This window comes from Bufo gargarizans, unplaced genomic scaffold (genome assembly GCF_014858855.1).
Source record: "Bufo gargarizans isolate SCDJY-AF-19 unplaced genomic scaffold, ASM1485885v1 original_scaffold_903_pilon, whole genome shotgun sequence".
NCBI classification, from domain to species: domain Eukaryota; kingdom Metazoa; phylum Chordata; class Amphibia; order Anura; family Bufonidae; genus Bufo; species Bufo gargarizans.
In genome coordinates this window covers 1-105,290 of record NW_025334750.1, presented here as the reverse complement: position 1 = coordinate 105,290, position 105,290 = coordinate 1, and the positions used below count along the sequence as shown (strand labels likewise).

At 52.9% G+C, this 105,290-nt stretch overlaps 2 protein-coding genes across 2 annotated transcripts; one reads left to right on the top strand and one right to left on the bottom strand.

The window, feature by feature from the left end:
• Window positions 1-5,596: 5,596 nt before the first annotated feature.
• LOC122924216 (myosin-IIIb-like) lies at window positions 5,597-70,551 on the top strand. The gene is made up of 27 exons (XM_044275136.1): window positions 5,597-5,883; window positions 6,794-6,896; window positions 8,091-8,193; window positions 18,593-18,749; window positions 25,414-25,513; window positions 25,759-25,884; window positions 29,272-29,380; window positions 29,781-29,897; window positions 29,984-30,084; window positions 40,991-41,077; window positions 41,474-41,539; window positions 41,859-41,972; window positions 42,170-42,281; window positions 42,403-42,449; window positions 42,603-42,662; window positions 43,793-43,912; window positions 43,999-44,084; window positions 56,642-56,689; window positions 56,794-56,841; window positions 56,915-57,006; window positions 57,135-57,272; window positions 59,179-59,288; window positions 59,776-59,954; window positions 68,589-68,678; window positions 69,509-69,674; window positions 69,816-69,983; window positions 70,194-70,551. The coding sequence occupies exons 1-27, from the start codon at window positions 5,597-5,599 to the stop codon at window positions 70,254-70,256; spliced, it is 2,997 nt and encodes a 998-aa protein (XP_044131071.1). The 3' UTR covers window positions 70,257-70,551.
• Window positions 70,552-93,538: 22,987 nt separating this feature from the next.
• Window positions 93,539-104,600, bottom strand: LOC122924217 (protein AMBP-like; the record flags this gene model as incomplete). The annotated part of the gene is made up of 5 exons (XM_044275138.1): window positions 93,539-93,674; window positions 96,591-96,669; window positions 96,771-96,833; window positions 98,905-99,084; window positions 104,409-104,600. Coding segments are annotated over 5 exons (569 nt in total), but the record flags the coding sequence as incomplete, so codon positions are not given.
• Window positions 104,601-105,290: the final 690 nt, after the last annotated feature.

Sequence of the window (105,290 nt, the reverse complement as noted above, 5' to 3'; positions counted from 1 at the left end):
CTGTGCGGGGGGAAAGGAGCGAGCGTCCCCAACATAACCCTGCTGTGCACCGGGCAGTCACATACCTGTGCGGGGGGAAAGGAGCGAGCGTCCCCCAACATTAACCCCTGCGTTGCACCGGGCAGTCACATACCTGTGCGGGGGGAAAGGAGCGAGCGTCCCCCAACATTAACCCTGCGTGCACCGGGCAGTCACATACCTGTGCGGGGGGAAAGGAGCGAGCGTCCTCCAACATTATCCCTGCGTGCACCGGGCAGTCACATACCTGTGCGGGGGGAAAGGAGCGAGCGTCCTCCAACATTAACCCTGCGTGCACCGGGCAGTCACATACCTGTGCGGGGGGAAAGGAGCGAGCGTCCCCCAACATTATCCCTGCGTGCATCGGGCAGTCACATACCTGTGCGGGGGGAAAGGAGCGAGCGTCCCCCAACATTAACCCTGCGTGCACCGGGCAGTCACATACCTGTGCGGGGGGAAAGGAGCGAGCGTCCCCCAACATTATCCCTGCGTGGCACCGGGCAGTCACATACCTGTGCGGGGGGAAAGGAGCGAGCGTCCTCCAACATTAACCCTGCGTGCATCGGGCCGTCACATACCTGTGCGGGGGGAAAGGAGCGAGCGTCCCCCAACATTAACCCTGCGTGCATCGGGCAGTCACATACCTGTTGCGTTGGGAAAGGAGCGAGCGTCCCCCAACATTAACCCTGCGTGGACCGGGCCGTCACATACCTGTGCGGGGGGAAAGGAGCGAGCGTCCCCCAACATTAACCCTGCGTGCACCGGGCCGTCACATACCTGTGCGGGGGTAAAGGAGCGAGCGTCCCCTAACATTAACCCTGCGTGGACCGTGCCGTCACATACCTGTGCGGGGGGGAAAGGAGCGAGCGTCCCCCAACATTAACCCTGCGTGGACCGGGCCGTCACATACCTGTGCGGGGGGAAAGGAGAATGTGTCCCCCAACATTAACCCTGCGTGCACCGGGCAGTCACATACCTGTGCGGGGGGAAAGGAACGAGCGTCCCCCAAACATTAAACCCTGCGTGCACCGGGCAGTCACATACCTGTGCGGGGGGAAAGGTGCGAGCGTCCCCCAAACATTAACCCTGCGTGCACTGGGCAGTCACATACCTGTGCGGGGGGAAAGGAGCGAGTGTCCCCCAACATTAACCCTGCGTGCACCGGGCAGTCACATACCTGTGCGGGGGGAAAGGAGCGAGCGTCCCCCAACATTAACCCTGCGTTCAATGGGCCGTCACATACCTGTGCGGGGGGAAAGGAGCGAGCGTCCCCCAACATTAACCCTGCGTGCACCGGGCCGTCACATACCTGTGCGGGGGGAAAGGAGCGAGTGTCCCCTAACATTAACCCTGCGTGGACCGTGCCGTCACATACCTGTGCGGGGGGGAAAGGAGCGAGCGTCCCCCAACATTAACCCTGCGTGCACCGGGCAGTCACATACCTGTGCGGGGGGAAAGGAGCGAGCATCTCCCAACATTAACCCTGCGTGCACCGGGCAGTCACATACCTGTGCGGGGGGAAAGGAGCGAGCGTCCCCCAACATTAACCCTGCGTGCACCGGGCAGTCACATACCTGTGCGGGGGGAAAGGAGCGAGCGTCCCCCAACATTAACCCTGCGTGCACCGGGCAGTCACATACCTGTGCGGGGGGAAAGGAGCGAGCGTCCTCCAACATTAACCCTGCGTGCACCGGGCAGTCACATACCTGTGCGGGGGGGAAAGGAGCGAGCGTCCTCCAACATTAACCCTGCGTGCACCGGGCCGTCACATACCTGTGCGGGGGGGAAAGGAGCGAGCGTCCCCCAACATTAACCCTGCGTGCACCGGGCAGTCACATACCTGTTGCGGGGGGAAAGGAGCGAGCATCTCCCAACATTAACCCTGCGTGCACCGGGCAGTCACATACCTGTGCGGGGGGAAAGGAGCGAGCGTCCCCCAACATTAACCCTGCGTGCACCGGGCAGTCACATACCTGTGCGGGGGGAAAGGAGCGAGCGTCCCCCAACATTAACCCTGCGTGCACCGGGCAGTCACATACCTGTGCGGGGGGAAAGGAGCGAGCGTCCCTCCAACATTAACCCTGCGTGCACCGGGCAGTCACATACCTGTGCGGGGGGAAAGGAGCGAGCGTCCTCCAACATTAACCCTGCGTGCGCTGGGCCGTCACATACCTGTGCGGGGGGAAAGGAGCGAGCGTCCCCTAACATTAACCCTGCGTGGACCGTGCCGTCACATACCTGTGCGGGGGGGAAAGGAGCGAGCGTCCCCCAACATTAACCCTGCGTGGACCGGGCCGTCACATACCTGTGTGGGGGGAAAGGAGCGAGCGTCCCCCAACATTAACCCTGCGTGCAATGGGCCGTCACATACCTGTGCGGGGGGAAAGGAGCGAGCGTCCTCCAACATTAACCCTGCGTGCACCGGGCCGTCACATACCTGTGCGGGGGTAAAGGAGCGAGCATCCCCCAACATTAACCCTGCGTGCACCGGGCAGTCACATACCTGTGCTGGGGGAAAGGAGCGAGCGTCCTCCAACATTAACCCTGCGTGCATCGGGCAGTCACATACCTGTGCGGGGGGAAAGGAGCGAGCATCTCCCAACATTAACCCTGCGTGCATCGGGCAGTCACATACCTGTGCGGGGGGAAAGGAGCGAGCGTCCCCCAACATTAACCCTGCGTGCACCGGGCAGTCACATACCTGTGCGGGGGGAAAGGAGCGAGCGTCCCCCAACATTAACCCTGCGTGCATCGGGCAGTCACATACCTGTGCGGGGGGAAAGGAGCGAGCGTCCTCCAACATTAACCCTGCGTGCATCGGGCAGTCACATACCTGTGCGGGGGGAAAGGAGCGAGCGTCCCCCAACATTATCCCTGCGTGCACCAGGCAGTCACATACCTGTGCGGGGGGAAAGGAGCGAGTGTCCCCCAACATTAACCCTGCGTGCATCGGGCAGTCACATACCTGTGCGGGGGGGAAAGGAGCGAGCGTCCCCCAACATTAACCCTGCGTGCACCGGGCAGTCACATACCTGTGCGGGGGGAAAGGAGCGAGCGTCCCCCAACATTATCCCTGCGTGCACCGGGCAGTCACATACCTGTGCGGGGGGAAAGGAGCGAGCGTCCTCCAACATTAACCCTGCGTGCACCGGGCAGTCACATACCTGTGCGGGGGGAAAGGAGCGAGCGTCCCCCAACATTATCCCTGCGTGCATCGGGCAGTCACATACCTGTGCGGGGGGAAAGGAGCGAGCGTCCCCCAACATTAACCCTGCGTGCACCGGGCAGTCACATACCTGTGCGGGGGGAAAGGAGCGAGCGTCCCCCAACATTATCCCTGCGTGCACCGGGCAGTCACATACCTGTGCGGGGGGAAAGGAGCGAGCGTCCTCCAACATTAACCCTGCGTGCATCGGGCCGTCACATACCTGTGCGGGGGGAAAGGAGCGAGCGTCCCCCAACATTAACCCTGCGTGCATCGGGCAGTCACATACCTGTGCGTTGGGAAAGGAGCGAGCGTCCCCCAACATTAACCCTGCGTGGACCGGGCCGTCACATACCTGTGCGGGGGGAAAGGAGCGAGCGTCCCCCAACATTAACCCTGCGTGCACCGGGCCGTCACATACCTGTGCGGGGGTAAAGGAGCGAGCGTCCCCTAACATTAACCCTGCGTGGACCGTGCCGTCACATACCTGTGCGGGGGGGAAAGGAGCGAGCGTCCCCCAACATTAACCCTGCGTGGACCGGGCCGTCACATACCTGTGTGGGGGGAAAGGAGAATGTGTCCCCCAACATTAACCCTGCGTGCACCGGGCAGTCACATACCTGTGCGGGGGGAAAGGAACGAGCGTCCCCCAAACATTAACCCTGCGTGCACCGGGCAGTCACATACCTGTGCGGGGGGAAAGGTGCGAGCGTCCCCCAAACATTAACCCTGCGTGCACTGGGCAGTCACATACCTGTGCGGGGGGAAAGGAGCGAGTGTCCCCCAACATTAACCCTGCGTGCATCGGGCAGTCACATACCTGTGCGGGGGGAAAGGAGCGAGCGTCCTCCAACATTAACCCTGCGTGCAGCGGGCCGTCACATACCTGTGCGGGGGGAAAGGAGCGAGCGTCCCCTAACATTAACCCTGCGTGGACCGTGCCGTCACATACCTGTGCGGGGGGGAAAGGAGCAAGCGTCCTCCAACATTAACCCTGCGTGGACCGGGCCGTCACATACCTGTGCGGGGGGGAAAGGAGCGAGCGTCCCCCAACATTAACCCTGCGTGGACCGGGCCGTCACATACCTGTGCGGGGGGAAAGGAGCGAGCGTCCCCCAACATTAACCCTGCGTGCACCGGGCCGTCACATACCTGTGCGGGGGTAAAGGAGCGAGCATCCCCCAACATTAACCCTGCGTGCACCGGGCAGTCACATACCTGTGCGGGGGGAAAGGAGCGAGCGTCCCCCAACATTAACCCTGCGTGCACCGGGCAGTCACATACCTGTGCGGGGGGAAAGGAGCGAGCGTCCCCCAACATTAACCCTGCGTGCACCGGGCCGTCACATACCTGTGCGGGGGGAAAGGAGCGAGCGTCCTCCAACATTAACCCTGCGTGCATCGGGCCGTCACATACCTGTGCGGGGGTAAAGGAGCGAGCATCCCCCAACATTAACCCTGCGTGCACCGGGCAGTCACATACCTGTGCGGGGGGAAAGGAGCGAGCGTCCCCCAACATTAACCCTGCGTGCACTGGGCAGTCACATACCTGTGCGGGGGGAAAGGAGCGAGCGTCCTCCAACATTAACCCTGCGTGCATCGGGCAGTCACATACCTGTGCGGGGGGAAAGGAGCGAGCGTCCTCCAACATTAACCCTGCGTGCAACGGGCCGTCACATACCTGTGCGGGGGGAAAGGAGCGAGCGTCCCCCAACATTAACCCTGCGTGGACCGTGCCGTCACATACCTGTGCGGGGGGGAAAGGAGCGAGCGTCCCCCAACATTAACCCTGCGTGGACCGGGCCGTCACATACCTGTGCGGGGGGAAAGGAGCGAGCGTCCCCCAACATTAACCCTGCGTGGACCGGGCAGTCACATACCTGTGCGGGGGGAAAGGAGCGAGCGTCCCCCAACATTAACCCTGCGTGCATCGGGCAGTCACATACCTGTGCGGGGGGAAAGGAGCGAGCGTCCCCCAACATTATCCCTGCGTGCACCGGGCAGTCACATACCTGTGCGGGGGGAAAGGAGCGAGCGTCCCCCAACATTAACCCTGCGTGCATCGGGCAGTCACATACCTGTGCGGGGGAAAAGGAGCGAGCGTCCCCCAACATTAACCCTGCGTGCATCGGGCCGTCACATACCTGTGCGGGGGGAAAGGAGTGAGTGGATGTGACTGGTGTATGAGAGTGTATGACAGCAGCTCTGGATGTGACTGGAGTATGAGAGTGTATGACAGCAGCTCTGGATGTGACTGGAGTATGAGAGTGTATGACAGCAGCTCTGGATGTGACTGGAGTATGAGAATGTATGACAGCAGCTGTGGATGTGACTGGAGTATGAGAGTGACAGCAGCTCTGGATGTGACTGGAGTATGAGAGTGTATGACAGCAGCTCTGGATGTGACTGGAGAACACAAGGTGACTTGGCTCTGTGTCCTGTAGACAGAGCTTTATCCTTAGAGGATCCCTCTGGCAGTCAGAGGGTTGCAGCTTTGGTGGTGAGTGGAGATGTAATTCCTGTTGTCGGTCCTCAGGTGTCGGACGTGTACAGCTCCCGCTCTCTGCGCCTTCTGCCTCCTCATATATTTGCTGTCGCGGATCGGGCCTACAATGCGCTGCAGACGGCCTCTTCCTCCAGGAGTCAGTGCGTCGTCATCAGGTGAGCACCCGTGGTCTCCCTGGGGCAGGGGGCTTGGGTAGGGGGCAGTATACCGGAGGGCAGGTGTAGGGGGCAGTATACCGGGGGGCGGGTGAAGGGGGCATTATACCGGAGGACAGGTGTAGGGGGCAGTATACCGGAGGGCAGGTGTAGGGGGCAGTATACCGGGGGGCGGGTGAAGGGGGCATTATACCGGAGGGCAGGTGTAGGGGGCAGTATACCGGAGGGCAGGTGTAGGGGGCAGTATACCGGAGGGCGGGTGAAGGGGGCAGTATACCGGGGGGCTTGTGAAGGGGCAGTATACCGGAGGGCTGGTGAAGGTGGCAGTATACTGGAGGGCAGGTGTAGGGGGCAGTATACCGGAGGGCGGGTGAAGGGGGCAGTATACCGGGGGGCTTGGGTAAGGGGCAGTATACCGGAGGGCAGGTGTAGGGGGCAGTATACCGGGGGGCGGGTGAAGGGGGCATTATACCGGAGGGCAGGTGTAGGGGGCAGTATACCGGAGGGCGGGTGAAGGGGGCAGTATACCGGGGGGCTTGTGAAGGGGGCAGTATACCGGAGGGCTGGTGAAGGGGGCAGTATACTGGAGGGCTGGTGAAGGTGGCAGTATACTGGAGGGCGGGTAGGGTGCTGTATACTGGACAGACGGGTGATGGAGGCAGTATACCGGGGTGCTGTATACTGGACAGACGGGTGATGGAGGCAGTATACCGGGGTGCTGTATGCTGGACAGATGGGTGTAGGGGCCCTCGGCCGGGGCCGGTGCAGATGCTGTAGGCAGGTGCTGCTAGTACGAGGTAGGCGCAGTGGGGGTGTCGCTGCAGCAGTTGTCACCGCCCCCTTGGCCGCCATGTATTGCGGTATGATGAGGCGCTCTGTGACGGGGATTATTTCGCTCTTCTCTCTGCAGCGGTGACAGTGGAGCCGGAAAAACCGAGAGCACAAAACTCCTGCTGAGACATCTGGTGCGACGGAGCGGAGGAAACAAGCAGCTGAGCCAGCAGATCCTGCAGGTGCGGGGCCAGCGAGGTCACACCGTGGGGGGGGGGGGGGGGCAGTGAGGTCACACCCTGGGGGGGAGGAGCAGTGAGGTCACACCCTGGGGGGGAGGAGCAGTGAGGTCACACCCTGGGGGGGAGGAGCAGTGAGGTCACACCCTGGGGGGGAGGAGCAGTGAGGTCACACCCTGGGGGGGAGGAGCAGCGAGGTCACACCCTGGGGGAGCAGCGAGGTCACACCCTGGGGGAGCAGCGAGGTCACACCCTGGGGGAGCAGCGAGGTCACACCCTGGGGGAGCAGCGAGGTCACACCCTGGGGGAGCAGCGAGGTCACACCCTGGGGTTCCAGCGAGGTCACACCCTGGGGATCCAGCGAGGTCACACCCTGGGTGAGCAGCGAGGTCACACCCTGGGGGAGCAGCGAGGTCACACCCTGGGGGAGCAGCGAGGTCACACCCTGGGGGAGCAGCGAGGTCACACCCTGGGGTTCCAGCGAGGTCACACCCTGGGGATCCAGCGAGGTCACACCCTGGGTGAGCAGCGAGGTCACACCCTGGGGGAGCAGCGAGGTCACACCCTGGGGGAGCAGCGAGGTCACACCCTGGGGTTCCAGCGAGGTCACACCCTGGGGTTCCAGCGAGGTCACACCCTGGGGATCCAGCGAGGTCACACCCTGGGGGAGCAGCGAGGTCACACCCTGGGGGAGCAGCGAGGTCACACCCTGGGGGAGCAGCGAGGTCACACCCTGGGGGAGCAGCGAGGTCACACCTCTTTCGATGTCCGGTTCAGTTCGGAGATGGGCTGTTTCGCAGCCTCATAGACGCAGCGCGCGCCGCCCTCTCATCAGCAGCCGCATCTGGTGAAGGGAGAACGTCTCCTGCTGTGCCTGCGCTGGTACATTGTAACAAAGAATCAGGACGGCGGAGGCTTGCACCCATCCATGTCACCTGCACTGATACGTCCTGATGCTTTGTTACAATGTGTCAGGCAACGGTCCAGAAGACGTCATATGACCCAAGCTGACTATTACAGGGTTCGGGTTATCGCGGGATACTTCCATAACCTGAACTCGAACTTTAAGAGGCTGAAATTAAAACGCAAGTTCGCTCAACACTGGACGGGAGCAGACCTTCCGCCCCCCGGGGTCACCTCCATCTTTAGAGGCCGCCCCCCCCTCCCCCACCACTGAGCCGCCCTTTACCTCCACAGGTAAATCCATTACTGGAGGCGTTTGGAAACGCTGAGACCGTGATGAACCAGAACAGCAGTCGCTTTGGAAAGTACATCCAGCTGCGCTTCACAGACGGATCCAGTGAGTGTCCACTGAGCGACAGAGGGGGCGCTGTCTGCCACCCTGCATACAGCTATCCCACCTACATGGCCCCCAGAGCTGCACTCACTATTCTGCTGGTGCAGTCACTGTGTACATACATTACTTATCCTGTACTGATCCTGAGTTACATCCTGTATTATACTCCAGAGCTGCACTCACTATTCTGCTGTTGCAGTCACTGTGTACATTACATTACTTATCCTGTACTGATCCTCAGTTACATCCTGTATTATACTCCAGAGCTGCACTCACTATTCTGCTGGTGCAGTCACTGTGTACATACATTACTTATCCTGTACTGATCCTGAGTTACATCCTGTATTATACCCCAGAGCTGCACTCACTATTCTGCTGGTGCAGTCACTGTGTACATACATTACTTATCCTGTACTGATCCTGAGTTACATCCTGTATTATACTCCAGAGCTGCACTCACTATTCTGCTGGTGCAGTCACTGTGTACATACATTACTTATCCTGTACTGATCCTGAGTTACATCCTGTATTATACTCCAGAGCTGCACTCACTATTCTGCTGGAGCAGTCACTGTGTACATACATTACTTATCCTGTACTGATCCTGAGTTACATCCTGTATTATACTCCAGAGCTGCACTCACTATTCTGCTGGTGCAGTCACTGTGTACATACATTACTTATCCTGTACTGATCCTGAGTTACATCCTGTATTATACTCCAGAGCTGCACTCACTATTCTGCTGGTGCAGTCACTGTGTACATACATTACTTATCCTGTACTGACCCTGAGTTACATCCTGTATTATACTCCAGAGCTGCACTCACTATTCTGCTGGTGCAGTCACTGTGTACATACATTACTTATCTTGTACTGATCCTGAGTTACATCCTGTATTATACTCCAGAGCTGCACTCACTATTCTGCTGGTGCAGTCACTGTGTACATACATTACTTATCCTGTACTGATCCTGAGTTACATCCTGTATTTCTTTTATTAATATTTTAAAACAAACAGATAAATAAATATATAAAACAAAGACCAAACCAACCATACAGGACATGATGCTCCTCAGCGCGGCGCAGACAGCACCGGTCCAGCCCACTCGCCACAGAACACCAGCTATGTACAATATTTACAATATCTATGTACATGTACTAACCTTCCTGATCCGGTTGCACCTACCTACACTTAACAAATACAGAAGTTAAACTTACAAAAAGCCCACCCACCACCACCCCAATGCAACACACAATTTTTTTATTTTATTTTTATATTATATATATATTTTTTTTTTTTTTTTTTTTTTTTTTTTGGGTCCCTGAGCTGGTCCCGCATCCCATGCCCCCAGTACATGATAATAGACGTCCATGAACCAGCCCAGGATTTTCTTATATGTCCCAAAGTCCCCAATGTTCCATGGAACCCTCCCCCCATTTACCCACCACCCAACCTAACACTACACCCGACAACTCAACCTATACAAATATACAAATATATATAGACATAAAGACATATAAACTACATTACATAGTACATTACATAGTAGACCTTAACCTCACCACCCACCGTGAGGCTTTTCAGCCACACACAACCCATTAAAGCCCAAGTTTGGCGCCTGCAAGCCCTATGTCCTCATACAGCCACCAAAACAAAACAAAAATCTACAGTGTCAGCTTCAGCCCACCACCGGGAGGGGAGACAACAGGCTAGGGTACCCTAAAGGCAAAACCCCTCCAGAGGAGAGAGGCTCTACCCGCCCCCAACCTCTCGTACTCCAGAGAGCGCACCTTCACCAGGTCTCCGAGAATGTTCCTAACCACCTCATCCTCGGGGAGGATTTTGCGTTGCGTCGAAACTAAACACCGTGCATGCCACGTGTAGTACCTGACCACTGAGCTGACTAGGAATAAAGTGCAAAGGTCCCTACCACCCAGGTGTCTGAATGCTCCATAGGCCCATTCCGCATAGGAGAGAGTGACCAGCCTAGGCCAGCCAATGGAGGTCCCCACCCTGGTGTAAACCTCTGTGTTAAAGGGACAATGAAGCAGGAAGTGGTCCATGCTTTCCAGCACACCACCGCACTCCTCACGGGGACACCCCCTGTCCTCAGAGCTCCTACACTTCAGATTGTCCCTCACACACAGTTTCCCATGGAAGCAGCGCCAAGTCAAGTCAAAGAACTTCAAGGGGATCCTATTGGAATTTAAAAGCCGTAACCCAACCCTCAGATCCCGACCTGGGCAGTCCCTGAGGGCCAGAGGTTTCTGGAAATGGGTCAACAGAACCCTCTGGTCAAGGAGTCTCCTTGACTGAGTCCTGATTTCCCACATCCCCAGACCCCACCGACGTAATACCTTCAGAACCAGGGCAGCATAAGCCGGGAGATGCCCATGTGGTGTGCGGAGATCCTTCACTTGCCCCCCTGTCTCCCATTCCTGGAAGAAAGGCCGAAACCATCCCCGACAGGAGGCTACCCACAGAGGAGCCCTCTCTTGCCAGAGGTTCGAGAGATTAATCTTAATAAAGGTGTTCACCAGGAACACCACAGGGTTGACCATACCCAACCCTCCTAGTCTCCTCGTACGGTAAGTAACCTCCCTCTTGACAAGGTTCAGTCTGTTTCCCCATAACATCTGGAAGAACAGACTGTAGACCCGAGTCCAGAAAGGTTCCGGCAAGACGCACACACTGCCCAGATATAACAGCAAAGGGATCAGGTAGGTTTTGATAATGTTCACCCTTTCCCTGAGGGTTAAAGACCAACCCTTCCACTGGTCCACCTTCTGAGCGGCAATCTTAAGCCTGCTATCCCAGTTTTGATGGGGGTAATCCCCCTGGCCAAATTCAATGCCGAGGACTTTTGTAGATTCCTGGGGCTCTGGAAGGGTGTCCGGGAGATCAAAACCAGGATCTCCACCTCCCAGCCAGAGACTCTCACACTTATCTCGGTTGATCTTGGACCCAGATGACTCTGAGTAGCGCTCTACCTCAGACAGTACCCACTCTGCCTCCCCTCTCGAAGACACAAAGATAGTTACGTCATCAGCATACGCCACCACCCTCAGTGTAGTCTCCGGAGCCGCCCGGTCCATCCCGATGCCCGCCAACGGCCCACGATCAACCCCTCTAAGGAAGGGATCGATCGCGAACACGTACAAAAGCGGGCTCAGAGGACAACCCTGGCGAACCCCAGATCCCACCCCAAAAGGACGCCCAATCCAACCATTCACAAGCGGGAAACTCTCTGCCCCTGCATACAAGGTCTTAAGCCAATCAACAAACCCCCCAGGCAGGCCATATCTCAGAAGGACAGACCAGAGGTACTCGTGGTTAACACGATCAAATGCTTTTGCCTGATCCAAGGACAGCATGTACCCCTTCCAGTGACCTGCCCTGCCCTGCTCCACGGCCTCCCGGACACTGAGCACAGCACTAAAAGTACTGTGGCCGGGAACAGAGCAATGCTGAGCCCCAGAAAGGAGCTGGGGTGCAAACTTCACCAGCCGATTAAATAGCACCTTTGCCAAAATCTTTCTGTCCACACCGAGGAGCGCTATGGGACGCCAATTCTCAATGTGGAAAGGATCTTTACCCTTTGACAGGATGATCAGGGCCGACCTCCTCATTGACTTTGGTAGAGTACCCGAGGAGAGACACTCATTTAATACCTCAGTCAAGAGGGGAACTAAGGTGTCCTTAAAGGTCTTGTAAAACTCAGATGTTAAGCCATCCGGACCAGGTGATTTTTTGGGAGCAAGCCCCTCAATCACCAGACTGACTTCCTCTTCACTGATCATTTCCGTCAAACCGTCAAGAGAGGGGTCTACCCCTGGTTCAGGGACAGTTTCAGTCAGGAAAGCCGATATCTTATCACGATCAAGATCCCTCCTTGCCATGAGATGTGAGTAAAAGGATCTGACAACCTCCAGGATCCCTGATCTGGACCTTCTCAGAGAACCCGTACTATCAATCAGTCCTGACACAATCTTACTACTCACTGACATCCTGCAGTTTTTGTAAGGGTCGGGCGAGCGGTATTTCCCGTAATCCCTCTCAAAAACCAAAGATGCGTGCCTATCGTACTGACACCTCATAAGCAAAGACTTCACTCTGGAGATCCCCTCACGGCTACCCCCAGTCGAGACAAGACGTTCGAGTTTCCTCCTCAGGCCCTGATACAGGCGATACTTACTCAGACTCCTGAGGCTCGAGAGCTGGCGGAAGAATCTCCCCACCCTTTCCTTGAAGATCTCCCACCACTCAGACTTACTGCCGCAGAGATCCAGCAATGGTACCTGGCTCTGAACGAAATCCTCAAAGGACTGTCTTATCTCCGCTTCTTCCAAGAGAGACGAATTGAGCCTCCAGTAGCCCCTTCCCATTCGGGGGGTCTCTGCAACATTCAGAGAAAACAAAATCATACAGTGGTCGGAGAACTCCACCTCCACAGCGGACACGGCTGAAGAGACGGCTTCCTCCTTTAAATAAAACCTGTCTATTCTAGACCTACAACTAGCCCTATGATAGGTGAACCCCGGGTGGCCTGGGGTGTGCCGGATGTGGACATCCACCAGACGAGCCTCACTAGCTATTTTATTAAGCGCAATGCTGTCGTAAGTCAGCTTGTCCCTGGAACCTCCCCTATCCTGGGGCCTCGTGACAGTATTGAAGTCCCCTCCAAAGACCACCTGCCGACTTGTAAAAAGATAGGGCTTGATCCTCATGAAGAGACACTTACGGTCCCACTTGGACTGGGGACCATAGATGTTAATTAGACGAAGTTCTTGTCCCCTCATGAGGACATCCAGGATCAGGCACCTCCCCATTTCTAATTCAATAACCCGTCGGCATTCTACCGGTGCAGTAAAAAGGACTGCCACCCCGCTATACGGCTCGGCCGCAAGAGACCAGTAGGAGGATCCACGTCGCCACTCCCTTTTAGCTTTAAATACAGATGCCAAATCTGGCAGCCTGGTCTCCTGCAAAAACAAAATGTCAGCTTCAACCCGGCTGAAAAAATCAAAGGCCGCAAATCTAGCCGTATCTGACTTAATGCTGGCGACATTAATGGACGCCAGCGTCAACGGAGTGAGTGCCGCCATCATGGGTGATTGAATTAGATGGCTTTCTTTTCCCACTGCCCCCACCAACTTTTTCATCAGATGATGGCTTACCCCTCTTCAAACAAACAGATGTGTCCATTTCACCTCTGCCCTTGTGCTCTGACTCCAAGCCAGCCCCCACCCCTGAGGACATGTTTTCCCCAGTAGAAGGAGGCTCGGCGTCCCCCGCAGGCCCAGGTGTCACCGCGACTCCCGAAACCTCCCCACCGGCTCCCTCCCCTGAGGAGGGGGAGGTGTCACCAATGGCTTGGAACCGGTTTGAGAGACTAATCAGAGGGGGGTTGGTTGTACCTTCCTTTGGCATCTGGCGGGTGGGAGAAGATCTTAAATCTCCCTTTTTCCCTGTACGTTTATTACCCTGCTTTTGCCATCCCCCACTTCCCCCGTCATGGGGGGATAATGAGGAGATGGCACCTTCCTCTTCCTGGATCCTCCTAATTTCCTCATCCAGCTCACTGTCCCTTTGGGCCTCAGCAGTAGCAGCAGTCTCAGGGGTGAGATCAGGGGTCATCCCAGCTTCCCCAGTTGCCTGAGGTTCCCGGGATTCACCCATCTCCCTCTCCCTTCGGCGATTTTCCTGACGCCTCAGTTGGGCAGGCGTCTTTTGCTTACTTTTCTTCCCTGGCCCCTCTGTTCCTTCACTTCTTCCAGCCCCTGCCCCAGTAGAATTGGCCTCACGGCTTCCTCCCGCCGGGGCATTGACCGCATTGGCAAAGGAATGAGGGCAGCGACTGAATGGGTGACCTAAGTCACCACACAGGTGACACCTAATCTCTGCACATGATGCAGCGAGGTGGCCAATCTCCCCACACAGCGCGCACTTCTGTACAGTGCAGTTAGCACTGAAGTGTGTGGGGCTGCCGCATCTGTGACAGAGCTTCGGCTGACCCTGGTAGAAAATCTGGATGCGATCCCTTCCAAGGAAGGTGGCAGATGGTATGTGAGTAACTGTGTTTCCTAAAAGCCTAAGTTTTACCATGAACGTCCAGGCCCCAGACCAGATGCCATGTTCATCCCTGTTCTTCTTGGGAACCTCCACCACCTCCCCATATCGGCCGAGCCACGTCATGATGTCAATACACGAGAGTGACTCGTTACGGGTTAGAACGGTCACCCTCTTCACATTGTTCTGACGAGACACTGCCTGGACGGCAAAATCTCGCCAGCTGGGCTCGTCCTTTGCCATCTCATAGTTCGACCAGAAGAGCTCAAGTCCCTCCGGCCGAACAAAGCTGACATCGAACTCAGGGGTCCCATAGGGATGTATCAAGGCGTAGATGTCTGTCGCCTTGAAGCCCATCTTTAGAAGGAGCTCAACAACTTCTGATCTTGAAGGACATGTATCACTGCCCCTCCACCTCAGACGGACCACATTCCTACGGAGAGCACCCTGCCCAGCTGTCGGGAGGGACCACGTGGTCTCCCCGCTCCTTTGCTCTCGGAAGGCTGAGAGGCCATGCCTATCTATCCAAAAGGATAGATCAACCTCCCTCCCCTCTACATTGATTGTGCTCTCCCCTCTCTTTAGAGCCTCCAGAAGACGCCGCTGCAAAACGCCGTCCCCAGAGCCAGAGGACAAGGAGGGTCCCCTACTCACCCCGGCCGTGACAGTAGCAAAACTGCGCACAGGGGCTGCCACAGCCGGGGGGGCAACCGGACCAGGTTCCACACCCTCCCCGCTTACCAAAGACCCTCCACCACCCACTTCCATATCTTCCATCCCCAAACCAGCCTTACTTACAACAGATTCTGCGACCTCCCTTCCTTCCCTCCTAACACCATTCACTCCACCATCCAAACCCCCAGACATATTTTTATTAAAAATAATTTTCTGCCCCCCACCTGCTCCCTCACTCATACTGGCTGAACCGGTGTGTTTTGGTGTAATTATTGGTACCTCAGCATCACTGGGCCCTGGGGTCGGAGCTGCCCCCAAAAGACAGACCACAGCCCCAACCCCACTTTTATCATTGCCCTCCGCTTCCTCAGTACTACCATTTACAACTTTTGGACGCCGCTGATCCATTACCGGGCGCCGCTGATCCAAACGCTGCTGATCTGTTCTTTCATGGCGCCGCTCATCTGAACCAGCAGCGCCAATGCAAAACAAAGGCTTTGGCCTCAGTTCTTGACCTTCATTGGGAGGCGTAACCGTCATAGCTCCGACAGCTCCTTCATGCCTCTGCTGGCCCGAGGGAACAGCGTCATCAGCGGTTGGAGCCATCAGAGCTCCTGCAGCCATCTGTGGCGTGGAGCCACCCCCTCCTCCCATCAGGGAGCAAACTCCAGCGCCAGAGATTTTTCTCTCATCCTCCGCAGTAACCTTCCTGTCCGGCTTTTCAGCCGGTGTCGCACCAGCTCCATCCCCGTTACTGCAAACAGAGACGGAGCTCACCACCATATCGGATACCTCGCTCTCCCCTCTCTCCTGCACCGAGTCCACTGCAGGACATGGGCTGGGCTGAGAAGAGGGGCTAATACAGTGAGCCGGCCCTGCGGTCGACCCGGGGGTCCCAGGGAGGGGGGTGTATACATATCTTACCTGCTCCTGGAGCTTGGTCTTCTTAGCCTTTTTCTTTCCTTCCCCAGGCGTCTCCGGTGGCAACTCATCACCAAAGCATAAGTCCTGGAAACGCACTGGGGACTCCAGGAGCTGGATCTCCTCCACTAGGGCCCCTCCCGGGCCGCAGGTCTCATACTCATCCCCCGAGCCGCAGCTGGGTGACCTTGCTATTTGGCGTGCAGGGGGCCCACTGTACGGAATCTGCTCCTGCAGGCTGCCAGGTGGATCTTGCTGGTCATCATCATCATCCTCCTCCTGCACGACTGGTTCCTTCTCCACCTGGCTGTCAGGCTGCTGCCCCATCTGCCCCTTCTCCTCCGCCATCTTCCGAAAACGTTCCTCGTTTAGGAGTTTTTCCTTAAACGGGCCGCTTTTATCTCGGAGTACAGTCCGCCTTTGCTCAATCTCGCCAATGTCAGCTTGTAGCTGCTTTATTTGGCTCTCCAGCCCCTGCTTCTTCCTCTTTGGGGCCACTCCAACACAAGACCTCAAGCCGCGCAGCTCCTCCCGGAGCCTCCTCAGGGTCTTAGTCGCGTCTTCGTACTCACGGAGGTGGCTCATGACCCGGGATCCGTAGGTGGAAATGGACTCCCGGGCCCTCAGTACGCCCCAGCCTTCCTCCTCAAGATCTGCTTCACCTCCGTGAACACTCGGCTTTTGCTGGGCCCCGGAAGGGCCACTCTCACCCATGCTGGCATTCGGGTCCTCCTTAGCGGATCCAGCCTTGCGGCTCTTCCTACTACCCTCAGACTCAGGGGAGACAGAAGCCACATTACTGCGACTCCTGCCAGATCTTCTTACCCCTGAGTCCTCCATGCAGGCCAAACGCTGGCTTCTCCTGTCCCCTGAAGGCCTGCCGCTGGGAACAGGAGCCTGGGGCTTGCTTCCCTCGCTCATGCCTGAGAACCCACTCTCCCCCTGGGGAGGAGAGAGCCGGCCTCAGGTGGATAGATTTTCCTCCAAACGCTCAGGAGCAGCAGCAGCAGCAGCAGCAGCTACACACAGCCACAGGCGACCACACCCACAGGTAATCGCAGCTCAGGAACAGCTGATCCAGAGCTGCACTCACTATTCTGCTGGTGCAGTCACTGTGTACATACATTACTGTTCCTGAGTTACATCCTGTATTATACTCCAGAGCTGCACTCACTATTCTGCTGGTGCAGTCACTGTGTACATACATTACTTATCCTGTACTGATCCTGAGTTACATCCTGTATTATACTCCAGAGCTGCACTCACTATTCTGCTGGTGCAGTCACTGTGTACATACATTACTTATCTTGTACTGATCCTGAGTTACATCCTGTATTATACTCCAGAGCTGCACTCACTATTCTGCTGGTGCAGTCACTGTGTACATACATTACTTATCCTGTACTGATCCTGAGTTACATCCTGTATTATACTCCAGAGCTGCACTCACTATTCTGCTGGTGCAGTCACTGTGTACATACATTACTTATCCTGTACTGATCCTGATTTACTTCCTGTATTTTACTCCAGAGCTGCACTCACTATTCTGCTGGTGCAGTCACTGTGCACATACATTACTTATCCTGTACTGATCCTGAGTTACATCCTGTATTATAATCCAGAGCTGCACTCACTATTCTGCTGGTGCAGTCACTGTGTACATACATTACTTATCCTGTACTGATCCTGAGTTACATCCTGTATTATACTCCAGAGCTGCACTCACTATTCTGCTGGTGCAGTCACTGTGTACATACATGACTTATCCTGTACTGATCCTGAGTTACATCCTGTATTATACTCCAGAGCTGCACTCACTATTCTGCTGGTGCAGTCACTGTGTACATACATTACTTATCCTGTACTGGTTCTGAGTTACATCCTGTATTATACTCCAGAGCTGCACTCACTATTCTGCTGGTGCAGTCACTGTGTACATACATTACTTATCCTGTACTGATCCTGAGTTACATCCTGTATTGTACTCCAGAGCTGCACTCACTATTCTGCTGGTGCAGTCACTGTGTACATACATTACTTATCCTGTACTGATCCTGAGTTACATCCTGTATTATACTCCAGAGCTGCACTCACTATTCTGCTGGTGCAGTCACTGTGTACATACATTACTGTTCCTGAGTTACATCCTGTATTATACTCCAGAGCTGCACTCACTATTCTGCTGGTGCAGTCACTGTGTACACACATTACTTATCCTGTACTGATCCTGAGATACATCCTGTATTATACTCCAGAGCTGCACTCACTATTCTGCTGGTGCAGTCACTGTGTACATACATTACTTATCCTGTACTGATCCTGAGTTACATCCTGTATTATACTCCAGAGCTGCACTCACTATTCTGCTGGTGCAGTCACTGTGTACATACATTACTGATCCGGAGTTACATCCTGTATTATACTCCAGAGCTGCACTCACTATTCTGCTGGTGCAGTCACTGGGTACATACATTACTTATCCTGTACTATACTCCAGAGCTGCACTCACTATTCTGCTGGTACAGTCACTGTGTACATACATTACTTATCCTGTACTGTACTCCAGAGCTGCAGTATTCTGAGTGCAGCTCTTGGGGTAACTTCTGATGAATGTGCTGCAGCTTTCGGTCTCCTTGGTTTCACCACCGTACATGCAGTATCTTCCATCAGTATCGGCGGGGGGCGGGGTTTGATTTGCGCTCTATATCTTGACTCCACCTCTTTCTCTGTTGTAGTGAGAGGAGCGAAGATTAACGAGTATCTTCTGGAGAAGTCGCGGGTGTCTCACCAGGACCCGGGCGAGAGGAACTTCCATGTCTTCTACTACTTGCTGTTTGGGTGTCCTGAGGAGGAGAAGGAAGTGTATGGTCTCCTGCAGCCCTCCATGTACAGGTAGGAGCCACACGTCAGCGGTATGTGGGGATGAGGGCCACACCCTGTCTGCTGAAGAAGACCTGTGACCCATAGAGCAAGTCAAGATCTGGAATGCTTGTCCTTCTCTTCTCTTCATCTGGGACCCTCAGCAGATGGCGCGTGTATGGGTTAAGAGCGAGGCATTGTGGGGTGCTGGATTCTGGGTGATTTAGAGTTATTGATCCTATCATTACTGCCTCTAGTGGTCGGGTATTTCACAATGTACCTGCTGTTACTGGAGAGAAGCCCTCCCTGTACTGGTGATGAGGACCCCTCTCCTCCATACACAGCTGAGGCCTCTTCTGCTGTTATTGATCCTGTCATTACTGCCTCTAGTGGTCGGGTATTTCACAATGTACCTGCTGTTACTGGAGAGAAGCCCCCCCTGTACTGGTGATGAGGACCCCTCTCCTCCACACACAGCTGAAGCATCTTCTGCTGTTACTAATCCTGTCATTACTGCCTCTAGTGGCCGGGTATTTCACAATGTACCTGCTGTTACTGGAGAGAAGCCCTCCCAATACTGGTGATGAGGACCCCTCTCCTCCACACACAGCTGAGGCCTCTTCTGCTGTTACTAATCCTGTCATTACTGCCTCTAGTGGTCGGGTATTTCACAATGTACCTGCTGTTACTGGAGAGAAGCCCCCCTGTACTGGTGATGAGGACCCCTCTCCTCCACACACAGCTGAAGCATCTTCTGCTGTTACTAATCCTGTCATTACTGCCTCTAGTGGCCGGGTATTTCACAATGTACCTGCTGTTACTGGAGAGAAGCCCTCCCTGTACTGGTGATGAGGACCTCTCTCCTCTACACACAGCTGAGGCCTCTTCTGCTGTTATTGATCCTGTCATTACTGCCTCTAGTGGTCGGGTATTTCACAATGTACCTGCTGTTACTGGAGAGAAGCCCTCCCAATACTGGTGATGAGGACCCCTCTCCTCCACACACAGCTGAGGCCTCTTCTGCTGTTACTAATCCTGTCATTACTGCCTCTAGTGGTCGGGTATTTCACAATGTACCTGCTGTTACTGGAGAGAAGCCCTCCCAATACTGGTGATGGGGACCTCTCTCCTCCACACACAGCTGAGGCCTCTTCTGCTGTTATTGATCCTGTCATTACTGCCTCTAGTGGTCGGGTATTTCACAATGTACCTGCTGTTACTGGAGAGAAGCCCTCCCTGTACTGGTGATGGGGACCTCTCTCCTCCACACACAGCTGAGGCCTCTTCTGCTGTTACTAATCCTGTCATTACTGCCTCTAGTGGTCGGGTATTTCACAATTTACCTGCTGTTACTGGAGAGAAGCCCTCCCAATGCAGGTGATGAGGACCTCTCTCCTCCACACACAGCTGAGCCTCTTCTGCTGTTATTGATCCTGTCATTACTGCCTCTAGTGGTCGGTATTTCACAATGTACTGCTGTTACTGGAGAGAAGCCCTCCCTGTACTGGTGATGGGGACCTCTCTCCTCCACACACAGCTGAGGCCTCTTCTGCTGTTATTGATCCTGTCATTACTGCCTCTAGTGGTCGGGTATTTCACAATGTACCTGCTGTTACTGGAGAGAAGCCCTCCCAATAAAGGTGATGGGGACCCCTCTACTCCACACACAGCTGAGGCCTCTTCTGCTGTTATTGATCCTGTCATTACTGCCTCTAGTAGTCGGGTATTTCACAATGTACCTGCTGTTACTGGAGAGAAGCCCTCCCAATAAAGTTGATGGGGACCCCTCTCCTCCACACACAGCTGAGGCCTCTTCTGCTGTTATTGATCCTGTCATTACTGCCTCTAGTGGCCGGGTATTTCACAATGTACCTGCTGTTACTGGAGAGAAGCCCTCCCTGTACTGGTGATGAGGACCTCTCTCCTCTACACACAGCTGAGGCCTTCTCTGCTGTTACTAATCCTGTCATTACTGCCTCTAGTGGTCGGGTATTTCACAATGTACCTGCTGTTACTGGAGAGAAGCCCTCCCTGTACTGGTGATGAGGACCCCTCTCCTCCACACACAGCTGAGGCCTCCTCTGCTGTTATTGATCCTGTCATTACTGCCTCTAGTGGTCGGGTATTTCACAATGTACCTGCTGTTACTGGAGAGAAGCCCTCCCTGTACTGGTGATGGGGACCCCTCTCCTCCACACACAGCTGAGGCCTCTTCTGCTGTTACTAATCCTGTCATTACTGCCTCTAGTGGTCGGGTATTTCACAATGTACCTGCTGTTACTGGAGAGAAACCCTCCCTGTACTGGTGATGAGGACCTCTCTCCTCCACACACAGCTGAGGCCTCTTCTGCTGTTATTGATCCTGTCATTACTGCCTCTAGTGGTCGGGTATTTCACAATGTACCTGCTGTTACTGGAGAGAAGACCTCCCTGTACTGGTGATAAGGACCTCTCTCCTCCACACACAGCTGAGGCCTCTTCTGCTGTTATTGATCCTGTCATTACTGCCTCTAGTGGTCGGGTATTTCACAATGTACCTGATGTTACTGGAGAGAAGCCCTCCCTGTACTGGTGATTAGGACCTCTCTCCTCCACACACAGCTGAGGCCTCTGCTGTTACTAATCCTGTCATTACTGCCTCTAGTAGTCGGGTATTTCACAATGTACCTGCTGTTACTGGAGAGAAGCCCTCCCAATAAAGGTGATGGGGACCCCTCTCCTCCACACACAGCTGAGGCCTCTTCTGCTGTTATTGATCCTGTCATTACTGCCTCTAGTGGTCGGGTATTTCACAATGTACCTGATGTTACTGGAGAGAAGCCCTCCCTGTACTGGTGATGGGGACCCCTCTCCTCCACACACAGCTGAGGCCTCCTCTGCTGTTATTGATCCTGTCATTACTGCCTCTAGTGGCCGGGTATTTCACAATGAACCTGCTGTTACTGGAGAGAAGCCCTTCCAATGCAGGTGATCAGGACCCCTCTCCTCCACACACGGCTGAGGCCTCTTCTGCTGTTATTGATCCTGTCATTACTGCCTCTAGTGGTCGGGTATTTCACAATGTTCCTGCTGTTACTGGAGAGAAGCCCTCCCTGTACTGGTGATGAGGACCTCTCTCCTCCACACACAGCTGAGGCCTCTTCTGCTGTTATTGATCCTGTCATTACTGCTTATAGTGGCCGGGTATTTCACAATGTACCTGCTGTTACTGGAGAGAAGCCCTCCCTGTACTGGTGATGAGGACCCCTCTCCTCCACACACAGCTGAGGCCTCTTCTGCTGTTATTGATCCTGTCATTACTGCCTCTAGTGGCCGGGTATTTCACAATGTACCTGCTGTTACTGGAGAGAAGCCCTCCCTGTACTGGTGATGGGGACCCCTCTCCTCCACACACAGCTGAGTCCTCTTCTGCTGTTATTGATCCTGTCATTACTGCCTCTAGTGGCCGGGTATTTCACAATGTACCTGCTGTTACTGGAGAGAAGCCCTCCCTGTACTGGTGATGAGGACCTCTCTCCTCCACACACAACTGAGGCCTCTTCTGCTGTTATTGATCCTGTCATTACTGCCTCTAGTGGTCGGGTAATTCACAATGTACCTGCTGTTACTGGAGAGAAGCCCTCCCAATACTGGTGATCAGGACCTCTCTCCTCCACACACAACTGAGGCCTCTTCTGCTGTTATTGATCCTGTCATTACTGCCTCTAGTGGTCGGGTAATTCACAATGTACCTGCTGTTACTGGAGAGAAGCCCTCCCTGTACTGGTGATGAGGACCCCTCTCCTCCACACAGCTGAGGCCTCTTCTGCTGTTATTGATCCTGTCATTACTGCCTCTAGTGGTCGGGTATTTCACAATGTACCTGCTGTTACTGGAGAGAAGCCCTCCCTGTACTGGTGATGAAGACCTCTCTTCTCCACACTCAACACGTCTAGAGATGGTCATACACTGTCAGTGACCTCCAGCTGTTCCTTCTGATTGAGCATGCTTGTGTTGCGTTTCAGTATCCTTCCCTCCCCCTGTGAGGACAGAGTCTGTGCACATCATCTGGTCGGCTGGTCCCTCTGCCGTCAGTCTATTGCCAGCTCTGCTACATCTGATTGCCCGCCATCACAGTGTGACCTTCCAGCTCTGCTACATCTGATTGCCCACCATCACAGTGTGACCTTCCAGCTCTGCTACATCTGATTGCCCGCCATCACAGTGTGACCTTCCAGCTCTGCTACATCTGATTGCCCTCTATCAGTGTGACCTTAGCTATACTTACATTGTTTCTACTTCTCGTCACATCCAGAGCGCAGTTACATTGTGTCTACTGCTCCAGTCACATCCAGAGCTGCAGTTACATTGTGTCTACTGCTCCAGTCACATCCAGAGCTGCAGTTACATTGTGTCTACTGCTCCAGTCACATCCAGAGCTGCAGTTACATTGTGTCTACTGCTCGTCACATCCAGAGCTGCAGGTACATTGTGTCTACTGCTCGTCACATCCAGAGCTGCAGTTACATTCTGTCTACTGCTTGTCACATCCAGAGCTGCAGTTACATTGTGTCTACTGCTCGTCACATCCAGAGCTGCAGGTACATTGTGTCTACTGCTCGTCTCATCCAGAGCTGCAGTTACATTGTGTCTACTGCTCGTCACATCCAGAGCTGCAGTTACATTGTGTCTACTGCTCGTCACATCCAGAGCTGCAGGTACATTGTGTCTACTGCTCCAGTCACATATAGGTCTGCAGTTACATTGTGTCTACTGCTCCAGTCACATCCAGAGCTGCAGTTACATTGTGTCTACTGCTCCAGTCACATATAGGTCTGCAGTTACATTGTGTCTGCTGCTCCAGTCACATCCAGAGCTGCAGTTACATTGTGTCTACTGCTCGTCACATCCAGAGCTGCAGTTACATTGTGTCTACTGCTCGTCACATCCAGAGCTGCAGGTACATTGTGTCTACTGCTCCAGTCACATATAGGTCTGCAGTTACATTGTGTCTACTGCTCCAGTCACATCCAGAGCTGCAGTTACATTGTTTCTACTGCTCGTCACATCCAGAGCTGCAGTTACATTGTGTCTACTGCTCGTCTCATCCAGAGCTGCACTTACATTGTGTCTACTGCTCGTCACATCCAGAGCTGCAGGTACATTGTGTCTACTGCTCCAGTCACATATAGGTCTGCAGTTACATTGTGTCTGCTGCTCCAGTCACATCCAGAGCTGCAGTTACATTGTGTCTACTGCTCCAGTCACATCCAGAGCTGCAGGTACATTGTGTCTACTGCTCCAGTGAAATCCAGAGCTGCACTTACATTCTGTCTACGGCTCCAGTCACATATAGGTCTGCAGTTACATTGTGTCTACTGCTCCAGTCACATCCAGAGCTGCAGTTACATTGTTTCTACTGCTCGTCACATCCAGAGCTGCAGTTACATTGTGTCTACTGCTCGTCTCATCCAGAGCTGCACTTACATTGTGTCTACTGCTCGTCACATCCAGAGCTGCAGGTACATTGTGTCTACTGCTCCAGTCACATATAGGTCTGCAGTTACATTGTGTCTGCTGCTCCAGTCACATCCAGAGCTGCAGTTACATTGTGTCTACTGCTCCAGTCACATCCAGAGCTGCAGGTACATTGTGTCTACTGCTCCAGTGAAATCCAGAGCTGCACTTACATTCTGTCTACGGCTCCAGTCACATATAGGGCTGCAGTTACATTGTGTCTACTGCTCCATGTAACGGATCTCCTAGCACCCCGACCGGGTACCTCCGTCGATAAATGCTCCTAGTGCTTTCCGAGGACTCCAAGCACTCCACTTGACACCGTACGCCCTGCAGACCCCACGAACCGCCGCAGCTTGGTTGGGGTCTCACCGTCCTCCACCCACGCTGGACCTACGACAAGGCTCCAGGCTCCAGTGGGTGAACCTCTCCTACAGCCAGAGAGCAGGAACAGCTCTTACAAGAGCTAGTAGTTATGCCAGGGGAGTATAGCAAATCTTCAGCGTATAGCAATCCCCCAGTTTGATCAGTTATCCAAACACCAGTCTCAGCATGATGAAGGATAAAACAGGAACACTTTATTGAGGGCTACCCGCCCGTATTTATGCAGGTCCCCATCTGGTGGACACGCCCCCAGGGGACCAGAATGGAGACTGCGACACACCGAACAGATACAACACATCCCCACAATGCATCATGGTTTCCTCCTCTCTGTCCCAGAGACAACCGAGGGATAATCCAATTATCTCTCAGGACAAAGGGAGATCGCCAATACACATGTGGGGACAACAGGACAGACATCACCAGTTAAACACACAATGGCACACCCCCACAGCAAACACAGACATTTACCATATCCCCAGATAGCTCAAGTCTGAGTGCATATCATTAGGCGAGTGGCACTCAGACCACACGAATACAATTAAACTAGCCATCTGGGTACCCTCACATAACAAAATACAATTCCAAAGACAGATTTAAGCTGTGCGGCCGGCCTGTCTTCTTTACAGTTAGTATGGGCCATAATCCTGAGGCAAGAGGCTGGCAACCAGCCCCCTCCAAAACACCGTGGCGAGGTTGGTTTCGTCACACTCCAGTTACATCCAGAGCTTCCCCTGCCTCTGATTATTGTAGTCACTGGTGGTGTTTCGTGTCATGTGACTGTGGGGCGTCCCTGTGTCCCGTCCTCTGTATCCCGCAGGTACATCGGCCGTAGTTGGGAGGACACGGAGCGCCTGCGCTGGAGTGAAGGCTACCAGACGCTGTGTAACGCCCTGCGCATGGTTGGATTCCAGAATCAGGTCAGTGCCTGGAGCAGTCGGGTCCAGAGGTCACCCCTCACCCACTAGTGTAACGCCCTCTACAGACTGGTGTGAATAGTGACCTCACAGGTGCTTCTCAGCCAATCAGGATCCAGCTTTCCATGTTCTAAGTACAGCCAGGAATATCTACCACTGCCAGGAAGTGTTATCTTAGGGTCAGAGACAGTGAGGAGACCCCTCGCTGGATGATGTCCCTGGTCATGTGACTTCCAATTCTCTGGCAGGAGGAGCTGGATCTGAAGATCGTCCTCTCCGGGGTCCTTTCTCTGGGGAACATCGTCTTTGAGCCGGAGGAGGCAGGAGGTGTGACGGTGGATGGCGCCTCCATGGGCTGGCTGAAGGCTGCAGCGGTGAGAAGTGGGTGGTGGGCTGTGCATCGCATGCGTCCCCCACTACACCTTGACTCCCCCCATCAGTGGAGGCACACAGCTCCGGGGGCTGAACTGGACATGAGTGCCGGCCTCCACTTCTTCCCCACTGTCTGATGCCCCCTGCATCACCTCCTTACCTCCACAGGACCCCCGGTGCATCCCCTGTTTACCCCTGGATGTGCCCTGCATCCTCTCATTCCTCCCCCTGCTGGATGCCCTCTGTTTTCCGCCAGACGCCCTTTGTATTCCCTCACTCCCCCTGCCGGACCCCCTGTGTATTCCCTTGTTTTTCCCGCCGGACACCCTCTGTATTCCCTCACTCCCCCGTGCTGGACGCCCTCTGTATTCCCTCACTCCCCCGTGCCGGACGCCCTCCTGTTGGACGCCCTCTGTAGTCCCTCGTTCTCTCCCGTTTGACGCCCTCTGTAGTCCCTCGTTCCCTCCTGTTTCATGCCCTCTGTATTCCCTCGTTCCCTCCTGTTGGACGCCCTCTGTATTCCCTCCTGTTGGACGCCCTCTGTATTCCCTCGTTCCCTCCTGTTGGACGCCCTCTGTATTCCCTCGTTCCCTCCTGTTGGACGCCCTCTGTATTCCCTCGTTCCCTCCTGTTGGACGCCCTCTGTATTCCCTCGTTCCCCCCTGTTGGACGCCCTCTGTATTCCCTCGTTCCCTCCCGTTGGTCGCCCTCTGTATTCCCTCGTTCCCTCCCGTTGGTCGCCCTCTGTATTCCCTCGTTCCCTCCTGTTGGACGCCCTCTGTATTCCCTCGTTCCCCCCTGTTGGACGCCCTCTGTATTCCCTCGTTCCCTCCGTTGGTCGCCCTCTGTATTCCCTCGTTCCCTCCTGTTGGACGCCCTCTGTATTCCCTCGTTCCCTCCCGTTGGACGCCCTCTGTATTCCCTCGTTCCCTCCCGTTGGACGCCCTCTGTATTCCCTCGTTCCCTCCCGTTGGACGCCCTCTGTATTCCCTCGTTCCCTCCCGTTGGACGCCCTCTGTATTCCCTCGTTCCCTCCCGTTGGACGCCCTCTGTATTCCCTCCCGTTGGACGCCCTCTGTATTCCCTCGTTCCCTCCCGTTGGTCGCCCTCTGTATTCCCTCGTTCCCTCCCGTTGGTCGCCCTCTGTATTCCCTCGTTCTCTCCTGTTGGACGCCCTCTGTATTCCCTCGTTCCCTCCTGTTGGACGCCCTCTGTATTCCCTCGTTCCCTCCTGTTGGACGCCCTCTGTATTCCCTCGTTCCCTCCTGTTGGACGCCCTCTGTATTCCCTCGTTCCCTCCCGTTGGACGCCCTCTGTATTCCCTCCCGTTGGACGCCCTCTGTATTCCCTCGTTCCCTCCCGTTGGTCGCCCTCTGTATTCCCTCGTTCCCTCCCGTTGGTCGCCCTCTGTATTCCCTCGTTCTCTCCTGTTGGACGCCCTCTGTATTCCCTCCTGTTGGACGCCCTCTGTATTCCCTCGTTCCCTCCTGTTGGACGCCCTCTGTATTCCCTCGTTCCCTCCAGTTGGACGCCCTCTGTATTCCCTCGTTCCCTCCCGTTGGACGCCCTCTGTATTCCCTCCCGTTGGACGCCCTCTGTATTCCCTCGTTCCCTCCCGTTGGTCGCCCTCTGTATTCCCTCGTTCCCTCCCGTTGGTCGCCCTCTGTATTCCCTCGTTCTCTCCTGTTGGACGCCCTCTGTATTCCCTCCTGTTGGACGCCCTCTGTATTCCCTCGTTCCCTCCTGTTGGACGCCCTCTGTATTCCCTCGTTCCCTCCTGTTGGACGCCCTCTGTATTCCCTCGCTCCCTCCTGTTGGACGCCCTCTGTATTCCCTCGTTCCCTCCTGTTGGACGCCCTCTGTATTCCCTCGTTCCCTCCTGTTGGACGCCCTCTGTATTCCCTCGTTCCCTCCTGTTGGACGCCCTCTGTATTCCCTCGTTCCCTCCTGTTGGACGCCCTCTGTATTCCCTCGTTCCCTCCTGTTGGACGCCCTCTGTATTCCCTCGTTCCCTCCTGTTGGACGCCCTCTGTATTCCCTCGTTCCCTCCTGTTGGACTCCCTCTGTATTCCCTCGTTCCCTCCTGTTGGACGCCCTCTGTATTCCCTCCTGTTGGACGCCCTCTGTATTCCCTCCTTCCCTCCTGTTGGACGCCCTCTGTATTCCCTCCTTCCCTCCTGTTGGACGCCCTCTGTATTCCCTCCTTCCCTCCTGTTGGACGCCCTCTGTATTCCCTCGTTCCCTCCTGTTGGACGCCCTCTGTATTCCCTCGTTCCCTCCTGTTGGACGCCCTCTGTATTCCCTCGTTCCCTCCTGTTGGACGCCCTCTGTATTCCCTCGTTCCCTCCTGTTGGACTCCCTCTGTATTCCCTCGTTCCCTCCTGTTGGACGCCCTCTGTATTCCCTCGTTCCCTCCTGTTGGACGCCCTCTGTATTCCCTCGTTCCCTCCTGTTGGACGCCCTCTGTATTCCCTCGTTCCCTCCTGTTGGACGCCCTCTGTATTCCCTCGTTCCCTCCTGTTGGACGCCCTCTGTATTCCCTCGTTCCCTCCTGTTGGACGCCCTCTGTATTCCCTCGTTCCCTCCTGTTGGACGCCCTCTGTATTCCCTCGTTCCCTCCTGTTGGACGCCCTCTGTATTCCCTCGTTCCCTCCTGTTGGACTCCCTCTGTATTCCCTCGTTCCCTCCTGTTGGACGCCCTCTGTATTCCCTCCTGTTGGACGCCCACTGTATTCCCTCCTTCCCTCCTGTTGGACGCCCTCTGTATTCCCTCGTTCCTTCCTGTTGGATGCCCTCTGTATTCCCTCGTTCCCTCCTGTTGGACGCCCTCTGTATTCCCTCGTTCCCTCCTGTTGGACGCCCTCTGTATTCCCTCGTTCCCTCCTGTTGGACGCCCTCTGTATTCCCTCGTTCCCTCCTGTTGGACGCCCTCTGTATTCCCTCGTTCCCTCCCGTTGGACGCCCTCTGTATTCCCTCGTTACCTCCTGTTGAACGCCCTCTGTATTCCCTCGTTCCCTCCCGTTGGACGCCCTCTGTATTCCCTCGTTCCCTCCTGTTGGACGCCCTCTGTATTCCCTCGTTCCCTCCTGTTGGACGCCCTCTGTATTCCCTCGTTCCCTCCCGTTGGACGCCCTCTGTATTCCCTCGATCCCTCCCGTTGGACGCCCTCTGTATTCCCTCCTGTTGGACGCCCTCTGTATTCCCTCGTTCCCTCCTGTTGGACTCCCTCTGTATTCCCTCGTTCCCTCCTGTTGGACTCCCTCTGTATTCCCTCGTTCCCTCCTGTTGGACGCCCTCTGTATTCCCTCGTTCCCTCCTGTTGGACGCCCTCTAGGTTTCGTTCTTTTCTAAAGCTCTTCTCATGCTGAGTTTTGGGGGGGTTTTGCAGGGTCAGTTTGGGGTGCAGCCGGACGACCTGTTGAGCTGCCTGATTTGCACGACATCCCTGACCCGCGGTGAAGCTATCCGGAGACTGCATAGCAAGCAGCAGGCAGAAGGTGAGGTGGGCGGCCGACTGCTCACATGACTGGTGCGGCTGCCTTATCTGGGGGTCTGAGGTGATACAGGGGTGTCCCTCAGTCGAAGTAGAGAGCGGCACATTTATGACTATATGACCATACAGGGAGTGAGTGTGTCCTGACCCTCATCATGGTGGTCGCGTGTAGGAGAATGACTCCTGGGGATCTGTGTGCTGTCAGGTGCTGGAGTTGGGGGAGGAGGTTGTGGCTCCCATGTGTTCCGTGTGTAGCCTGTGACATTCGTGGTCACTGACTGACAGGCTAACATGTTCTCTTAGACGTGTAGTATGTTGGGTGTGTACAGTGAAGATGGTTTAATGTTACATATGTGTACAGTATGACCGCTGCTGATGGCCATCCATGTCTTCTCTGTGTGTAGATGCCAGAGACTCCATCGCTCGGGTGGTTTACTCTCGTCTTTTTGGTTGGATCGTTAAGAAGGTGAACGATCTTCTTGCTGAAGACGCGGTCGCAGGGTCACAGATGCTGGAGATCGGTGAGTCTGTGCCCACTGCTGATGATGATGATGATGATGGGCGTTGTCCTCCGTACTTATGGTCATCGTCTTCTTCCATCACTCAGGGATTCTCGATATCTTTGGCTTTGAGAACTTTGCTATAAATCGTTTTGAGCAGTTATGTATAAACCTGGCAAATGAGCAGCTGCAGAACTTCTTCAACCACGTAAGTGACACTTCACACAATATGTCCTCTACAGTCACATGTCCACTCATAGTGGTATGTTACATGAACTGTCCAACCAACATGTGATCATGTGTTACAAGTTCCCCACATATAACTTCTGATCATCTATTATGTTAACGAAGAAGACAGAGGACAGGTCTAGGAGGAGGAAGACAGAGTAATGAAGAAGGCAGAGGACAAGTCTAGGAGGAGGAGCACAGAGTAATGTAGAAGGCAGAGGACAAGTCTAGGAGGAGGAGCACAGAGTAATGTAGAAGGCAGAGGACAAGTCTAGGAGGAGGAGAACAGAGTAATGTAGAAGGCAGAGGACAAGTCTAGGAGGAGGAGCACAGAGTAATGTAGAAGGCAGAGGACAAGTCTAGGAGGAGGAGCACAGAGTAATGTAGAAGGCAGAGGACAAGTCTAGGAGGAGGAGCACAGCGTAATGTAGAAGGCAGAGGACAAGTCTAGGAGGAGGAGCACAGAGTAATGTAGAAGGCAGAGGACAAGTCTAGTGGAAGGGGCACTGGGTAATGTAGAATGCAGAGGACAGGTCTAGTAGGAGAAGCCCAGAGTAATATAGAAGGGAGAGGACAAGTCTAGAAGGAGGAGGACAGGGTAATGTAGAAGGCAGATGACAGGTCTAGAAGGAGGAGGAAAGGTCTAGTAGAAGGAGCACAGGGTAATGTAGAAGGGATAGGACAAGTCTAGAAGGCAGAGGACATGTTTCGGAGGAGGAAGACAGGTCTAGAAGTAGGAGGAGTACAGAGTAGGGTAGAAGACTGAGGAAAGGTCTAGGAGGAGGAGAACAGAGTAATGTAGAAGTCAGATGACAGGTCTAGGAGGAGCACATAGTAATGTATAAGGCAGTGGATGTGTCTAGAAGGTGGAGGACAGTAATGTAGAAGACAGGTCTACAAGGTGGAGGAAGACAGAATAATGTAGAAGGCAGAGGACAGGTCTAGGAGGAGGAACACAGAAGTAATGTAGAAGGCAGAGGACAGCTCTAGAAGGATGAGCATTGGGTAATGTAGAAGACAATCTTGTGTAAGAGTGGTTCTCAGGACAATAAGGAACTAGCTATGTGCTTCAAATTGAAGAAGTTGAACTCTGCTTGCTAAATTCGAAATTTCAGCAAAACTACATTTTTCTCTAACGGAGATCTGCCTTAATTTTTCAGGATTGCTATCAGATCTGTATTTCTGCCACAATACGTTCATCAACTGCCTCATGTATTATACAGTTTATAGTGGTATTCTGGTTATTTCAATCACCTATATACAGGAGAAGGGGCAACTAGAAGATGGGTGGGTGTCTCTCTGCGGGGTCCCCTTCTGACCCTGAGAATTGGCGCCCTGTACCCTGCAAGGCCCCGTATAATGCATCCACTCTTCTCTGTGGGACCTTCCAGACATGGTTAAGGACCATACTCCACTATGTCTGGCTGTCCCATTATAGATGGATGATTGCTGTTTTTTCTCTTCACCTCTGATGTTGGCACCTTAGACCACGAGATAATCCTCCTTTCATCAGGCAGGGACAGGAAGCTTAAAAGTGCCCGCTTCCATCTTCTCAGTATCTTCATGTGGAGAGAAGCAACAACATGGACGCGGGTTCGGACAGGGGGGCCTACCTTTGACAAAATCAGCTTGTTCCCATACTAATGCCTGCTGCAATGCTCCAGACCCTTTTATATTTGGTGCTCCAGTATGGGGGGGTCGGCTGGTAAAACCGCAGAAACTCGGAGTCCCTCCAGTGTTTACTGGCGACGTCATGAGGGGAGTCCTTAGTAAGCGGCACGGCAGTTCCCTGATGCACGGGTGGAACCTGGTGACATACTGATTGACCAGAATATGGTGCATGGGTTAAGGTGTAAGGAGGAGAGAGCAGAGCCTGGCATCGGTGCTGCCTGGAGGGTATGGAGCGGTATGGAGCACTGTGACTCGTGTCTATTCCCTCTGTGTCTCTCTGATGGTGAGCGTGATAAGAAATGTACAGATGAAATTTTCAGAAAGCAGAAGTCTTGCTCAATACGTCAAGCAGTGGCAGGACTGGCATCCTTCACAGCCTGCCTACCAGCAGTCAGGTGGGCACAATTTCATTCTCTCGCCCTACAGAGGCGGCAGTGGACCAAGAGAATGGATCCGCTAGAGAGAACATTTGGCGATTCTACAAAAGGTAAATGACTCTACGATGGTGGGAGTCGATGAGGAATTTAGAATGAGGGATTCTTTGGGTAAATCACAACTGCTGGATCAGAACCACAGACGCCAATCTTTGCAGGTGGGGGGCTCACCTACAGCAGATGACATCTGAAGGGTCCTGGGACCAGGCAGACAGGAGAATGTCTTCAGATCACAAGGAGTTGAAAGCAGTCTGGAAGGAGGTCATTCTCGCCAAAATCAAGAATTCTAAGGTACAACATGATGGTAGTGGCACATAGAAATCAGGAGGATGCCCGGCGCAGAGTACTACTGGGCAGAACAAAACATAATTTCCTTATCCACAGTTATGTATCTAAATGGGATGGAAAATGTGGAATTGTAGAAAGCTGCAAGAGGTTAAATCCAGGGGAATGGCGCCTCAAGTAAGGAGATACTTGAATAGTCCAGAGGTGGGGCTTCCACAAATGGATTTGTTTGCTTGTCGCAGAAACGCAAAACTGGTTAACTACTTTTCTATTGATCCAAATAGTGTCTATAACCTCAGCCAGAAGAGTTGGTGAGATTCCAGCGTTTTCAGTAAAACCTCTCTTCCTGATGGGGAGGATAGGATTATCTTAGAGACCTTTCATTCCTCCCTAAGGTAGTGTTGGATTATCACAGATTTTAGAAAGTTGTGCTTCCTTCTGTGAAAGACCAAAGGCTGAAGCTGGAAAGGTTTTCTAGAAGTTGGATGTTAGAAGATATATTCTACAATATTTAAAAGCCACAGAATCCTGGAGAAAGTCAAATTCCCTTTTTGTTCAGTTCCAGAGGAATAGGAGAAGCATGAAAGCTTCAAAATCATCCATTGCTAGATGGGCAAAATTAGCAATATGTGAGGCCTATGAGACATTGGTGAAGGAGGTGCCTAAGATTCTTAAGGCACATTCAACTTGGTCGATATCAACCTCCTGGGTGGAGAGAGCCTCCGCCTCCATTGAACAGATTTCTGAGGCTGTAACATGGGTCAGCCCTCATATATTCGTGAAGGATTAGAGTAGAAATTGACCGACAATATGATCTATCCTTTGGGTAAAGGTTTTACAGGTGGTAGTCCCACCCTAGACTATTGATCCGGCAGATCTCATGCTCTAAGGTGCTTTCATGGAGTCTGAAGGGCAAAAAACTAATTAGTCTTACAGATAATTCCTTTTTCACAAAACCTCCACGATGGCACCGCATATGTCCCTGCCGTAACTTAAAAAATCTGTATCTCCTGACAATGAGGAGAAGGTGAAGGAGGGTCCTTTTCAGATTCTTGTCTTTCTGCCTGGTGGGCCAAGGATCATCTTATGGTTTAATGCAGTGAAGCCCAACTTGCGGCCCTCCAGCTATTACAACTTCTAGCATGCCTGGACAGCCTACAGCTATTAGGGCATGCTGATAGTTGTAGTTTTGCAACAGCTGGAGGGCCGCAGGTTCAGCATCCCTGGTCTAAGGTGCCGTCATGGAGGTTTTGTGAAAAAAGTAATTACTGATAAGACCGATAAGAGTCTACAAGTGGGTACGACCCAGGGTGATGTAATGTCAGTCTACACCAGCGTCTCTTTGTTTATGGGTAGAGCAGTTTAACCACAGGGTGTGCTTTCCTAAGGCTGGCCCCTGCATGTTATGAAGTGCTCCAAAATCAAAGCAATATGGAGAAATATGTTAAAACAGGATTGAAGGCTGCAACTAAAGAAGTGATTGAACCCAGTCAATGCTCCAAGGAGCCAGTATCCATGTCCTCCTCGAGACGCCTTTTTGGCAAACTTGCTCAGTGAAATTATTCAGAAGTCAGGTGTCAGTTATAGGAGTCTCCTGGTTGGATACTACAGCTGTCACTCAGAGCAGAGGGGAGGAGCTATGAGCAGCTGAATGCAGAGAGCATTCCAGAGTGAAACTCCGCCTCCAGGGTATGAGAACAGATTTTGTCAGAATAAATCTTCATATTCTCACTGCTCCTGATGAGAAACATTCTAGAAAACCCAAGTTTGTTCTCTTCTCATTTCCTATCTAGTGCTGTCAGCAGACTAGCATGGTGAGAGCTGCTGACAGACCTCTCTGCAAGGGGGCGAGATGAGCCAGAAATAATTTGGGAAGGAGTGAAAAATCACATATGCTAAGATATTCATCTTTCCAGTGTCTGTGATGCCCCTGAGTTTTTGGGTGCCCTAAACTGGGCAACATTTCAAGATATTGTGGAGCTTCCTTTCTTACCATTTCTCGCACCCTAAGTCACAATGAACTAAGAAGATAGCAGGAAAATGGACTCCTGAGAAAACTCTGAAGGACCCGATTGATTGGTGGGATTCTGTGTGAATAGCCGGACTCTCGTGGCCCCTCGTAGGCTTTGAAGACCTCCTCTTCTGACATGTAAGAAGGGAGACCCGCTCTTTTATTATGTGCAGTGGTATTACTGTGTACTGATGTCTACAGGACCACCCAACGCTTGGATGATTTATGGAACTGGTGTGGTATACAGGGCCTCTCGCGACACTTGTCCTCACATCCCCGAGCCCATTAATGGGAGATGTTTTTACTTACCTCCGTCTTCCGTGCTTCTGAGGGCTGTTTCCTCCACTTCCCCGCACCCCCCTCAACAATGCGAGCTGACAGGTCTGACCACATGTTTAGAATGTTAGAATACATCTCTGCACATACAAGAATGAAGATCGAGCAGATATGAGAGCCAAATACTTGGGGACACTCCATGAGATTGTCACTGTGGGCAGTTTGTGACTTTTATAGTCTTCTCCATCATATTCCCTGATGACTACTTTTTATAGAGGGTTGGACGCCCCTACCACACGGGGTCGGACACAGGTTTCTTCTGAGATCAGATCACATCTCCCTTAGAACACCTTCAGAGACCTCTGACCGCCCCCGCTCCTGGGAGCATGTAATGGCCGCAAAAACCACTTCCTGACCAAAGGTTATGTGCTCATATCTGCATCATCGTCAGGAGGGAAATGTCCTTCTTGTGACACCTAAAGCCCCATCGCTTTATTATATAATACCTCAGAGTTTTTTAACAATTTTAGAGGTTTCTGCCTAAAAATCGGCTCCAAAAAATGCCTTAAAACATAAATGTCAGTGGGAAGCAGCACATCCGTGTCCTGGGGCAGAATCGGCACTGGATCTCCTATTCAAATGAATGAGAAGCAGAAAAAACAGCTCCATGTAAGTCCAGGTGGTTTTTGGTGCAGATCTGTTTCAAAAACCTCCAGCTGAAAATTCAGCTTTGTATTGAACCCATCGGTTAAAGAAGGAGGCGTCAAAAACGGCATGAAACCTTTTTTTCGTGCTGAAAAGACTTGTGTTTTTCTAAATCGATCATGTGAACTGGCCCTGAGAATATATTCCTTTAATAATACTGCTGCCCTCCACACTGATTGTAGCTGCACCCACATGTCGGGGAGAGAGGAGGCAGAGCTCTACGCCTCTTCATACACCTTGACGAGATCTGCTGCGTTGGTCCTTCTCTGCACAGATGCTCTGAAGCCATTTGGTGGAGCAGACTGGAGCTTCAGGAAATAATGGGACCCCCTCCTGCTCTCCTCTCCTGACCGCCCTACCGATGGACGCATGATATCTAGGATTTACACTTGGGGACACAGCATAAAACCGCTGCACGTTCATAAGACCTGCTAATCTGATGCCTTCTCCGACATTTCTAATCTGATGGGAACGTTTGGGAAAATCTTGAGCTTTAAAATAAACTAAGTAATTTCCGTTAGTGCTGTCGCCCCTTTACATCTGGACCACAAACCCCACATTGGGTATAAACTTGAGCGCAGATACTCCTGTGACCTGTAAAGGGATTGTTCAGTATTTCGCTGACAGGACTGAACATTTCTGGAATGTCTCCTTCTCGTTACGGTTGGAGGGAGCGTACTGAGAAAACCGTCACTCTCCCTAATCGTCTTTATGCTGTACAAACACTTCCACATTTTATTCTTACCTATAATTTTTCCCAACTGTGAGAAAAATTGTTTGGACCTTCATATGGCGTAAGGTTAAGCCTGGGGTATCCTCTAGAACAGTGAGACCGAGCGCCCAAACTGCAGCCAAACAGCCACTTATTTATCGTGAAGTGCCAACACGGCAATGTAACCTGAATACAATATAATATATCTTCCATGTACGTTATCATTTAGCTGTAATAGCCTACATTCAGTGCGCTGCCTGCGCCGTTCATAGTGCGCCTGCGCTGATGAATGGCAGGAAATGTCTAAGGCACTTTGCTCCACCATAGACTTTTTCCGGGGTGCGGTGCCCACACAGAGGGCTTTGACTGCCTGTGCCATAGGTTCGCCATCACTTCTCTAGAATCTGAACATGAAGCAAATGCTCTGCAGGTATCAGGTGTAGTGCAGGGCACAGTTGGTACTCCAGGAGCCATCCCGCTTCTCTGCGCCAATGGCCCTTAACCTCCGCTCATTCTGTGGGAAGTTGTAGTCGATTAGGGGACATTGAAGACCTAGGAAGAAATGAAGGAGGTGATGGGCCTTTCACAACCCTATCAGTCTCCTCCTAAATTTACAAGCCCATGAATTGGTGAAAGCCATCGGCACATGCAGATCTGCCTCTACCGTCCTCACCAGCCACAAATTGTACTCTCATTGACAAACATTACCGCCACCCAGATAGATATGATGGTGTGCTACTGCACTCCTGCAGTTATGTAAATGATTGCAGGCAAGGTCTGATTAGATACTGCGTATTGCCACAAGAGGGTGTAAACGTGCCTCCTCTGCTGCTCTATGCAACAACTCTCAGAGGCTATTTCGGGGCAGTGTACCTCTTGGTGAGAGATCATTGACTGCTAGACATGCCTCTATGATGCACATGAAGACATTTTTTCCAGTTGTCAGATGTTAAGAGGAGGTGTATCACTGGACAGAGAAGCAAAATGGTAATCTTTCCATCTAGGCCGAGTAGTTAGAAGATGTTGGGAGCAGTGGTTACATGAGGACACGTACAGGGGAACAGGCTCCGGATCTCCCAGACAGACACTAGTAGAGAGAATTGTTTAATTTGCCAGCAAGCAAGAGCAGCTGCCAACGTTTTGTTGTCCACCATTCAAATACAGGCACCCCTGTTTCTGCCTGAACCATTTCCAGGTGCATAACATTTGGTGTCTCAGCACCCTTTACTTGCTACTAACACCCGGCCACTATCACCTTCATCTTCAGTGGTGTCATGAACAAGAAACCTGGACTGGAACCATATTGTCGTAAGTGATGAACCCAGGTTTGGACTATGGAGGCCTCGTGGTGAGCACTTCAATCCTGCCTTTACTGTGTGACACACTGCCCTGATACGAGGACACTAACAGCTCAGTGATATGTGCAGGACATCCTGCCACCACAATGTGGTCCTCTAATGGCAGGGCTTCCACTCATCAGCAGGATAATGCTCACCCACATACAGCAAGGCTTTCCCAGGAATGTCTCCTCCAAATTACAACATTTCCTTGGCTACCTGGTCACCAGATTTATCACCAATCCAACTTTTATGGAACCAGCTGAGACGCTGACAATTTGAGTGTGCAGGATCTACAGGCCTAGACTTGACATCTGTGGGAAAATGTGCCACAGGATACCATGCAGAACCTCTATGTCTCCATTCCCAACTATATCCCTAACTTGTATCCAGGCTGGAGGCCATATATCATCTCTTATGGAGGCTAGAGGTCATATCTTATCTCATATGGAGGCTAGATGTCATATCTCATCTTGTATCCAGGCTAGAGATAACACAGCAGGGCCCTAAAGCCTCCTTTCAGTTGTACAGTTCATCCTCTAATATTAGAATCTCTTCCATCTGTCATCATTACAGTCACATAGAGCCTCATTTTATGTCAGAAAACCTCAAAATCCATGAAACAACTGACTTTAATGTTGCTGCCAGAACAGTGTAATGTAGAAGGCAGATGACAGGTCTAGGAGGAAGAGCACAGCGTAATGTAGAAGGCAGAGGACAGGTCTAGGAGGAGGAGCACAGAGTAATGTAGAAGGTGGAGGACAGGTCTAGAAGGAGGAGCACAGAGTAATGTAGAAGGCAGAGGACAGGTCTAGGAGGAGGAGCACAGAGTAATGTAGAAGGTAGAGGACAGGTCTAGAAGGAGGAGCACAGAGTAATGTAGAAGGCAGATGACAGGTCTAGGAGGAGGAGCACAGTGTAATGTAGAAGGTGGAGGACAGGTCTAGGAGGAGGAGCACAGCGTAATGTAGAAGGTGGAGGACAGGTCTAGGAGGAGGAGCACAGAGTAATGTAGAAGGCAGAGGACAGGTCTAGGAGGAGGAGCACAGAGTAATGTAGAAGGTAGATGTCAGGTCTAGAAGGAGGAGCACAGAGTAATGTAGAAGGTAGAGGACAGGTCTAGGAGGAGGAGCACAGTGTAATGTAGAAGGCAGAGGACAGGTCTAGGAGGAGGCGCACAGAGTAATGTAGAAGGTAGATGTCAGGTCTAGAAGGAGGAGCACAGAGTAATGTAGAAGGTAGAGGACAGGTCTAGGAGGAGGAGCACAGAGTAATGTAGAAGGTGGAGGACAGGTCTAGAAGGAGGAGCACAGAGTAATGTAGAAGGCAGAGGACAGGTCTAGGAGGAGGAGCACAGAGTAATGTAGAAGGTAGAGGACAGGTCTAGAAGGAGGAGCACAGTGTAATGTAGAAGGTGGAGGACAGGTCTAGGAGGAGGAGCACAGAGTAATGTAGAAGGCAGAGGACAGGTCTAGGAGGAGGAGCACAGAGTAATGTAGAAGGTAGATGTCAGGTCTAGAAGGAGGAGCACAGAGTAATGTAGAAGGTAGATGTCAGGTCTAGAAGGAGGAGCACAGAGTAATGTAGAAGGCAGAGGACAGGTCTAGGAGGAGGAGCACAGAGTAATGTAGAAGGTAGATGTCAGGTCTAGAAGGAGGAGCACAGAGTAATGTAGAAGGCAGAGGACAGGTCTAGGAGGAGGAGCACAGTGTAATGTAGAAGGCAGAGGACAGGTCTAGGAGGAGGAGCACAGAGTAATGTAGAAGGTAGATGTCAGGTCTAGAAGGAGGAGCACAGAGTAATGTAGAAGGTAGAGGACAGGTCTAGGAGGAGGAGCACAGAGTAATGTAGAAGGTGGAGGACAGGTCTAGCAGGAGGAGCACAGAGTAATGTAGAAGGCAGAGGACAGGTCTAGGAGGAGGAGCACAGAGTAATGTAGAAGGTAGAGGACAGGTCTAGAAGGAGGAGCACAGTGTAATGTAGAAGGTGGAGGACAGGTCTAGGAGGAGGAGCACAGAGTAATGTAGAAGGCAGAGGACAGGTCTAGGAGGAGGAGCACAGAGTAATGTAGAAGGTAGATGTCAGGTCTAGAAGGAGGAGCACAGAGTAATGTAGAAGGTAGATGTCAGGTCTAGAAGGAGGAGCACAGAGTAATGTAGAAGGTGGAGGACAGGTCTAGGAGGAGGAGCACAGAGTAATGTGGAAGGTAGAGGACAGGTCTAGGAGGAGGAGCACAGCGTAATGTAGAAGGCAGAGGACAGGTCTAGGAGGAGGAGCACAGTGTAATGTAGAAGGTAGAGGACAGGTCTAGGAGGAGGAGCACAGTGTAATGTAGAAGGCAGAGGACAGGTCTAGGAGGAGGAGCACAGAGTAATGTAGAAGGCAGAGGACAGGTCTAGGAGGAGGAGCACAGAGTAATGTAGAAGGTGGAGGACAGGTCTAGGAGGAGGAGCACAGAGTAATGTAGAAGGTGGATGACAGGTCTAGGAGGAGGAGCACAGAGTAATGTAGAAGGTGGAGGACAGGTCTAGGAGGAGGAGCACATAGTAATGTAGAAGGTGGAGGACAGGTCTAGGAGGAGGAGCACAGAGTAATGTAGAAGGTAGAGGACAGGTCTAGGAGGAGGAGCACAGTGTAATGTAGAAGGTGGAGGACAGGTCTAGAAGGAGGAGCACAGAGTAATGTAGAAGGAGGAGGATAGAGTAATGTAGAAGGCTGAGGACAGGTCTAGAAGGAGGAACACGGAGTAATGTAGAAGGCAGAGGACCGGTATAGAAGGAGGGGGACAGAGTAATGTAGAAGGCTGAGGACAGGTCTAGAAGGAGGAGCACAGAGTAATGTAGAAGGCAGAGGACCGTTATTGAAGGAGGAGCACAGTGTAATGTAGAAGGTGGAGGACAGGTCTAGAAGGAGGAGCACAGAGTAATGTAGAAGGTGGAGGACAGGTCTAGGAGGAGGAGCACAGTGTAATGTAGAAGGTGGAGGACAGGTCTAGAAGGAGGAGCACAGAGTAATGTAGAAGGAGGAGGATAGAGTAATGTAGAAGGCTGAGGACAGGTCTAGAAGGAGGAACACGGAGTAATGTAGAAGGCAGAGGACCGGTATAGAAGGAGGGGGACAGAGTAATGTAGAAGGCTGAGGACAGGTCTAGAAGGAGGAGCACAGAGTAATGTAGAAGGCAGAGGACAGGTCTAGGAGGAGGAGCACAGAGTAATGTAGAAGGCAGAGGACCGTTATTGAAGGAGGAGCACAGTGTAATGTAGAAGGTGGAGGACAGGTCTAGAAGGAGGAGCACAGAGAAATGTAGAAGGCGGAGGACAGGTATAGGACGAGGAGGACAGAGTAATGTAGGTGGCCAGCTGTTAGTGTTATATGTTTTCTACATATAACATGTTATGTGTTGCTTGCTGTCTACATATAACATATTGTCACGTCATGTCTTGTGTCATTGGCAGCACATATTCCTGATGGAGCAGCAGCATTACCAGGAGGAGGGGATCACGGAGGACGCGGTCATCTTCACCAATAACCAGGCCATACTGGTACGCACCTGATACTGTCCATATACCGTCAGCTCAGCATATTGGATGGTGCTGTGATTCTGGAGTGTGCAGAAGGTCTTTAGTACTAATGTAGTGGTCCAAGCCCCCCCCCCCCACCCCTGGGTTCCTGCAGGCATGATGGCAGGTGGTGCCTCTCACATAACATGTGGTGACAGCAGTAACACATGGGAGAGGCCATAATCCCACCGTGACGGTGCAGGATGAGACGCCTTCACTTCTGATGGAGATTCTGATGTTGGCTGCAGCTCCCATGGTCTGGAATACTGTAGTCATACCCCTCTCTCCAGAAGTTGGAGTTCCCCTTTAAGCTGAATATTGCATATAACTTTGTGCAGCTCCCACGAGGTTCACGCTGCTCTCCCTCCCCATCTCTAGGATCTGTTCCTGGCGCGACCCTGGGGCATCCTCTCTATTTTGGATGAGCAGACCTCATTTCCACAGGTGAGTGACATGTGATCTATGGGGAACCCTCCATCTTGTGTGCCATCCCGTGCTTCTGTTTGGTTTTACCTGCCCCTGGTCATTATATAATAGTCCACTCTGTGTGTGACCGTGGCGGTCAGATGGGAATCCTAACATACCCGTGTAGAAACCCCTCGGTGCATCTACCTCCCATGATGCATCTTCTCAAGCCGCATTCTGTCACTTTATACTACTGGGAGGGGCTTAGTGGTCACATGACATCTGACATCACATACCCTGTGGTCCGGTTCAGCTGATGTCATTGTGGGATGTCTTTCCCTAATATAAATTGTTTTAGGCATCTGACTCGTCTTTTGTGGAGAAACTCAACGCTGGTTGTGGAACAAATCCTTACTATGAGCGAATCCGAGGAAAGGATCCGGGATTCACCGTTCATCACTACGCCGGAAAGGTAACCGCCCTTCACCCAATCTCCATATCATGGTAGCTTTACTCCTAATGACCTTAATAGCAGTGGCTCCACCCTCTGATGACATTGGCTTTAGTAGCCCCACCCCCTTTGGGCATTGGCTGTGGTAGCTCCACCCCCTGATGACCTTTGCCCTGCCGCTGGCGGTATATTCTGATGCTCCTCATCCCCCCTCTCAGGTGCAGTACACGGCAGTCGGGTTCTTGGAGAGGAACAGGGACACGATTCCAGTGAACATTCAGAACCTGTTTATAAACAGCGAGACCTTATTACTGAGCCTGCTGTTCTCAGGTAGGTTGTCACTGATGAGCTCATTCCGGACGTGTGGTTCTAGGGGGTAGGTGCTCTCTTGTAACCCCTGCCCCAGTGTAATGAAAGGTAGTAAATCTTGTATTCTTGATGATTCCCTCAGCCAGCATCTCTAGAACGGGAACCCTGATGCCCATACACAGAGAGAAGGTAAGTGATTGTAGGCCATGCTCCTCCACGTTGTCACACTGTTCATGTCGTCATCTACGCCGTGAACAATTTCATGCTTTTTCACTTTAAATGATTGAAAATGTAAATCCCTTTCACAACCATTTCAGTGAGTGTTTTGTGTCTACGTTACAGGCTCTGATGTCACAGGATAAAGCTTCTACTCGTAAGATGTCTGTTGGGGCGCAGTTTCGGGTATGGATGTTCTCCTTGATATGCTTTTAAAGTGTGGTGGTGAGAAGATGTGACTATGGAGGTTCTCCTTGAAATATGGTATCGGTGTGTTGGTGAGGACCTGGGACTACGGAGGTTCTCCTTGAAATATGGTATTGGTGTGTTGGTGAGGACCTGGGACTACGGAGGTTCTCCTTGATATGCAGTAATAGAGTGGTGGTGAAAAGCTGTGCCTATGGAGGTTCTTCTTGATGAGCAGCGATATTGTGGTGGTAGAAGCTGTGACTATGGAGGTTCTTCTTGATATATTGATGATGGTTTAGTGCTGAGGAGCTGTAACTATGTAGCAATGGTATAGTGATGAGAAGCTGTAACTTTGGACCGTCTCCTATATATTTAGGGATGGATGGTGTGGTTGGGAGAGGTTTGACTCATGGTGTACTGGTGAGGAAGTGTGACTATGGATCATCTACTTGATATGTGCTAATGGTGTGGCAGTGAGGAGTTGTGCCTATGCATTTTTGCTTTATGTGATGATGGGGTGGTGCTGAGGAGCTGTGACTATGGAGGTACTACTTTATATGAGTGATAGTGTGCAGCTGTTTTTGTGGTGGTTTTTCTTCATATGTGGATGGTGACTATGGAAGTTCTCCATGTTATATGATGGTTAATGATGAGGAGCTCTTATTGTGGTGGGTGTCCTTCATGTGTTGATGGTGAGGAGCTGTGACTGGAGGTTTTCTTCGATATTTGATAATGGTCTGTTGCTGAGGAGCTGTGACTATGGAGGTTCACATTGTTATGTGATGATGGAGTGGTGGTCAGAATCTGTGACTGGAGGTTTTTCCGCGTTATCTGATGTGTGGAGATGTTATTGTGGTGGTTCTCCTTCATATGTGGATGGTGAGGAGCTGTTGAGGTTTTCTTTGATATGTGAGCTGAGCTTTGAGCTTGACTGTTGAGCTTCTCTGTGTTGTGTGATGGTGTGGTGGCAAGGCGCCGTGTTTATGGAGGTTCTACTTGATATGTGTGATGCTGAGGAGCTGTGACTGGATGTTCTCCTTGGTATGTCAATGTTGAGGAGCCTCAACGTCAGATCAGCTGGTTTTGTGTTAAGCTCTTTGTTATGACTCTGCCTCATCTGACCACAGCGGTCGCTTGGTGTTCTCATGGAGAAGATGTATGCTGCCAGCCCCCATTTCATCCGCTGCATTAAACCCAACCGTGAGAAGCAGCCTGGAGTTTTCCAGCCTGATGAAGTGCTGAACCAGGTGAGGAGCACTGTGGATAATCTCAGTATGTGGACGTGATGCTGCATGGATACCGCACTTACGTGCATCATTCATCTTTTTTCCAGCTGCGGTACAATGGCCTGATGGAGACGCTGCGGATACGCAGGGATGGCTTCTCATGGAGACCTTCCTTCCAGGACTTTGTCGGGCAGTGAGTAGCTTCTTCCTCTGTGCCTGAGAGGCACCATAGGAATGCAGAGAAACACTCTCACGATGAGCGTCTCTGGCCGTGGTCACATGTACTGTCCTGTGAGTTTAGTGCCCCCTGTTGGTGGGAGGGGGAAGTCTGAGATAGGGATTATAAGTTGCCCACGTTCTGCCAAGTCAAGGTACAGCCGTGTATGCTGCGGTCATGTGATCTACGCTGAGGTCCCTGTACAGCCGTGTATGACGCGGTCATGTGATCTACGCTGAGGGCACTGTACAGCCGTGTATGCTGCGGTCATGTGATCTACGCTGAGGTCACTGTACAGCCGTGTATGCTGCGGTCGTGATCTACGCTGCGGTCACTGTACAGCCGTGTATGCTGCGGTCATGTGATCTACGCTGAGGTCACTGTACAGCCGTGTATGACGCGGTCATGTGATCTACGCTGAGGTCACTGTACAGCCGTGTATGCTGCGGTCATGTGATCTACGCTGAGGTCACTGTACAGCCGTGTATGCTGCGGTCATGTGATCTACGCTGAGGTCACTGTACAGCCGTGTATGACGCGGTCATGTGATCTATGCTGAGGTCCCTGTACAGCCGTGTATGACGCAGTCATGTGATCTACGCTGAGGTCACTGTACAGCCGTGTATGACGCCGTCATGTGATCTACGCTGAGGTCACTGTACAGCCGTGTATGACGCGGTCATGTGATCTATGCTGAGGTCCCTGTACAGCCGTGTATGCTGCGGTCATGTGATCTATGCTGAGGTCACTGTACAGCCGTGTATGCTGCGGTCATGTGATCTACGCTGAGGTCACTGTACAGCCGTGTATGACGCGGTCATGTGATCTACGCTGAGGTCACTGTACAGCCGTGTATGCTGCGGTCATGTGACCTACGCTGAGGTCACTGTACAGCCGTGTATGATGCGGTCATGTGATCTACGCTGAGGTCACTGTACAGCCGTGTATGACGCAGTCATGTGATCTACGCTGAGGGCACTGTACAGCCGTGTATGCTGCGATCATGTGATCTACGCTGAGGTCACTGTACAGCCGTGTATGCTGCGGTCATGTGATCTACGCTGAGGTCACTGTACTGCCGTGTATGACGCGGTCATGTGATCTACACTGAGGTCACTGTACAGCCGTGTATGCTGCGGTCATGTGATCTACGCTGAGGTCCCTGTACAGCCGTGTATGCTGCGGTCATGTGATCTACGCTGAGGTCACTGTACAGCCGTGTATGACGCCGTCATGTGATCTACGCTGAGGTCCCTGTACAGTCGTGTATGACGCGGTCATGTGATCTACGCTGAGGTCACTGTACAGCCGTGTATGCTGCGGTCATGTGATCTACGCTGAGGTCACTGTACAGCCGTGTATGCTGCGGTCATGTGATCTACGCTGAGGTCACTGTACAGCCGTGTATGCTGCGGTCATGTGATCTACGCTGAGGTCACTGTACAGCCGTGTATGCTGCGGTCATGTGATCTACGCTGAGGTCCCTGTACAGCCGTGTATGCTGCGGTCATGTGATCTACGCTGAGGTCACTGTACAGCCGTGTATGCTGCGGTCATGTGATCTACGCTGAGGTCACTGTACAGCCGTGTATGACACGGTCATGTGATCTACGCTGAGGTCCCTGTACAGCCGTGTATGCTGCGGTCATGTGATCTACGCTGAGGTCACTGTACAGCCGTGTATGCTGCGGTCATGTGATCTACGCTGAGGTCACTGTACAGCCATGTATGACGCGGTCATGTGATCTACGCTGAGGTCACTGTACAGCCGTGTATGCTGCGGTCATGTGATCTACGCTGAGGTCCCTGTACAGCCGTGTATGACGCAGTCATGTGATCTACGCTGAGGTCACTGTACAGCCGTGTATGCTGCGATCATGTGATCTACGCTGAGGTCACTGTACAGCCGTGTATGCTGCGGTCATGTGATCTACGCTGAGGTCCCTGTACAGCCGTGTATGCTGCGGTCATGTGATCTACGCTGAGGTCACTGTACAGCAGTGTATGACGCCGTCATGTGATCTACGCTGAGGTCACTGTACAGCCGTGTATGACGCGGTCATGTGATCTACGCTGAGGTCACTGTACAGCCGTGTATGATGCGGTCATGTGATCTACGCTGAGGTCACTGTACAGCCGTGTATGACGCGGTCATGTGATCTACGCTGAGGTCACTGTACAGCCGTGTATGCTGCGGTCATGTGATCTACGCTGAGGTCACTGTACAGCCGTGTATGCTGCGGTCATGTGATCTACGCTGAGGTCACTGTACAGCCGTGTATGACGCCGTCATGTGATCTACGCTGAGGTCCCTGTACAGTCGTGTATGACGCGGTCATGTGATCTACACTGAGGGCACTGTACAGCCGTGTATGCTGCGGTCATGTGATCTACGCTGAGGTCACTGTACAGCCGTGTATGCTGCGGTCATGTGATCTACGCTGAGGTCACTGTACAGCCGTGTATGACGCCGTCATGTGATCTACGCTGAGGTCACTGTACAGCCGTGTATGCTGCGGTCATGTGATCTACACTGAGGTCACTGTACAGCCGTGTATGACGCGGTCATGTGATCTACGCTGAGGTCCCTGTACAGCCGTGTATGACGCGGTCATGTGATCTTTGCTGAGGTCACTGTACAGCCGTGTATGCTGCGGTCATGTGATCTACGCTGAGGTCACTGTACAGCCGTGTATGATGCGGTCATGTGATCTAAGCTGAGGTCACTGTACAGCCGTGTATGACGCCGTCATGTGATCTACGCTGAGGTCACTGTACAGCCGTGTATGCTGCGGTCATGTGATCTACGCTGAGGTCACTGTACAGCCGTGTATGACGCCGTCATGTGATCTACGCTGAGGTCACTGTACAGCCGTGTATGACGCAGTCATGTGATCTATGCTGAGGTCACTGTACAGCCGTGTATGCTGCGGTCATGTGATCTACGCTGAGGTCACTGTACAGCCGTGTATGACACGGTCATGTGATCTACGCTGAGGTCCCTGTACAGCCGTGTATGCTGCGGTCATGTGATCTACGCTGAGGTCACTGTACAGCCATGTATGATGCGGTCATGTGATCTACGCTGAGGTCACTGTACAGCCGTGTATGCTGCGGTCATGTGATCTACGCTGAGGTCACTGTACAGCCGTGTATGACGCGGTCATGTGATCTTTGCTGAGGTCACTGTACAGCCGTGTATGCTGCGGTCATGTGATCTACGCTGAGGTCACTGTACAGCCGTGTATGACGCGGTCATGTGATCTACGCTGAGGTCACTGTACAGCCATGTATGACGCGGTCATGTGATCTACGCTGAGGTCACTGTACAGCCGTGTATGCTGCGGTCATGTGATCTACGCTGAGGTCACTGTACAGCCGTGTATGACGCGGTCATGTGATCTACGCTGAGGTTACTGTACAGCCGTGTATGCTGCGGTCATGTGATCTACGCTGAGGTCCCTGTACAGCCGTGTATGCTGCGGTCATGTGATCTACGCTGAGGTCACTGTACAGCTGTGTATGCTGCGGTCATGTGATCTACGCTGAGGTCCCTGTACAGCCGTGTATGACGCCGTCATGTGATCTACGCTGAGGTCCCTGTACAGCCGTGTATGACGCAGTCATGTGATCTACGCTGAGGTCCCTGTACAGCCGTGTATGCTGCGGTCATGTGATCTACGCTGAGGTCACTGTACAGCCGTGTATGCTGCGGTCATGTGATCTACGCTGAGGTCCCTGTACAGCCGTGTATGACGCCGTCATGTGATCTACGCTGAGGTCCCTGTACAGCCGTGTATGACGCAGTCATGTGATCTACGCTGAGGTCCCTGTACAGCCGTGTATGCTGCGGTCATGTGATCTACGCTGAGGTCACTGTACAGCCGTGTATGCTGCGGTCATGTGATCTAAGCTGAGGTCACTGTACAGCCGTGTATGACGCGGTCATGTGATCTACGCTGAGGTCACTGTACAGCCGTGTATGACGCGGTCATGTGATCTACGCTGAGGTCCCTGTACAGCCGTGTATGACGCGGTCATGTGATCTATGCTGAGGTCACTGTACAGCCGTGTATGACGCGGTCATGTGATCTATGCTGAGGTCACTGTACAGCCGTGTATGACGCGGTCATGTGATCTCTACTGAGGTCACTGTACAGCCGTGTATGCTGCGGTCATGTGATCTACGCTGAGGTCACTGTATAGCCGTGTATGCTGCGGTCATGTGATCTACGCTAAGGTCACTGTACAGCCGTGTATGCTGCGGTCATGTGATCTAAGCTGAGGTCACTGTACAGCCGTGTATGACGCGGTCATGTGATCTACGCTGAGGTCACTGTACAGCCGTGTATGACGCGGTCATGTGATCTAAGCTGAGGTCACTGTACAGCCGTGTATGCTGCGGTCATGTGATCTACGGTGAGGTCACTGTACAGCCGTGTATGCTGCGGTCATGTGATCTACGCTGAGGTCCCTGTACAGCCGTGTATGACGCAGTCATGTGATCTATACTGAGGTCACTGTACAGCCGTGTATGCTGCGGTCATGTGATCTACGCTGAGGTCACTGTACAGCCGTGTATGACGCGGTCATGTGATCTACGCTGAGGTCCCTGTACAGCCGTGTATGCTGCGGTCATGTGATCTACACTGAGGTCACTGTACAGCCGTGTATGACGCGATCATGTGATCTACACTGAGGTCCCTGTACAGCCGTGTATGACGCGGTCATGTGATCTACGCTGAGGGCACTGTACAGCCGTGTATGCTGCGGTCATGTGATCTACGCTGAGGTCACTGTACAGCCGTGTATGCTGCGGTCATGTGATCTACGCTGAGGTCACTGTACAGCCGTGTATGACGCGGTCATGTGATCTACACTGAGGTCACTGTACAGCCGTGTGTGACGCAGTCATGTGATCTACGCTGAGGTCCCTGTACAGCCGTGTATGACGCGGTCATGTGATCTACACTGAGGTCCCTGTACAGCCGTGTATGCTGCGGTCATGTGATCTACGCTGAGGTCACTGTACAGCCGTGTATGACGCGGTCATGTGATCTATGCTGAGGTCACTGTACAGCCGTGTATGCTGCGGTCATGTGATCTATGCTGAGGTCACTGTACAGCCGTGTATGCCGCGGTCATGTGATCTACGCTGAGGTCACTGTACAGCAGTGTATGACGCGGTCATGTGATCTACGCTGAGGTCCCTGTACAGCCGTGTATGACGCGGTCATGTGATCTTTGCCGAGGTCACTGTACAGCCGTGTATGCTGCGGTCATGTGATCTACGCTGAGGTCACTGTACAGCCGTGTATGATGCGGTCATGTGATCTAAGCTGAGGTCACTGTACAGCCGTGTATGACGCCGTCATGTGATCTACGCTGAGGTCACTGTACAGCCGTGTATGCTGCGGTCATGTGATCTACGCTGAGGTCACTGTACAGCCGTGTATGACGCAGTCATGTGATCTACGCTGAGGTCACTGTACAGCCGTGTATGACGCAGTCATGTGATCTATGCTGAGGTCACTGTACAGCCGTGTATGCTGCGGTCATGTGATCTACGCTGAGGTCACTGTACAGCCGTGTATGACACGGTCATGTGATCTACGCTGAGGTCACTGTACAGCCGTGTATGCTGCGGTCATGTGATCTACGCTGAGGTCACTGTACAGCCATGTATGATGCGGTCATGTGATCTACGCTGAGGTCACTGTACAGCCGTGTATGCTGCGGTCATGTGATCTACGCTGAGGTCACTGTACAGCCGTGTATGACGCGGTCATGTGATCTTTGCTGAGGTCACTGTACAGCCGTGTATGCTGCGGTCATGTGATCTACGCTGAGGTCACTGTACAGCCGTGTATGACACGGTCATGTGATCTACGCTGAGGTCACTGTACAGCCATGTATGACGCGGTCATGTGATCTACGCTGAGGTCACTGTACAGCCGTGTATGCTGCGGTCATGTGATCTACGCTGAGGTCACTGTACAGCCGTGTATGACGCGGTCATGTGATCTACGCTGAGGTTACTGTACAGCCGTGTATGCTGCGGTCATGTGATCTACGCTGAGGTCCCTGTACAGCCGTGTATGCTGCGGTCATGTGATCTACGCTGAGGTCACTGTACAGCGGTGTATGCTGCGGTCATGTGATCTACGCTGAGGTCCCTGTACAGCCGTGTATGACGCGGTCATGTGATCTACGCTGAGGTCCCTGTACAGCCGTGTATGACGCAGTCATGTGATCTACGCTGAGGTCCCTGTACAGCCGTGTATGCTGCGGTCATGTGATCTACGCTGAGGTCACTGTACAGCCGTGTATGACGCGGTCATGTGATCTACGCTGAGGTCACTGTACAGCCGTGTATGACGCGGTCATGTGATCTACGCTGAGGTCCCTGTACAGCCGTGTATGACGCGGTCATGTGATCTATGCTGAGGTCACTGTACAGCCGTGTATGACGCGGTCATGTGATCTATGCTGAGGTCACTGTACAGCCGTGTATGACGCGGTCATGTGATCTCTACTGAGGTCACTGTACAGCCGTGTATGCTGCGGTCATGTGATCTACGCTGAGGTCACTGTATAGCCGTGTATGCTGCGGTCATGTGATCTAAGCTGAGGTCACTGTACAGCCGTGTATGACGCGGTCATGTGATCTACGCTGAGGTCACTGTACAGCCGTGTATGCTGCGGTCATGTGATCTACGCTGAGGTCCCTGTACAGCCGTGTATGACGCAGTCATGTGATCTATACTGAGGTCACTGTACAGCCGTGTATGCTGCGGTCATGTGATCTACGCTGAGGTCACTGTACAGCCGTGTATGACGCGGTCATGTGATCTACGCTGAGGTCCCTGTACAGCCGTGTATGCTGCGGTCATGTGATCTACACTGAGGTCACTGTACAGCCGTGTATGACGCGATCATGTGATCTACACTGAGGTCCCTGTACAGCCGTGTATGACGCGGTCATGTGATCTACGCTGAGGGCACTGTACAGCCGTGTATGCTGCGGTCATGTGATCTACGCTGAGGTCACTGTACAGCCGTGTATGCTGCGGTCATGTGATCTACGCTGAGGTCACTGTACAGCCGTGTATGACGCGGTCATGTGATCTACACTGAGGTCACTGTACAGCCGTGTGTGACGCAGTCATGTGATCTACGCTGAGGTCCCTGTACAGCCGTGTATGACGCGGTCATGTGATCTACACTGAGGTCCCTGTACAGCCGTGTATGCTGCGGTCATGTGATCTACGCTGAGGTCACTGTACAGCCGTGTATGACGCGGTCATGTGATCTATGCTGAGGTCACTGTACAGCCGTGTATGCTGCGGTCATGTGATCTATGCTGAGGTCACTGTACAGCCGTGTATGCCGCGGTCATGTGATCTACGCTGAGGTCACTGTACAGCAGTGTATGACGCGGTCATGTGATCTACGCTGAGGTCACTGTACAGCCGTGTATGACACGGTCATGTGATCTACGCTGAGGTCACTGTACAGCCGTGTATGACGCGGTCATGTGATCTACGCTGAGGTCACTGTACAGCTGTGTATGACGCGGTCATGTGATCTACGCTGAGGTCACTGTACAGCCGTGTATGCTGCGGTCATGTGATCTACGCTGAGGTCCCTGTACAGCCGTGTATGACGCAGTCATGTGATCTATACTGAGGTCACTGTACAGCCGTGTATGCTGCGGTCATGTGATCTACGCTGAGGTCACTGTACAGCCGTGTATGACGCGGTCATGTGATCTACGCTGAGGTCCCTGTACAGCCGTGTATGCTGCGGTCATGTGATCTACACTGAGGTCACTGTGCAGCCGTGTATGACGCGATCATGTGATCTACACTGAGGTCCCTGTACAGCCGTGTATGACGCGGTCATGTGATCTACGCTGAGGGCACTGTACAGCCGTGTATGCTGCGGTCATGTGATCTACGCTGAGGTCACTGTACAGCCGTGTATGCTGCGGTCATGTGATCTACGCTGAGGTCACTGTACAGCCGTGTATGCTGCGGTCATGTGATCTACACTGAGGTCACTGTACAGCCGTGTATGCTGCGGTCATGTGATCTACGCTGAGGTCACTGTACAGCCGTGTATGACGCGGTCATGTGATCTACACTGAGGTCACTGTACAGCCGTGTGTGACGCAGTCATGTGATCTACGCTGAGGTCCCTGTACAGCCGTGTATGACGCGGTCATGTGATCTACACTGAGGTCCCTGTACAGCCGTGTATGCTGCGGTCATGTGATCTATGCTGAGGTCACTGTACAGCCGTGTATGCGGCGGTCATGTGATCTATGCTGAGGTCACTGTACAGCCGTGTATGCCGCGGTCATGTGATCTACGCTGAGGTCACTGTACAGCAGTGTATGACGCGGTCATGTGATCTACGCTGAGGTCACTGTACAGCCGTGTATGACACGGTCATGTGATCTACGCTGAGGTCACTGTACAGCCGTGTATGACGCGGTCATGTGATCTACGCTGAGGTCACTGTACAGCTGTGTATGCTGCGGTCATGTGATCTATGCTGAGGTCACTGTACAGCCGTGTATGCTGCGGTCATGTGATTTACGCTGAGGTCACTGTACAGCTGTGTATGACGCGGTCATGTGATCTACGCTGAGGTCACTGTACAGCCGTGTATGCTGCGGTCATGTGATCTACGCTGAGGTCACTGTACAGCTGTGTATGACGCGGTCATGTGATCTACACTGAGGTCACTGTACAGCCGTGTATGACGCGGTCATGTGATCTACGCTGAGGTCACTGTACAGCCGTGTATGACGCGGTCATGTGATCTACGCTGAGGGCACTGTACAGCCGTGTATGCTGCGGTCATGTGATCTACGCTGAGGTCACTGTACAGCCGTGTATGACGCGGTCATGTGATCTACGCTGAGGTCACTGTACAGCCGTGTATGCTGCGGTCATGTGATCTATACTGAGGGCACTGTACAGCCGTGTATGCTGCGGTCATGTGATCTACGCTGAGGTCACTGTACAGCTGTGTATGACGCGGTCATGTGATCTACGCTGAGGGCACTGTACAGCCGTGTATGCTGCGGTCATGTGATCTACGCTGAGGTCACTGTACAGCCGTGTATGACGCGGTCATGTGATCTACGCTGAGGTCACTGTACAGCCGTGTATGCTGCGGTCATGTGATCTACGCTGAGGTCACTGTTCAGCCGTGTATGACGCCGTCATGTGATCTATACTGAGGTCACTGTACAGCTGTGTATGCTGCGGTCATGTGATCTACGCTGAGGTCACTGTACAGCCGTGTATGCTGCGGTCATGTGATCTACGCTGAGGTCACTGTACAGCCGTGTATGACGCCGTCATGTGATCTATACTGAGGTCACTGTACAGCCGTGTATGACGCGGTCATGTGATCTACGCTGATGTCACTGTACAGCTGTGTATGACGCGGTCATGTGATCTACGCTGAGGTCACTGTACAGCCGTGTATGCTGCGGTCATGTGATCTACGCTGAGGTCACTGTACAGCCGTGTATGCTGCGGTCATGTGATCTACGCTGAGGTCACTGTACAGCCGTGTATGCTGCGGTCATGTGATATACGCTGAGGTCACTGTACAGCCGTGTATGACGCGGTCATGTGATCTACGCTGAGGTCACTGTACAGCCGTGTATGCTGCGGTCATGTGATCTATGCTGAGGTCCCTGTACAGCCATGTATGACGCCGTCATGTGATCTACGCTGAGGTCACTGTACAGCCGTGTATGACGCGGTCATGTGATCTACGCTGAGGGCACTGTACAGCCGTGTATGCTGCGGTCATGTGATCTACGCTGAGGTCACTGTACAGCCGTGTATGACGCGGTCATGTGATCTACGCTGAGGTCACTGTACAGCCGTGTATGCTGCGGTCATGTGATCTATACTGAGGGCACTGTACAGCCGTGTATGCTGCGGTCATGTGATCTACGCTGAGGTCACTGTACAGCTGTGTATGACGCGGTCATGTGATCTACGCTGAGGGCACTGTACAGCCGTGTATGCTGCGGTCATGTGATCTACGCTGAGGTCACTGTACAGCCGTGTATGACGCGGTCATGTGATCTACGCTGAGGTCACTGTACAGCCGTGTATGCTGCGGTCATGTGATCTACGCTGAGGTCACTGTACAGCCGTGTATGCTGCGGTCATGTGATCTACGCTGAGGTCACTGTACAGCCGTGTATGACGCCGTCATGTGATCTATACTGAGGTCACTGTACAGCTGTGTATGCTGCGGTCATGTGATCTACGCTGAGGTCACTGTACAGCCGTGTATGCTGCGGTCATGTGATCTACGCTGAGGTCACTGTACAGCCGTGTATGACGCCGTCATGTGATCTATACTGAGGTCACTGTACAGCCGTGTATGACGCGGTCATGTGATCTACACTGAGGTCACTGTACAGCCGTGTATGACGCGGTCATGTGATCTACGCTGAGGTCACTGTACAGCCGTGTATGCTGCGGTCATGTGATCTACGCTGAGGTCACTGTACAGCTGTGTATGACGCGGTCATGTGATCTACGCTGAGGTCACTGTACAGCCGTGTATGCTGCGGTCATGTGATCTACGCTGAGGTCACTGTACAGCCGTGTATGACGCGGTCATGTGATCTACGCTGAGGTCACTGTACAGCCGTGTATGACGCGGTCATGTGATCTACGCTGAGGTCACTGTACAGCCGTGTATGACGCGGTCATGTGATCTACGCTGAGGTCACTGTACAGCCGTGTATGCCGCGGTCATGTGATCTACGCTGAGGTCCCTGTACAGCCGTGTATGACGCGGTCATGTGATCTACGCTGAGGTCACTGTACAGCCGTGTATGACGCGGTCATGTGATCTACACTGAGGTCACTGTACAGCCGTGTATGACGCGGTCATGTGATCTAGACTGAGGTCACTGTACAGCCGTGTATGACGCGGTCATGTGATCTACACTGAGGTCACTGTACAGCCGTGTATGCTGCGGTCATGTGATCTACGCTGAGGTCACTGTATAGCCGTGTATGATGCGGTCATGTGATCTACGCTGAGGTCACTGTACGGCCGTGTATGACGCGGTCATGTGATCTACGCTGAGGTCACTGTACAGCCGTGTATGACGCGGTCATGTGATCTACGCTGAGGTCACTGTACAGCCGTGTATGACGCGGTCATGTGATCTACGCTGAGGTCCCTGTACAGCCGTGTATGACGCGGTCATGTGATCTACGCTGAGGTCACTGTACAGCCGTGTATGACGCGGTCATGTGATCTACACTGAGGTCACTGTACAGCCGTGTATGACGCGGTCATGTGATCTATACTGAGGTCACTGTACAGCCGTGTATGACGCGGTCATGTGATCTACACTGAGGTCACTGTACAGCCGTGTATGCTGCGGTCATGTGATCTACGCTGAGGTCACTGTATAGCCGTGTATGATGCGGTCATGTGATCTACACTGAGGTCACTGTACAGCCGTGTATGCTGCGGTCATGTGATCTACGCTGAGGTCACTGTATAGCCGTGTATGATGCGGTCATGTGATCTACGCTGAGGTCACTGTACAGCCGTGTATGCTGCGGTCATGTGATCTACACTGAGGTCACTGTACAGCCGTGTATGACGCGGTCATGTGATCTACGCTGAGGTCACTGTACAGCCGTGTATGACGCGGTCATGTGATCTACACTGAGGTCACTGTACAGCCGTGTATGCTGCGGTCATGTGATCTACGCTGAGGTCACTGTATAGCCGTGTATGATGCGGTCATGTGATCTACGCTGAGGTCACTGTACAGCCGTGTATGCTGCGGTCATGTGATCTACACTGAGGTCACTGTACAGCCGTGTATGACGCGGTCATGTGATCTACACTGAGGTCACTGTACAGCCGTGTATGCTGCGGTCATGTGATCTACGCTGAGGTCACTGTATAGCCGTGTATGATGCGGTCATGTGATCTACGCTGAGGTCACTGTACAGCCGTGTATGACGCGGTCATGTGATCTACACTGAGGTCACTGTACAGCCGTGTATGCTGCGGTCATGTGATCTACGCTGAGGTCACTGTATAGCCGTGTATGATGCGGTCATGTGATCTACGCTGAGGTCACTGTACAGCCGTGTATGCTGCGGTCATGTGATCTACACTGAGGTCACTGTACAGCCGTGTATGACGCGGTCATGTGATCTACGCTGAGGTCACTGTACAGCCGTGTATGATGCGGTCATGTGATCTACGCTGAGGTCACTGTACAGCCGTGTATGACGCGGTCATGTGATCTACACTGAGGTCACTGTACAGCCGTGTATGACGCGGTCATGTGATCTACGCTGAGGTCACTGTAGGGTCATGTGATATGTTGGTCCGTTTCTCAGCATTTCTCATACTGCGCTGTAGGTGGCCGTTCCTTATGATTCAGAGCCTGGCCCGTGAGCGCCCCCTCCTGCCCCATTTCTGTCCTTTAGTCTCTCTCTTTCTATTTGCAGGTTTGGGATCCTCCTCCTTACACCTGAGGTACCTGTGAGCAGAGACAGGTGGGTGCGGGGTGCAGGGTGGACATGTCGAGAGCTTGCGTCTGCTTCATATATGTGGCCTGCTGGGTCTACTGCTGTCCACTGACTCTTCCTCCTCTCTGCAGTTGTGTAAGGATCCTGCAGAGGGTGCAGCTGAGCGGCTGGCAGTGCGGGTAGGTACGCTGGCAGGCCTCCCCATAGTTGGTGCTATATCAGGCTTACACGCCTGTCTCTGTGACTCAACAGGACATCGCGGCTCTTCTTCAAATACTGGCACCAGGATGAGATGATGCAGAACCTGCTGAGGCTGCGGGACGCCGCCATCACCATCCAGAGGCGTAAGTAATAAGGCGGCGCCCACCTGTGGTCCGGGTGGTGGTCACCCCTCTGTGGTCCTCTGTGTGTTACTATGGTTGGCCTCCTGGGGCAGTTCTCAGCAGTCTTTGCCGTTTCCCTCTTCTCTCAGGGTACAAGGGTCTCCTCTGCCGGAGAACGTTCCTCAGTCTCCTGGAAGAAACGCGAAAACTGAAGGAGAAGCTGAAAGAGGAAGAGTCTGAAAGGGAGCGCACGAAACGCCAGGAGGAGCAGGAGGCGGCAGCTCGTGGTAAGGGGATGTCTCTGCTCGGGGAAGGGGTGGTGTGAGATCTCGCTGCTTGGGGTGTGATCTGTCACTGCTGCTCGGGGCAGGGTGTAACATGTGGCTGCTCGGGGGGAAGCGGCTTAACATGTGGCTGCTCTGTGGGGTAGAGGCTTAACATGTGGCTGCTCTGTGGGTAAGTGGGCAGGGGCGTAACATGGCTGCTCGGGGTGGCAGGGGCGTAACATGGCTGCTCGGGGTGGCAGGGACGTAACATGTGGCTGCTCGGGGTGGCAGGGGCGTAACATGCGGCTGTTTGGGGGGCAGGGACGTAACGCGGCTGCTCGGGAGGCAGGGACGTAACATGCAGCTGCTCGGGGGGCAGGGACGTAACGTGGCTGCTCAGGGGGCAGGGACGTAACGTGGCTGCTCGGGGGGCAGGGACGTAACGTGGCTGCTCGGGGGGCAGGGACGTAACGTGGCTGCACGGGGGGCAGGGACGTAACGTGGCTGCTCGGGAGGCAGGGACGTAACATGCAGCTGCTCGGGGGGCAGGGACGTAACGTGGCTGCTCGGGGGCAGGGACGTAACGTGGCTGCTCGGGGGGCAGGGACGTAACGTGGCTGCTCGGGGAGCAGGGGCGTAACATGTGGCTGTTTGGGAGGCAGGGACGTAACATGTGGCTGCTCGGGGGGCAGGGACGTAACATAGCTGCTCGGGGGGCAGGGACGTAACGTGGCTGCTCGGGGGGCAGGGACGTAACATGTGGCAGCTCGGGGGGCAGAGACGTAACATGTGGCTGCTCGGGGGGCAGGGACGTAACATGTGGCTGCTCGGGGGGCAGGGACGTAACATGCGGCTGCTCGGGGGGCAGGGATGTAACATGTTGCTGTACAGGGAGCAGGGGCGTAACATGAGGCTGTTTGGGGGGCAAGGACGTAACATGGCTGCTCGGGGGGCAGGGGCGTAACATGTGGCTGCTCGGGGGCGGGGGCGTATCATCTGGCTGCTCGGGGGGCAGGGAAGTAACATGTGGCTGCTCAGGGGGCAGAGACGTAACATGCGGCTGCTCGGGGGGCAGGGACGTAACATGCGGCTGCTCGGGGGGCAGGGACGTAACATGCGGCTGCTCGGGGGGCAGGGACGTAACATGCGGCTTTTCGTGGGGGGCAGGGACGTAACATGTGGCTGTTCGTGGGGGGCAGGGACGTAACATGTGGCTATTCGGGGGGCAGGGACGTAACATGTGGCTGCTCGGGAATCAGGGGTGTAACATGTGGCTGCTCGGGGGCAGGGACGTAACATGTGGCTGCTCGGGGGGCAGGGACGTAACGTGGCTGCTCGTGGGGCAGGGGCGTAACATGTGGCTGCTCGGGGTGGCAGGGGCGTAACATGGCTGCTCGGGATGGCAGGGGCGTAACATGGCTGCTCGGGGGGCAGGGACGTAACATGTGGCTGCTCAGGGGGCAGAGACGTAACATGCGGCTGCTCGGGAATCAGGGGTGTAACATGTGGCTGCTCGGGGGCAGGGACGTAACATGTGGCTGTTTGGGGGGCAGGGACGTAACGTGGCTGCTCGGGGGGCAGGGAAGTAACATGTGGCTGCTCGGGGTGGCAGGGGCGTAACATGGCTGCTCGGGGTGGCAGGGACGTAACATGGCTGCTCGGGGGGCAGGGACGTAACATGTGGCTGCTCGGGGTGGCAGGGGCGTAACATGCGGCTGTTTGGGGGGCAGGGACGTAACGTGGCTGCTAGGGGGCAGGGACGTAACATGTGGCTGTTTGGGGGGCAGGGACGTAACATGTGGCTGCTCGGGAATCGGGTGTAACATGCGGCTGCTCGGGGGGCAGGGGTGTAACATGTGGCAGGGAGGTAACATGCGGCTGCTCGGGGGTGTAATCTCACACCTGGAATCTAATTGCTCTATTTCAGGAGCTGTGGCCCGCCCTGTGCCTGCACCTCGGAGAAGACCACTTCCTGTAAAGCTAAGTGACGCCCCCTCGGAGCCTCCGGTCCCCCGCCCTCGCAGTCGGCTGTTGCAGGCACGTTCACATGATTTCTGCACTTTTATTCCTCAGGTGTCAGGTTGTGGTCTGGGTGGAAAAGGTTTTGCTGAGTGGCTCAGTGGTGGGCGCGTGCTTCGGGGTCATTCCTGCCGCCTTCACCTCCGTTATCGCCACCAAATGGGTCATGGCTCCACCTGGTGCTACTGCTTTACTGATCCTCCCGTCCACCCTCACGTCATCTACTTACATCCTATGTCATACTCCAATCACACCTAGAACTGCAGGTAAAATTGTACAGTTTTATCATGTCTTCTGACTGCAGATCTGAGTGTGAATAGAGCATAATACATGGTGTAACAGCAGAATTGCTGCAGCTCTGGCTGTGACTGGAGAACATGTAGTAGTACTGGTGAGTGCAGCCTCCTGTCTCTATGGGGTGAATGCAGTGGGTTATGCTGCACTGCCTGGTGTGTGGGGCGTTGCCCTTTGGTCACCCTGTACATGTTATGATGTTTGGTTGCAGCTGTCCCCATTTGACAATCCTGCGGTGCGTCCACCACTTCCATCCCTCGCTCATCAGGACGGTGCAAAGAAGCAGATGCAGCGGCGGAAAACCCTGCTGTGGTTCAAGGAGACGCAGGCCAAGAAGGTGCTGGACGGTGGCGAGTTCCCGCCGTGGCTGCATGGAATGATCTCTCGCAGGTAACGCCCATCAGGGGGGGGGGGGGGATACCGACGTCGGACTCGCAATCCTTTCTGAACTAATCGGATTCATCATGATGGAGACGCCGGCGGGGTTACTGGGCGTCATCATTAGGGGCAGCTACAGGGTGGAGCTATGTGTATAGGTACACTATACTACCGCCATACCAGCTTCCTGCAGGGACATGAAGATGATACCTTAGGTAGGTAGAATTAGTGGGAACTAGGGACAGCATAGGGGCAGCTACAGGGTGGAGCTATGTGTATAGGTACACTATACTACCGCCATACCAGCTTCCTGCAGGGACATGAAGATGAGACTTTAGGCAGGATTAACGGGTTGTCATTAGGGACAGCATAGGGGCAGCTACAGGGTGGAGCTATGTGTATAGGTACACTATACTACCGCCATACCAGCTTCCTGCAGGGACATGAAGAGGAGACTTTAGGCAGGATTAATGGGTTGTCATTAGGGACAGCATAGGGGCAGTTACTGTGAGTGTGGGCTTGGGCCATGTGTGTATACATATATACTGCGGGACGCTCTGGTAGACAGGATTAGCGGACCAGTACAGAGGCAACAACAAGTTCTTTGGATCAAACCGTTCAGTGTTTTATTCACACTTTAGGCAGGTGACAAAACCAGCAAAGTGTCACCTCGCGGTGCTGGTGGTAATTCACACCGTGCGGCACTTCTGCCTCAGAGTCCTTGCTGACAGCAGCACCGACCGGTTTTCACACCAAACAGGTATCAAGCCTTCATCCAGACACAGGCTCCCAGATCCCAACACAGAGACCTGGCTTCTCAGCCCAGCTGCCTCTTTAAGGACAGCCAGGTGCTGCCAAAACCCGGACCGGCATTTGACCTCACCGGGCTGTAAATCGGCCCAGTAGCACATGCTGGGAGGAAAATACCTGATTTCCCAGTGAAAACCTCTGTGTCACAACATACACACACATGGACACACGCCATACACCGCACATACACACACACAGACATACGCCATACACACGCCATACACCGCACATACACACGCCATACACCGCACATACACACGCCATACACCGCACATACACACGCCATACACTGCACATACAGACACACCACATACACACACATAGACACATGCCATACACACGCCATACACCGCACATACACACGCCATACACCGCACATACAGACACATGCCATACACCGCACATACACACACATACACATGGACACACACCATACACCGCACAGACACACGCCATACACCACACATACACACACACACACGGACACACGCCATACACCACACGGACACACGCCATACACCGCACATACACACACACATGGACACACGCCATACACCGCACATACACACGCCATACACCGCACATACACACGCCATACACCGCACATACACACGCCATACACCGCACATACAGACACACCACATACACCGCACATACACACGCATAGACACATGCCATACACCGCACATACACACGCCATACACCGCACATACACAAGCCATACACCGCACATACAGACACATGCCATACACCGCACATACACACACATACACATGGACACACACCATACACCGCACAGACACACGCCATATACCACACATACAGACACATGCCATACACCGCACATACACACACATACACATGGACACACACCATACACCGCACAGACACACGCCATACACCACACATACACACACACACACACGGACACACGCCATACACCACACGGACACACGCCATACACTGCACATACACACACACATGGACACACGCCATACACAGCACATACACACACACGCCATACTACACACATTCACACTTTTTTCAGATCTGTTGAGCAGTTTATCATAAAAATCCTATTTTGCGCAGAATAGCGGCCCCGCCCTGACACATTCTGCCGCAGCTGGGGGGGTGCGTCCTTTCTGCCGCAGCTGGGGGGGTGCGCCCTTTCTGATGCAGCTGGGGGGGGGTGCCCTTTCTGCCGCAGCTGGGGGGTGCGCCCTTTCTGATGCAGCTGGGGGGGGGTGCCCTTTCTGCCGCAGCTGGGGGGGTGCCCTTTCTGCCGCAGCTGGGGGGGTGCCCTTTCTGCCGCAGCTGGGGGGGGTGTGCCCTTTCTGCCGCAGCTGGGGGGGTGTGCCCTTTCTGCCGTAGCTGGGGGGGCGCCCTTTCTGCTGCAGCTGGGGGGGGTGCGCCCTTTCTGCCGCAGCTGGGGGGTGCGCCCTTTCTGCCGCAGCTCGGGGGGTGCGTCCTTTTTCAGTACCTGTTGCAGATTCACAGTAGCTATGACTGGTGACCATTTCAGTAGTGGACAAGTCACAATAACAAAATTTAGATTTGGTTTCGATACCATAGAAAAGTATTGCGATACTGGAGAATGTGACCGATCAGGACGGAGATAATACCGCAGCATGCTACAGTTTTATCTCCGGCCAAAAAACCTGAACACTTGCCGGAATGCCGGATCCGGCATTTTTTTCCATAGGAATGTATTAGTGCCGGATCTTTTTATTTAATAGCTATTTCCCCCCTTAGGGGCCAGAACCTGGGATCTTTAGACCCCTTGTCCTGTTCCCCCTGATAGATCCCTATGATGGTGACTAGGACCTCACACTGTCCCTGCTGCCCTGGACTCTGTGCACTCAGCAGGGAGCGGACCATGGACGGCTTTAGTAGCGTCCTGGCTGCTATGGTAACCGATCGGAGCCCCGCGATTACACTGCTGGGGCTCCGATCAGAAGCTGCCACCGCCACCAATGAGGGGGAGGGGCCCAGAGGCCGCACTACAGGTTTTCCAGAAGAGTAAAAATACTATTTTTAGCTGGGGGGGGGGGGGGAGTACGAATTTTGGGGTAATCTATACATATATAAAGAAGTATGTGTATATATATATGTATGTATATATGTGTGTATGTATATACACTCACCTAAAGAATTATTAGGAACACCTGTTCTATTTCTCATTAATGCGATTATCTAGTCAACCAATCACATGGCAGTTGCTTCGATGCATGTAGGGTTGTGGTCCTGGTCAAGACAATCTCCTGGACTCCAAACTGAATGTCAGAATGGGAAAGAAAGGGGATTTAAGCAATTTTGAGCGTGGCATGGTTGTTGGTGCCAGACGGGCCGGTCTGAGTATTTCACAATCTGCTCCGTTACTGGGATTTTCACGCACAACCATTTCTAGGGTTTACAAAGAATGGTGTGAAAAGGGAAAAACCTCCAGTCTGCGGCCGTCCTGTGGGCGAAAATGCCTTGTTGGTGCGAGAGGTCAGAGGAGAATGGGCCGACTGATTCAAGCTGATAGAAGAGCAACGTTGACTGAAATAACCACTCGTTACAACCGAGGTACACAGAAAAGCATTTGTGAAGCCACAACACGCACAACCTTGAGGCGGATGGGCTACAACAGCAGAAGACCCACCGGGTACCACACATCTCCACTACAAATAGGAAAAAGAGGCTACAATTTGCACGAGCTCACCAAAATTGGACTGTTGAAGACTGGAAAAATGTTGCCTGGTCTGATGAGTCTCGGTTTCTGTTGAGACATTCAAATGGTAGAGTCTGAATTTGGCGTAAACAGAATGAGAACATGTATCCATCATGCCTTGTTACCACTGTGCAGGCTGGTGGTGGTGGTGTAATGGTGTGGGGGGTGTTTTCTGGGCACACTTTAGGCCCCTTAGTGCCAATTGGCCATCGTTTAAATGCCACAGGCTACCTGAGCATTGTTTCTGACCATGTGCATCCCTTCATGACCACCATGTACCCGTCCTCTGATGGCTACTTCCAGCAGGATAATGCACCAGGTCACAAAGCTCCAATCATTTCAAATTGGTTTCTTGAACATGACAATGAGGTCACTGGACTAAAATGTCCCCACAGTCACCAGATCTCAACCCAATAGAGCATCTCTGGGATGTGGTGGAACGGGAGCTTCGTGCCCTGGATGTGCATCCCTCAAATCTCCATCAACTGCAAGATGCTCTCCTATCAATATGGGCCAACATGTCTAAAGATGCTACCAGCACCTTGTGGAATCAATGCCACGTAGAATTAAGGCAGTTCTGAAGGCAAAAGGGGGTCCAACACCATATTAGTATGGTGGTCCTAATAATTCTTTAGGTGAGTGTGTGTGTGTGTATATATATGTGTGTGTGTATATATATGTGTGTGTGTATATATGTATGTATGTTCTGTGATCACTCAATAACGCAACCATTGATTTCTACGACACTCGGTGTACACATCCTTTGCTACCTGGAAAGAAATCTTGCGGGGTCTCTGCTCTCCAGCACGTACTGTTCCTGAGATATTCCCAAAAAATGCAAATATGGCACATCACATGACCTACATTAGCCAATAGAAGCCTGAGGTCTTTCTCCTCATATCCCAACTGCCATACACACGGTCACATGTCCCTTATCAGCCAATAGAAGCTCACAGGCCCTTAGTCTCCACATACACACATTTTTACTCCATGTTTCCATAACAACCCAGCCATTTTTCTTTACTGCTGTAGGTCAGCTTTAAAGGGGCAGGGTGCTGTAGAGGTTACTGTAAAAGGGGCAGGGTGCTGTAGAGGTTACTGTAAAAGGGGCGGGGTGCTGTAGAGGTTACTGTAAAAGGGGCAGGGTGCTGTAGAGGTTACTGTAAAAGGGGCGGGGTGCTGTAGAGGTCACTGTAAAAGGGGCGGGGTGCTGTAGAGGTTACTGTAAAAGGGGTGGAGTGCTGTAGAGGTCACTGTAAAAGGGGCGGGGTGCTGTAGAGGTTACTGTAAAAGGGGCAGGGTGCTGTAGAGGTCACTGTAAAAGGGGCAGGGTGCTGTAGAGGTCACTGTAAAAGGGGCGGGGTGCTGTAGAGGTCACTGTAAAGGGGTGGGGTGCTGTAGAGATCACTGTAAAGGGGGCGGGGTGCTGTAGAGGTCACTGTAAAAGGGGCGGGGTGCTGTAGAGGTCACTGTAAAGGGGCAGGGTGCTGTAGAGGTTACTGTAAAAGGGGCGGGGTGCTGTAGAGGTCACTGTAAAAGGGGCGGGGTGCTGTAGGGGTCACTGTAAAAGGGATCGGGTGCTGTAGAGGTAACTGTAAAAGGGGCGGGTGCTGTAGAGGTCACTGTAAAAGGGGCGGGTGCTGTAGAGGTCACTGTAAAAGGGGCGGGGTGCTGTAGAGGTTACTGTAAAAGGGGCAGGGTGCTGTAGAGGTCACTGTAAAAGGGGCGGGGTGCTGTAGAGGTCACTGTAAAGGGGTGGGGTGCTGTAGAGATCACTGTAAAGGGGGCGGGGTGCTGTAGAGGTCACTGTAAAAGGGGCGGGGTGCTGTAGAGGTCACTGTAAAGGGGCAGGGTGCTGTAGAGGTTACTGTAAAAGGGGCGGGGTGCTGTAGAGGTCACTGTAAAAGGGGCGGGGTGCTGTAGAGGTCACTGTAAAAGGGGCGGGGTGCTGTAGGGGTCACTGTAAAAGGGATCGGGTGCTGTAGAGGTTACTGTAAAAGGGGCGGGTGCTGTAGAGGTCACTGTAAAAGGGGCGGGTGCTGTAGAGGTCACTGTAAAAGGGGCGGGGTGCTGTAGAGGTCACTGTAAAGGGGGTGGGGTGCTGTAGAGGTCACTGTAAAAGGGGCGGGGTGCTGTAGAGGTCACTGTAAAAGGGGCGGGGTGCTGTAGAGGTCACTGTAAAAGGGGCGGGTGCTGTAGAGGTCACTGTAAAAGGGGCGGGTGCTGTAGAGGTCACTGTAAAAGGGGCGGGTGCTGTAGAGGTCACTGCTATGGGGGAAACTGTCAATATCTTTTAATGACACACAGAAACATGAAATGAGATGAGATATCCCCGAGCTAAGCCGCGCCCTCCTGCTAGTCTCTTATATACACATGTGATGCACAGTCGCACAGAACGTTCTGAGGATATTTCTGCAGGAACCGTCAGTCTCTCTGCAGAAATAAATGTAGACGATTTTACATTTATCCAACATCATACACTGAACATAAGACACCGCGGCACCTGAGGGGTTAACTGCCGCTGATCGCAGCTCCCTGTCATAGAGGTCGGGTGCCGGCTATGTGGATCTGCCGTCGGTACCCGCCTCCTGTATCTGTATTAATGGGTTACTTATCTTCATTGGTGGCGCAGTGGCCACAGTCACACCCCTCCTCCGCCCCTCTCTCCTCTCATTGGTGGTGCAGTGGCCACAGCCCCTCCCCTCCTCCGCCCCTCTCTCCTCTCATTGGTGGCGCACTGGCCACAGTCCCTCACCTCCTCCGCCCCTCTCTCCTCTCATTGGTGGTGCAGTGGCCACAGCCCCTCCCCTCCTCCGCCCCACTCTCCTCTCATTAGTGGCGCACTGGCCACAGTCCCTCCCCTCCTTTGCCCCTCTCTCCTCTCATTGGTGGCGCAGTGGCCACAGTCCCTCCCCTCCTCCGCCCCTCTCTCCTCTCATTGGTGGCGCAGTGGCCACAGTCCCTCCGATCTTCTGCCCCTCTCCTCTCATTGGTGGTGCAGTGGCCACAGCCCCTCCCCTCCTCCGCCCCACTCTCCTCTCATTGGTGGCGCAGTGGCCACAGTCCCTCACCTCCTCCGCCCCTCTCTCCTCTCATTGGTGGTGCAGTGGCCACAGCCCCTCCCCTCCTCCGCCCCACTCTCCTCTCATTAGTGGCGCACTGGCCACAGTCCCTCCCCTCCTTTGCCCCTCTCTCCTCTCATTGGTGGCGCAGTGGCCACAGTCCCTCCCCTCCTCCGCCCCTCTCCTCTCATTGGTGGTGCAGTGGCCACAGCCCCTCCCCTCCTCCGCCCCACTCTCCTCTCATTAGTGGCGCACTGGCCACAGTCCCTCACCTCCTCCGCCCCTCTCTCCTCTCATTGGTGGTGCAGTGGCCACAGCCCCTCCCCTCCTCCGCCCCACTCTCCTCTCATTAGTGGCGCACTGGCCACAGTCCCTCCCCTCCTTTGCCCCTCTCTCCTCTCATTGGTGGCGCAGTGGCCACAGTCCCTCCCCTCCTCCGCACCTCTCCTCTCATTGGTGGTGCAGTGGCCACAGCCCCTCCCCTCCTCCGCCCCACTCTCCTCTCATTAGTGGCGCACTGGCCACAGTCCCTCCCCTCCTTTGCCCCTCTCTCCTCTCATTGGTGGCGCAGTTGCCACAGTCCCTCCCCTCCCTCCTCTCATTGGTGGCGCAGTGGCCACAGTCCCTCCCCTCCTCCTCCCCTCTCTCCTCTCATTGGTGGCGCAGTTGCCACAGTCCCTCCCCTCCTCCTCCCCTCTCTCTTCTCATTGGTGGCGCAGTGGCCACAGTCTCACCCCTCCTCCTCCCCTCTCTCCTCCTCCCCTCTCTCCTCTCATTGGTGGCGCAGTTGCTACAGTCCCTCCCCTCTCTCCTCCTCCCCTCTCTCCTCCTCCCCTTTCTCCTCTCATTGGTGGCGCAGTTGCTACAGTCCCTCCCCTCCTCCTCCCCTCTCTCCTCTCATTGGTGGCGCAGTTGCTACAGTCCCTCCCCTCCTCCGCCCCTCTCTCCTCTCATTGGTGGCAGCAGCACACGGGGAGGGAGACACTGCTTTCATCTCCCCTGTGCTGCTGAGAGCAGTACCTGCCATGTTCTGTGATACTAGACGGTGCAGTAGTGCAGCCCAGTATCGGTAAAAGGCAAATCCCGGTATCGAATCGATACCGTTACAAAAGTATTGATTGGGTATCGATAATTCGATACCCAGTGCAACCCTAGTAGAGAGAACACTTTTATACCAGAAAGTACATTCCTCTCCCACGCGGTAATGTCTCTCCACAGTGCCGCCCATTATGGTAACTGACTTTGTCCAACTGCAAATATTTAAATATTTTTTGAAATTAGTTGACGAAAATTGTCTTCCTAAAAATGCCTGTGTCCCTGACCCGTCGTGTGTTGCTGTGGACTTTGAGAATTGTTTCAGAAAAATCAAGTAGTGGAGAGCCGTGAACCTTTTTTTTGTCATGCACCAGACGGTCTCAGCGGCAGGGATCAAGTGTTTTGAGATTAGGCCGTCAGCTTTGCAGAGGCCACCAGATTTCAGTATGGACAACAGCCGCATCAACAATGTCATCCCCTAATATCTATATTAAAGCAGTCACTCCTGCTGATGCAACAAGGGACATCTGGCAGAAGAGCAAGAGCTTCCACGTTTTGCTTCCTGACCTCCTGAACAGTGGCAGAACGGGCCCAGTTTGCTTTGGTGTACTGTCTTCTCCAGCTTCCAGTGTACTTGCCCTTGAGGTTCTGCACTGAAATTCTGCTGCTCCTATAATTTTAGGGCGCTTGTTCAGAACAAGCCACCGTTTCTTCCGATACAATTGTGTGTGTATGAACACTGGTAAATATCTGCCCCCAATAAGGTAAATTTTGGGAAGCTTTGGAATACGATAAAGAACACACATGATGGAGAAGTGTGATATTGAACACGGTGTTTGTTAACGCCGCCAAACATGCGTGTAAATCGGACTCACTTATCCCTACTAACAATGGATGGATTATCCATTGAGCAGACGGAAAGTGACCTCTTGAGTGTAATGGGATGTTGTGACTGTTAATGGATCCTCTCCTGAGCGGGTGGATTGTGACGCAGTTCACACTTTACTGTTACCTTGCACTTTGTAGGGACGCTGAGAATCTTCTGACAGATAAAGAACCGGGAGATTTTCTCGTCCGAATCAGCCAGACCCGAGCGGGATACATCCTGAGCTACAAGTGAGTGCTGTCCTGCTGTAGAGGCTCTGCCCACAGTGAGCGCTGTAGTAGAGGTTCCGCCCATGCTGCGCTGTGTAGTAGAGGTTCCGCCCATGCTGTGCTCTGTAGTAGAGGCTCCGCTCACGCTGCGCTGTGTAGTAGAGGCTCCGCTCGTGCTGTGCTGTGTAGTAGAGGCTCCGCTCGTGCTGTGCTGTGTAGTAGAGGCTCCGCTCTTGCTGCGCTGTGTAGTAGAGGCTCCGCTCTTGCTGCGCTGTGTAGTAGAGGCTCCGCTCGTGCTGCGCTGTGTAGTAGAGGCTCCGCTCGTGCTGCGCTGTGTAGTAGAGGCTCCGCTCGTGCTGCGCTGTGTAGTAGAGGCTCCGCCCACGCTGCGCCGTGTAGTGGATGCTCCGCCCACGCTGCGCCGTGTAGTGGATGCTCCGCCCACGCTGCGCCGTGTAGTGGAGGCTCCGCCCACGCTGCGCCGTGTAGTGGAGGCTCCGCCCACGCTGCGCCGTGTAGTGGAGGCTCCGCCCACGCTGCGCCGTGTAGTGGAGGCTCCGCCCACGCTGCGCCGTGTAGTGGAGGCTCTGCCCACGCCGTGCCGTGTAGTAGAGGCTCCGCCCACGCCGCACTGTAGTAGAGGCTCCGCCCACTCTGCACTGTAGTAGAGGCTGCGCTCTGTAGTAGAGGCTCCGCCCACGCCGCGCTCAGTAGTAGAGGCTCCGCCCACGTCGCGCTCTGTAGTTAAGGCTCCATGCACATTGCATTAGATAATATTCATTCTTTCTGCACTGCACTATGTATAATCCACTATGTATAATCCTCTGTGCTGCTGTGTCTCCTCCTGGTAGATCGCCCTCCCGGTGCCGCCATTACATGGTGGACGTGCTCTCCAATGGCTGTTACGTCATCCTCGGCGAGGAGCGCGCTCACACCTCACTCATCACTCTAGTGAAATTCCACCAAAGAATCGGGATCCAGCCGTACGGGGAAATCCTGAGAGAACCGTGTGGGAAGGTGAGAGGACGGAGCCGAGCATCATCACCTCCCCCATCATTCCTGACCCTATGAGATCACAATCTAATCTCCCTATCACACACAATGTATCACTCCCATCATCCCTGACCCCTGGAGCTCACAGTCTATCTTACACACTAGATGACAACCTGGGAGCCTGACTATGCGGAGCTGTCGTTTCTGAGCAGGACGCTGTCTCTGGGAGATGAGAACGGGTGCTCTCCTGAGTCGTCGGGGGTCTTGGAGTCGGTGAAGTTTCCACATCATTACCACAAGTCAATCCGCAGAGCCATGCGTGAGATCCAGCAGGTGGGGGTCTCATTACTGGTGGAGGTCTCTGCTGTCCTCTGTCTCGTGTACTTATCAGTGCTGCCTAAGCCCCATCTCTTGTGATCTCATCTGATGTCATCGCATTTGGTCACTGCTCTCAGGTGTTATGTACTATTTCCCTGGATCTCGTCAATTGGGGTTCAGCCTGTAATGATTGGACGGGTGTCTAATGCTGTGTCTTCTCTCCAGGCTTCTCCTGTCCATATGACCAATAGTTGGAAAGCAGAAGAGCGCAGACCATCTGCAACGTAACGGGCCGAGCGTCCCAGAGAGCCGAGGAGCCAACAGAACCATCTGCCTCCCTAGTTAGGGGGGAGGGGGCTGACTTCTGCTGCCCTGAGACCAGCACTGGATCAGCCCTGTCCTGCCATAACCCAGCCCCTGTGAGTGGTGGACGCAGAGGACCCCTTCTCATGGCTGGGACTGTGGTTCTCTGTATGCCCTGCCACCTCTTGGTGGGTCAAGACTCCATTATTCTAGATTCTGTGATTTCTAGTTTTTTCTCTTCAATGTGTAAATGTCATAATAAAGTAATAAGATGTCACGTGGAAGGGGTGTGCTCTCTGCTCCTGGAAGTCTCGTCACATAGGATGAGGGTGTATGGTGCTTTCTGCTCCAGAAGGACTTCTCACATGGGATGGGGGCATAGGGGTTGATGGTGCTCTTTGCTCCTAGAGGGCTTGTCACATAGGATGGGGGGGCTGGGTGGTGTTCTCTGCTCCTGGAGGTCTTGTCACCTAGGATAGGGGGTAAGTACGGATGGTGCTCTCTGCTCCTGGAGGTCTTGTCACCTAGGATAGGGGGTAAGTATGGATGGTGCTCTCTGCTCCTGGAGGTCTTGTCACCTAGGATAGGGGGTAAGTATGGATGGTGCTCTCTGCTCCTGGAGGTCTTGTCATCTAGGATAGGGGGTGAGGGTGGATGTTGCTCTCTGCTTCCAGAGGACTTGTCACATAGGATGGGGCATAGGGGTGGATGGTGCTCTCAGCTCACAGAGGACTCGTCACATAGGATCGGGGTGGATGTTACTCTCTACTCCCGGAAGACTCGTCACATAGGATGTGGGGTAAGGATGGATGGTGCTCTCTGCTCCCAGATGACTCATCACATAGGATAGGGGTGGATGGTGTTCTCTTCTCCAAGAGGACTCGTCACATAGGATCGGGGGTGAGGATGGATGGTGCTCTCTGCTCCTGGAGGGTTTGTCACATAGGATAGGGGGTGAGGATGGATGGTGCTCTCTGCTCCTGGAGGGCTTGTCACATAGGATAGGGGAGAGGGTGGATGGTGCTCTTTGCTCCTAAAGGGCTTGTCACATAGGATCGGGGGTGAGGATGGATGGTGCTCTCTGCTCCTGGAGGGCTTGTCACATAGGATAGGGGGTGAGGGTGGATGGTGCTCTCTGCTCCTGAAGGGCTTGTCACATAGGATCGGGGGTGAGGGTGGATGGTGCTCTCTGCTCCTGGAGGGCTTGTCAAATAGGATAGGGGGTGAGGATGGATGGTGCCCTCTGCTCCTGAAGGGCTTGTCACATAGGATCGGGGGTGAGGATGGATGGTGCTCTCTGTTCCTGGAGGGCTTGTCACATAGGATAGGGGGTAAGGGTGGATGATGCTCTCTGCTCCCAAATGACTCATCACATAGGATAGGGGTGGATGGTGTTCTCTTCTCCCAGAGGACTCGTCACATACAATGGGGGGTGAGGATGGATGGTGCTCTCTGCTCCTGGAGGGATTGTCACATAGGATCGGGGGTAAGGGTGGATGGTGCTCTCTGCTCCTGGAGGGCTTGTCACATAGGATAGGGGTGGATGGTGTTCTCTTCTCCCAGAGGACTTTTCACATAGGATGGGGGGTGAGGATGGATGGTGCTCTCTGCTCCTGCAGTTCCTGTCACATAGGATAAGGGGTAAGGGTGGATGGTGCCCTCTGCTCCTGGAGGGCTTGTCACATAGGATGGGGGTGAGGATGGATGGTGCTTTCTGCTCCTGGAGGGCTTGTCACAGGATAGAGGGTGAGGATGGATGGTGCTCTCTGCTCCTGAAGGGCTTGTCACATAGGATAGGGTGTGAGGATGGATGGTGCTCTCTGCTCCTGTGGGGCTTGTCACATAGGATAGGGGGTGAGGATGGATGGTGCACTCTGCTCCTGGAGGGCTTGTCACATAGGATAGGGGGTGAGGATGGATGGTGCACTCTGCTTCTGGAGGGCTTGTCACATAGGATAGGGGTGGATGGTGCTCTCTGTTCCCTGAAGACTCTACACATAGGATCGGGGGTGAGGATGGATGGTGCTCTCTGCTCCCGGATGACTCATCACATAGGATAGGGGTGGATGGTGTTCTCTTCTCCCAGAGGACTCGTCACATACAATGGGGGGTGAGGATGGATGGTGCTCTCTGCTCCTGGAGGGCTTGTCACATAGGATAGGGGGTGAGGATGGATGGTGCTCTCTGCTCCTGGAGGGCTTGTCACATAGGATAGGGGGTGAGGATGGATGGTGCTCTCTGCTCCTGAAGGGCTTGTCACATAGGATAGGGTGTGAGGATGGATGGTGCTCTCTGCTCCTGTGGGGCTTGTCACATAGGATAGGGGGTGAGGATGGATGGTGCACTCTGCTCCTGGAGGGCTTGTCACATAGGATAGGGGTGGATGGTGCTCTCTGTTCCCTGAAGACTCTTCACATAGGATCGGGGGTGAGGATGGATGGTGCTCTCTGCTCCCGGATGACTCATCACATAGGATAGGGGTGGATGGTGTTCTCTTCTCCCAGAGGACTCGTCACATACAATGGGGGGTGAGGATGGATGGTGCTCTCTGCTCCTGGAGGGCTTGTCACATAGGATAGGGGGTGAGGATGAATGGTGCTCTCTGCTCCTGAAGGGCTTGTCACATAAGATAGGGGGTGAGGATGAATGGTGCTCTCTGCTCCTGGAGGGCTTGTCACATAGGATAGGGGGTGAGGATGGATCGTGCTCTCTGCTCCTGAAGGGCTTGTGACATAGGATAGGGGGTGAGGATGGATGGTGCTCTCTGCTCCTGGAGGGCTTGTCACATAGGATCGGGTGGATGGTGCTCTCTGTTCCCTGAATACTCTACACATAGGATCGTGGGTGAGGATGGATGGTGCTCTCTGCTCCCAGATGACTGATCACATAGGATAGGGGTGGATGGTGTTCTCTTCTCCCAGAGGACTTGTCACATACAATGGGGGGTGAGGATGGATGGTGCTCTCTGCTCCTGGAGGGCTTGTCACATAGGATCGGGGGTGAGGATGGATGGTGCTCTCTGCTCCTGGAGGGCTTGTCACATGAAAGACCAGGTGCAGGTTAGCATAAGTGGGCGCACAAGAGCTACCCATTGTGGTGTCCCTGAGATGGTGGAAGAGGAAGAAATTCTGTACTGTCGACCCTCAGATTGAGGACATGTTCCACAGAGTTGAGGCCCCATGTGCAATGGATGAGTAGAAGACCTCTGTAGTGCCCTGGAGCAGGGGGTACTTGCACTTTTCGACATTTGCCCATTTCCCCTATGCAATATTATAAACTTCTAACTTTATTTCTCTTGAAAGGGTTAACGTGCACTGTTTATTGCTTTGTTACTGCATTTTATATGTTGTGATATATGTCCTGTTCATTATCACTGAAGCTGTAATGTTAGTCTATGAGAGACGGAAAGTGTAACATTGTATCTGTTTGTGCTGAGTTTCTCCACTCCACCCCTCCCACTAGAAGGGTCCAGCCTAGCTAAAACTGTATATAAGGAGAGCAGTCAGAGCCCCTAGTGTGCTGCAGTTAGGGAACAGTGTTTAGAAGAGGAGACCTTGACAGTCTGAATGAGTGACCAGAAGAAGACGGGGAAACGCTGCCACAGACCCTGGATCACCAGCCCTGCACCAGGTTACCATCCTTCTGAGAGAGAGAGGGACAGCTAGCTCAGGCCTTTCCTCGGCACCAAACCCTTCTGCCAGGAAGAAGAATGGAGAAGCCAGCGCTATGCCTCGTCTCAGGGAGGACGTTGGAGAAGCCAGCCCTATGCCTCGTCTCAGGGAGGATGCTGGAGAAGCCAGCCCTATGCCTCGTCTCAGGGAGGACGCTGGAGAAGCCGGCCCTATGCCTCGTCTCAGGGAGGACGCTGGAGAAGCCGGCCCTATGCCTCGTCTCAGGGAGGACACTGGAGAAGCCAGCCCTATGCCTCATCTCATGGACGACACTGGAGAAGCCAGCCCTATGCCTCGCCTAAATTCCATCAGTAAAGAAGCACCCTTGTTACTGCAGACCCTGACTCTGGACTTATTTCATTGGGGTGCACCACGCCTTACCATCCCTTCCGGAGAGCAGCAACACGTGGCGACACCTCGATTGTGTCCGGGTGACTCAGCGTAGCGCTAGGGCCACCTCAAAGCCGGCCACTGCACCTCAACGTCAATGATCTTCAGAAAGGAAACTTCATCATGTTATTCCCTCAATGCGTGTACGTAGGTCCATCATGTCTCTAGTGTAAGAAGTAAGTGCCAGATCAAGGTAAATGTCGAGGTTCTGGCAAAGACTCCCAACCCCAGACAAAATGAGCCTACCCCGAAAATCTGCAGTCCCTTTGTGGATTTTTGGAAGAATGTAAAATGTGGATGTCTGAGGGAATTGAGGCAATATGAAATCAAGCTTGGGCGCACTGATCAGAGCCTGTGCTTGAGCTGCCATGAGAGTAGTCTTTAGTTCACCCCAATACGTGTTTGTGTGGTCCCTGATGAGGACTTCCTAACAATTCGCGTCTTTCAGTATAGATAAACGTGCGCTCCTGTACTGGTCCGTATCTAGGACTTCAGTGTTCCCGCCTTAACAGACGGTTTGATAATTATAGTGCGGTCTTCTTCCAGGTCACATCCATGGAGGTCACATTTAGGGGTTCTAATTCTCTGATTGCAAGTCAAGAGGGATTCTCTACAAGACCACGTGTGGTGAAGGAGACGTCAGCGAGACAAAGAGGCTTCGGCAGGAGGATTGGGGAACATATAGATGATGGACATAAAAAGAAGGACACCCGGCAGTCAGACATGGGGCCGAGCTCTTCTCCACCGTGTCACTTTTCTCCAATGATTGGAGCCTGCATACTTTGTAGTCCTCGGCCTCCGAGTCCCGTCACATGATGCTCTGGTGGATGGAGCACGCTGAGCTTAGTCACATGACGCACTGGCGGGTGGATCTCAGTCATGTGACATGCCAGCGGGCGGTACATGTCGGCGTCTGTTTGCAGGGTTTACGCAGGTAAGGCTACTGTGCGCTTTGGTTTCCATTTCGAGATCTGGTCAGTCTGATTTTGGACATCAGGAGGCATCGGTTTTGTGTTAAAATGTAACAAACAAAAAACATTGGAAGTCATTGGTGATGGATTCGGATTTTTGCTTTAGGATCCAAAAAACCGGATCTGACACCATTGCCTTCCATCAGTCTTAGGGTCCATTCACACGTCCGCATCAGTTCCACAATATTGGGAACGGGTGCGGACCCATTCATTCTCATGGGGGGAAGGAATTGATGCGGCGATCACACTATGTGCTCTCTGCATCCGCAATACCGGAGCGCGGCCCCAAACTTCCAGGCTTCGTCCCCGAACCTTTGGGACGCTCCTCCGCAAAAAAAATAGAACATGTCCTATTCTTGTCCGCAATTGCAGACAATAATAGGCAGTTCTATGGGGGTGCCGGCCACGTGTATTGCGTATCCGCAATAAACCACGGACGTGTGAATGGAGCCCTAGTCAGGGAGAGCTGCAGCAGAAGGGACACACCGTGCAGCGACAGGAACTGTGCAATTATTTGAGGCAGGGATTAGTGTGGAAAGGTAAGAGACCCACAGGTCCGCGTAAGGACTATTGTTGTATCTGCCTGCAATCTATATTATCAGCGCAACCTGCACTAAACTGCGCAATTGTTTGGCCGCTGCTGACAGTGACACGACCTCTGCTACATCTGTTACATTTACACATCCTAAATATCTGTGACATTACAGTAAGGGACGGGGAAGTGGCCGCGCTGCTGATGGTGCACGATAGGGCCGTGGCCCTGGGAGCGGTGACACTGTGTCTGCTGCCAGAGCACAAGGAACACTCATCCTGAGCTGTGTATCTAATCCTACCCTGTGTGATACTGCCTGCTCAGCTGTGTATCTAATCCTATCCTGTGTGATACTGCCTGCTGAGCTGTGTATCTAATCCTGTCCTGTGTGATACTGTCTGCTGAGCTGTGTATCTAATCCTATCCTGTGTGATACTGCCTGCTCACCTGTGTATCTAATCCTACCCTGTGTGATACAGTCTGCTGAGCGGTGTATCTAATCCTATCCTGTGTGATACTGTCTACTGAGCTGTGTATCTAATCCTCTCCTGTGTGATACTGCCTGCTGAGCTGTGTATCTAATCCTATCCTGTGTGATACTGTCTGCTGAGCTGTGTATCTAATCCTATCCTGTGTGATACTGCCTGCTCAGCTGTGTATCTAATCCTATCCTGTGTGATACTGCCTGCTGAGCTGTGTATCTAATCCTGTCCTGTGTGATACAGTCTGCTGAGCTGTGTATCTAATCCTATCCTGTGTGATACTGTCTGCTGAGCTGTGTATCTAATCCTATCCTGTGTGATACTGTCTGCTGAGCTGTGTATCTAATCCTGTCCTGTGTGATACTGTCTGCTGAGCTGTGTATCTAATCCTATCCTGTGTGATACTGTCTGCTGAGCTGTGTATCTAATCCTGTCATGTGTGATACTGTCTGCTGAGCTGTGTATCTAATCCTCTCCTGTGTGATACTGTCTGCTGAGCTGTGTATCTAATCCTGTCCTGTTGTGATACTGTCTGCTGAGCTGTGTATCTAATCCTATCCTGTGTGATACTGTCTGCTGAGCTGTGTATCTAATCCTATCCTGTGTGATACTGTCTGCTGAGCTGTGTATCTAATCCTATCCTGTGTGATACTGTCTGCTGAGCTGTGTATCTAATCCTATCCTGTGTGATACTGTCTGCTGAGCTGTGTATCTAATCCTATCCTGTGTGATACTGTCTGCTGAGCTGTGTATCTAATCCTATCCTGTGTGATACTGTCTGCTGAGCTGTGTATCTAATCCTATCCTGTGTGATACTGTCTGCTGAGCTGTGTATCTAATCCTATCCTGTGTGATACTGTCTGCTGAGCTGTGTATCTAATCCTATCCTGTGTGATACTGCCTGCTGAGCTGTGTATCTAATCCTATCCTGTGTGATACTGTCTGCTGAGCTGTGTATCTAATCCTATCCTGTGTGATACTGTCTGCTGAGCTGTGTATCTAATCCTATCCTGTGTGATACTGTCTGCTGAGCTGTGTATCTAATCCTATCCTGTGTGATACTGTCTGCTGAGCTGTGTATCTAATCCTATCCTGTGTGATACTGTCTGCTGAGCTGTGTATCTAATCCTATCCTGTGTGATACTGTCTGCTGAGCTGTGTATCTAATCCTATCCTGTGTGATACTGTCTGCTGAGCTGTGTATCTAATCTATCCTGTGGGTGATACTGTCCTGCTGAGCTGTGTATCTATCCTATCCTGTGTGATACTGCCTGCTGAGCTGTGTATCTAATCCTATCCTGTGTGATACATGTCTGCTGAGCTGTGTATCTAATCCTATCCTGTGTGATACTGTACTGCTGAGCTGTGTATCTAATCCTGTCCTGTGTGATACTGTCCTGCTGAGCTGTGTATCTAATCCTATCCTGTGTGATACTGTCTGCTGAGCTGTGTATCTAATCCTATCCTGTGATGATACTGTCCTGCTGAGCTGTGTATCTAATCCTATCCTGTGTGATACTGTCTGCTGAGCTGTGTATCTAATCCTATCCTGTGTGATACTGTCTGCTGAGCTGTGTATCTAATCCTATCCTGTGTGATACTTGTCCTGCTGAGCTGTGTATCTAATCCTATCCTGTGTGATACTGCTGCTGAGCTGTGTATCTAATCCTATCCTGTGTGATACTGTCTGCTGAGCTGTGTATCTAATCCTATCCTGTGTGATACTGCCTGCTGAGCTGTGTATCTAATCCTATCCTGTGTGATACGCCTGCTGAGCTGTGTATCTAATCCTATCCTGTGTGATACTGTCTGCTGAGCTGTGTATCTAATCCTATCCTGTGTGATACTGTCCTGCTGAGCTGTGTATCTAATCCTATCCTGTGTGATACTGTCTGCTGAGCTGTGTATCTAATCCTATCCTGTGTGATACTGTCTGCTGAGCTGTGTATCTAATCCTATCCTGTGTGATACTGTCTGCTGAGCTGTGTATCTAATCCTATCCTGTGTGATACTGTCTGCTGAGCTGTGTATCTAATCCTATCCTGTGTGATACTGTCTGCTGAGCTGTGTATCTAATCCTATCCTGTGTGATACTGTCTGCTGAGCTGTGTATCTAATCCTATCCTGTGTGATACTGTCTGCTGAGCTGTGTATCTAATCCTATCCTGTGTGATACTGTCTGCTGAGCTGTGTATCTAATCCTATCCTGTGTGATACTGCCTGCTGAGCTGTGTATCTAATCCTATCCTGTGTGATACTGTCCTGCTGAGCTGTGTATCTAATCCTATCCTGTGTGATACTGTCTGCTGAGCTGTGTATCTAATCCTATCCTGTGTGATACTGTCTGCTGAGCTGTGTATCTAATCCTATCCTGTGTGATACTGTCTGCTGAGCTGTGTATCTAATCCTATCCTGTGTGATACTGTCTGCTGAGCTGTGTATCTAATCCTATCCTGTGTGATACTGTCTGCTGAGCTGTGTATCTAATCCTATCCTGTGTGATACTGTCTGCTGAGCTGTGTATCTAATCCTATCCTGTGTGATACTGTCTGCTGAGCTGTGTATCTAATCCTATCCTGTGTGATACTGTCTGCTGAGCTGTGTATCTAATCCTATCCTGTGTGATACTGTCTGCTGAGCTGTGTATCTAATCCTATCCTGTGTGATACTGTCTGCTGAGCTGTGTATCTAATCCTATCCTGTGTGATACTGTCTGCTGAGCTGTGTATCTAATCCTATCCTGTGTGATACTGTCTGCTGAGCTGTGTATCTAATCCTCTCCTGTGTGATACTGTCTGCTGAGCTGTGTATCTAATCCTATCCTGTGTGATACTGTCTGCTGAGCTGTGTATCTAATCCTATCCTGTGTGATACTGTCTGCTGAGCTGTGTATCTAATCCTATCCTGTGTGATACTGCTGCTGAGCTGTGTATCTAATCCTATCCTGTGTGATACTGCTGCTGAGCTGTGTATCTAATCCTATCCTGTGTGATACTGTCTGCTGAGCTGTGTATCTAATCCTATCCTGTGTGATACTGTCTGCTGAGCTGTGTATCTAATCCTATCCTGTGTGATACTGTCCTGCTGAGCTGTGTATCTAATCCTATCCTGTGTGATACTGACTGCTGAGCTGTGTATCTAATCCTATCCTGTGTGATACTGTCTGCTGAGCTGTGTATCTAATCCTATCCTGTGTGATACTGTCTGCTGAGCTGTGTATCTAATCCTATCCTGTGTGATACTGTCTGCTGAGCTGTGTATCTAATCCTATCCTGTGTGATACTGACTGCTGAGCTGTGTATCTAATCCTATCCTGTGTGATACTGTCTGCTGAGCTGTGTATCTAATCCTATCCTGTGTGATACTGTCTGCTGAGCTGTGTATCTAATCCTATCCTGTGTGATACTGTCTGCTGAGCTGTGTATCTAATCCTATCCTGTGTGATACTGTCTGCTGAGCTGTGTATCTAATCCTCTCCTGTGTGATACTGTCTGCTGAGCTGTGTATCTAATCCTATCCTGTGTGATACTGTCTGCTGAGCTGTGTATCTAATCCTATCCTGTGTGATACTGTCTGCTGAGCTGTGTATCTAATCCTATCCTGTGTGATACTGTCTGCTGAGCTGTGTATCTAATCCTATCTGTGTGATACTGTCTGCTGAGCTGTGTATCTAATCCTATCCTGTGTGATACTGTCTGCTGAGCTGTGTATCTAATCCTATCCTGTGTGATACTGTCTGCTGAGCTGTGTATCTAATCCTATCCTGTGTGATACTGTCTGCTGAGCTGTGTATCTAATCCTCCTGTGATACTGTGCTGAGCTGTGTATCTAATCCTATCCTGTGTGATACTGTCTGCTGAGCTGTGTATCTAATCCTATCCTGTGTGATACCTGTCTGATGAGCTGTGTATCTAATCCTATCCTGTGTGATACTGGCTGCTGAGCTGTGTATCTAATCCTATCCTGTGTGATACTGTCTGCTGAGCTGTGTATCTAATCCTATCCTGTGTGATACTGCCTGCTGAGCTGTGTATCTAATCCTATCCTGTGTGATACTGACTGCTGAGCTGTGTATCCAATCCTATCCTGTGTGATACTGTCTGCTGAGCTGTGTATCTAATCCTATCCTGTGTGATACTGTCTGCTGAGCTGTGTATCTAATCCTATCCTGTGTGATACTGCCTGCTGAGCTGTGTATCTAATCCTATCCTGTGTGATACTGTACTGCTGAGCTGTGTATCTAATCCTATCCTGTGTGATACTGTCTGCTGAGCTGTGTATCTAATCCTATACTGTGTGATACTGTCTGCTGAGCTGTGTATCTAATCCTATCCTGTGTGATACTGTCTGCTGAGCTGTGTATCTAATCCTATCCTGTGTGATACTGTCTGCTGAGCTGTGTATCTAATCCTATCCTGTGTGATACTGTCTGCTGAGCTGTGTATCTAATCCTGTCCTGTGTGATACTGCCTGCTGAGCTGTGTATCTAATCCTATCCTGTGTGATACTGCCTGCTGAGCTGTGTATCTAATCCTATCCTGTGTGATACTGTCTGCTGAGCTGTGTATCTAATCCTATCCTGTGTGATACTGTCTGCTGAGCTGTGTATCTAATCTATCCTGTGTGATACTGTCTGCTGAGCTGTGTATCTAATCCTATACTGTGTGATACTGTCTGCTGAGCTGTGTATCTAATCCTATCCTGTGTGATACTGTCTGCTGAGCTGTGTATCTAATCCTATCCTGTGTGATACTGTCTGCTGAGCTGTGTATCTAATCCTATCCTGTGTGATACCGCCTGCTGAGCTGTGTATCTAATCCTATCCTGTGTGATACTGTCTGCTGAGCTGTGTATCTAATCCTATCCTGTGTGATACTGTCTGCTGAGCTGTGTATCTAATCCTATCTTGTGTGATACTGCCTGCTGAGCTGTGTATCTAATCCTATCCTGTGTGATACTGTCTGCTGAGCTGTGTATTTAATCCTATCATGTGTGATACTGTTTGCTAAGCTGTGTATCTAATCCTATCCTGTGTGATACTGTCTGCTGCGCTGTGTATCTAATCCTATCCTGTGTGACACTGTCTGCTGAGCTGTGTATCTAATCCTATCCTGTGTGATACTGTCTGCTGCGCTGTGTATCTAATCCTACCCTGTGTGATACAGTCTGCTGAGCTGTGTATCTAATCCTATCCTGTGTGACACTGTCTGCTGAGCTGTGTATCTAATCCTGTCCTGTGTGATACTGTCTGCTGAGCTGTGTATCTAATCCTATCCTGTGTGATACTGTCTGCTGAGCTGTGTATCTAATCCTCTCCTGTGTGATACTGTCTGCTGAGCTGTGTATCTAATCCTATCCTGTGTGATACTGTCTGCTGAGCTGTGTATCTAATCCTATCCTGTGTGATACTGCCTGCTGAGCTGTGTATCTAATCCTATCCTGTGTGATACAGTCTGCTGAGCTGTGTATCTAATCCTATCCTGTGTGACACTGTCTGCTGAGCTGTGTATCTAATCCTGTCCTGTGTGATACTGTCTGCTGAGCTGTGTATCTAATCCTATCCTGTGTGATACTGTCTGCTGAGCTGTGTATCTAATCCTATCCTGTGTGATACCGCCTGCTGAGCTGTGTATCTAATCCTAACCTGTGTGATACTGTCTGCTGAGCTGTGTATCTAATCCTATCCTGTGTGATACAGCCTGCTGAGCTGTGTATCTAATCCTATCCTGTGTGATACAGTCTGCTGAGCTGTTTATCTAATCCTATCCTGTGTGATACTGTCTGCTGAGCTATGTATCTAATCCTATCCTGTGTGATACTGTCTGCTGAGCTGTGTATCTAATCCTATCCTGTGTGATACTGTCTGCCAGCTGTGTATCTAATCCTATCCTGTGTGATACAGTCTGCTGAGCTGTTTATCTAATCCTATCCTGTGTGATACTGTCTGCAGAGCTGTGTATCTAATCCTACAGTGTGTGATACTGTGTGCTGAGCTATGTATCTAATCCTATCCTGTGTAATACTTTCTGCTGAGCTATGTATCTAATCCTATCCTGTGTGATACTGTCTGCAGTTCTGAGTATCTAATTCTATTTCGGAATACGCTGGCCCCAGACGGAGCATACCCCATTTGGAATACGCTGGCCCTCGATGTAGCATACCCCATTTGGAATACGCTGGTCCTAGATGGAGCATACCCCATTCGAAATACTCTGGCCCCAGACGGAGCATAACCCATTCGGAATACACTGGCCCCAGACGGAGCATACCCCATTCGGAATACGCTGGCCCTAGACGGAGCATACCCCATTCGGAATACGCTGGCCCTGGACGGAGCATACCCCTTTTGGAATACGCTGGTCCCAGACAGAGCATACCCCATTCGGAATATGCTGGCCCCAGACGGAGCATACCCCATTCGGAATACGCTGGCCCTAGATGGAGCATACCCCATTTGGAATACGCTGGTCCTAGATGGAGCATACCCCATTCGGAATACTCTGGCCCCAGACGGAGCATACCCCATTCGGAATACACTGCCCCCAGACGGAGCATACCCCATTCGGAATACGCTGCCCCCAGACGGAGCATACCCCATTCGGAATATGCTGGCCCCAGACGGAGCATACCCCATTTGGAATACGCTGGCCCTAGATGGAGCATACCCCATTCGGAATACGCTGGCCCCAGACGGAGCATACCCCATTCAGAATACGCTGGCCCCAGATGGAGCATACCCTATTCAGAATACGCTGGCCCCAGATGGAGCATACCCTATTCGGAATGCGCTGGCCCTAGACGGAGCATACCCCTTTTGGAATACGCTGGCCCTAGACGGAGCATACCCCATTCGGAATACGCTGGTCCCAGACGGAGCATACCCCTTTTGGAATACGCTGGTCCTAGATGGAGCATACCCCATTCGGAATACTCTGGCCCCAGACGGAGCATACCCCATTTGGAATACACTGGTCCCAGACGGAGCATACCCCATTCGGAATATGCTGGTCCCAGACGGAGCATACCCCATTCGGAATATGCTGGTCCCAGACGGAGCATACCCCATTCGGAATACGCTGGCCCTAGATGGAGCATTCCCCATTCGGAATACGCTGGCCCCAGACGGAGCATTCCCCATTCGGAATACGCTGGCCCCAGACGGAGTATACCCCATTCAAAATACGCTGGCCCCAGACGGAGCATACCCCATTCGGAATACACTGGCCCCAGACGGAGCATACCCCATTCGGAATACTCTGGCCCCAGACGGAGCATACCCCATTCGGAATATGCTGGCCCCAGACGGATGATACCCCATTTGGAATACGCTGGCCCTAGATGGAGCATACCCCATTCGGAATACACTGGCCCCAGACGGAGCATACCCCATTCGGAATACGCTGGCCCCAGACTGAGCATACCCCATTCGAAATACGCTGGCCCTAGACGAAGCATACCCTATTCGGAATGTGCTGCCCCTAGACGGAGCATACCCCGTTGAAATAAACCGTTTTGGCGCGGTTTTGAGATCTCAAAAGAGGAATGCCGAAACACTGATGTGAAAGTAGCCTAAGACCAATGTCCTCTGCACACAGCAGGCTTGCTTCTCTATGTGGCAGGATAAATATCCAAGACTGGTCCACGGACCGTGCACCCTGCAGCGTCCGGGCACCGCACTCCTGGCCGTGCACTTTACCCTCATGTGGCGCCCAGCATTTTTCTAGCGCTGATTTTCCATTTTGTAGTATTTTACTTTGCTCCTTGGCTGGCAGTTCCCCTGATGAGTCAGAATCATGGCATGCCGGAGCAGCTGGAAATACAAGGCTATGTTTTAGGGAAAGGTTCCGGATCAGGGCGGATTGCTCTGCGGTTAATAGCCCCCTCTCTATTTTCAGTAATGGCTCCTCTACGACCTTGTTGTCAGTAGAGTTAGAGCTTGTTCACAACCGCCTTCGGCTATCTGTTCTGATCCATCAGGAGCAGGCACCTTTCCATTTTATGTCCCGTTTGTTTTAGTATAAAAGTAGAAGACCGAGGCCACCGGCATGCCTTGGAAGGAACGCTCTGCGCAGATGTGAACAAGCACTTAGGCTACATGCACGCAGCCATTCAGAACCTCTGCCGTCTATGGTTCTGTTCACACTGTGTTTTCAGAACCTCTGCCATCTATGGTTCTGTTCACAAAGGGTTTTTTCAGAACCTCTGCCGTCTATGGTTCTGTTCACACTGTGTTTTCAGAACCTCTGCCGTCTATGGTTCTGTTCACACAGTGTTTGTTTTCAGTATGAGATTGTGAAACAGCTATTTCTGCATAATGTCTGTACTTGAACTGTCATTTGGCATTCCGGGCACTAGAGGCCACTGTTTTGCAACTACAGCCAGCACACTCTGAGATTTGAATATGCAAAACAGATGATGACTCATGCTGATGACTCATGCTGCTGCCTGTGAGTGAACCAGGAAGTGCTGACCTGGCATGGTGGAAGGATTGTGCTGTCAGGGACTGAATCCGATTCCATCCTGGCTTGCAGATGTCTGACAGTTAATGGACACTCAGAAGAAGGAGAGTAGCTGTTATACCCTGACTGAATACAGCTCTTTTGAAAGAGAGGAAGACCAGTTCAGTGTGTGGACAGAAGACCTCATCATCAAGCAATGCCGCACGGTTGCTAAGAGGTTGGTGGCCATCCCTGGTAGGCTGCATCCTCGGGCCCAGAATGGACGCAGGTCAGTACACCTGGTTACTGATTGTTATATTGTGTGGTGCCTGAAGTTACAGAGACTAGCCTAGGCCTAGCATTAGTTAGTTAGGATTAGATCGTTTTGCTAGGCTGTACTGTACTGGACTGCAGCGCAGTTATTGACTTGCAGGCTCTGCTGTGTTTGCCATCGGCTAGGGGTTTCCTCTGTAGCGACACAGCACGACTTGCAGGGTCTGCTGTGTCCGTCATCGGCTAGGCCTGTCCAATGGGCAGGGACATTGACTGTGGGTCCGGGGATATAGCGTTTTCTATGCATTTTTGTATTGTTTTGGTGATGCTTATGTTATTACTCGTTGTCTAAGTAAAGTCTCTGTTCTTGCATATTAAGCTGGTGTCAGTGTCTCTTTTCTTGTCTGTAACTTCGCTGTATCCTGGGGAGCCCACCCCGGTACACGGCTTACAACTTGGCGTAGTCGGCAGGATATAGCGACCGTTATGGACGGGAACGTGGCGTGAGATCGTCCCCCGGCGCCAGTGATGCCGGATCAGAACCCAGCCCAGGGTGCACAGGCGTAAGTCCAGCTTGCCCCTAACAATATGGCTACCCAGTAGGATGCATCCCTGTAGGGGCACTGCTGCGTCATCTGCCAAAGTATGACGGTAACAACATGACATTGGAGGACTGGACTGAAAGGGTGCGAAGTGCGGTTAAAATGTGTAATCTGACCCCCGAACTGCGGGCCGAGGTTGCATTGGGAGCCCTAGAGGGTGACGTCAGGCGGACAGTGATGGTAAGGTCTGACTCTGAGAGAGATACCCTAGAGAATATATTCTCCCTACTAGAGAAAGCCCAAGGGGGATGGGCCAAAGTGGTACAGTTACGGAGTCACTTCTTTAACCGACCCCAGCGAGAGGGCAAGACCCTGATGCAATATTTCAATGCTCTACAGGAGACACTGAATGAGATATAACGACGAGACCCTGAGGCTATGGGCGCCTTCCGGAAGGTGGACCGGTTTCTACGAGATTAGTTCATAGTGGAGTGGGGCTCTCCAATAAATTCTATACAAGATAAACTACAAGAGATGACCCGAGCAATGGCCGATGACATTCTACAGCGTTTATTTAGCCACCGTAGAGAGGGAGGAAGAGCCCATACCTGTGGCAGCGAGAGTGGTGAATAGCGCGCATGTTACAAGGGACCGGCCGGGATCTGAAGAATCGGAGTCCTTAAAGGATGTGGTCCAGGACCTACAGGCGGAATTGAAAGAGCTTCGGCTGGAAGTGTCCCAGATGAAAGTAGAACCATCCCAGCCTCCGGAAACTGTCCACGCACCTCGTGTCACTCCACCCGGAACAACCCCGGTGAGGGGGCCGGGCAGAAGAGGGCCCCTCTGTTGGGTTTGCCAAAAGTAGGCCATATGGCCAGAGAGTGCCCAGAACAGGTAGCGTCAGAGGCAACGTTAAACTTCCGACCGCTGCAGTAGCTGGGCATCCTGCGGCGGTGCACCAGAAGTTAAGCCCTCTGCGCGAAGAACGTGATCTGTATGCCAGCAGCCCCAGTATTGGAAGCCGAGCTGGAAGGCCGAAAGGTTTGCTGCCTAGTTGATACAGGGTCAGAGTGCACTCTAATGCCTTTGGCGTTCTTTGAGAAACACTTCGGGCATATGATGGAGCCCGAAGATGGGAGCGTCATCAGGCTGACGGCTGCTGATAATAGAGGGATGGATGTTCGAGGGATAGTCTGGATGCGGGTCTGACTGTTTCGGCAAGACATCAGCAAGAAAGGGGTTGTGCTGGTGGACCATTCGTCCCGGAAAGGAATGGACGTGACCCTGGGCATGAATATACTGAGAGACCTAGACCATCAACTGTATGCCAAGGAAGGGCAGAAGTACTGGCAATGGGCCACCGCACACCGGCCTACCCAGAAGGTCTTACAACAAATGGTGAGGAGCTGTAGCCTGCAAAAGAGTAACCTGTCCGGACGGGCCATTGGAGACGTGAGGGTGCTACGGAGGACTCCGTTGAAGATCCCACCTCGACAGGAGCGAATATTGATGCTGCCAGTGGGGGCTGGACGACGACTGAATGGACTGGAGGTCCTGATCGAGCCCGCTTATCAAGAAGAAACGCAGATTCGCCCACTGGTAGCCCGGGCCCTTGCCGTTGTGAAAGACGGATGTGTGCCTATACGCTGCTGTAATGTTGAGGACTGCGAGTTAACCGTCCCTGCAAACACCCTGCTGGCCAAAGTTTATGTGTCCGAAGGGGGTATCGCTCGACGAAGGGGCTTTACGCTGCAGCCGGATAGGAGATCAGCCTGGACCTATGCTGTGGAGGTCCATTCAAGGGAAACCCCGACAGCGGAGTGGAACGGTCGAGTGATCATGGCCCGTATGGGGGTGGACTGCAGAACCCTGACCCCGGGGGAACAAAAGCTGCTGGAAGACACCCTCTGGGAATTTCAGGAGGCCTTCTCAAGACATGATGAGGACTTTGGGTGTGCTACTGCCATCGAACATGAAATCCCAACCGGCGATGCTGCGCCAATCAGGGAACACTACCGGCAGATCCCACCTAAGATATATCAGGAGGTGAAAAATATGGTGGCCAGCATGTTGGAGAACCGGGTGATCCAGGAAAGTCAAAGTCTGTGGGCTGCTCCGGTAGTCTTTGTGCAGAAGAAAGACGGGAGTCTTCAGTTCTGCGTGGATTATCGGAAGCCGAATGCTCAGACCGTCCGGGATGCCTACCCCCTTCCGCGGATTGAAGAGTCATTATCAGCCCTAAGCCAAGCTAATTTCTTCTCAACTCTTGACTTGGCTAGTGGGTACTGGCAGGTGCCGGTGGCCAAGAAGGACAAAGCCATGACGGCCTTCATTCTACCTATGGGACTCTATTAGTTCAACCGGAGGCCCTTCGGCCTCTCCAATGCTCCAGGGACAGTCCAGCGATTTATAGAACACTGTCTGGGGGACCTCAACTTCGAATCAGTATTGATATACCTGGATGACATAGTAGTGTTCGGGGCCTCCTTTGAAGATCACCTCCAGAAGCTGCGACAAGTCTTGGGACGGCTACGAGACCATGGGCTCAAGATCAAGCCAAAGAAATGCCAGCTGTTCCGACAGCAGATAGAGTACTTAGGACATGTGGTCACCCAGGAGGGGGTAAAACCGGCCCTCAGCAAGGTGGAGGCCGTTCAGAAGTGGCCCCGGCCAAGTACGCTACGGGAGGTACGGGCGTTCGTGGGACTGGCCGGCTACTACAGGAGGTTTATACCCAAATTCGCTCATCTGGTGGGCCCGTTAAACGAGTTGCTAAGAGGCACGGCTGGGGGCCCGAAGAAACGCCCCGTCAACTGGGGGCCCCGGCAACAAGAGGCCTTTGAAGCGGTGAAAGAGGCGCTGACCAATGCCCCGATCCTGGCTTACGCACGGTTTGATACCCCATTCCTGCTGTATACTGATGGAAGCCTACATGGTCTGGGGGCCGTCTTGTCCCAAGTCCAGGATGGACGGGAGAGAGTCATCGCCTATGGGAGCCGGTCCCTAAGAGAGTCAGAACGCAACCCTGATAACTATAGCTCCTTTAAACTGGAACTACTGGCACTGGTGTGGGCCATGACCGAAAGGTTTGCAGAATACCTGACTGGTGCAGAAGTGACCGTGATGACGGACAACAACCCGTTGGCACACCTGGAGAATGCCAAGCTCGGCGCACTCGAGCAAAGATGGTTGGCCCGCCTCTCTAAGTACCAATACCGCATCAAGTTCCGGTCCGGTAGGGAGAACGGCAACGCCGATGCACTCTCTCGAGTTCCAGTAGGACAGTCGACTCAGAGAGCCGATGAGGAGTTAGAGGATACTGAAACTCCTGACCTTGGTCGCTTACCTCTGTTCCCGGATGTGGCACATTCAAGTGGGGTGGCGTCTGGAATGACGCTGGTGCTGGGGAAAACGTTGACTGATTGGGAGAGAGTCCAGGATAGCTGCCGGGATTTGTGGAAGGTGAAAGAATGGGTTCGGAGCAAGATCTGGCCTCGGCCAGAAGAACGAGCCCTCCTGACCCAGAGGGTCAGAAGTTGTTAAGGCAGTAGGACAAGCTGACAATTACTCAGGGCCTCCTGTGCCAGATCACTTACTTACAGTCAGAGCTGCAGTACCGGCAACAGATTGTCATTCCGATGTCCTTGGGACCGGAGGCCACCAGAGAATCTCATGAAAAGTGAGCTCATTTCGGGAGCGACAAAATGTTCAAGTGGCTCCAACGGCTGGTGTACTGTCCAGATCTGGCCGACATGGTGGCCACGGCATGTCTTAAGTGTTGATCCTGTGGGTTGAGTAAGAGCACTGAACAGCAGGCTCCTGTGCAGACCATCCGCACATCAGCGCCCCTAGAACTTCTGATGATCGATTATGTACAGATCGGATATCCTAACTCGGGACACTCGTACTATCTAGTTATGACAGATCACTTTACCAAGTATACGGTGGGTGTGCCCACCAGAGACTAAACCGCAGAGTCGGACGCCAAAGCCGTCTGTAAACACTTTATACAGGTGTTCGGGTGAGGATACATTCTGACCAGGGAGCATGCTTTCAGGGTACTCTAATGAATGAACTGTACCAACTGTATGGGATTGAACGCTCCCGAAACACTCCATATTACCCACAAGGAAACAGGGCGTGCGAACGCTTCAATCGCACCTTGCTTCAGATGCTGCGGACTCTGGAAGACAGTCAAAAAGCCCAGTGGCCCGCATACCTACCTGAGTTGATGTGGGCCTATAATAACAGAGTACACAGTACCACTGGATACTCTCCACATATGCTCATGTTTAGATGAGCTGGACAGGAGATTGAAGATCTCTACATGCCTAATCCGATGGAGCCCCCACTGAGAAGTACCACCGCATGGGTGCAGGAGCACCGCCACCGGCTGAGAGCTGTACACAAGGTTGTGGAGGAGCGCCTTGGACAGGTGGTACACCCTAACCCAAGACCAGTGCAGAAAGATGGGTATGTCTCTGGTGATCGGGTGATCCTCAAAGCCAAACGGCCGTCAGGAAAGTTGGATGGACGGTGGGAGGCAGTTCCATACACGGTGAAGAGAAGGTTAGACCCCGCAATCTCGGTCCATGAGGTAGAGCCAGTAGGGACAGGGGGACCCTCATGGAACTTACACCATAATATGTTAAGATGTTGCAATTTTGATGAGCCTGTGTGCGTAGAGGGGGTGCCTCCTCACACTCAGGGAATGGAGGAAAGTCCCTCAGACGAGGAAGAGGAGTAATGGTGGGTCGTCCCTGCTCAAGTGTCCACAGAGGTTCCGGCCGTGGCAGGTTTGCCACCCAGATGCAATGCTGAGCAATCAACAGCTCCTCTCTTGCCAAATATGCCTGATGTCCCCAGTATTTCTGAAACCCCCAATCTGAGAAGGTCAGCAAGGCCCTTTGCTGGTGTGCCTCCACAGCGCTATGCTCAGGATGAGTTTGCATGGGGAGAGTTGCTAAGGGCGACAACTTCTAGTGGGGTGGCATGTGAGATTGTGAAACAGCTATTTTTGCATAATGTCTGTACTTGAACTGTCATTTGGCATTCCGGGCACTAGAGGCCACTGTTTTGCAGCTACAGCAGCACACTGAGATTTGAATATGCAAATGATGACTCATGCTGATGACTCATGCTGCTGCCTCATGCTGCTGCCTGTGAGTGAACCAGGAAGTGGTGATCTGACATGGTGGAAGGATTGTGCTGTGAGAGACTGAATCCGATTACATCCTGGCTTGCGGATGTCTGGCAGTTAATGGACACTCAGAAAAAGGAGAGTAGCTGTTATACCCTGACTGAATCCAGCTCTTTTGAAAGAGAAGTTGTCCCAGGAAGACCAGTTCAGTGTGTGGACAGAAGGCTTGGTTGGTGGCTATCCCTGGTAGGCTGCATCCTCGGGCCCAGAAAGGACGCAGGTCAGTACACCTGGTTACTGATTGTTATATTGTGTGGCGCCTGAAGTTACAGAGACTAGCCTAGGCCTAGCATTAGTTAGTTAGTTAGGATTAGATCGTTTTGCTAGGCTGTACTGTACTGGACTGCAGCGCAGTTATTGACTTGCAGGCTCTGCTGCGTTTGCCATTGGCTAGGGGTGTCCTCTGTAGCGGCACAGCACGACTTGCAGGCTCTGCTGTGTCTGCCATCGGCTAGGCCTGTCCAGTGGGCAGGGACATTGACACTGGGTCCGGGATATAGCGTTTTCTATGCATTTTTGTATTGTTCTTATGTTATTACTCGTTGTCTAAGTAAAGTTTCTGTTCTTGCATAGTAAGCTGGTGTCAGTGTCACTTTCCTTGTCTGTGACTTCGCTGTATTCTGGGGAGCCCACCCCGGTACATGGCTTACATCAGAACCTCTGCCGTCTATGGTTCTGTTCACACGGTGTTATCAGAACCTCTGCGGTCTATGGTTCTGTTCACACAATGTTTTCAGAACCTCTGCCGTCTATGGTTCTGTTCACACAATGTTTTTAGAACCTCTGCGTTCTATGGTTCTGTTCACACAATGTTTTTAGAACCTCTGCGGTCTATGGTTCTGTTCACACAATGTTTTCAGAACCTCTGCTGTCTATGGTTCTGTTCACACTGTGTTATCAGAACCTCTGCCGTCTATGGTTCTGTTCAAACTGTGTTTTCAGAACCTCTGCTGTCTATGGTTCTGTTCACACTGTGTTATCAGAACCTCTGCCGTCTATGGTTCTGTTCACACAATGTTTTCAGAACCTCTGCGGTCTATGGTTCTGTTCACACGGTGTTATCAGAACCTCTGCCATCTATGGTTCTGTTCACACAATGTTTTCAGAACCTCTGCCGTCTATGGTTCTGTTCACACAGTGTTTTCAGAACCTCTGATGTCTATGGTTCTGTTCACACAATGTTTTCAGAACCTCTGCGGTCTATGGTTCTGTTCACACAATGTTTTCAGAACCTCTGCGGTCTATGGTTCTGTTCACACAATGTTTTCAGAACCTCTGCGGTCTATGGTTCTGTTCACACAGTGTTTTCAGAACCTCTGCTGTCTATGGTTCTGTTCACACAATGTTTTTAGAACCTCTGCGGTCTATGGTTCTGTTCACACAGTGTTATCAGAACCTCTGCCGTCTATGGTTCTGTTCACACGGTGTTATCAGAACCTCTTCCGTCTATGGTTCTGTTCACACAATGTTTTCAGAACCTCTGCGGTCTATGGTTCTGTTCACACAATGTTTTTAGAACCTCTGCGGTCTATGGTTCTGTTTACACTGTGTTATCAGAACCTCTTCCGTCTATGGTTCTGTTCACACAATGTTTTTAGAACCTCTGCCGTCTATGGTTCTGTTCACACAGTGTTTTCAGAACCTCTGCCGTCTATGGTTCTGTTCACACAATGTTTTCAGAACCTCTGCGTTCTATAGTTCTGTTCACACAGTGTTTTTAGAACCTCTGCCGTCTATGGTTCTGTTCACACAATGTTTTTAGAACCTCTGCCGTCTATGGTTCTGTTCACACAATGTTTTTAGAACCTCTGCCGTCTATGGTTCTGTTCACACGGTGTTTTCAGAACCTCTGCCGTCTATGGTTCTGTTCACACAGTGATTTCAGAACCTCTGCCGTCTATGGTTCTGTTCGCACAATGTTTTGAGAACCTCTGCCGTCTATGGTTCTGTTCACACAGTGTTTTTAGAACCTCTGCCGTCTATGGTTCTGTTCACACTGTGTTTTCAGAACCTCTGCCGTCTATGGTTCTGTTCACACAATGTTTTTAGAACCTCTGCCGTCTATGGTTCTGTTCACACAGTGTTTTCAGAACCTCTGCCGTCTATGGTTCTGTTCATACAATGTTTTCAGAACCTCTGCGGTCTATGGTTCTGTTCACACAATGTTTTCAGAACCTCTGCCGTCTATGGTTCTGTTCATACAGTGTTTTTAGAACCTCTGCCGTCTATGGTTCTGTTCACACAATGTTTTGAGAACCTCTGCCGTCTATGGTTCTGTACACACAATGTTTATAGAACCTCTACCGTCTATGGTTCTGTTCACACAATGTTTATAGAACCTCTACCGTCTATGGTTCTGTTCACACAATGTTTATAGAACCTCTACCGTCTATGGTTCTGTTCACACAATGTTTATAGAACCTCTACCGTCTATGGTTCTGTTCACACAATGTTTCTGGTTCTGTTCACACAGTGAATAGCGGCCATCATGTCCTAGTGGTAATTTTCACGGCCAGACTGAGCTGTTCTTAATGCTATTGGGGGATTTTACATACAATGTGGACCTTATCTGTACCGGGGCTACTATGGGGGGCATTATAGATACTGGGGGCACTGCAGGGGTTGGGATGCTCAAAAAAATTAAACCAATGAAATTCATCAGTTTTGAATATTTTTTTTCTTTCACGTCGTGTGCGTGTATCCTTAGGCTTTGGATGCTGGGGGTTATGCTCCCATCTGCTGACCCCCGCGGGGCAGGCCCTCAATGTTTATACAGCAGGCAGCTCACACAAGTTTTTCCTTTTACATTTTATTGTAGAAATTTCTGGTATAAAAGATTTTCATTCCCTTTACTTCATCTCGGTGGCCGGCACGGGCTGGTGCTTCTGCTTCTTTAACTTCTTCCTGTAATGATAGAAGAATAATAAGATGTCACTCGGGGCGCTGCCCGGTCAGAGCCCTCCAGTCACCCCAAACACCGGGCGTACGGTGGGCACTGTCAGCAGGAGGGGACGCACCCCAGACGGGGGAGCAGATCAGGAGATGGGAAAGCAAGGCCTGAGGAGGTAGGGTTGCCACCTTTCCCACACTAACACTGCTCTGTGTTATCTGATTATATATATAATCAAGCTTTTGGCTGTTGGGGACACCATGTGTTTCTGCTCAGTTTCAAACTCGGCACCATCTACATCAGGCAGAAACCTTAACCACACAGCTATAGAGCTCAGTGCTAATAAGTAAGAGATATATTCTGGCTGTGACCTCAGTAGGAGTTCCCCGTGTATTATGTATGCATATATAGCAGAGGTATCATTTTAGCTTCTTTTTAGTAATTGCTGATTTATTTTGTGCCATAAATTATTTTTTGCAGTTATCAGCCTCAAGACAAACCTACTGCTATTGTGCCAGGATCGGGGATATGGCTGCAGGAGTATCCGCGCGTGGCCCCTGCCTCTTCCCTCCTATGGCAGGGCCCCTGTTTGGCCCCTTCCTTGTCCCTCTTCTGGCAGTGCCCCTGCCTCTTCCCTCTTCTGGCAGTGCCCCCTGCCTCTTCTCTCCTCTGGCAGTGCCCCTGTGTCGCCCCTGCCTCTTCCCTTCTCCGTCAGTGCCTCCTGCCTCTTCCCTCCTCTGGCAGTGCCCCTGTGTTGCCCCTGCCTCTTCCCTTCTCCGTCAGTGCCTCCTGCCTCTTCCCTCCTCTGGCAGTGCCCCTGTGTCACCCCTGCCTCTTCCCTTCTCCGTCAGTGCCTCCTGCCTCTGCCCTCTGGCAGTGCCCCGGTGTCGCCCCTGCCTCTTCCCTTCTCCGTCAGTGCCTCCTGCCTCTTCCCTCCTCTGGCAGTGCCCCTGTGTCGCCCCTGCCTCTTCCCTTCTCCGTCAGTGCCCCTGCCTCTTCCCTCTTCTGGCAGTGCCCCCTGCCTCTTCTCTCCTCTGGCAGTGCCCCTGTGTCGCCCCTGCCTCTTCCCTTCTCCGTCAGTGCCTCCTGCCTCTTCCCTCCTTTGGCAGTGCCCCTGTGTCGCCCCTGCCTCTGCCCTTCTCCGTCAGTGCCTCCTGCCTCTTCCCTCCTCTGGCAGTGCCCCTGTGTTGCCCCTGCCTCTTCCCTTCTCCGTCAGTGCCTCCTGCCTCTTCCCTCCTCTGGCAGTGCCCCTGTGTCGCCCCTGCCTCTGCCCTTCTCCGTCAGTGCCTCCTGCCTCTTCCCTCCTCTGGCAGTGCCCCTGTGTTGCCCCTGCCTCTTCCCTTCTCAGTCAGTGCCTCCTGCCTCTTCCCTCCTCTGGCAGTGCCCCTGTGTCGCCCCTGCCTCTTCCCTTCTCAGTCAGTGCCTCCTGCCTCTTCCCTCCTCTGGCAGTGCCCCTGTGTTGCCCCTGCCTCTTCCCTTCTCCAGCAGTGCCTCCTGCCTCTTCCCTCTGGCAGTGCCCCTGTGTCGCCCCTGCCTCTTCCCTTCTCTGGCAGTGCCCCTGTTTGGCCCCTGCCTTGTCCCTCCTCTGGCAGTGCCCCTGTGTCGCCCCTGCCTCTTCCCTTCTCCGTCAGTGCCTCCTGCCTCTTCCCTTCTCTGGCAGTGCCCCTGTGTCACCCCTGCCTCTTCCCTTCTCCGTCAGTGCCTCCTGCCTCTGCCCTCTGGCAGTGCCCCTGTGTCGCCCCTGCCTCTTCCCTTCTCCGTCAGTGCCTCCTGCCTCTTCCCTCCTCTGGCAGTGCCCCTGTGTCGCCCCTGCCTCTTCCCTTCTCCGTCAGTGCCTCCTGCCTCTTCCCTCCTCTGGCAGTGCCCCTGTGTCGCCCCTGCCTCTGCCCTTCTCCGTCAGTGCCTCCTGCCTCTTCCCTCCTCTGGCAGTGCCCCTGTGTTGCCCCTGCCTCTTCCCTTCTCCGTCAGTGCCTCCTGCCTCTTCCCTCCTCTGGTAGTGCCCCTGTGTCGCCCCTGCCTCTTCTCTTCTCAGTCAGTGCCTCCTGCCTCTTCCCTCCTCTGAAAGTGCCCCTGTGTTGCCCCTGCCTCTTCCCTTCTCCAGCAGTGCCTTCTGCCTCTTCCCTCTGGCAGTGCCCCTGTGTCGCCCCTGCCTCTTCCCTTCTCCGTCAGTGCCTCCTGCCTCTTCCCTCCTCTGGCAGTGCCCCTGTGTTGCCCCTGCCTCTTCCCTTCTCCGTCAGTGCCTCCTGCCTCTTCCCTCCTCTGGCAGTGCCCCTGTGTTGCCCCTGCCTCTTCCCTTCTCCGTCAGTGCCTCCTGCCTCTTCCCTCCTCTGGCAGTGCCCCTGTGTCGCCCCTGCCTCTTCCCTTCTCAGTCAGTGCCTCCTGCCTCTTCCCTCCTCTGAAAGTGCCCCTGTGTCGCCCCTGCCTCTTCCCTTCTCCGTCAGTGCCTCCTGCCTCTGCCCTCTGGCAGTGCCCCTGTGTCGCCCCTGCCTCTGCCCTTCTCCATCAGTGCCTCCTGCCTCTTCCCTCCTCTGGCAGTGCCCCTGTGTCGCCCCTGCCTCTTCCCTTCTCCGTCAGTGCCTCCTGCCTCTTCCCTCCTCTGGCAGTGCCCCTGTGTCGCCCCTGCCTCTTCCCTTCTCCGTCAGTACCTCCTGCCTCTTCCCTCCTCTGGCAGTGCCTCTGTGTCGCCCCTGCCTCTTCCCTTCTCCGTCAGTGCCTCCTGCCTCTTCCCTCCTCTGGCAGTGCCCCTGTGTTGCCCCTGCCTCTTCCCTTCTTCAGCAGTGCCTCCTGCCTCTTCCCTCTGGCAGTGCCCATGTGTCGCCCCTGCCTCTTCCCTTCTCTGGCAGTGCCCCTGTTTGGCCCCTGCCTTGTCCCTCCTCTGGCAGTGCCCCTGTGTCGCCCCTGTGATCTGGAGGCAGAAGATCAGAACTCACCTCTGGACCAAGTACAGCCCAAGTGTGACGAGAAAAGCGATGCCAAAAATGACTCCAAAGATGACACCGATAATGAGACCTGTGGAGACAGACCACACTCAGGTGAGTGAAGAAATAATCCTCATCAGTACCTGCAGTATGTATAGGTCATGCTCCTTGCTCAGGAGCTGATGGGAGTACCTGCATCTGATCCTGAATTCGTGGGCTCTGAGTCCTGAGCTGCATCAAGGGCGCCAGACTTCCCTGGAAACCAGAAGATACAGGCATAAGTTAAAATTGCCCCACACTGATCTCGCCCACCTCTGACCTCACCCCACACTCATCTCGCCCACCTGTGACCTCACCCTACACTCACCTCAACCCAAACCTCACCCCACACTCATCTGGCCCACCTCTGACCTCACCCCACACTCATCTCGCCCACCTCTGACCTCACCCCACACTCATCTGGCCCACCTCTGACCTCACCCCACACTCATCTGGCCCACCTCTGACCTCACCCCACACTCATCTTGCCTAATTCTGACCTCACCCAACACTCATCTCACCCACCTCTGACCTCACCCCACACTCATCTCGCCCACCTCTGACCTCACCCCACACTCATCTTGCCTAATTCGGACCTCAACCAACACTCATCCCACCCACCTCTGACCTCACCCCACACTCATCTGGCCCACCTCTGACCTCACCCCACACTCATCTCGCCCACCTCTGACCTCACCCCACACTCATCTTGCCTAATTCTGACCTCACCCAACACTCATCTCTCCACATTCAGTCAATATTGCTGTAATTTCTCGGCAGTGATCTCACTCCACACTCTTCTTACCATTCTAACTTCACCGCACCCACACTCCCTCTCGGCAAGTGTCCATAATTTAGAGTGACCTCTAAATTATGTTTCACCATTGTTATAATCCTCAGTGATGAGCCTCCACCCTTGATAAAAACCTCACACCATACTCATCTTACCGACCTCGACCTCACTGCACACTAATCTTGCCCACCTATGACCTCGCCCCACACTCATATCGACTTTGACCTCACCCCACACTCATGTCGACTTTGACCTCACCCCACACTAATTTTGCCCACCTGTGACCTCACCCTACACTGATCTTTCCCACCCGTGACCTCACCCCACACTCATCTCGCCCCCCACTGGACCTCAACCCAAACTCATCTCGCCCACCTGTGACCTCACCCCACACTCATCTTGCCCACCTCTGACCTCACCCCACACTCATCTCACCCCACACTCATCTCGCCCACCTCTGACCTCACCTCACACTCATCTCGCATACCTCTGACCTCACCCCACACTCATCTCGCCCACCTCTGACCTCACCCCACACTCATCTCGCCCACCTCTGACCTCACCCCACACTCATTTCACCCCACACTCATCTCGCCCACCTCTGACCTCACCCCACACTCATCTTGCCTAATTCTGACCTCACCCAACACTCATCTCTCCACATTCATTCAATCTTGCAGTCATTTCTCGGCAGTGATCTCACTCCACACTCTTCTTACCATTCTAACTTCACCGCACCCACACTCACTCTCGACAAGTGTCCATGTGACCTCTAAATGATGTTTCACCATTGTTATAATCCCCAGTGATGAGCCTCCACCCTTGATAAAGTCCCAGTAATGATCTTATTCTACATTGATGACCCCTTCATCCCCTCTAAGGCCCCGGTAATAACCATATTCTACATTAATGACCACTTCCTCCACTTTAGACCCCAGTGATGACCTCACTGTACACTGATTAACTCTCCATAAAGCCCCAGTGATGACCTCATTCCACATTAATGCCCCTTCACCCTTCCATAATTCCCCAGTGATGACCTTATTCTACACTAATGACCACTCTCTCCACTTTAGGCTTCAGTGATGACCTCATTCCACATTGATGACCCTCCATAAAGCTCCATTGATTAACCAATTCTACACTATTAACCCCACCCCTGCTTTTAGGTTCCAATGATGACATCATTGTACATTGATAAGTGATCTCCGTGGGATGTGATTAGTGATGATTGACTTTGATATTGTAACATCTTTAACTACAAATTATCCCTTAATAATTTTTGTCATATGAGCCCCAGGCTCTTCCATGTCTATTAGGCCACTTTCACAAAAAGCTGCAGTGACACCATCAAAACTGGACATGGACACAAAGCGGGACCATATGACAAGTCCTTCTTCCAAACCGTCATAGAGTACAATACAACTACTACTCAATGACAACCTCTAGAGACCCCCCCCCCCCCAACCAGCAGAGACAACAGGATGGGCTCACCAGATTTCTTTTTCACCACGCACAGGTTGGTACATTCATTCCTGTCCTCAAATCTGTTCCCATTGCCCTGACAACCTCCATAGAAGAAGGAGTCACAGACATTCTGCTCCTTGTCATAATACCACATGAAGATCAAGGCTAGACATGGACCCTGGTCCTGGGTGAGGTTACACACGGCAGCTACAGAAAAGAAGAACGTACAAGAGGCAAAGGGTTAGTGATGCTACAGTTACCACTAATACCTGAATATATCCAGCAGATATCAATTCTGGACCAAGAAGAAACCACATCGGTGCAGAGTGTGTATGGTGTCATAACTGATGGTGGAAATAATCCAAAATTTAAAAGACATCTGTAGATATTATCTCTTGGCTACATCATTACCACACATCTGTTGACATTGACTTCTTGCTCCATTATTACCAGACATCTGTAGATATTAGTTCTTGGCTCCACCATCACCAGACATCTGTTGAGATTGACATCTGGCTCCATCATTACTAGACATTTGTAGATATTGACTTCTGGCTCCACCATTACCAGACATCTGTAGATATTGGCTCTTGGCTCTACCATCCCCAGATATCTGTGGATATTGACATCTGGCTCCACCATTACTAGACATCTGTAGATATTGACTTCTGGCTCCACTATTACCAGACATCTGTAAATATTGGCATTTGGCTCCACTATTACCAGACATCTGTAAATATTGGCATTTGGCTCCACCATTAGCAGATATCTGTGGATGTTGCCTCTTGGCTCCACCATTACCAGACATCTGTAGATATTGGATCCTGGCTCCACCGTTACCAGACATCTGTTGAGATTGACTTCTGGCTCCACCATTAACAGACATCTGTAGTCACCCATAAATAAAATGCCACTGATCCAGTATAGGTATCTGCTGCTTATGGAATGAAGTAGAGGTTGGTGCAGAAGCTTCCCTTCCTGGATGAGTATAATGGAGGGTGCATGAATGACCCCCCACTGGCTCTGTAATAATAGTGGTGGTACCATGAATACGAAACTCCAGAAAACACAACTGTGGCCACAAGCCTAGAGGAACCTTGATATCATTTCATTTTCCATCCATATCCAATATAGCGGTATCACAAACACTGATGGTGCACAGGCTCCAGTTCTGGTTACCAACTGCAGCATCTGTTTCCATATAGGGTAAGTTGATTGGATATATCTGGTTATGAGGCGCTCATGTTGCTAATATATTCTACTGCTGAAATCCACTAGTTAGATACAAGAGTGTCTGTATTCTTAGCTGTGTATGCTTCTGATATCTGGTAGTCCACTTTGTATGAGTATTTATGGATGGACAATGAAATGATATCACTATTTTGTTATTATGTATAGATATGTTACAAATTAATATGCATTAGGACACTATATATTTTCTTATATAAACTTTTAACATTTCTTGGGATATTTTATTCTGTTTTATGGTAGTTCTGTTTAGGGGTATATCTAATAAATAACTTGAGTGAGGCCGGACTAGGACTTTAGTGAGGGGAGGCCAACATGATGGGTTTTGGGGTGAAGGGCCGGCCAGCAAAGGGTTAAGGAGCAGTTAGAAGTGGTGGGTCAGCGGGGGTGGGATTTAGGTTTTATAAGGGGGCAAGGTAAGGGATCGGGCACCATTTTAATTTGATGGAGAGCAAGAACTGCAAGCAAACCGGAGCGCTTTAAGATGTCTCAGGCAGTGGTGGAGATTTTGCGGCAACTGCGGGAGGCAGCAGAGGCCCGCGGTCCGGGTTGGCTACAGGAGCAGGTAGCAGGCCTGTTGCAGGGGAAAGTGGCGGGTACTGCGAGCCCACAGCCATGCACAAGACGGCCACGGTGGGTACGGCCGCCAGCACGGTTGAGCCCAGAAGAGACCCCAAGGGTTCGGCGCCGGGTCAGGAGAACCTCCAGGGACCCTCCACAAAGGGGGAACAGCAGGCAGGCATCTTCAAGGTCCTCCCGGCGTGGTTCGGTTGGACCCAGTTTGAGGGTGGGGGGAGTCCCCCGTCCTCAGCAGCAAGGGTACAGGACCAGGAACTGCGGGCTCCCCCCTCTCAGGGGTGGCTGGGAGGCTCGCTCGACGTGGGAAAGGAGGCTGTGCACAGTGAAGCCGGGAGTGTGCACAGGCCTCTCCTGCTTGATGGACAGCTTAGTGTTGGTCCCACCCACGTGGAGGAAGAAGAGGGAATCCTGGGTATGCGCGGAGCGCATCCAGCATAGCGGAGGCTGGGAGGCAGTTCGCCAGCGGTGTGACGGCGCCAGGAAGAAATGTACCTGCGGTGTCAGTGATGAAAGACAGGAACCAGGACCATCGGCTTCGGGGTTCACAGCTCCCGGGCAGCCAGGTGAGACAGCATTGGGGTTACTTCTTTCACAAGTTAACTGCCCAGGGACAGGCGGGTTTGGGGGCATGGCAAAAAAGCTAATTGGGGGTTTGGGGCAATTATTGTGTGGCTTGGCGGGTTTGGGTTCCGGGGTAGGGGTGTCAGGTGCAGCTCCACTACAGGCTTGGGGTGTAGGAACAGGGGTCAGTGGGCGGCAGGGTGTTTGGCTTCTAGGGCTGGGGGTTCAGTATTGGTACAGACTCAGGCAGGCGGGGAGGATGACAGGCCCAGGGTGCACGATGCGGCGAGAGGAGAAGTGTACGTGTGCTTTGAAGGCCAATTAGGTGCGCATTTGAAGCAGAAGGTATGAGGGCTGATTTGGCAAGGGGAGTACAGTTGTGTTTAAAAAAGTGAATAAAGCTCAAAATCCTTCTAATTGCTTTTATTTCCCTTAGCGCCCTGCACCCCGTCCTTACCTTAGCGCCCTGAACCCCGCCCTTCCCTTAGTGCCCTGCACCCCACCCTTCCCATAGCGCCCTGCACCCTGTCCTTCCCTTAGCACCCTGCATCCCGCCCTTCCCTTAGCGCCCTGCATCCAGTCCTTCCCTTAGCGCCCTGCACCCCGCCCTTCCATTAGTGCCCTGCACCCCACCCTTCCCATAGCGCCCTGCACCCTGTCCTTCCCTTAGCACCCTGCATCCCGCCCTTCCCTTAGCGCCCTGCATCCAGTCCTTTCCTTAGCGCCCTGCACCCCGCCCTTCCCTTAGTGCCCTGCACCCCACCCTTCCCAGAGCGCCCTGCACCCTGTCCTTCCCTTAGCACCCTGCAACCCGTCCTTCCCTTAGCGCCCTGCATCCAGTCCTTCCCTTAGCGCCCTGCACCCCCGCCCTTCCCTTAGCGCCCTGCACCCCGTCCTTCCCTTAGCGCCCTGCATCCGTCCTTCCCTTAGCGCCCTGCACCCCACCCTTCCCTTAGCGCCCTGCACCCCACCCTTCCCTTAGCGCCCTGCATCCTGCCCTTCCCTTAGCGCCCTGCATCCCGTCCTTCCCTTAGCGTCCTGCACCCTGTCCTTCCCTTAGCGCCCTGCACCCCGTCCTTCCCTTAGCGCCCTGCACCCCGTCCTTCCCTTAGCGCCCTGCACCCCGTCCTTCCCTTAGCGCCCTGCACCCCGCCCTTCCCTTAGCGCCCTGCATCCCGTCCTTCCCTTAGCGCCCTGCACCCCGTCCTTCCCTAGCGCCCTGCATCCCGTCCTTCCCTTAGCGCCCTGCACCCCATCCTTCCCTTAACGCCCTGCATCCCGTCCTTCCCTTAGCGCCCTGCACCCCGTCCTTCCCTTAGCGCCCTGCAACTCACCCTTCCCTTAGCGCCCTGCACCCCGTCCTTCCCTTAGCGCCCTGCATCCAGTCCTTCCCTTAACACCCTGCACCCCGTCCTTCCCTTAACACCCTGCACCCTGTCCTTTCCTTAGTGCCCTGCACCCCACCCTTCCCAGAGCGCCCTGCACCCTGTCCTTCCCTTAGCACCCTGCAACCCGTCCTTCCCTTAGCGCCCTGCATCCAGTCCTTCCCTTAGCGCCCTGCACCCCGCCCTTCCCTTAGCGCCCTGCACCCCGTCCTTCCCTTAGCGCCCTGCATCCGTCCTTCCCTTAGCGCCCTGCACCCCCCCCTTCCCTTAGCGCCCTGCACCCCGCCCTTCCCTTAGCGCCCTGCATCCTGCCCTTCCCTTAGCGCCCTGCATCCCGTCCTTCCCTTAGCGTCCTGCACCCTGTCCTTCCCTTAGCGCCCTGCCACCCCGTCCTTCCCTTAGCGCCCTGCACCCCGTCCTTCCCTTAGCGCCCTGCAACTCACCCTTCCCTTAGCGCCCTGCACCCTGTCCTTCCCTTAGCTCCCTGCAACCCGTCCTTCCCTTAGCGCCCTGCATCCTGCCCTTCCCTTAGCGCCCTGCATCCCGTCCTTCCCTTAGCGTCCTGCACCCTGTCCTTCCCTTAGCGCCCTGCACCCCGTCCTTCCCTTAGCGCCCTGCACCCCGCCCTTCCCTTAGTGCCCTGCACCCCACCCTTCCCAGAGCGCCCTGCACCCTGTCCTTCCCTTAGCACCCTGCAACCCGTCCTTCCCTTAGCGCCCTGCATCCAGTCCTTCCCTTAGCGCCCTGCACCCCGCCCTTCCCTTAGCGCCCTGCACCCCGTCCTTCCCTTAGCGCCCTGCATCCGTCCTTCCCTTAGCGCCCTGCACCCCACCCTTCCCTTAGCGCCCTGCACCCCACCCTTCCCTTAGCGCCCTGCATCCTGCCCTTCCCTTAGCGCCCTGCATCCCGTCCTTCCCTTAGCGTCCTGCACCCTGTCCTTCCCTTAGCGCCCTGCACCCCCGTCCTTCCCTTAGCGCCCTGCACCCCGTCCTTCCCTTAGCGCCCTGCACCCCGTCCTTCCCTTAGCGCCCTGCACCCCCGCCCTTCCCTTAGCGCCCTGCATCCCGTCCTTCCCTTAGCGCCCTGCACCCCGTCCTTCCCTTAGCGCCCTGCACCCCGTCCTTCCCTTAGCGCCCTGCATCCAGTCCTTCCCTTAACACCCTGCACCCCGTCCTTCCCTTAACACCCTGCACCCTGTCCTTCCCTTAGCGCCCTGCACCCTGTCCTTCCCTTAACGCCCTGCACCCTGTCCTTCCCTTAATACCCTGCACCCCGTCCTTCCCTTAACGACCTGCACCCTGTCCTTCCCTTAGCGCCCTGCACCCCGTCCTTCCCTTAACACCCTGCAACCCTGTCCTTTCCTTAGCGCCCTGCACCCCTTCCTTCCCTTAACACCCTGCACCCTGTCCTTCCCTTAACACCCTGCACCCCATCCTTCCCTTAACACCCTGCACCCTGTCCTTCCCTTAACACCCTGCACCCCTGTCCTTCCCTTAACACCCTGCACCCCGTCCTTCCCTTAACGCCCTGCACCCTGTCCTTCCCTTAGTGCCCTGCACCCTGTCCTTCCCTTAGTGCCCTGCACCCCGTCCATCCTTTAGCACACTACACCCCGCCCATCCTTTAGTGCACTGCAAACTGTCCTTTTCATAGCACCTTTCTAGTGTTTCTGGACACCACATCCTTTCCCCCACAGTTCCTGTAGCAGGTACAGGGGTCCCTAGTATGTTGTGCACCACTTTATGGGTGAAAACTCACCTCCAGGGGGGTACAGGGAGCCATATATTGTGGAGCACTTGCTCAGGCATTCCTTCTCACTATTGAAGATGTTGATGCCATTTGTAGAGTCTTTCTGTAGGATCCTTATACAGGTGCCCTGAGACTTGTCATATGTCCACCTCACTTCTGTCCCACTGGGGTCTCCCAACGCCACAACTTCACAATGGTGCTCTGAAAGGATAGAAAAAAAGATTAGTTGGAGCAGAGGATGACACAGAGAGGAGGGGACACAGAGAGGAGAGGACACAAAGAGGAGGGGACACAGAGAGGAGGGGACACAGAGAGGAGGGGCCACAGAGAGGAGGGGACACAGAGAGGAGGGGCCACAGAGAGGAGGGTGCACAGAGAGGAGGGGCCACAGAGAGGAGGGGCCACAGAGAGGAGGGGCCACAGAGAGGAGGGGCCACAGAGAGGAGGGGCCACAGAGAGGAGGGGCCACAGAGAGGAGGGGCCACAGAGGAAGGGGCCACAGAGAGGAGGGCCACAGAGAGGAGGGAGGACACAGAGAGGAGGGGCCACAGAGAGAGAGGAACACACAGAGGAGAGGACACAGCAGAGGAGGGGAAACAGAAGAGGAGGGGAAACACAAGAGGAGGGGACACAGAGAGGAGGGGACACAGAGAGGAGGGGCCACAGAGAGGAGGGGCCACAGAGAGGAGGGGCCACAGAGAGGAGGGGCCACAGAGAGGAGAGGCCACAGAGAGGAGGGCCACAGAGAGGAGTGGCCACAGAGAGGAGGGGCCACAGAGAGGAGGGGCCACAGAGAGGAGGGGCCACATAGAGGAGGGGCCACAGAGAGGAGAGGACCACAGAGGAGGGGACACAGAGAGGAGGGGAAACACAAAGGAGGGGACACACAGA

What these genes read in the sequence shown, in the direction of transcription:
- LOC122924216 (XM_044275136.1), top strand. Translation starts at nt 5,597, where the DNA reads ATGAGAGTGTATGACAGCAGCTCTGGATGTGACTGGAGAACACAAGGT. An exon ending in CTGATGAAGTGCTGAACCAG is followed by an intron (nt 43,913 to 43,998) that starts GTGAGGAGCACT and finishes TCTTTTTTCCAG; the next exon opens with CTGCGGTACAATGGCCTGAT. An exon ending in CATGGAATGATCTCTCGCAG is followed by an intron (nt 59,955 to 68,588) that starts GTAACGCCCATC and finishes TGCACTTTGTAG; the next exon opens with GGACGCTGAGAATCTTCTGA.